This window comes from Planococcus citri, chromosome 4 (assembly GCF_950023065.1).
Source record: "Planococcus citri chromosome 4, ihPlaCitr1.1, whole genome shotgun sequence".
Taxonomy (NCBI): Eukaryota; Metazoa; Arthropoda; class Insecta; order Hemiptera; family Pseudococcidae; genus Planococcus; species Planococcus citri.
In genome coordinates, this window is record NC_088680.1 from 71,393,020 (window position 1) to 71,518,404 (window position 125,385).

Genomic DNA, 125,385 nt, shown 5'->3' on the forward strand with positions numbered 1-125,385 from the left:
GAGTTCTTCCCTCCAAGTAGGATCTGAACCAGTCATGCTGCATGCCCCTTATCCCACAGTTCCAGAGCTACTGTTAAAGAGTCCCAACATCAACCGTGTCAAATGCCTTACTGAGATTGAGGTATGCCGCCGCAACACTATCACCCGCATCTAGATCATCGACTACCTCAGTAATATGATCAAATAGAGCATCACTGGTACTCTTCCCAGACAAAAATCCATACTGCTGTTTTGAAAAGAAATCTTTTGAATGCAGGAAATTCAAAATTTGATTTTTTACAACTTTTTCAAAATTTTTTGATAGTACTGAAAGAAGGGAGATTGGCCTGTAATGTTCCATAAATAATTTACTCTTGTTCTTATGAACAGGGACAACAATGGCCTTTTTCAGAGACCATAGAAATCTTCCTTGATTGATTGATTTGTTTAAGATGTCAGCGATAACTGGTTGGGAGACTTAAGACCTCAGCATGAATCTCATCACATGTCACTGGAGGGGACCCCAGAGCCAGACTAACTATTTATAATTTTCTTGGCTGGGTAAGCACTATTTGTTTCAAGGTTTTGGAATTCATTTGAGATTTTATCAACAGAGTCAATAAAAAATTTATTAAAATACATACATTTGAGACCTTAATTTCATTTCCCTCAACCAAAACCTCCTCCTGATTTATTCTAATTTTTGTCAGTTTATCTTTCTGCTTCCCCCTGATCAAATCTATATGTTTCCAGTACTTCCTTGGGCCATTTTTACATTTCTCCAAAACCCCAGAATGGTAGACCAATTTATCCCTCCGACTCTGGTGAACCACTAATTTTGACATTTGTTCATACTCCCGAGTAATTTCTAAATTTGTGGGATTTTTTAAAATTTTTTTATATAATTTTGATTTTTCCTCAGATAAGTAGGCCAAATAAGCGGAAGTATATGGTGTTCTTTTTTTAAATGTTTTTTTTTATAAGTAACTGACTTAGTACAGGATGCCATCAGCGACTTAAGCTCATCCAGAAACAAATCGCACACCTCATCCACATCCATAGCCCTAAAAACATCTGCCCAAGCAACAAGTCTCATTTTGAGTGTCAGAGCTTTCCAATCTGTAATCTCAAGATTACACAACTCTGATGACAATGTGGTGTCTGGGGGCTGAGCATGAGCAACTTCAATCTCAAGAGAATAATGGTCTGACACATCTGTCTTTATAATTTTGCAAGTAAGCCCCAGTACCCCCTCATTACAGTCCAACCCCCTACAAAATACATGGTGAATGCAGGTGCTAGTGTCAACTGTGACTCTTGTGGGCTCTCTAACATGACACTTGAATCCCTCAGAAGCCAACATATGTACTTAAATACAAAGAATTTTCTGCAGTATCAGTACTAACATCGATATTCATATCTCCTGTTGATAATTGCTAATTCGGATGCCGAACCAATTTCCTGGGCCAAATCACACACAAATTTAAATTTAAATTGGCATCTACGAAAATAAAATTCTTTGACGCTCAACAAGGAATTTCAAGTTCAGGGGTAATCATAATTTCAACATTTTTTCCCAGCTAAAACAAATCCTCTCCACTCAAGAAAAATTCATGAAACATGAAAAATAACCGACCCTACGTGTGAGAGGAAGGAGGTGAATTTTATCGGATACTTTGATTACGAGTATGTAGGTGGTAATTATCTAAAATTCCCTGATTTTAGACTGGAAATTAAAAAATTCTCAGATATTTCCTCGACTTCTCCAGAAAGGCTAAAATTCGCCATTTTGCCAAAAAACGGACACTTGGCGTTATTACAGATTATGGCAGAAATAAAATGAATATATATAGCCTACAGGTACTAGAAACAAGGTGATATCGATATCATGGAGTTGGTTAATGCGCTGGCGTGTCTTCATCGTGCTGAATTAAATACTCCCTTCTTGCCGGGTACGCCGAATTGCCAACCGAAGCGAAAGTTTCTTCTTCGGAAATTAAACGAGCTCGGTGTGGTTTCACGAATGAACACTCGGCTTTTGAAAACACCTCTACCCTGTCGCATGCCACGACCTCGTACTCCGGCTGCCTTCGCTTTATAGAGTAGGCAATCGATCTCGCACCATGTCAGAATAATAAAATTACGAGCTCGACTGCTCGAGTTGGCTGTCAGTGTCACGACGACGACGACTCGCGATTAGGTATTCTTTTGAAAATTAAATGACAAAATCCGACTGTTTGAAGATTTTCAATTCGCGAATAAAATAAATGACGAGTTTTCAACAGCTACGAGCGAGAGAGAAATGAATATCGTTAAGGGTTAGGCTTATTAACAGCCTGCCATGTTTCATACTTTCAACTTGGTTGAAAATTACTCGAAATGAATACACCAACCGTCGAGAATCGAGTTTGCGCGCTGAAATTAGGCACAAATCGCAATTCTGGTTTTATATTTTGGTATAAAAATCAGAAACTATAATGAAAACAACAAAAAATGAAAACATTTAATACAAAAATGAGATAGAGACAAAGAATAAAAAAAAACTTCGATAAGACGAATAAATAAATATTTTTCTACACGGGGGAAAAAAAAGTTTGAAGATTAAAAACATAAATTAACTAAAAGTGGAAATCGGAATTTGGATCGAGCTTACAACCGAAAACAGGAGCTTGTTTCATAAATAAATAAATAAAATTAATAAAATACTCCAAAGACTGGAACAGAATCGACTAAACTGCCACAGCTGCCAAATGTGATGTTGAGACGAGACTAAGTACCTCACACAATCGAAGCATCATCTTCATCAGTCATCACATGACGAAATTATCGCTATATTTGCCTCCTTCGTCATCGTTATTGATGTTACTGCTGCTAGTATCGATATCATTATGATTTATGTTACCATCTTCGTTATCGTCATCGTCTTCATCTTCGTTATCGACATCGTCGTCTATATCGTCTTCATCGTCATCTTCATCATCGTCATCGTCGTCGTCGTCTTCGTCATCATCGTCATCATCATCATCATCATCGACATCGTTGTCGTTAGTAATATCGTTGTTATTACTTAATACGACGTTTTCTTTGCTGACTATGTCGTTTTCGTGGGTATTACTAGTTTTATTGGTAATACTTTCTTCTTGTTCGATAGCTGTGGTTATTTTCGCGTATAGATCTCTAATAGGAACATTTGCGCTGCGAATATAAAATTACGCCTTCGTTATTTTCATCTTTTCTCGAATAGCTTTGTTAGTGCAGCGTATGTCTATATATGTACAAGCTTCGTTAAGGCATAATTACCTACCAATGTATTACAGCGTGATATTTCTACGCACAATCAATCACCGATGCGATTAAACTATTAGGCCAAAATCACAACAACCGGGGTATAAAACTGTGCACAAGCATTTTTTTATTATTACAGGATTACAGCGAGCGAATGATACAAGGAGCTTCAGTATACGAATACGAACCAATATTTACTCAACAAAAAAGCAACTGAAATTCAACAATACACAAACCGAGCTTCACATGCGATGAGGTGAACAATTGCTGGGTCACATTTTACCCATTTATTATAAATGAAGAAGCTTTGAAAGTGTAGTTAAAGTTACTAGTGATGGTATACTTAGTTGTAGATGTAATTATGCAAGCTGTGCGTGATTTAATATGAACCCAAATGCAACACCAACAACAAACTGACAACTTCTTATTCAAATTCAACGCTTCGAAACCATCAAAAATCGGTATTTCACACATTTTTGCAATTTTGGGGAGAAATAAGGGAGGCACTGAGGCGTCCTATGCAAAGAGTAAGCTGATATTCGAACTCTGCATCCTTTAAAACGTGTCAAACGACGCGTCGCACGTTATTTTGAATTTTGACTGATGTTTCAAACACTCGGGGAAGGGTACAGAAGGGTCGTATCAAAAAAATAAGTAAATATTCGAACTCGCCATCCTCAGACACCTAACAAACGATACGTCACACGATATTTTGAAATTTTTGGAATTTTGACCATGTTTGGGGCAGGAAGGGGCGAGCACGGAGGTGGGATCGAAAAATCAAGTAAATATTTGAACAGAGCACCATCCATCGTAACCCTCGCAATTAAACGATGTGTCACAAGTTATTTTGTTTTAATTTGCCATTTTTCTGACACCGAAGGGGAGGGGGTCAGAAGGGTTGAGACAGGAAAATCCAAAATTGAACAAATATTATTTGAACTCGAAACCCTCGAAATTTCCACTAACAATGCATCACACGTCATTTAGATTTAAATGAAAAATAATGATATTTTGACTAGGTATTATTGGGACATTTGGGGAGGGGACAGGTAGGGTGGGGGGTCACACTCAAAAAGTGAGCGGATATTCGAACAAACCAAGCAAGCACTCTCGAAAACTGAACGAACTTTGCGTCACTCCTTATTTTGAATTTTGTTAAAATTTTGATCACGTTTAGAACACAGGGGCTGGGAAGTGGGAGGGAAGGGGAAGTGTAGAGTGATCCGTTTGAAAAAAAAAGAACCAAGAATTTGAACTCAAACTATGTACTTCGAATTATTAATTAATTAATACGTCACTTAATTTTTCAACTTTTCATTAAAATTGTGTATTTTTGTATAGGAACCTTACAGATGATGAATGAGATCCCATTTTGAAAATTAGTACATGGTTGGTAAGTAGTCAAGTTAGGTAATGAATACTTAGTTTCAAATGTTCAAATGTTAACCTCGAGTCATGTTTAGTCAAATCAACCAACCTGGTTTTGATATTGGGTTTAGGTCTCCCGATCTTTCTCAAAATGTTTTTGTAGATCCTGATGAATCATCACCTTCAACTTTAATTTTCATTTTAAAAAAAGTAAGTAACTTTAGTAACCAAAAAAGTGACAAAACGCAAAGAAAACATTTTAATAAAGAAAAAATGAAAAACAAAAAAAAACAGAACATTACAAGTTGAAAATGTTTTGGTTTTTAATTTTAAAGAATTGAACTAAATTCTGAAACTTTCTCATATAAAAACGAGACTTTTTGACAATTTTTAAAAAACGGCTCTTAAAATTTTTTTTCAAATGGTAATTTTCAACAATTTTGTTAAAAAGCGAGAATTATTTACATTTATGGGCAAAAAGCAAAATTATTTGGAAATTATCATGACCAAAAAAATAATGTATTTTTTGGCACTTTTTGGATACTTTTTTTAAAAAAAAAGTTGACATTTTTACTAAGTAAGTACCTAATTGCAAAAAAACTCAGCATTTTTTTTTTTTTTTTTTGAAAAGTGAGACTCGACACTTTGATGTAATTTTTAGCGATTGTAGGTAAAAAAGAATGGTTAAAAATTTGGAATTTTCGGCAAAAAGCACGACTTATGGACAATTTTAACGAAAAAGTCAAGACTTTTTGAAATATTTTGCAAGAAACCGAGAATTTTTGACAGTTTTCGACGACAGCTAGACTGATTCGAAAAAAAGGGTGGATTTTGGATAGTTTTTTTTTATTGGGAAGGGGGCGGAGAGAGGGATGAAAATTGTTAATAAATATTGGCAAAAATTTTTAAAAGACAAAAATTTGACAATTTCGACGAAAACCAGTAATGAAATTAGTTTAAATTGTTTTTTTTTAGCGATTTTTTTCAGTAATTTTTAAGCAGAAAAAAAATGTTTGCTGAAAAGTTGGAATTTTTAGAAATTTTTGGCGAAAAGCTTGACTTTAAAAATTTTATTAAAAAGCAAAAGACAAAAAAAGAGGATTTTGGATACTTTTTTAAAAAAAAAGTAAAATTAGCAAATTGCAAGAAAAATTAATAATTTTTTTGAAAAGTGAGATTTTTAATGCATTGTTTTAGTACATACACTTCTATCTAATTTTTGACGATTGTAGGTAAAAAGAGAACCTAAAAATGAGAAATTTTCGGCAAAAAGTAAAAAAAGAAGACTGATAATTATAACAAAAAGCAGATTTTTTTGGCAATTTTGAAAAAAAGCGAGGGTTTGGATAGTTTTGGGCGGGGGGGAGGAGAGGAGGAAATGAAAATAGTTAACAATTCCAAGCAGTTATTAAAAGGCAAAAATTTGACAATTTTAGCGAAAAAGGTGGGGAAAAAATTTTGAAAAAGGTAGAATTTTAAATTTTTTGGCGAAAAGCTAGCATTCTGGGAAATTTTGGAAAAAATCCGAGGCTTTTGAATAGCTTGGGAGGGGGGGGGGGGAGGAAATGAAAATCGTTAATGATTGCTAGAATTTTTTTCAAAAGGCAAACATTTGACAATTTTAGCAAAAATTAGCAATGATCTTTTTTTTTTTTTTTTTACTAATTTTAGGCGAAAAAATTTTTTAAAGAGTCAGAATTTTGCAAATTTTTGGCGAAAAGCAAGACGTTATGGCAATTATTGACAAAAAATGACGCTTTTACTCAATCTTTGTTGAAAATGGGAGTTATCAAATTTTTCGATTAAGCACTCAGAAATTTTGACATTTTTTAAGCAAGAAACGAGACTATTTTGCAATTTTATAAAAAACAGAACATTTTTTTACTATTTTCTGCAGAAAGCGAGGCTTTGACAATTTTAGCGAAGACAGGGTCACTTATTGATAAAATTTGCATTTCTTTCCCTCTATTAAGATGCATGAAAAAATAAAATTCATCAAAATTTGTACAAAAAAGGTAGGTACTCGTAACTGTAGGAACTAACTTCGGTAACTCGTAGCCCTGCATTTTGCAAACTTCTAAAATAAGAGATCTCCACACAATACCATTTTGTACAGCAATCATATTAACGTAACGGAAATTCCACACAGATGCGGTGCTTACAAAGCAAAACTAACATAAGTATACAAGCGTGCACCAAATTCCAGACTGTACAATGTAGCTCTAGCTACCATACAATGAGCACAACTCTCAACGAGTAATTCCCACCATTGCGATACAAATACCAAAAATAAATAATCGAATAATTTTTCACTGACCTTCTCAAAGACTGTAACCATTCTTGGAATCTGTAAGGTCCATCCGCGGATACGGAAAATGCTTTGTGAGCCAACTGGGCCATATTTATAAACTCGTCTTCTTCGTACTGCGCCATATTATATAATTTGTTATGCAAATACTGGAAAAACCTATAAAAAGAACCAACGAATCGAAATAATTATTCGTGCAAAGTGACACGAAAATATAAAAATCTGTTTCCAGTACAACGATGAGAAAATAAACGTACATAGTTTCACATTTACTAATCAGGTTTCCAGCTACCGTACAAATGTAGTAATGTAACATGGAAGGATTACAACGAGCGAAGTAGACAGCCGCGCCGCAGGCCACTTCGTACAATAAAAATGGATTGACTAGAGTATTTTCGACTACTACACAAAAATGATGTACCCATTTATCACCTGAAATCATCGCGCAATCTCTCGTTAATAAAAATCAAATAAATATGATTACAAAGTATTCTACGAAACGATCAATTTACCTAATAATTTAGCTATTTGCATCGTTCTATTGATATCAGCGGTATAATTCGGTAGACAGTGGAATCTATAGTGGGCTTTCTCTTCGTTAATTTCGTTCACCAGGTTTTGGAAAGCCATCATCGATAAACGATACGATGTCAATAAATAATGCGTTCTTTTCTGCAATGTTTGAACATCATTCGGTTATAACAAAATTTATTCTCTAGTTAGAATATGGAACGATGAGGCGTCTTACCATTAAATTAGCGGGCGATTTCGACTGGCCTGATAAAGCCAAAATTGAACAGTTTGCTGTTAAATAGGATACCGAAGGTAAAGGACATTTGGACGGATTTGCAGTAGCTGCTTTGGCGTTATCGTTATCTTCCAGCTCTTCCATTTCATCCTGTCACATAAACGAATACATTAGGTATAGGGTATTTCGTCAAAAAGGTTATCAAATGATGATGGAATGTAATATACCTTGACATAAACGTTATACCATAATTTTGATATGTAAAATAGAACGTCTGCTTGAAGACTGTGCGTCTTGGCGACATGTTCTACTTCGCAACACGCTTTTTCTTGCATTTCGTGTCCCAAAGTCTGGCACTAGGGTACGAAAACACGAATTAAGTTAATTTTGCAAATATCAACGATCGTAAATTCGAGAAAACTTTCATTCACCTGATTAATAGCTTGAATTATTTCGTGCGAGTTCAATTTATCAGCGTGAGATAAACAACTGAGAGCTAATTTTGCAGCCAAGTTCACCACCACACGATTATCTGATCTGGATCCTCTATCAGCCAAGCTGTTAGCTTCGGACGGTGTCAAATGACCAGGCCAGTTCTCTATGATGAACATTATGGCCGGAGCTCCGATATCTATTGCTAAACCTACGAAATTGAAAAAAACACAGGTTCTGGTAAGAGAATCAGCATGATTTTTAGCCAAACAAATTCAGACTGAGCTTGAGAATTGAATCTTACTCGTGAGCATAGCAACGTGCGGAGAATAGGATCTGGACTCCCAGGAAGAGGAAGCGTTATTAGAGATACCTAATCCGTACATAGCTAACTGCAGAGCACACATGTGCAGCACGTGATTAGGTGTTTTCAAGTTGCCACTTTCGGATTCTCGAACAAAAACAGAAGAGGCGAGATGACCACCGCTGCGAAACAATACGCTTTTAGCGAGTTCAGTCACAGAATGAGCCAACGCTTCGGTTGAACGATTTCTATACACAATGCTGACCGGTCGTTTGCAGCCAGTTTTTCCGCTGTAAACAGAATTGCACATTAGGGGGGGGGGGGAAATACTCTCAGTAAGCCATAAAGCGCTGACGAAATACATACCATTTATTCTTATTAGACTTGGACGCGATCAACGCTGGTCTGGAGCTGTTATTTTTCATATTATGTTGCACCATTCTACCTCCACCTCCTTTAACAACGTACGATCCTTGAGGAAGCGGAGGTCCTCCAGGAGGCACTTGCATGGGTGCAGGAAACATACCGTTGATAGAATGCTGAGGTTGGGGCTGCATCACACCATAAGGCGGAGGAATACCAGCAGGCTGCATCATCTGGGGCATCCGTAAAGGAGGCACATTCGATCCGGGACCCATAGGCATTTCTGTTGGAGCCGGTCTAATTGGCCTAACTGGCATACCACCAAAAGGTAAAGTTGAAGGAGATGGCATCGCTCTGACGTTATGCGCACCTGGCATAATACCACCAAATGGATGAACATTCATCTGGTTTGGTGGTCCGGCCACAGCTGGAGGTACCCCGGCAACCAGAGCACCTTGAGGTGGTGGAAGGACACCGCTTGTACGACGGTGAGCTGATGTTGAAGGTTTGGTGGGTTGAGTGGCTGAAGAAGCTACTGCAAAATGGGGTTGTTTAGGATACGGCCAGACATCTTGAACGACGTGAACTTTAGATGGCTTGCGTTTGCGAGCTTGTTTTTCAGTGATCGCTTTCAGATGTTCCTCTGCAAAAAAATAACAATGAAGATGAGAAAATTGAAATCCAACTTGAACCAAGTTTTAAATTGAGTACATTTTGGCAAAGTTTGAACAATTTTGCGAGGTTAAAATGCGTTATTTCAAAAAAATTGATAATAACATAACTATTCTGGTAGATTATTTTATGGGAAACATTTTTTGTAATAACATTTTTTAAAAACACGTTATTTCACGAGCTTACTGCAAAAAGCACTAAATCGATGTTGGTGAAAAACTTGCCTTGTTTGGTTTTATCTTGATAATACCATAAGTGTAATGGTTTCTTCATGTTTGGATCGATTTCTTGATCAATGATTACATCCATAATTTTAAATACTTTCTTCGGCTCGTCTTTGTACAAATCTAGCATTCTTAAGGCCAAATCACATCTGCAAAAATAAAATTTCAAACATGAAGAACTAACTTTTCGAGTACACAACACTACCTAATCCATAAAACAACTGCAATTACCTCTGTCGTCTCAATCCTTCGATCAGCAACGAATGTTCATACTCGCAAACATCGGGTTTCAAACTCAACGACACAAGAGCAGCTTCAAAGCATAACGATTCGCTGATCTCTTTCGATAAACTTTTGCTTTTGCCGTCAGGTCCGTTGATCATAGTAACATCCAAAATATAACTAGTCAGCGCATTCGGCAGCAGTTTATGACCGCGAGCTTTATAAGTTCCCGCTTTTAATTTCTCCAATCGTACTCGTAATATTTTAAATTGCTCTTCCATTAGTGGGATTTTTCTGAGGATATCAGCAATATCGTTCTCCAAATGAAATAGTTTCACCTTGAAAAAAAAAAAACACCAACAATTATTACGATAATTTTCTCAAAATATTTCGATGTCGTCAACGCATCATACCTCTAACGGTTTAATGGAAGCAGGAGCTCGAGGAAGTTCTAATCCAAGTAATCCGATTCTGAAGGCGATATCGTAATGCTCGGGACAACTCGACAGTAAATTCAATAAAAATCTGTACAATTCCATTTTCTCAACAGCCATAAAAGTGAGCCTATGAGCTACAGGGTTGATGACTGCTTGACCCTAGAACATTAATAACGAGAAATTTGTAAACAATTTTTTTTTAGTACATTTCACAACTTAAACATTATTATCATCACTGTATACTAACTCGTCTACGTTTTGGTTTGACAAAAGCTCCGCTACACATAACCTTTTGATCGGGTGGATCACTAATGATATCTTCGGCAATAAGCCTAGCAATATAACACGCTTCTTTGACATGCCCAAATGCCCATAATCCTTCAGCTCTGGCGATTAAACTCTGCATAACTTTGTCCATCTCGGAAAATGACTCGAAAATCGCATTATGAGGTCCGATAGTATGTGCTGGATGTTGTCTGGTGTCAAAAAATGCCGGAATATTTCTTTGACTGTGACTGGAACCGTATTCCAAGCTGTATTCCTCCATCAAAGAATCATAAACTTCCCATTCGAGCTGTGTACTGGGTAAACAGTCGTCAATGTTGAAGGTATCGTAGTTCTGATTACTGTCTTCGATCGGGTTTACTGCGCAAATCGAACTATTCGCCATTTTACGACGTATGTAATAATTCACATTACGTTCGTGGGTAATTTTCTCCTTCGTGTGGGGAGATATACTGGAAGAGTTGGCTGAACCTGGTAATTCGCCACCTGAAAATTTATTTCACGATTTGACAAAATTATAAAAAAATTATAAACTCATCTCTCAAGCTTCTTCACTCACCATATTTCAAAGAGTGAAGATTTTTTTCCGAGTTCGACGATGCCGACTGGTCTATTGAATTCATATTTGTGTAACTTTCCCCGTCGTCTGTCTCATCGTTGACCCAAGTATCAGCCATGGTAATTAAATGAGTTACAAAATGATGAACTTCGTCTCTGAAATTTGAAATTCAAAATTCAGTAGAGTATTTGAGAACGTAAGTTTTGAAAAAAAAATCAATAAAATAATTGTTTACCTCGAAGAAGAGAAATGTTCTTTTAAATACTTGATAGTTCTCGCATCCAATAAGTCACTAGGAACTGGGGATTTGCTGATGATTTTGGAGACAACATTACGAATCCGTTCAACATGAATGAAACATGACTGCAGAGCATTAAGTAACTAAAAAATATGTACAAAGGGAAAAATCAGTATTATTGCAAACAGTTTCTGGAAGAAGGGGCAGTAAATTTAATCTTACCGATTCCGTAGGATATTTGATATACTTCAAGTATTTGATATCTATACCAAAAGTGAATGGGTGCGATTCGTACATCCACAGATTGCCTTTCTTGGTACCACATCCAACACGATACGTGATACCTGGAAAACAACTTTCGATAAAATATACTCTGACCTATTTCAAACTTCAAAGCAGGCAGCACTGCCATGAAAACGAACCTGGCAGAGGGAAATTAACCCACGTTAATTTGCAAGCTTCCACGCAAGGTTTGAATCCAGGAAAGTTGTGCAGGTCGAAAGCCGACGGTGTATGCTTCCAGTTATTCCAAATCTGTTTGCGAGAAATCAATGCAAATTAATTTACTAGGAATTATTTTCAAATTGATTAAACGAACAAAAATTACCAAATCGATTATCTTGAAATGCCAATCTTTGAATTTCCAACACAATGAAGCACGTTCTTTCGGAGATATTGCAGGATTCAAAGCCGCCAGTCTCCAAAGAGATACGATTTCATCACATAAACGAGCGGCAGAAGCTTGATAAATATACGAATTACTGTTACCGTTGTAATAATATTTTATTTGATAACCGCAATCTCCATTTAATCCTGATTTGTTGGCGAACCACCACAAAACCACCTAAATAAAAATTGTATTAAAAAACCACTAGGATAAGTAAGTTTTTATTTATTCCCACTCTATTTGGAAAATTAGCATCAGTACATACTTGAACACAATTGGCCATCTCATCTGTGATGATTTCCAGCAACGGGAGCGCATTTCGGTCATTTTTACAAAACATATCTCGAACAATCGATAATAAATTCCATATCGAATCCGGTTCTCCAATCTTCATAGGACGCAACATACTATTATACTCGTTTATGATTGCAGGAATGTTATTTGTTAACATATTTACATCACTAAACAAACAACGCCGATCAGTAAACTCGAACAGTCCATAATATCATTTCAAAAAAATTAAATTTACCTGAAAACCATCGGAGGAACATTGCCAAATCTATTAATTTGCTTTTTAACATTCAAGTGCAATTGATGATCATCCAAGCACCACATAGCATGCTCAAAAACAGAAGCACCAGCTGTTGTATCCGGAGCTCCGCTCACCTAAACCATATTTAAAAAAAAAAAAAAATCAACAACAATTCGAGGATGATAATTGTACGTTACATTTAAATCGGGCAAAATTACCGTATTAATCGGCAGTGGTTGTCCGGAGTTCAGATCGTCCAATAAACGTTGGGCAGTTTGTAAATATTGCTCGGGTAAACTACTAACTAAATACTGAGAAAACTTTTGCAGCTGATCACGATTTAATTGCGTTAAACTTTCACTAATTGGAGGCCGCAGTTGTACTTTTTCAGGCTGTAAATATTATTAAAATCGCAATTATTCATCTACAATACAATCGAGAACACAAAAACAGTCTAGAATGTACTTACTTTATAAATACGTAGTAAACAAACAGCTACAATATGACAACACCATAGAGGAACTGCTTTACACGTACAAATACAAGATGTGATACGACGACGATCAAAGCTAATCGAAACGCTGAACTTGTCACCAGTACTTATTCTTACCGTAGCATTCAAATGAAAACCTATATTCGTAACATAATTCAAAATAATTAAATTCATTTCAGTCTATACTAATTTAACGAAGTGTTTCACATTCAAAATCATCAACTAACCAATTTGAATGACATCGAAGACATTCTCGTTCTCGAATAATATCTCTCCTCGAAGGAACTCGTCGTCGTTAGAATTAGCTAAACAAGTATACAAACAAATATCATCATCCCACTCGGGGAAACTCCAAAAAGTGATCCTTTGTTGCAACTCTTCAGGAACTGGAGGTTGGAATTTTTCCACCATTTCAAATGGTATATGCATAGCTACACATCTAGCAGCTAGTTCGGTTAATCTGAGAACACTTCCACCTAATTAATGCAGAAAACAATACAAATTTCAGATTTCCAGGGACCATTTGAAGAAAGTAAACAAAGGCTGAGGATGATGTCAATTTACTTCTTTTGAACTCGATGCAACGGAATCCGCGACGCAATTTTGGATGCTCCGAGCGTTTCCATCCTTTCCAATTTATATTAACTGTTTCGACGTCCGGGTTCCATTTTTCAAACGCTGTTTCTTCTTCCGAATTTAAAGATTCTTCGGGGTCCATTTCACTAGAACGATTCCTTCTCAGTGATCCATTATCCATCAACCGGTTGAAATTAGGCGGACTCAGATTATCCATACTCGAACAAAACGCAAAGGATCGAATACTGAGCCGAAATTAACGAAACAGACGCATCTTTATTAATTTTACCACTGAGAAAGAGTGTAAAAAGAATTACATTTGAGTAAATTTTCATTGTTTTTTACAAAGAAAAAGATTGATAAGAAAAATCAAAAAGCAACGATCATATTTGAGTTTACTGGATGAAGGCGATTTAGCTACAGTAGCAACTAGCGCTCCATAAAGTTTGGTGGACACTTTTTGAACTTGAAAAATATTTTTTATTTTTTTAAAATTTTTTAAAAACAAACCAGAAATTTAGAAATTTGAGAGATTATATTGGAACTTGGAACTAATTATATTGTACTATAGACTATAGATTGATAACCAAATGAAAAATCAAAATAGAAAAAAATAATTTCGAAAATTGAAGACAGCGTTTGAGCGTTGTGATTGTGAAAACAAAATTTTTTCGTTTTCGTTTTGATTTTTGAAAAAATTGAGTTTTCATTAAGGGCCGATTCCGCATACTTTTTTGCATAAGCAGCAGGCGCTAAAATTCACACGTTGCAAGTTTACTTAATTCAAGTACATTTACTTTCAAGTACTTGATCATGTCTGATCAAATAAATTTACTTGTATTTATTATTTTTCATCGTGAAATGGAATGGATAATCCGCCAATTAATTGAAAAGTCAAGTTACTTGCGGTTGTTTGAATTGAATAAACTAGCCACGTGTAAACTCCAGTTGTCACCTTGCATCTTCAGATCTGGAGATCTACTGAACAGAATTGAATGAAATTTAAAATATATATACTTTGAAACAATTAAAAGAAAATGTCGGATGGGATTTTCATTTGATTGAATATTTTTCGTAGAATTTGAAATTGAAAATCAACGAAATTTGAACACTTTTCAATCGTTGTTCATTCCAAAACTATTCAAGTAATTAAAAATCCCCTCCGACATTTTTTTCTAATTGCTTCATAGTATCTATATTTCAAATTTCATCAATTTTCGTCGGATAGATCTCGAGATCTCAACACTCGAAAATCAGGCGGATCGGGTATGCAATCGTGTATGCGGAATCGGCCCTTAAGTTATGTTTTGTATGGTTATTAAAAATAACGTTTTTTTTCGTTATTCTGTATTTTCCTCAAATCAAATTTGGCCAATTTCAGTGTGTGTTTTTTTTTTAATTAAGGAAAAGAGCAATATTAAAACAATTGAAAAGTGAAAACGTGAAAAATATGCAGAAATGAGAAAACTGATAATTTATCCCCTATAATAACAATATTCTGACAGTTTTCTCGTTTTTTTGATGTTGCAGGCTGGAAGTGGCCTTATTTGAGAGATTTTGTAAACCTGGTGACTTCTGGTGAATCAGTCACCAAGATTCACCAGAAGTCACCATAATTATTCACCAGAACGTTGAAAAGTCATACTTATTTCATACCCTGGTGACTTGGAAGAAGTGCCCATATTTCAGCAATTTTGTAAACTTGGTGACTCCTGGTGAATCTTGGTGACTGATTCACCATTCACCAGAATTCACCAGAACGTTGAAAAGTCATAATTCATACCCTGGTGACTTTTTGGTGAAAAAAGTGGCCTAATTTGAGCGATTTTGAAAATCTGGTGACTTCTGGTGAATCTCAGTGACTGATTCGCCAAAAGTCTCCAAATTCACCAGAAATCACCAGAATGTTGAAAAGTCATATTTCATTCTCTGGTGACTTTTTGGTGAAAGAAGTGGCCTTATTTGAGCGATTTTGAAACCTGGTGACTTCTGGTGAATCTTGGTGACTGTTTCCCCAGAAGTCGCCAGAACGTTGAAAAGTCATATTTCATACCCGGGTGACTTTTTGGTGAAAGAAGTGTCCTTATTTGAGCGATTTTGAAAACCTGGTGACTTCTGGTGAATCTCGGTGCCTGATTACCAAAAGTCACCAGAATTCACCAGAATTTTAAAAAGTCATATTTCATACCCTGGTGACGTTTTAATTAAAGAAGTGGCCTTATTTGAGCGATTTTGAAAACTTGGTGACTTCTGGTGAATCTCGGTGCCTGATTACCAAAAGTCACCAGAATTCACCAGAATTTTAAAAAGTCATATTTCATACCCTGGTGACGTTTTAATTAAAGAAGTGGCCTTATTTGAGCGATTTTGAAAACTTGGTGACTTCTGGTGAATCTCGGTGACTGATTCCCCAGAAGTCACCAGAATTCACCAGAACGTTGAAAAGTCATACTTCATACCCTGGTGACTTTTTCGTGAAAGAAGTGGCCATATTACAGCAATAAACCAATTACCAATCAAACCTTCTAAATCATTTAAATATGAAACAGTGTCTGTTCACATAAGAGTATCACTGCATAAGCATTTCAAGTAGTCCAGAAATTTGCGCTGAAATAGTGTATGAAAATGTTCCAACCATTGTACAAAAACAGCCTCCCCAGTCGACCTCTCAAGTGTTTCCAACGTCGTCGTTACGGTCACAAGGTGTATTTGAGCTGTAGTAGAAATGTTCGCGGCGAATAAAGTGTCCGCATGATAATATGTACCACCAAAATACCTACATCGAGACTACAACTGCTGCAGCCAGTACATCGACCAGTGTCAAAATGACCACTGCCAACGCTACATAGGGAACATCTTTTGTTCAAGACACCTAAATAGGTAATAAAATATACGAATAGGCAATGGCCGCGGTATCGACTACACCTAATTATATCGTATTCTTCCATTTTCACCTCGTTAATACTGTTCAAAAATAGCCGATACGAATAAATTTGCTATAATCTGGCGCGCAAACACTCGTGTTGGTAATTACGATAAATAAGCGCATACGCAGATAAGAGCAACATTTTCTGGAAATCATCCACTTGCAAACAAATGACACTCATTCAGTCATTCTCAAAAAATTAAATGAAAATTAAAAACGAACTTATTCGACTCACAATTTCTTCGCAAAACGTCGACTCAAATATACACGACGATTCTTCCGTTCGCTTTTCTTACAACGATGAACTTATCGATAGCCAAATCATACAAAGGTCTATCTCTTCGTCTTCGCATCACGCGCTGCAACTTGTACATAAAAATAATTGTAAAATTTCATCGATCTCAACTAATATTTGAAAGTACCTACACCCTACGACATAAATAAAGAACCGTACATGTTCGTCGAAACGCTCGCAAAACGTTGACATAAAATATACGACGATTCTTCGGTTCGCTTTGCTCACAATGATCAACTTTTACGACTTTGGCAACATTGATTCTGTAATTCTACAGCTACCCAGCGAGCAGGTAACGAACAATTGCTAAATCAAACCTTCGTTCGTCTCTTCATCTTCGCATCATGCCCTGCAATTTGTAATAAAATTATAGGCAAAATTTCATCGATTTTAACTAACATTTAAAGTATACCCTATCACATCACACATCACATACGTACATAATGCAACAATACACCTTATACCTACATGTACATTTATATATAGTTAATTTAACGAAGCTATAAAACCCGATCGTAACATCCGCGTACAATACAATACACTTGGGTCGATTATTAATCGACCGACAAGAAATTTTTCGAGATGATAAACTTCGCAACGCTAACAGAGTAAATCGATCGAAACGCGTGATTACGAAATGAAAAAAATTTCGCGCAGATAACAAGACTAAATATTATTATACTTGGCGTAGGTACGTAACATTCAAGTATTTATTTTCGAACAAAACATACAGAATGAGCAGCACACAAAATAAAATATATTAATAAATGTTTCCATTTAATCAACAATTAAATTAATCGTAAGTTAACATTAATTTTTTAACAATCAAAAAAAAAAAGAAAAAAAAAGAAATTTATACAACAAATTTATATTACGGCACTTGAAAAGATTCTCCGGCCCGCCATGCTCTCGATGAGTAACCGGCTGTCTTCTCTCATTTTTTCTAAAACAATCTGCGAACAGAATTTCAATTCGTCAATTAGATTATATTTGCTGTTATATTGCGCTTCAAGCTATGAAATCATAAAATAGCGAGGTACAAGTCTACAAGACTACATATTTTACATGGGTAGGTGTACAAATTACAATTGTGAATACGTCAAAGAACCGACAATAAAACGCTAAACCAGCAATAAAGTTCGATTGAAAAAAATGAAAAAAAACAAGGCTTCTTTTCGGCAATTTCAGCAAAAAAAAAACAAGAAAGTGATTTTGACAGAAAAGCAGGACTTTTGAATGGATTTTCATTTCAATATTATTTTAATTTTGATAAGGAAGGGGAAGAAGGGATGGGTTCATGGGTGTGCCTAGTCAACGTTGAATGCTGACATTTTGATGGAAACCTTCAAAACATTGAAATTTTGACGACGTATAGAATTCGTAAATGGAAAAATACGTAGCTTAGGGCAGGCTAACGGAGAGGGAGTACGTTTTACTCACTTTTCTAAACTTAGGGTACGATCAATGAACCCACGAATGTCCGTTAAAGGTCGGCTGACCGTGGCTGGCGGTCGCAGACGACGTATTCTGAGTGGTTGGCGGATTCTGGCCGGTGATGGCGGCGCCGAAATTGAAATCTAACGAGCCTCCTATACTCAACTCGTGCCTGATCACTTCGTCGACATTGCATTCGAAATCGGTATGCAACGCTTCGATGTTGATGTTTAAATCGTCGAGTAAATTTAAACTTTGATCCATTCCTGTTAAGTACTGGGTAGCGGGGCTGGAATTTGAAGATCTTGTAATAGGTGATAAACTCTGCGCAAAAGAAAAACATCGTTTTTAGTCGTCGTCCTATAAAACAAGATGAGTCATGTCGTAAGGTAAGTAGCTGTCTCAATCGTAATAGTTTACCTGTTTAATATCGGACAAAAGCTGACAATTACAAGGCTGCCCCTGATGCAGCAAACAATTCTGACTCGACGAAGTGGTAACTTGCTGGCCGAAAGGTATCCGCGAAAATGCGGCCGTCGGCTGCACTGGCGTCGGCGTTTGCGCTTGCGGCTGATAAGTCGAATACAAAAACGAATCTGAGCTATTTATTTTCATACTTTGTTCTAAGTTTCCAGCTAATTGATCGGTAGGTAGGTAATTGTTGAAGTTCATCGTCCATTCTGGTTCAACAGCCGGAATCGGCGATAGTCGACTGCAAGATGATGCGTTTGACGACGCTCGCGTACGAAAATCAGGGCTGTAACATACCGAAAAAAACAAACATCAGTCATCATTCGTACATACCAACACATTATCAAATTAAGGTAAGTAGCTAAGTACATAGGACCCTATCATATTCGTCACTTTTTGCCCATACGCAGTTTTTAAACAAAAAAAATGGATCGCAAATTCTCCACCACGAAGCATCGAAAACCAGATAAACTGGCCACACTACATACTACATCATATCATCGCATCCTGCTAAAAAGCTGCTCTTCAAACGTGCCACTGCCACAACCACAGCATCGCCCAATGACGTAAAACTCGACAGGCAAACAGCAAATCTTATCTACGAGTACATTCTGCGCGAATTTTAATGAATCGAATCGAATCGAAACGCGTATCCAACAATAACCATACAGGTAAAAGGTAGCTAATAACTCGTACGTATGAATCTAAAGCATGTACCATGTACCTCTACTTCTATCTCTACCTGCAGGGTACATCTACATTCATTCTGGATACTGGATACTGTATCGGAATATTCGAGCCCACACATTTTCTGTGCGTTGTGTGTATTACTACTCGTATATTAAAATTTAGGTACCTATATCTGTCATTTCACAGCACAAAGGGCCAATTGATTAGTAAGGAGGAAAATCGCGTTAACGGTCGCACAATGTCGACCTCGTCGAACCCGGACACGTGCGATTTTTTTCTATTTCACGAGCGCGTGTATGTATGTATTTGAACGGTAGCACGCGTATTTTTTGCCCATATTATTCGGTATCGTTCCAAATTTTCAGTCGTCTTTCAACGTTACACAAAACTCGACTGACAAGTACCGAAAACTCACTTACTCGATTGGGCTTGGTTTCAAGAATTACAGATAATCGAATGCTCAATTATCAAAAAGCAGGAGTGCAGGAGTTTTTCATTGTAAAGTATAACGTGTTTCAATTTTTTTTTTTTTTTTTTTTTTTTAAATGAAATGAGGATGAAGGAGATTGTTTCCTCTGTAAAAAAACATCTAAATCATGGATATGTTCTTTGCATTCAAGTTAACATGTTAAAAATGAAAATTGTCATAGATATCAAGGATTACCAAATTACCCTAATTTACTAAACATGGCCCTAATTTAGCAAAAGTAACGAAATATTTTCCAAAAATTATCAGTAATTCGCCGAAAATGTTCCAAAATGAACATAGAAAGTAGAAAACACTGTAAAATTGGCCAAAAAACAAATTTCAAAATTGATAAAATTCCACTAAGCCTGGTCGAATATTTGCGAAAAACTTTCAAAAAAAAAAAAAAAAATTGTAAAAAATCCATTAAAAAGTAACTTACAAACGATTAAAATATACAAAAATCCATGAAGCATCCGCCAATTTGATCAAAAAATAACAATCCCACGTTAAGGGTTATATTTCCCCATTTATGTAACGTTGTTCTTCAATAAAAAATATGTACTCTCCAAACAAATGGGTCTATTTGAAAAACCACCGTATGTATACTTAATTTTCATCGAGCTAAGGTTGTTTCATAAAAATTGTTCCAACATTTTTGCAATAATGGATTATTTTAATCTTGATAATATTCGATCAATTTTTCACAATTTTCAAACTTTTTTTTTTCAGTGTTTTGAGGTATTTATTATGATTTTTTTTTCAATTTTTGCTACGTTCCGTCGACTTTTGTACATTTTCACAAATTTTTAGCACTTTCCTGAAAATTTGCTTCAATTTAATATTTTTTTAGTCTATTTCTTCTTAGTAAATTTTAATGATTTTCATATCAATTTTGTCGTTTTTCTGGCACTATATTATTATATGATTTTTATCCAGTTGAATTCTATTTCTTTACACATTATTGGACCCTTTCAGTAAATTTTTTGCCATTTCTGACATTTTTTGCAAAATTTTACAATCTTTACCCAGGTATTAATAATTTTTGATTGTTTTTATTACAGTCTGAAAAATTTTCAACGTTTCGTTTCAATTTTGTCAGTTTTTAATCAATTTTAAGACAAATTTCAGCGATTTTAATCTCAATTTTCAATCTATTTCAAAACCTTTTTGTAATTCTCCCAATGTTACATCATTTTTCATACATTTGATTACGTTTTCGTGACATTCGACCATTTTCTGTTTTTTCGGTCAAATTTTGCAATTCATTTTGACCAATTTTTGTAACATTAATAAAATACAATTTCGGATATGGCAACGGCTTCGTCAGTATATCAGCCAATTGCTGTTCAGTTTGAATATGCTGAACATTGATCATGTTTACTCGAATTCAGTCATGGATGAAGAAGTACTTCCACTGGATATGCTTCATTCTGCTATGGAATTCGACATTCTCTGCTATTCAAATGGCATTTTCGTTATCCACCAATAACACAGGAACATCGGACAGATTGATTAATTCTCAAAATAATCTCGAAATCCAGATGGATTCCTTCGGTGCTTCGTTAGCGGCAGTCAACTCAAGTCAGCTACCAACTGCTGTCCTTTGCTGATCCAGGAAATCACCACATCAGCATACTTGATCAGAATGCCGGTTGTTGATCGAGATGTAGTAGGACAGCCAGTGAAATCTGTGTCACTGTAACATTCTAGCTGTTTGACAGTTGGATAGAACTTATACACCAACTTGAAGTTTATCATACTGTTCAAGTAACAAATAATGTGTTTCAAACAGCTAACATCTTTGGATGATGGATTTTTCCAGGGATCTCGATAATACGCCAACTGCGTATGAAATATCAAATCGAGTACCTCTGGCTGGCAACATACAGCAGCGCACCAATTGCTGATTGGTAGGGAAAATCAGATGTTTTCTCAATGTCTGATTTTGTAGATCATTTTACAATTGGAGTATCTACTGGCTTATAGCCAGCCATTCCGAATTGCTTTGTGATTTTCTCGATATACAGCGATTGATCCAAGGAAATATCTCTGTTTGATGATCAAGATATTCGAATACTAAGGAACTGGTCTGCTGTTCTCAAAACGATCTTAAATTCGGACTGCAACGCGTCAATAAATGCGTCCATCAGCTCTTCGTCATCTGAAGATGCAAGTCCGTTGTCAACATATAAAGCTAAAATGAGCTTACAAATTTTCCCATTTCGCATTATGTAGAAGATGTACACACAAGGATTTTCTTTACTTTGGACAAGACCGAGTTTTAGCAAATTGAGCATTCCAACACTGTGGTGCTTGTTTCAAACCATACAAGCTGCTTTTCAGTTGACAAACTTGTTTCGTACCATCATTATAACTGTCAGGTTGCCACATGTAAACTTCTTCCTAGACCTTTCCATTCAGGAACGCTGCAGAGACATCAAATTGACGCACAATCATATTTTCTGCCACTGAGATCACTAACAACGATCTTATTGTATAGAGGCGAGTTACAGGTGCAAACGTTTCATTATAATCAACTCCGGGTCGTTAACTGCAACCTTTTACTACCAATTGAGCGCGATATTTCTCGATTGTACAGTTCGAATTCGTCTTTACGCGGAAAACCCATCGATTACGTAATACAGGCTTTCCAGGAGGTTTAGGAACCAAGTCCCATGATGTTGGAATGCTCGATTCCATGCTTTCTTGCTAAAACTCGGTTTTGTCCAAAGTAAAGAAGATCCTTAACAACCATTTCATTAAATTTTCAAGCGATTGTTGCAAAATTTTTATGATTTGCCCCCCCCCCCCACAATAACAGCTACGTTTGTTCATTTCAGCTCTAAAATGAGATACTGAAAATTTCATCTAAAAAAAATTTTAATCGGTTCTTGCTACAATATTTTTTGGACTTTTGACTTTTGAGAAAAAACAAAAAAGCAAATTATGAAACTTGCATTTTTTTAGTCGAATTGATACGAAATAACCCCATAATTTGCACCAAGTGTTGAAAAATTTTGGAGGTAAACAAAAAGTAAAATTCCTTTTTCGAAAGATACGTTGATTATAGTCGAGTCCACTCGTAGCAAAGGCAAATTATCTCGATTAAATGTAGAAAACGATTCTTCGTTAAAAGTGCCGGTGAAAATGGAAAATTACCAGAGTTTGTTGCGGTTAGGTTACGTATTCGTATACATAAAGGTTTGACAACGCATTCACTCGCCAAAGGTTCGATTAACCGCGTTCATGTGGGATTGCGGATTAATCACGGAGTGGCTATGGCTTGGCGAAGGTAGGCCATCTGTTGTACTCGCACCGGGTAGATAAAACGGAGAGTGGCAGAATGGCAGAATGGCAGTATAGGACAATAAAGGACGTCCTTAAAAGGGTCTCGATATAGCCTACACTCGAACCTATTCCGATACGGTGGTAAATATTCGATTTACCTACTCGAGACTCGTTAAATTTCGCATTTAGAAAAGCTATAGGAAAAGTTGTCGAAAAGCTCGCAAGGTCGGTATCGTATATATATATATACAGTTGAACGCCCACGTTTGTTTCGCTTTTGCGGCTGACGTGCGGCCTTTGATCGACAAATTTCACCTGTTTGAAAAAGGCTCTGGCTCTTGTGAGGCGGGGCCGAGTGTTCGTCAACAAGCCGGCAACGTAGAACGAAAAACTTGCTGGGGGTAGTCGTCGTCGTCTAAATTGACAGCCGTTAATGTTTACTTTTTGCTGGCAGCGTGGCGTTGCTACAGTGAGGGGGCGAGGAGGCAAGGAGGTGAGAAGAAAGGGGTGAAAGCTTCGACATTGACCTTTTTATGGGAAGATAATTTCGAGGTTGGCTCGATATAGTGTTTGAGCTAGAAATTCACCGTACTCATTTGTTACCTGTCGTATCAAAATGTGTACCTATGTTACTTTCCTGCTGATACTCGTATGTCGTCGTACGACTCTAATAAGATGAAAAACTTTCATCAGATGAAGCTTACTCGTACGTAGTTGACTTCGTTTCGTTTGCAACAATTTTTGAAAAAAGTTATCGTGTGAAACGAAACTTTCGACTAATGCTTCTGGAGTATGGTATTGAAAATTTATAATTTTGTGTTGTGTTACACTGAGAGCTGAGCACCGGCGTATAGCTGGAAATTTTTACGAGTAGGTCGAGGCCGAAAAAAATCGAAAAAGCTCTATAAATACATTACCTTGTAAGAGCTGAATTTTAATTTTTTTCCCCATCGAATTCCAGCAAATCGTACGAGGGTTCAAATGTAGCTGTTTTCAAGATTGAAATTCACGTGATTTTTCGATCCCTTCCCCTCTCCCTCGCCATCATATCGAGTAGTTATACCGGGATGAGAACTTCGAGGGATATTTTTTGGCACGAAAGGGCCTCGGGTACGTGTAATTTACAAGACGAAGAAAAAGCTGACACATGGTGACGTAAAATCAGCCTACTTACGTACGTTCTCGGTTCTCGTACTCGTATTTTGACTTTGACGTTGAGGAGGGACATGGTGGGGATGGCGTGAGGTGTAATGCGTGCGGTGGCCCGTTATAAACGCCTTCGTTCTTCGTTCCATATACAAATATACACGTTCGCAATATGTGTGGGACTAGGATAGGCAGAGGCTGACGAGCAGGGTAACAGACGAATTTTCCACGCTTTTCGAAACGTCGCTACGACGACGACGATTACCTACTCGTATTTTACTTCAGGGGGAAATTTTCCCAGTAAGAAAATTGCGTCTCGACGACGATGGAATAAAGAAGAATATGACAACGATGAACATTTTACGCAATTTTTTGCCTCGCCGTTCTCCGTTCCGCTTCGATACGTTTGTGTAATTTGTCGAAAACTCGAAATGGGTTTTCCAGTCGTCGTCGTACGAATACGAACAGTCCAAACACTCTACCTACGTCATTTTAATTTACTTACGTCAATGTACGAGTACATAATGCGTACATCGCATCAGGCCACCGATGTTGTTGGGTAATTCGATAAAAGGCGAGAGAGAAAAAAAAAGAAGAAGAAAAGATGATGCGGTGTAATTACCATACTTATCGATTAGAGAAGCTACAAGTACCTATACTCGTATCAGCTTTTACATATTATTTATCGCGTTCGAATTATCGGTTCACAGTTGCCGAACTGTGCAGCTGCTGCTTCGGCGCTTTACCTTTGATCGTGAAAATTACTCATCTCGTACCTCTGTGTGTGTGAATATACGAGTATGTGGAAATTCACGCGATCATAAATCGTAATAACATTTACACAATTACACATACATACCACACACTACACAGATACCAGTACTGTACGATTAAAATGACCGATAACTGTTTATTTTGGATGCGATTTGATTTTTTCATGTTGCTATAGTTCGTACTCGTAGGGTAGGTAGGTAGTAGGTAGGTATAATGATTGTGTATCTGGCGATGGCAATAAAAATCATATCGTCGATAGTCGCCGAATCGTGTACTTTATGACGTCATAGTCGAAAAATATGCATATATATCGGTTATTGCGTTCAAACAGGGTTACGAGTATTTCGAGTGTACCATAAAAGCTCGTAATTTAAACCTTATTGTATCGATAATATATGTACTTTGCAAGATTTGTGCGCTTCCAATTTATGGCGGATTTTAAAACTATTTTTGAAATTTCCAACATCCACTCGCCTTCGGCTCGTTCCGGTGAACTTCGCACTCGTCAGTGATCGCGCACTTCATACTCTAATTGTGGTAGTCCTGATTTTTTATTTTGTTTCAATACTAAAAAAGTCCTGATTTTTTATCCGAAATTCAAAAAAAGCAGGTTTTTTTTTTGCAGAAATGCAATAAAATTTCGATTTTTGCCAAAAATTTGAGTATTGATTTTTTTTTTACCAAAAATTCAAAAATGCCATAATTTTTACCTAAATATTCAAAATATTTTGAATTTTTTACCAAAAAACTAAAAAATTTTCAAATTTTAGACAAAAATTGAAATTTTTTGAATTTTAGGAAAACATTGAAACTTTTGTAAAATATTGACCAAAAATTGAGACTTCAACGGTTGAAAAATCGAGACATTTTCGAATAATTACTGATAAAAATTGTGACTTATGTATTCGTTAAAATTTTGAAAAAAATCACAAGTTTTTGAATTTATCGGTTAGAAAATTCAAGATTTTCTCAAACTAGCAAAAATTGGAGTCAAAATAAAGTGTCAAAAAGCGTAAATTTTCGGCAAAATAGTCAATAAGTGATTCGGTCATTTCTAAAACCCCATAAGTCACAGATTTTTCGTTTTTCACTTTTTTTACGATTTTGATAGTATGTGGTGAGCTCTATCGGCTGGCGGTGGAATTTTTTTGTTTCGACCATTTTTTCCTGCCAAATTGCTCCGATTCAAAATCAAGTCATTTTTAAAACCCCATAAGTCCGGACTTACGAGGTTTTAAAAATGAGTTGGTGTCAAAGCATCATCCGTACTATCATTTTTTCGAAGTTATTATTCGATTTTTTGTACTTTTTTCATGTTCTTTTTTTTCAATAAAACACTTTTCTTTTTATAAAACAGCCAAAAAACTATTCCCAAGTGAACTGTTTTCAGTCCTTTCATTGAATTTCATTGTTTAGAAAGGTTTAGAAGCTTTTTAGGTCCTTCAGATGAAATTTTAAACAATATTCAGTTACAAAAATATCGGTCATTTTTAAAACCCCATAAGTCCACGCACTTCAAGGCGTAATATAGCGATGATGGCAAAACTTTTGAAATCCAAATTTGACCCAAAATACGTATTTTTGTATGCCCTTTCCATTTCTGATATCGGTTTTCACTTTAACGCGTAAGAATTTGCTTGAAACAGTTTTTTGTCTCTCCTGAAAAATTTAGGTCTTTGGACTTATGGGGTTTTAGAAATGACCGAATCAAGTGTCAAAGGAGCCAATTTTTACCAATGTCAAACAATTTTGTTCTTGCCAAGATTTCCCAAAAAAACACTACTTTTGTCAAAATTGTCGAACAATTCACGTTTTTTGTAAAAATTGTCAGAGAGGGTCAATTTTTGGCGAGTTGGCGAAAACTTTTTTTATTTTTTTGTCAAAATTCTCAAGAAGTAATTTATTGATGAAATAGTCAAATAAAACGTCAAATATTCGTCATTTTTGCCTTGCCTGCAAAAAAATCCTCTTTTTGATCCAAAAATCATGTTTTTTTTTTTTGCCAAACTTGCTTGTTAAGGTTATTTTATTTATTTATTTTTTTTTTTGCCAAATTTGCCCAAATCAAAAAGAGTCAAAACACTGTCAATTTTTGGCGAAATAGTCTTCTCGTTTTTTGTCAAAATTCTTAGAAAGTAATTTTGTAATAAAATAGCCAAATGGTCTAATTTTTATATCAATTGATTAGAGATTTTTACTTTTTTGCCAAAACGTCCAAAAAGTATTGATCTTTACTTTCCTTGCCTGAAAAGTCCTCTTTTTGTTTAAAAGTTTGTCAAACGAAAATCCTGTTTTTTTACAAAATTGTTTTTTTTATCTCAAATTCTTTCATTTTTTTCAGTTTTTGTAACAATTTTTCGATATTTTTGAAATTTGGTCACCTATATAAGTATCTACCTAGAGACTTTCGAAGTTGAAAAAAATCAAAAAAATTGAACTTTTTTTTTTTAATTCAGTCTCTCAGATTTCTTTTATTATAGTTGTTTATGACTTCTCTTCCAGAAAGAAACTTACGACAGGGATCAAGTAAGTTCCACTTTTTCATCGTGGAAGTGAGGGGGGGGGCCAATTGAAAGTATCAAACAGTGATTTTCTGATGAAGCAGATGGACCAAATCTAAGGATTTGAAAAAAATGCACATGAAAATATTCATTTTTTTCAATTTTTCGAGGAATGGTTCAAGTTCCACCCTTTTCATCGTCGTGTAGAAGGGTGAAAAATATTTGGCACTTTTTCTAATGAAAATGGACCAAATTTGAAGGTTAGAAGGTAAAAAACGAAAAATTTTAGATTTTTCGGATTTTTTATATATTTTGAGAACTTAGAGTGGGTGGAGGGGGTTTTCTGGCACGACTTATTTTTTTTCGAATTTTTGGAAAAAAATCAGGTAGATTTCAGAATTGAGACCGGCTTTGAATTTCTGTAAAAGAATCGAGATCTTTTTCAAATTTCTGGCAAAAAGTCATAATTTTCTTTAAAATCTTAAAAAAATCACAACTTTTTTGAATTTTTGGCAAAAAATCAAGACTTTTTAGAACCTCTCGCTTCAAAAGTAAGATTTTCTCAAATTTCTGTCAAAAATTCTTTCTCGGCTAGAATCAGCGACTTATATCAATTTCTGGCAAAAAATCTGGACTTGTTGAAATCTCTGCACAGGTTAGAAAATAGAGACTTTTTCGCATTTCGAGCAAAAATCAGAACTTTTTTTTCAACTCTGTCTGAAAATACCCAGAGCTTTTCATTCTGACAAGACAAAAATCATGACTCCTGCGAAATCCAGAAAAACAATCGGAATTTTCTCAACTCTGGTAACAAATCGAGGCTCTTTGAAAATTTTCGTAAAAAATCTTGATTAAAATTACGACTTTATTTTTCAATTTTTGGCCAAAAATCAGGATTTTTTTCAAGATCTTTGGTTAGTAAATGGAAACTTTTTCAAATTTCTGGCAAAAATCAGCACTTTTTTGAAATCCTAAAAAAAATCAGGATTTCTTTGAATCTTGCAAAAAACGAATTTTTTTTGTTGAAATTTTTGGCAAAAAAAAACTTGTTTATAATTTTGACAAGAAAGTAGGTTTCTGAAAGCAGTGTACATTGAAGACCTATATCTCTCTTCCAGGGGAACCTCTCCAGCTGGATTTTTTCCAAGTGACTTTCAACTCGAAATAAAGGTCTTGGCTGAATTAGGTCAAAATAGTCCGCGTTTTTTTCCTCGTGATCCTTCGCCCTAATTTTCGACATTTATCAGCTTTGCCTTAAAACAAGGAAATTGCACCATTTCGGTGTTTCACGTGAAAGGAAATTGGAATTTTCGCTCGAAGTAAACACTACACGTATCACATCGCATCGTTTATCATCGTCATCACTACGATAGTTAAAGAGTCAAATTGTACGTTTAACTCGCAAAGGTCAAAAACCTCGAGACGACTTTTGAAAATTGGATAATAACGATACGACGACGAGAGATAATCACGCGGACGTTGGCGCAAACGGTGCCTGATGCACACACGCTCGTGCTGAAAAAATAATCGTTATCTCGTTATACGTTCGTATTCTTGGCCGGGAGAAATTTATTCGAATGGGCGAAAGAAAGAAGAATAACGTGCGAAGCTTCGACTTCGGCGTCGCCATCGTCACGTACCTATACACGCTTTAAGGTCACTGATAATTACAAAATAAAAGAGAGAACCAGAAAAACGACTGCGACATGGCGATAGTGGACACTGGACAGGGCTGGGGATGGCGGGACGGAGCGGAGGGCAGCCAAGCCAAGCCAAAGCATCGCCGAGCGTAAACTTTCGCAATACCCGTCGTCGTCGCTCCTCGCTCATCACCACGTCCGTCCGTCAGGTCGAATAAAAAAGCTCGCCCGCTGAATTTCGTGGTGGTATTTTCATTAAATAGACGACAACGCGACAAAGGCAGGCAGGCTGGCGCAGCGAGAGGAAAATTTTCGCATCTTGTTCTGTAGTATAGTCTTTTGCGGTGCTGTCGGTGCCGGATGAGCCGGCCAAGGGTAATCAAAATCATCGTGGAGATATTGCGACCGGGATAGGGACAGGGATAGGGACAAGGATAGGGAAACTTGGACTCGTATTTCATTGAACGGCGCCTTGTTCTTCGGCTAACCCTGCGGCCCGCACCCGATGTCGCCCTACACGTTTTGCGAGCTTTTATGACGCGCATATGAACCGTACCTCTACCTACCCCCGTCCCTCATTCCCCATTCTCCATCCCCATCCACTGTCTGCGTCGTCGTTCGTTTCCATTCGCAGTTTCGAATTGCCATTGAAAAACTTGCTACGACGTAGCGCCCCGCACTACACCCGCCTCCCTCGTCCCTTCGTCCCTTCGTCGTCGTCGTCGTAGACCGTATAGTTGTATGTGTACTTCGTATACGCGAATACGCGATTATGACCTCATCGAGCATGAATTTTACTCCATTCGTAAATTTCTCGTGTTCGTATAATGGCAACACGAACACGACCACGACCACGACCACGAGTGACGCAGTAGCAGTAACAGTATAGACAACACACCGCAAAACACAAATAAATACAACGAAAACATAAACCATGCGGTTTGCATTTTCGTGAAAAACCAAAACCAAAAACAAAACTCGACTCGACTGCAAGGGCAGAATTACGCCAGACAATTTAACATGCATCAGGTGTAAGATACACGCACGCAAGCCATAGACAAGTTGCAAGCCTAATTAGACACCCTGTAGTGCATAATACGTATACCTAATGGTACCTTACCTATACCTACGACTACGTAGATAGTCGACAGGCATTAGACAAGCACACATTAAAATACGATCGAGGCATTACGTAATCGAATTGATGCGTCTACGATTCTGCATACGTAATTAATTACGTATCACGTACAATAATTGCACATCAACTACGTCTACGTACACCGCACGTAGGTAAATCTATAGTCTCTAGGTAGGGATACCTGGACCTACCCGCACCAAAACCAGAACATGCACTAATAGTGCATTATTACGAGCGTAGTCGCGAGTCGGGCTGAAACGTTGAATCGAAAATTTGAAACACAACGTAACTACGAGTATAAGATTTTTCAATTTTTCTCTCAAAAACAAACGAAACTATTTTCCTTCCCCTAATTTCTGTATCCTTTTCAACTTTAAATTGAGTGAAAAAACCGGGTGTCCGAAGTCTCAAGTATACCTACTATACTCGTACTTATCCTGTTATCCTACTTTCGCACCAAATTTTAACCAAAATATGTATTCGAAAAGCGCAGATTTTTGAGTTACCCAAATTGCTAAAAAAAGATCCGGTTTTTTACTCCTCCAAAATTGCCACAAAAATCTTGTTTTTGGAAAGAGTAAAATCAACGATTTTGTCGAAAATGTGCCCCTTTTGGGAATCCTTGGAGCTGAAATATTTTTCGAGTGAATTTTCAACTGGAAATGAAGTTCTAAGAATGAATTATTATATTATGATCAAAATCCTGCAACTTTTTTTTTCACCATACAAATTTTTTTCTTCATTTTTGAAGTTTTGAAGGCTCAAAATATGGCATTTTTTCATACCGGAAAAGAGAAACAAATTGTTCTGATAACCAGCGGGGGGGGGGGATCGAATGCTTTCGAAAGGTCGGATTTTGAAACGTGAAAAAACAATATTTTTTTCATTTCTTGTTGGCAAAAAAGGGACTCTTTTACAGTCCGGCATAAGAGAATAGGAGTAATTGCACCCCCCCCCCCGCCGATCCTCCGGGACAACTTTTTTCTTAAAGTAAAGGGGACATCCTACAGAACATTTTAAAGCAAACTTGCCCCAAAAAAAGTTGGCCTTACTCAAGTGCCTTACCGAAATTGCAGATTTTGCGTTTCAACATAGGACTTGCACAAAATTTTTCAAACTTTACAAAGGTAGATCGAAAGATCATGCAAAAATTCATTACCTGTCAAAATTTCAAGTGCTAAAGTGCGTTTTTCGATTTTTGGTGATTTTTTGAAAATCCAATTTAGGCCAAAAATGAGGGAAAAAATCAAAATTTTACAAAATTGACCAAGAAAGCTGAAATTTGGGATATACCCTATTTTCGACACGCCAAATCGATTGGAAACGGTTTCAACTCTTTTTGAGCAGTTCTGGAGCCTTCAGCAGATTTTTGAAACTCGAAATTCCCACAAAATTCCATCAAATTGGAGTTATAAAGCTAACATTTATTCTAAAAACTAATTTCAATACGGTACGAAGTACTGCAGGTAAATTACAAGTCGTTTTGGAGCCTCCAGCGACGTTTTTTTGGAAAATTGAAATTTCCTAAAAGTAGCTGGAAGCTTCATAACCATTTGAAACCACCATGTAGTCTGCGAAATAAAGTTCAGCTTGACAACTCCATTTGATAAATTAATGTTGGGGTAATTTCAAGTTTCAAAAATCTACTGGAGGCTCCAGTAATTTTCAAGAAGGTCGCTGGAGGCTCTAAAATGACTTGAACCCACCTGAAGTCGTCTTCATAGGGTGTTAAAACAGGGTATCTAACGGATTTTTTTTTGAAAAAATCACTACTTTTTCACTACCCTTTTTCAACCAAATTTTCAGAATGCCATCCACTCGACCACCGCCCCCCCCTCCCAACACAAAAAATTACCAAGTCAAATTTTTCACATGAAATTTTTAAAAAAATTGAAACTGACAGAAAATTTGTAATTTCAGTGAAATTATTGAAAAAAAAAACAATACAAATAAACGAGCTCATTACATTCGTTATAAGACAAGGTGTCAAACAAAATTTCAAAATAAAAAATCAGGACTTTTGCAGGACATTTTTTAAACACTACAGATTTTATTAAAAAAAGAAGCCGGAGGGAGGCAAAATTTTACATTAGAATTTTTCGCTTTTTGTTTTCCAATGTCTTCAACATCCCCAGATTTTTTTCAAGCAAGCGGATGTCGAAAATATAATTTTATCATTTCAATTTTTGATTTTTTTCACGCTAAAGGTTTGTGCTCATGTAATGAAATTGAGCGAATAAAAAACTTTTTTTTAACAAACCAAATTTTTTATTTCGAGAGGGAGGTACATAATGTAAAAAACAATGATTTTTTTGTGTGTTGAATTGGTTAATTATACCTAAGAAGTTTATTACGTTGCTTCAAAATTTTTAAGTTCAAATGATTTTTTTTTTGAAAAATTCAAAATTGAAAAAAAAGCAAACGAGCCTGAGCAAAACGAGGGCAGAAGCTTTCAAAAATTCATGTTTCGAGAAGTGAAAAAAAAATTTCTTCATGCAGGGAGGAGTTTATTTTTCTGATTCAAACTTTGAACATTTCTTGAATTTGAACAATAATTTCTCATGGGGAAAAAGCATAAACAGCCCAAGCGAAGCGAGGGCAGAAGCTCTCAAAAATGTGTAATTCAAGCTCTAAAAAAATCGACAAATGAGCTCTTTTCTACGGAATAAAGATCGAAAAAAAGGAACGAATTTGAATTTTTTTCATTTTTTCACTACCTTTTTGACAAAATTCACTACTTTTTCACTACTTTCACTACCCATTTTAAAAATCACTACTTTTTCACTACTTTCACTACTTGCAGTACCTGTTAGATACCCTGTAAAATTAGAGTGTAGAGTAAATTTCGGCTTTCCATTTCCGTTTGATGAAATTTTGTGAAAATTTAAAGTTTCAAAAATCTGCTGGAAGCTCCAGTAATTTTCAAAAAAGTCGCTGGAAGCCCTAAAATGACTTGAACCCACCTAAAGTCGTCTTCAGAGGGTGTTAAAATTAGAGTGTAGAGTAAATTTCAGCTTTCCATCTCCATTTGATGAAATTTTGTGAAAATTTAAAGTTTCAAAAACCTGCTGAAGGCTTCAGGAATTTTCAAAAAAGTCGCTGGAGGCTCTAAAATGACTTGAAATTCACCTGCAGTACTTCGTAGCGTATTGAAATTAGTTTGCAGAATAGATTTCAGCTTTACAAGTCCGATTCGATGGAATTTTGTGGGAATTTCGAGTTTCAAAAATCTGCTGGAGGCTCCAGAACTGCTCAAAACGGGTTGAAACCGTTTCCAATCGATTTAGCGTGTCGAAAATAGGGTATATCCCAAATTTCAGCTTTTTTGATCGATTTGGTAAAATTTTTATTTTTTCCCTCATTTTTGACCTAAATTTGATTTTCAAAAATTCACCAAAAATCGAAAAACGCACTTTAGCATTTGAAATTTTGACAGGTGATGAATTTTTGCATGATCGTTCGATCTACCTTTGTAAAGTTTGAAAAATTTTGTGCAAGTCCTATTTTGAAACGCAAAATCTGCGATTTCGGCTGACCTGTCAATCAAAATGGCCGCCATTTTGTAAGTAAGGCCAACTTTTTTTTGGGCAAGTTTGCTTTAAAATGTTCCTTAGCATGTCCCCTTTAAGAAAAAAGTTGTCCCGAGGATCAGCGGGGGGGGGGGGTGCAATTACTCCTATTGTCATATGCCGGACTAATACCAATTTTGGCAAAAAACAAAACATTGATTTGCCAATAAAAAAAACAATTTTTTGACTAAAATGAGGAAGTTTCAAAAATTTTGGACAATTTTGAAGACTTATTTTTCAATTTTGAACAAAAAATGGGACTTACTCGCAATTATGGCAAAAAATAGAGGATTTTGACAGTTTAGGCAAAAATATTGTAACTTCTTTTTACAATTTTACGAAAAACAAAACTTATTCTTCGGCAATGAGAAAAAAATATTTTGGTAAAAAATGAAGACATGTCGGACATTCGGCGAAAATTGGGGCTTCTGAAATTTCGCATTCGAGAGCCTAAGAGCCTTTAAACCTTTTTTCCAGCCATTTTCAAGTCTCTCGTATCTCAAACCAGAATACTCGTCTTAGTTTTTCACGGTTTTCAAAAAACTAGAATCCACCACGTCTCATTTGGTTTTATAGCTGGAAAGGTCGATTAAACGTCTTCCTCCTGGCGCAGAAGCCCCCATAGCTTTTACACTTGAAAATCTGAATTCAAACCGATCCTCAAAATCGTTTCTCTCCTCTTTCGCGTCAACAAAATATCACCGTTTGAATGCCTGCGCGTTTAGGGTAGGTAGGTAGGTAGGTAAGGTACTACTTGAATGTTACGTAATAGTGAGCGAGTGAGCAGATGTTCATACATTGCACGTGTAGTAGCAAATATGTACCTCTATAGGTAGTGTACTCGTGTCTCGTAGCCAATTACCCGCATCTAATTCAGTTCTTATAAGACGAATGTCGGTGCACTTGAATGAAACGCAATACGCGATTGAAATATCAACTTGGCATTACTAATTGTTAATTAGGCAGGCAGGTACTACACGCGTATGCACCAAGTGAAGACAAGTTAGGTTAATTTTTCTCCACAGATACCTATCTATATGAATAAAATGTGACTATCGAACGTACACAAACCACAAACGTAGGTAGACAATTTGCGTAACTACGCGTAAGTATGGAAATGCACCAGCACGGCAACATGGGAGGGCAAGTTCACGGCGAGATTTTCAGAATTGATGAAACACGACGAAACAATGCCAATTGTACGAGTGTATTTCGCAAATACGAGTAAAATTGATCGCGTTTATACGGTCTTATCACTTGGATAGCGTCCATGTAGCGCATTTATACTCGTATACGAGTAGTAGCATGCCCGTCATATCTCGTTATAAATTTTACAACACGTAAAAAATATAAACTACGTCGTATTTGGCGCGCTGAGTCGCGCCACACCCCATCCACATAGCTTTGAAAACCCAACGACAGCCGAGCCGAGCCGAGCCGTTTCATTCTGATTCTGTGCGAATAGCGAATACCAATATCTAGGTAGATACCTAACCTACCTACCCTCTTGGTATTGCGGTAATCGACGACAGCGTATACTAAAAATACACCAGCTGAAAAACTCAGAAAAAGAATCGACTACTACGTCACGACGACGACGACGACGACGACGTAGAAACTTTTGAGCAGTCGAGGAAAATTGAAAAGCTCCGCGCTAATCCCTGTCCCTCCGACAACGACGGAACCAATTTTCAATTCGGATGCGCGCGACGACGCTATACGAGTATAGACTGAACCGTGAACGAGACGAGAAAAAAAATTGCGACTCGATTGTGACGAATGAAAAATTTCGTCGAAATCGGGTACACTGTATAGATATACGAGTATATTATAGCTGTAGACGGAGGGTATTTTCAGATCCCCCCCCCCCTCCCACCCTGCTTTCGTTCGCTGTTTCTGCTTAATTTTCGTACACTTGGCGCTATACACACAGACACACATCGACATATCTACAATGTAAATACGTACAAGCTCGCTACGTAAAGCACATTACTACGTACCTATATCTACATTATACCCAAACACACAGACACAAATACACATTCATTAAATTTCATATACGATACGTAGAAAGTCGTGACCTTAGTTAACGCGTAAGTAACACGTACTGGTATGTATATTGTATATTGGTGTACGTACGTAATGTACAGTACGTATACTATACACTATACACTATACACCAATACGTCGTACGTATTTGTACACGAAAATTTCGGCGTTCGAAGTGAGAGAGAGAGAGAGAGAGAGAGAGAAGTGCGGTGGGCGCGGGCGCGCCTCGTCCGCGTCCTGCGTCGTCGTCCGCGACCACGACCACGACCACGACCGACGAAGGTAAACATCAACAAATTTGATGAATGAACTTGGCCTTGGTTAGAGAAAAAACGTGTTTTCTGCGCGAATTTTCCCGCTAAAAACAAACGCCGAATGTAATTTTGGCCGGCGCTTGGTGCTCCTCACGACGAGACGCTCTAGCGGGCAAAATGAGTAATTTCGCGGGCGTCCGTATCCGGTATCCGGGGTCTCACAACTCGCACTCCTAACCCTACATAGTCACACGACAAATTACGCATCGACCAATCGACCACCTCGATCAGGTTCAACTATGGGCAGGAGATGGCTGCAGGGGCGAAGAACACGTCGCGTTGTTTGTAAACAGTACACAGGTGAAAAACATGCTTTAATTTCGCATCGTCGGCTTATATTCGGGTGTTGTTGCTACGTTTCGTGGTACTGTAAGTATTTTCTTAAAATCTTTCTTTCTCGTAATCAGCTGTAATCTATATTGGTCAAAAATCATCTCGAAACTGTTCGCAATTTTTACTGGAAATTGAAATTTCCAATGTTTCAAAAGTCACACTCGAGATGAAAAATTTCACTATTCAAGATTAGCTTACTTGAATTTGCCAAAAATTGAACCAAGTAATTCTTAAAAAATCTCAAGTTGGTGTGATGCAAATTTCGACAGACTCGGAGCAAAAAACATTTTCATGTCAAAAAATAATAGAAAAACGACCCACCACAGAATCACACTAGCACTTGATAATATTTATACTATGTACATTAGGGTGTACCTTATCATATGTGATGGAACATTTTTCTTCGTTTTTTTTTTCGCTCACATCCTCTAAAGTTGTTACCTCGGGTGAGAAAATTACGCCATGAAACTTTCAGTCCCCTCGGTGGAAAATTAAGTGTTGCCGGTGAGCCCCTCTAATTTTACAAAATATGAAAATATCGAAATATCGGAGAAAATTTTCCAACTCGCGAACTTTGTATTTCCAACAACTTAGTCAACCCCCCCATCACCACTCATGATCATCTTGTGGATCAGAGGGGAGAGCTCTAATCTATAACTACTTACTTGGGAAAAAAATATTTGTTCAACTCCCTGAAGTTATCGGGTTTCATGAGAAAAATGTCTCCAACCATTTTAGTAAAAATCAGTCGTGCCGGGAAGCCCCCTCCCCCCCCCCCACCTGAAGTTCTCAAAATATATAAAAAATTTGAAAAATGGTAATTTTTTACATTTTTTACCTCCTAGTCCTAATCTTAAAATTTGGTCCATTTTCATTAGAAATATTGTTGAATATTTTTCACTCTTCTACACGATGAAAAGGACGGAACTTGTCCCTTTCTTCAAAAAATGAAGGAAAAAAATTTGATATTTTCATGTCTACATTTTTTTTTAAATCCTTGGATTAGGTCCATCTTCATTACAAAATCACCGTTTAATGTTTCCAAACACCCCCCCCCCCCCCAACTTCCACGATGAAAAAGTGGAACATAATCCCTGTTGTAAGTTTCTAAAAATAATTTTTGATCTGTTGAAAAATTAATTTCATAGTTATAAAGTTACAATTTTGGATTTTCAAATTTTATTATACTTGAAATGAGTTAAACTACGTAGTCCAGTTCATTGTGTTGGGAGATCAAGAGATTGATTTCAGTAATTGATCACTTTCGACGTTAATTGCCAATTTCCATCATGAAAATGAAACATCTTGTAAACAGGTAAAGCGTTTTTTCTGGAAGAGAAAGTCATTTGAAAGAAATCTGAGAGATTAAATTTAAAAAAACACTAATTTATTCAATTTTTAAAAGTTTTTTCAACTTTGAAAGTCTCTACATAGGTGATCAAATCTCAAAAATATCGAAAAATTGCAACAAAAACTGAAAAAAATGATAGAATTTGGGATGAAAAAAAGCAATTTTGTAAAAAACAGGATTTTCGTTTGGCAAACTTTTAAACAAGAACTTTTCAGCCAGGCAAGGTAAAAATCAATGCTTTTTGGACGTTTTGACAAAAAAAAAAAATTCTGACCAATTGCAACAAAAATTACGACAACTTGACTACTGTATCGAAAAATTTACTTCCTGAGAATTTTGACAATAAACGGAGATTTTTTTAGTAATTTTGGCAAAAGCAGTGGATGTTTTGGGCAATCTTGGCAAAAACTGGACTGTTTGATAATTTTGGCAATAATTGACCCCTTTGACAATTTTATCGAAAATGTATACTTCTTGACTATTTTGCCGAAAATTGACGGTGTTTGACCCTTTTTGACGTGGGCAAATTTTTCACAAAAAAACTTTGGCAAAAAACTGGATTTTTGGAACAAAAAGAGGACCTTTTTAGGCAGGTAAGGCAAAAATGACCACCATTTGACTATTTCATCAATAAATAACTTCCTGAGAAATTTGACGAAAACATACTTATATAGGTAGATATTACAACTTTTCGTCAACTCGCCAAAAATTGCCTCTCTGACAATTTTTACATAAAAAACTTGAATTTTTCGACAATTTTGGCAAAAGTAGTGGTTTTTTTTGGGGAAATCTTGGAAAGAACAGGATTGTTTGACAATTTTGAAAAAAATTGGCCTCTGATGATTTTACAAAAAATGGAAAATTTTCTGACACTTATTGACTATTTTGCCGAAAATTGACGTTTTTTGACACTTTTTGATTCGGGCAAATTTGGCAGGAAAACACAGGATCTTTGGAACAAAAAGAGGACTTTCTAAACAGATAAATCGAAAATCAATTTTTTTGGTGGTTTTGAGCTGAAGAGTGGGTACAAAAAATTATGAGAATTGGCGTGCCTCCAAAAAAGAAGTGAAAAAAGGGCCCGTTTGGAAGTATTCTGCTCAGAGATGAAAAATTTTCAATTAATTTGTACCTGCAGACATCAATTTTACACCAATTTCGATATTTTTCAACTTTGGGAACTTTATACAAAAGAACCAACATCATTTGAAGGACCCAGGGAGTTTTTTTTTCAAAAATTTGCTAATTTAGAAAAATTCTGCCAATAAAAATAATTTCCAAAAACAATTCTACAGACATCAATTTTTAATATTTTTTTATGTTTTCCAAATTTGGAGGACTCCGTACAAAAGAGCCAGCATCAATTTAGGGTCCAACGACAGTTTTTTCTTGAAAAGAGGGTTACATAGAACAAATTCTAGAAGGAATCGAGATAATTTCAAACATTTCCCCTGATTTCGATTTATTCTTACTCTCTCTTTTTTTGTGGTTTTTTTCAACTTTATAGGAGCTCCTTGCTAGGTGTCTATTATGGTTTGAAGGGCCAGAGAAATTATTTTCTCAACCTAGGTAACAACTTTGGTAGATGGGCGGTGGGAAATTCCAACTTGACAAAATAAGGTACACCCTACGTATACTACATACATAATTATGTACTTATATGACGGATTATACAACTCACCTAGCTTGGAAACCGAGCAATGGTGAGTCAGGGAAGAGATCAACGGTTTCAGAAATTGAAGAACTTGGACTAACGTTAGTCTCAGCGAGACCATTCCGTAAAGCATCCACCTTCTTCTTAACGCGTCCTCGGCGTTTTTCGAATTTCGACGTTTCCATCGAGGTGGCTCTTCGACGCGTCGACTTGCCCGGCTTGGCGTCCGGATTCAGCATCCACCACGACGATTTGCCGGTGCCTTCGTTTTGTACGCGCATGAAACGATTATGCAACGATAAATTATGCCGAATGGAATTCTGAAACACACAAATAAACATCGAACGTGTATATAAGTTAGCTGCTCGCAAGGAATCGTAATTCGTAATCGTAATCGTATGACCGAGACTAGTTAGCTATGTAATACATTTATGTACATTTTTGTAGCCAGGTAATAGGTGTATTCTACTCGTATAGGTATACACTGTTGCATCGAGAAGCACAAGTACACGTAACTTTCAACTACGTGAGTTGCAATCGTAAACTTTCAGCGTAATGCACGCCGCATATCTCCTGAACAACATACTCGCACAATTACACAAAAGTATATCAAGCTTCGTCACTATACTCGCTGATTAGTCTAGTGTATACTGCATACAGCATAATAATATGAAGTTTCGATCGAAGCTGACATCGATAATAAGTTCGTGTATGTACCTCCACAACCACGTGCTAATTTCACGAATTCCTGAACCGAACATTCGTCGTGATATCGAATACTAAACACAAAGTTGAATTGTTTTCCTGTTTAGAAACAATTCAGGAAGCAGACACTCCACAATTCCTTCAATTGAGTTTTGAACAAAATTCTGGAACCTTCATTACCTTCAACAATTTTTATCATTAATTTTCTGCGGAAAAGTCGAATTGTTCTGGAATCATCTATGGGAGGAGGGAGAAGGGGGGGGGGGGTTCTCTCCAGCGTTGACACAAAATCGAACTGTGCGAAAAAGGCACGAAATCATTTTTTTGCAACTGGAAATGTTAAATAGTCAAAAGGCCCAGAAGGCACATCTAGTCCGGCATATGACAATAGGAGTAATTGCACCCCCCCTCCCCCCTCGATCCTCCGGGACAGTTTTTTTCTTAAAGGGGACATCCTAAGGAACATTTTAAAGCAAACATGCCCAAAAAAAAGTTGGCGTCACTCACAAAATGGCGGCCATTTTGATTGGCAGGTCCACAGGTCAGTCGAAATCGCAGATTTTGCGTTTTAACATAAGAATTGCACGAACTTTTTCAAACTTTACAAAGGTAGATCGAAAGATCATGCAAAAATTTATCACCTGTCAAAATTTCAAGTGCTAAAGTGCGTTTTTCGATTTTTGGTGAATTTTTGAAAATCCAATTTAGGCCAAAAAATGAGGGAAAAAATCAAAATTTTACCAAATTGACCGAGAAAGCTGAAATTTGGGATATACCCTATTTTCGACATGCCAAATCGATTGGAAACGGTTTCGACCCGTTTTGAGCAGTTCTGAAGCCTCCAGCAGATTTTTGAAATCTGAAAATTCCCACAAAACAAAATTCCATGAAATTCAAGTTGTAAAGCTAAAATTTACTCTGAAAACTAAATTCAATACGCCTTCAAGTCACTTTAGATCCTCCAGCGACTTTTTTGAAAATTACTGGAGCCTCCAGTAGTTTTTTTGAAACTTGAAATTCCCGCAACATTAATTTATCAAATGGACTTGGCAAGCTGAAATGTACTTCGCAGAGTACATGGTGGTTTCAAATGGTTTTGAAGCTTCCAGCTACTTGTAGAAAATTTCAATTCTCCAAAAAAAACGCAATACAACCTTTCAAAAAGTCGCTGGAGGCTCCAAAACGACTTGAAATCTACCAGCAGTCAACTTCGTAGCGTATTGAAATTAGTTTGCAGAATGAATTTCGACTCTCCATCTCAGTTTGATGAAATTTTGGGGAAATTTCAAGTTTCAAAAAACTACTGGAGGCTCCAGTAATTTTCAAAAAAGTCGCTGGAGGATCTAAAGTGACTTGAACCCATCTGAAGTCGTCTTTAGAGGGTGTTAAAATTGGAGTGTAGAGTAAATTTCAGCTTTCCATCTCCAATTGATGAAATTTTGTGAAAATTTAAAGTTTCAAAAATCTGGTGGAGGCTTCAGGAATTTTCAAAAAGTCGCTGGAGGCTCCAAAACGACTTGAAATTCACCTGCAGTACTTTGTAGGCGTATTGAATTTAGTTTTCAGAGTAAATTTCAGCTTTACAACTTGAATTTCATGGAATTTTGTTTTGGGGAAATTTCAAGTTTCAAAAATGTACTGGAGGCTCCAGTAATTTTCAAAAAAGTAGTTGGTGGCTCCAAAACGACTTGAAATTCACTTACAGTACTTTGCAACGTATTGAAATTAGTTTTTAGAATAAATTTCAGCTTTCTATCTCCATTTGATGAAATTTTGTGAAAATCTAAAATTTCAAAAATCTGCTGGAGGCTTCAGGAATTTTCAAAAAGTCGCTGGAGGCTCCAAAACGACTTGAAATTCACCTGCAGTACTTTATAGGCGTATTGAATTTAGTTTTCAGAGTAAATTTCAGCTTTACAGCAATTTGATGGAATTTTGTGGGAATTTCGAATTTCAAAAATCTGCTGGAGGGCTTCAGAACTGCTCAAAACGGGTTGAAACCGTTTCCAATCGATTTGGCATGTCGAAAATAGGGTATATCCCAAATTTCAGCTTTCTTGGTCAATTTGGTAAAATGTGATCTGTCACGAGAAAACCAACCTAGTGTCCATAACGTAAGTTTTACAGGAAGGGCATTTGAAGTTTTGAGTCTATGTATCAGGCGATCTAAAATTTGTAGGTACGTGAAACTTGCACCACTTTTGGCCCCCATGAGTGATGAGTGCCAACATAACCCGATATTTTTTTTTCAGAATCATCACATTCAAGGTTGCCAAGTCTAATAATCAAAATTTCCCAAAATCGATTTTTTCGATTTTTTTGAATTTTTTGCCAAAAATGTTGCAAAAACTACCCAAGTACATATGAATTATTAATGAAGAATCTATATATATTAAAAGAAACTTGAAAACCTATGTCCAGTCCGTGTGCCTCTCCCAGTGGACCAATTTTGCTGATTTTTGTTTTAAAATTTCCCTTATGACGCGTAGATATGTCATGAAACATTTAGAATCCAAAATTTTTTAGTTTTAGCCCAAAAAATTAAAAATGCACAATTTTGGACAATTGTAACTTTAAGCTTTCATTTCGCAGCAGAATATTACTCATTTGCTAGGCATTTTTCTTATCATCAAAATTTAAAATGATGCAAAACATCCAGCTTATACTTTGCAACCAACTATTTCTCCTTCTAACTACTCATTTGGTTCGAAAATTCATGATTTTTGAAGAAGTGAGGAAATCTGAATAAATGAAACAAAGGAAAAAGATAGCAATTGAGAATGAGAGTATGTACTTCCAAGTATATAGGTAAATAAATTGAGAAAGTAAGTAAACCAGAAAAAAAAACAGAAGGAATGAAGAAAATTAATATGGATATTTGAAAAAATTGAAAAATAAAATAAAAATTAAGGTAAAAGTCATGAAAAGTAATGGAAAACAAATGCATAAGGAATAAAAGAAAAGAAACAAATTAATGAATTAACAAAATCTAAATTGAAACCTCATCAATCTTGAAAAAACTGAAAAACCAGGAAATAATTGTAAGAAAAGAAAATGTAAAAACAAAAACGTAGTTATGCCCAACCCTAAAAAAAATTTATTGAAGTGAGATAAAACAAAATGAAGAGTGATATTCCAAAACTCGCTATGTCCATTTTTATCAAAGTTGGGTTTTTAGTGGTACCTGGTAGATGAAGTATTAACTCACATTCCTACATCATCAACCTACCAAAATGAGGTGTTAAACTCACCTAAATAGCCAATTCACTAAAAATTTAAAAAAAAGTAATGTTCCAAAACGCGCTTTGTTCATTTTTATTGAAATTTTTTCAGCAGTATTTAGTGGATGAAATGTATACCTACACTCCTACATCGTAAATCCACCCGAATAAAGTGCTAAACTCGCCTAAAAAGCCAATTTACCCGTTTAAAGGGAAACTGTTTTTCCTCTCTCCTGAAAAGTTGTGAAAATGGACAAAGCGAGTTTTGGAATATCACTCTTCAAATATGTATGTGACGGCATACAAAAAGGTTACCCCAACCAAAAAAAACCAAAAAAATGGATTTTTTTATTTGCTATTTTTATGTAAAATTGACCATAGAATACGATAAAACCATCGCCAGTTCGCTATCTTGACGTTTAACCTGTAAAAAATGGCTCCAAAGTAAGGTAGCTCCAAGAAAAATCTTTAAATTTTTTTTTTTTTTCAATTTACTACGTTGAAATATTGCTAATGAAAATACTTTTTGAAAAATGGAAAAAACGCTTAAAAAACTTTAAAACGCGGTTTTCTCGCTCGGGGTAACCTTTTCGTATGTCGCGTCACATATGGTTGAAAAAGAATAAAAATGAATTCATGATGAATACATAAATGAAAAAATGAGCAAAAAATAAAACAATAAAAAATGATAACAGAAAAGTTATGGGAATTTGATAAATCCAATACAAAATGATTCGAGTTATATGAAAAAGGAATGAAGAAGAATAAATGTTAAAAATTGATGAATAAAAACAAGAAAAAATGATGATGATGATGATGATGATGATGATGAATGTAAAAACAATTGGAGAAAAAAATTGAAAGATATCAAAACAAAAAAAAACTAAAATTGAATGAAAAACTGACATCAAGAAAAAGTGCAAAAATGAAACTGAAGACAAAAAATTGAAAGTAAAACATGAAAAAAAAGAAAAAATTATAATAATAAACATGAATTTAAAGAAAGAAAATTGAACGACATCTAAATAAAGAAAAACTGCAATTGAATAGAAAACTGAAACTAATAATGGAAATCTTGAGATCAAGGATTTTTTACATTGGAGAAAACCATTACCAGTTCATCAACAATTTTGAACTTTCAGGGGAAATATTTTCAACTTTTTTGAGGGGGAGGGTCGCGAGTTGGGGTTGGGGCTGCGGAGCAGCCCAGGGAGCGGACACCCTAGTAAGTTATTATTATTAAATTTATCACGTTTCTTAACAAATTTGTTCAAGGTGAAAAGAGTTGATTTTTCCAGAGTGAACCTCATTCAAATTTCAAAAAAACGGCCTAAATCCTACAAATGCGAGCCGATACCACAAAAATTTGCATGTTGACTGCCCCAGACATACATTTCGAGGAAATGAAAAGAAAATTTTTTTTCATTTTTTTGTAGTTGCTCAATTTTTTTGACCTTAAATTTAGGGTTAAAAGAATCGTTCGCGAACGTTTTTAGCACCCCAGGCAGATTCAGCACTTTGAGTACTACCAATATCCTTGAACATTTTTTGACTTGGACAAATTCGAAAAAAAAACAGAACTTTATCAGAAAGTTTGGTTGGGCAAGTTTGCTTTAAAATGTTCCTTAGGATATCCCCTTCAAGAAAAAAATTGTCCCGGAGGATCGGCGGGGGGGGGGTGCAATTACTCCTATCGTCATATGCCGGACTAATCCAGAGCTTGAATCTCACACGGGTAAATTTTTAGGAATGAGAGAGGGAAGAGGTCACAGGTTTCTCAGAGTTGAGAAAAACCCACATTTCCAGACCCCCCCCCCCCCTCCCACATTGCTCTAAGATGCTTCTTCCAGTATGACGTCAAGTTGACAAAATTCCAACTCACTCGTTTCATCGAGGTGCAAGAAAAATTCCATCCGATATCCGGGTGGAAATGATCGCATCGCACTACATGCATATGTTTTTTTCTACCAGTTCTAAGTTAGGTTAGGTTAGGTATTAGCCAATACAGACAGGTAACAGATTATGTATTTGCTCCCTTTCGTATTTCTCCATCTCCGTTCATCTACGCATTATCAACTTCACGAGCTGGTGTTGGCGTCAAGTTACCAGTAAGTTGAAAATTTCAATTATGTAGATTAATTTTTTGCTCATTTTCGACGCACGACGTACGACGGACGACGAGTCGACGATATACCGAGAAGTACGCGGTTTTGTTTTTGTAAATAAAATCTCGCCGCGCTTATTATCATTTAAACCAACACGTGAGTAATACCGTAGGTTTTTTTTGTTATTTTCGCAAAAAAAATAAAATAAAAAAATTGCAAACTGCGTCTTTCTATGTGTAGTGTGTTTACGTAATATACGTAATCATAACACGACACACCTTTCCATATCAAACGTAGCTCGATGTGAATTGGTTAGTTTACGAATATATTTGTACGTAGGTACGATTACTAGCCCTTGCCAATTTATGTAGGTACCTCAACCCGTATCAAAATTCGTAGCTGGTGTTGGCAGTGGCACTAACTAAGCTATAGCTAAGCTATCAACTACGAGTACAAAACTATCGCTGACTAGTAAAGGAGGTTATCTTTTATCACTTTTTTTTCACTTCCTATTGCTTACTTTTTTTCATGTTAACATGTTTTTTTCCCTTTTCGACATTGAAAAAAAAAGTAAAAAGGCAGAAGGAGGGGTGCAGGTACGTGGTACGCTTATCCTATCACTATCGTAGCTGACGTAAGACTACGTTTATCAGCAAGTAGGTACTTCAACGAGCTGGTTTCCACGTCAAAGAATCCAAATTTTTGTTTTTCTCTTAATTTCGACGAACCGCCGATCGAGTCACGAATTTGAATCAATAACAAAATGGCAGCTAAATGCCGGTGTCCTTGAATCGCACAATTCTGACGTAACGCTCTCTTTCATTTATACAGCATAAAAATATTGGTACCTATTGTGAAAAAGGATCGTTATTTTGGCCGAAATTTTCACATTTCTTTCACCCACCTCGAACAACTCGAGAAAAAAAATAATAAAATACGCGTAATTTTCAAAAAAGACGCGCGCACGTCAATACCACACTCTTTTCGAAACACAAAGCGATTCGAATATACAAAAAAAAATTCAAAATTCAGCTCGAGCCGTGGTCAAAAAAAAAAATTCTCGTTTGTACGCCAACGAGAAAAAAATGCCCGTTTCAATTAAAGACGATTTTCACGAAATTTCCACATCCGTTGATTTGGAAACGCCTTCAGACATTTTCGCTTTCGTTTCCGATTAGAATATGCAAATTTCAACCATTTTTTTCATAAGGCCGCTTTGAGACGTCATTTTTTACACTTACGTAATTGCTTTTTGCTTTTTCATTTTTATTATTTTTATAAAGAAGACGAGAGGGAGATGGGGGGGGGGGAGAGAGAGAGAAAAGCGTAGAAAAGGTAAGAAGAATAAGCGAGACCGAGCGCAGCGTAGGACGATTTTACGCCATTAGACATAAAAACGCTATGCTACTTTTCGTTTCGAAACAAAGCGAGACAGCGAAATAAAGCATTTGTACGATATATAAATGAAAATTCACTACGACGTAGAAGAAAAACTTGTTGGCAAAGACGATGAGGAATTCGTGTACAGTAATGAAAATTCTTTAAATTTTACGCCCCGCACTGGGAGCCTTTTTTTTTCTTCTGTTTGGTATAGAAAAGTAGTACTTACGAAGCTTTTCAAAAAACGTACACGTGATATTGGTGCTGAATTTGGTTGACATTACCCCGTGTTGTTTTCACAACCCAACTCACCAAACTTGTCGTCAGAGGTCAGTGTCACTCTGATGGTAGTGTACTCGTATGTCGTATGCGGTATGGGGCCACACGCGCGCCGAAGACCAAGATATGCGAATCCGAGTCACACGACATATTCAATTATGTTCTAGCCAGTGAAACTTGCAATAGATACCTGAAAAATTCCCATCGAAGCGATTTTTGCTATACTGTCAATGGTACCATTTTGATCAACATACTGCAAGTCAAATACCTCTTCTTCCTTATCCCTCACCCTCACAAAGTATCTATCTCATCTTTTCAGAGTTTGTTACGGTAAATCAGAAAAATGCTTAGATCTTCGATCACGGTATGCCATAATTATTGACTCGAAATTATTCCTAAGAATTTTTAGCCTTCAGTGAAACTGGGGGGGGAGGGGAGGGATCACGCTACTCCAAAATAGTTTTATTTCAAGTACAAACCAGAGCACGTCCAGTTTTTGTAAAAATGTACAAAATGTAGCAAAGACTGCATCAAAATCATGGCTTTCCAGCAAGACCACCCCCCCCCCTCCACGCCCAAAAATATAAAAATATCAAAAAAGTGTCGTAAAAACTGAAAAATATGAACGAATTTGAAAAAAAAATTCAGAATTTTGTATCCTCAAAAAAGAAGAGACAAAAAACCTGACCAAGTGACCTAAACATGAGAAAAAGTATTAAAATTGATTATTTTGCCAGAAAATGCGAAAAAGGTGTTGAAAAAAATCAACTAAAAAAATGATGAAACAGTGAAATTTGACAACTTTCAAACGAAAAGTACCATAAAAATTATTAAAAACCTACGCAGGCATCAAAAAGTTATGAAAACTCAATAAAATAGATACCAATACTGCCTCACAACACCTCAAATGTAATGAACATTCAGCGAAATTTGACAAAATATATACTTTTGAAAAAACTCGAAAACATGAATATAAAATCATCACAATTTTTTTAAATCATCAAAGACTGATGGAAATGACATTTCAGCGAAATTCGGCATTAAAATGTGCTAAAAACGTATTGAAATAATTTACATACAGTACATCATTGAAAAAAAAATTCACAAATCAAATGTGATGAAACGAACTAAAAAGCGACAAAATTTTAGTTAAACAAAAAAAAAACACGATAAAACAAAAAAAATCATTAAAAATTGAAAAAAGGTAACTAACAACTGCAATTTTCACTCGAGTTTTTGATATTTAGGTAACCTCAGAATAGTCAAAAAACACTACCAACTTCAAAATGTAATAAAACATGCCAATTTCAATTTTTTTTTATAAAACATTGTGGGTTTATACCCAAATATGGACATTTTTTAGTAAAAAAATCGTTGATTCCATTTTTTTCAATAATATTTCGGTTTCCACCCTCTTCATCACAAATAAACTCAATTTTCTGGTAAGAAAAAATTTCTACAAAAAATTTCCAACCCCAATTTGCCACCCCCCTCCTCTGAAAAAATTGCTACCGTGTGAAGTTGCATAACTACTTCATTTTATTAATTTTTCTTTTGTATTTTCAGCGTGAAAACAGGGTGTCTACCGGCCATATAAGTCATATGTACTTGTGACCAAAAATTCCTTGAAAAAATTTTAATTTAAATTTCATGTTTAGGTAAAACGTTAATGATGTGAATTTTCAAGAATTTTGTTTTCTGTATTAAAAATAATCAAATTTGGATTTTTTAGCCTGTAAAAATGTTTTTGTGTTCAACTTGAATGTTGAAAGTGAAATTTTTTTTAATTTTTTAGTGAAAGGAGGGGGGCTTTCCAGCCAATTGTTCAGTTCGCCAACGGAGTTTGATTAAAATCAGCTACTTTCTGAAAAGTAAATTCCTCTATTAGTCCGGCATATGACAATAGGAGTAATTGCACCCCCCCCCCCCGCCGATCATCGGGACAATTCTTTTCTTAAAGGGGACATCCTAAGAAACATTTTAAAGCAAACTTGCCCCAAAAAAAGGTGGCCTTACTTACAAAATGACGGCCATTTTGATTGACAGGTCAGCCGAAATCGCAGATTTTGCGTTTTAACACAGGACTTGCACGACATTTTTCAAACTATACAAAGCTAGATCGAAAGATCATGCAAAAATTTATCACCTGTCAAAATTTCAAGTACTAAAGTGCATTTTTCGATTTTTGGTGAATTTTTGAAAATCCAATTTAGGCCAAAAATAAGGGAAAAAAATCAATATTTTATCAAATTGACTAAGAAAGCTGAAATTTGGGATATACACTATTTTCGACATGCCAAATCGATAGGAAACGGTTTTGACCCGTTTTGAGCAGTTCTGGAGCCTCCAGCAGATTTTTGAAACTCGAAATTCCCACAAAACTCCATGAAATTGGAGTTGTAAAGCTGAAATTTACTCTGAAAACTAAATTCAATACGCTACGAAGTACTGCTGGTGAATTTCAAGCCGTTTTGAAGCCTCCAGCGACTTTTTGAAAATTCCTGAAGCCTCCAGCAGATTTTTGAAACTTCAAATTTTCACAAAATTTCATCAAATGGAGATGGAAAGCTGAAATTTACTCTACACTCCAATTTTAACACCCTCTGAAAACGACTTCTGGTGGATTTCAAGTCATTTTAGAGCCTCCAACGACTTTTTTGAAAATTACTGAAGCCTCTAGTAGATTTTTGAAACTAATTTCCCCAAAATTTCATCAAACTAAGATGGAGAGTCGAAATTCATTCTGCAAATCAATTTCAGTACGCTACGAAGTTGACTGCTGGTGAATTTCAAATCGTTTTGGAGCCTCCTGAAACTTTTTGAAAGGTTGTATGACGTTTTTTTTGGAAAATTGAAATTTCCTAAAAGTAGCTGAAAGCTTCAAAACCATTTGAAACCACCATGTAGTCTGCGAAGTAAATTTCAAGTTTCAAAAATCTACTTGAAGCTCCAGTAATTTTCAAAAAAGTCGCTGGAGGCCCTAAAATGACTTGAACCCACCTGAAGTCGTCTTCAGAGGGTGTTAAAATTGGAGTGTAGAGTAAATTTCAGCTTTCCATCTCCATTTGATGAAATTTTGTGAGAATTTAAAGTTTCAAAAATCTGCTGGAGGCTTCAGAAATTTTCAAAAAGTCGCTGGAGGGTCCAAAACGACTTGAAATTCACCTGCTGTACTTCGTAGCGTATTGAAATTGATTTTTAAAATAAATTTTAGCTTTACAACTCCAATTTGATGAAATTTTGTGGGAATTTCGAGTTTCAAAAATCTGCTGGAGGCTCCAGAACTGCTCAAAACGGGTTGAAACCGTTTCCAATTGATTTGGCATGTCGAAAATAGGGTATGTCCCAAATTTCAGCTTTCTCGGTCAATTTGGTAAAATATTGATTTTTTCCCTCATTTTTGGCCTAAATTCGATTTTCAAAAATTCACCAAAAATCGAAAAACGCACTTTAGCACTTGAAGTTTTGACAAGTGATAAATTTTTGCATGATCTTTTGATCTACATTTGTAAGTTTGAAAAATGTCGTGCAAATCCTATGTTGAAACGCAAAATCTGCGATTTCGGCAGACCTGTGGACCTGTCAATCAAAATGGCCGCCATTTTGTAAGTAAAGCCAACTTTTTTTGGGGCAAGTTTGCTTTAAAATGTTCCTTAGGATGTCCCCTTTAAGAAAAAAGTTGTCCCGGTGGATCGGCGGGGGGGGGGGGTGCAAGTACTCCTATTGTCATATGCCGGACTATATCTTTTTGAATGTTGAAATTCAAAAAATTGGCTGAGTTTGCTTGTATCGGTAAGTCGAGGTAATTATTCGCACATATGTATGCCTCAACGAGTAGGTACTAGGTAGGTGGATCTGGGTACGCAGTGAATAAGAAATTTGTGCGCATCTATACAAGTAATCGTGTATGATATGTACGTAATTATAAGTCTTAGCACTGAGCAGTGTGTATCGTCCACCGTGCATTAAGTACATAAGACTGTACTTACTTATACGCTACAATACGACGATACGAACTTGGAAGTAAGAGGGACGAGGGACGAGAAACACAGGAGGAGGCAGTTGGCGAGTGTGGAGCAGCCGTGTAATACCTACCTATAGAGTACTACCATTACTGCGGACTACTATTACTACTACAACTAAAACTGAAACTACTACGAGTGCGAGTATACGAGTAGAAGAAGGAGGTGAAGAATCCGCGTCGACTGACATTGAAAATATTGAGGCAAGGTGAACTTTATACCGAAGTTACGTAATGCACACATACCAAACGATCGCAGTCATAGATACGGTGATTATTACGATTTCGATGAATTTCTGTTTCTATTCTACTCGCAGAGATACTCCTATGTACTTGTATTTGGTTGGAGGAGTGGAGGAGGTGTGCGTTTTGTCCTCTCGCATATTTGCGAATGAAAAAAGCTGCTCTTTTGTGGACTCGAGATTCCGATATTGGGCAATTTTTTTGTCACTTTACTTTTCTCAAAGTCTAAGATGAATAATGCCAAAGCTATTTTAGTGTAAAAATCTAATCAACTTGACGAGAGACACTGAGCCAGCCAAGTCTTATTCCACACCGCGTACTATTCGACTAATACACATAATCGTCGAATGGGAAAAAAATTCACACGTTCAAGGTTAACTTTACGCTTTACCAGCTTTGTCGCGATGCGGCGGCGGCGGTGGTCACTCAAAATTAATCCGCAGCAGGGTACGGTACGCGATAACGATAGGATTTCAGATGCTGCGTAGCGAAGAGAGAAATGAAGAGGAGAAGGGGTATAAGGTGACCCGAACCCGAGAATAATTAATTCGAAAGATGATTCGTGTACGTGGCTGGAATGAGTAAAGCGCTAAGTAGCCTGCTGTACGAATTATTCGTATACCATACCGTGTGTAAGCCGAAGAGTAGATTTTCATTACGAGCGCGTTAATTGACCCTCTCAACCTGGTAACCGAACCGAGCTTTTAAACAAGGCTGATGACTTGGTTTTTTCACCATCTAGCGACAGGCGACTCGACTCGATTTGCAAAATTAACGCGGCGTATATGGTTTTGATAACGAGGTCTTTTTTAATTACCCTACAATACTGTAGTACTAGAGTAAGCGTGAGCATGAGCGATGGTGATGGCGATGGCGACTGTATAGTCGATCGTACTAGAACAGCGAGTAGAGAGGTATAGCTAAAAAGGTGTTTTTGAAATATTGAAACGTCCGAAGGGTTTATTAAATTTTCGAAATATCGCAACCTAACTGCTGTAACGACCTTAATAATGATATTCAAATTTGTACGTTCGCTACTCGCTAGTGCCAATTACAATGAAATATAGCCTTCGTGTATGTACGAATAAGTCTAAGTACTATGTACGTCTACGAAGACGTACGCGTAGTTTTTTAATTACATATATATGTATAAGTGTGTACCGCCGATTGCCGCCCAGTCCACTCGGGAGCCGTTCAAGCTCGACTGTGTCAACTGACATCAGAGTCAGAGGGATCCGTTCGAAGGCAACGTTTACATTTTCCGTAATTCTGTCGCCTCGCGTCATCATTTGCTTTATTTCCTACATGCCATATGATAGAGTCGTTATGAATTGAATCAATGAATCAAACATATAAATTATCAAAATAAGAGCACTAAAACGAATGTAGGAGTCATTATCCGAATAGATGAAACGATAAACGGGGAAGAACAGAAAATGTGTCAGTGAAATGAAATCATAATTTTCTTGGACTTGGGACCCAACAATGAATAACGATAAATAAAAGCACGCGAGTGTGATGAGTTAGAATATGCTTGACCAAATACAGCGGAGAACTTCCATTTTGAGTTCATAGTCGTACAGAAAAATTTTCAGACAATATGGGTCCTCAAAAAAATCTATTTTCGAATATTAAAAAGTGAAATGTGCAATTTTGCCAAAAAAAAACACTACTTTTATGGCAGTTCAGGTAAAAAATTGACTTTTTGACATTTTTGGCAAAAAAAGGAACTTTTGACACGTTGGTCTCCAAAACAGCTCTTGCAGAATGTTCGGCTTTTTTTTATGAAAATTTTGGTGAAAAACAGGATTGTTTTGAATTTTTGCCAGAATACATGACTTTTTGGACAGCGAAGACAAAAATCAATATTTCCTAGATGTTTACGCTAAAAACCCAGAATTCTTGTGGAATTCTGAAAAAAATTGAAAAAAAGGGCTTTTTGACATTTTTGGTCAAAAAAAAAGGACCTTTATGGCAATTGTGGCAAAAACATGGCTTTTAAATGGCAATTGAAAAAAAACTTTTTGGACAAAAATTTGGACTTTTTAATCATTTTGTCAAAAATTATGACTTTTTACAATTTATTTCCATATTGACAAAAAATGAGACATTCTATAAAAATGTTGGCAGAATGTTCTGGAACGACGATTCAGTAAGGGGTAAAGTTTACGTAGTTTGAGGTAGGCATCATGTGATTTGAGAACGATATGGTTTTTGAGAGATAGTTTCTGGTCCAAGTGTACGCCGAGATATCTAACTGTTGAAGTATTCCATGGTACCACAGTGTTATCGATTAAGATTTCTGGAGTCGTTGAGGTTTTGCGAAGTGTGAAGATTTTCGTTTCACTTTTAAGAGGATTTAGCTTGAGTTTCTAGTGTTCAAACCATGGTTCCAATTCATTGATACCAGCTTAAAGTTGATTACGAGCAATTAGAAGATCATTATTTTGGCTGAGTAAACACGTGCTATTTCATTATCAGCCGGTTTAGGAATATCATAGCAGTACATATAAGATGAACAATGTTGGACTCAATACAGCGCCTTGCAGTACACCTTGGCTGATTCCTCGAAGCGAAGATCTTTCATCGTCAATTTGAACATAAAATTTCCTATTTTGAAGGAAGGAAGAAATAATTTTACGTAGAAAGGTGGGTGTTTCAATTGTAACTAATTTGTGAATTAAACCGCAATGCCATACAGAGTCGAAAGCCTTTTTGATGTCTATAAAAGCTGCAGTTGTGAATTGCTTCTTTTCATAGCCGTTGTTAATAAGTTGTACCATTCGATGCAACTGATGAACTGTGCTCATTTTATTACAAAAACCGTAGGAACTTGACAGAGGTGCGCCGCGCTAGTGTCGCCTTGTTTCTGATTGGCTGATGAAAAGTCCCCGAATAAACATTGGAATGTATTGTTGTGAAAATTGAAGGAAAATTGTTGAAAATAGCTGATAACAACGGGACATTTCGTTAGTTCCGGTGTTTTTTACTACAATTTCCTAGAGCGCGACAGTTGTCTTGTCAAATCCCTATACTGAAAAGATGGCAAAATCTGTTCCTTTTTCCGAAAGTCCAAAAGATGTTTACGAATGATTTTTTCAAGAATTTTGGATAGAGAAGAGAGAAGACTGATAGGTCTATAATCATTAGGAGACAAAGAAGGAGATTCTTTTTTGGATAGCACAATTACTTTGGCAATTTTCCAGGTGTTAGGAAAGTAACCAATTTGAAGACAAGTGTTGAAAAGTGTTTTGAAGCTTGTTAGGATATTTGTTGGAAGGTTTTTAAGCATAATGTTACTGATGTTATCTGAGCCTGGTGATTTCCGGATTTTGATTTTTTTGATAATATAGCGAATTTCTTCAACTGAGATTCTACTAAACATTTTGCAAAGATGATAGACTTTACAAATTTTGGAAAAAAGTCTAGATTTCTTGCATTTTTTTTCAAAGAACAGTACCTACTTTTAGGAGATTTACTCGTAGGCAAAAAACCAGAAATTTCTTTATAATTTTGGCAAAAATTGGAGTCATTTTTCCTAAAACAAGTTGGGTGGGATCTAGAACAAAAAAATCACGTTTTTTTTCTCGAAAATGCTCTCAGTCTTTTTGAAGTCATGCATCTTCCTTGCAGAGGGCACCTCCAGAGCTATAAATTTTTTCAGACTGATTTTCAACTCAAAATGAAGGTCTCGCCTGAATTTGAATAAAATCCTCCCATTTTTTTTTTTTTGGATCCATCCCCAATAGGTATGTACCTAAACCTACCCATTTACCGATTACAATGCATTCACTATATGAATGCATTATACGAGTACATTATCAACGTACATTGCTAGATGAAGCGTGCATAAAGATTGCGAATGTGAGTTAGCTTCTCGATGACTCATTTTTTCATTTACGTATGATAAGCTCGTAGGAAACTGCGATGATTCTTTTTTATCAGACAATGAGGAGGCAATGAAATGATGAGCTAGTGTTTCCTAGGAATTCTTATCAATTCAATGTGTGGGAAACTGAGAAACGCGTCTATGATTGTTGAATTTTTTCGTGACAATATTGCGAATGTGATGAAACAAAGAAATGCGTTCAAAGTTGAAAATGTGCACGCTGAAAATACTGAATTGGCTGTACGTTTTTTTGTTTTTGTTGAAAGAGACATACCAAAAAAAAATTTCCCCCTTGAGCCTTTCCCTAATCATGTACTCGTATGAACTATTCGTTCCTAATGGAATTCACAAAACCATGAGGGGTATACTATGAGACCCCAAAATTTCGGTTGAAATGAAATGTAAAAAATGTAAAATATCGTGCGAAATCTCGTTTCATACGTTTTCGAGTAGACCGTTGAATGCGAACATCAACTCATTATTTCAATTTGACCCTTCCAAAGCCCTCGTTGATGTTGCCGTTGGCCCCTCAGATTTCCTGAAAATCGAAAACCTCGCGTAACGTGGATTATTTGGAAGCACTGAAAACGAATATCAATAAATTTTTCAAATTCGACCCCTCCAATTCCGCTATTAGCCCCCAAAAAATTTCCTAGAAATTGAAAAAATACAAAAATTTGCGCTATGCAATCAAACACACCGGAACACAAAATGCTATAAAAGATAGCATAAATACGTGGAAAATTCGCCAAAAACCTTTTTTAAACGATACTCGCAGCATCGCGTCGACGACGAAGGAATGTCGCTGTCGGATGGGGGGGGGGGGCACATTAACCATTAATCTGCGGCTACTGCTGACGACCATCAACAGTGATCAGAGGAGCAATGATTATACTCGTACCGGCAATACCAGACATTTCCATTGGACGATTAATCATCGAGAACGTCACAGCGTCGTCGTCGCGTCGAGTCGCATTCGTGGAAATGAGTCTCGCGCGATCGCGGTCGCTGCTTCGACGACGCAGTTAACGCCTTTGTAATCACACAAGGGGTGAGGAGTACCGTAATTAGTGTGTAATATCAGCACATTACGTAGGTACGTGCCGATATAATGTGCAAAGAGAGGTGGTACATCATGCATCACATGAAGTTGATCAGCACGACCGACGGCGATGTGATGACCGCTGGACCACCCATCCATAATATGCGACTCTATCTCCAAGTCAAAATACGAGTAAGTATTGCAAACCATCGCAATTCGCAACCCTTCGAAAAGCTCGAAAAAAATTGCAAGCTGGGGCACAATTTATACACAAGCCATACGCTGGTTCGTGGTACACGTTCAACACACACACAGAATGTACACACGTGTCAAGGACGTTCGTCAAACCACGAAGACCTCAATGCAGTAGCATGGCAGTGGCAGTGGTGCTGGCGCTGGCGCGACGACCTTGCGGGTAGGTGTCGTTGAATGGCGATCGCGTTCCCAAATTTACCGAAGACGGACGAAGGGTATCGTAGACGAGCTGGACTCGGTTAGGTGGGTGGGCTGTGATCGCGATTACCGTTTTTTCACGTGCTACACCGAACACCGACCGACCACGATATCATTGCTCGTGTCTGTCGTCTGTCGTCCGTCGTGTTGAAAAAAGCCACTCGTCACTCGTCACTCGACCTTACTCAACAGTCGACACAGTTCGACACCCAAAAGACTCGCGAACGCGATCCACGATCCACCAAGCAATGACCAACTGCAGCTCGTAGCTCCTACGAACGACCTCGGAATCGTCAAATTGCGGAAAATGTGCGCTCGGTGAAACATTACACACGTATAATATAGGTATTAGGTACTCGTAGCTGGCGAGTCTATTCTTAAATTTGCCTTCTTGCCTTCCCATATGGATGAGTAGTTGTCTTATATGTACGATGTGTACGACACGAGGCTGGTTCAATTTCAAGGATACTATACGTAGACGTACCTCAGGACTCGCCACCGACCGGAATCGGCAATGCGAGGAGCAGTGCGGAGCTCTCGTACGAGCAGAGTAGATCTATCGACACGACGCGACGTGCTATCCCATTATCTGCGGCGCAATTTTTGCCATTCTCAGCCCCCTGCCTGCCTCTGCGTCCAAGTCTGCGTCTGCTTCCTTTTGTCGTCTCTTTCATATAGGATAATGTACTACAATTTGGCCACGTGCAAACGAATAAAGTACCTACTACACTAACACATCGTATACGTATACATACATCGGTACTCTCTAAATTTAAAGCAGTCAATTTCACTGCTTAGCAGTCACGACATTTTGCCTTTTTAAAGCAGTAGTTTTTTTTACTGCAAAACAGTGAAAAATTACTGAATTGGTCAGTCAAAATGACTTTTTACTGACCAATTCAGTAATTTTTCACTGTTTTGCAGTAAAAAAAAACTACTGCTTTAAAAAGGCAAAATGTCGTGACTGCTAAGCAGTGAAATTGACTGTTTCAATTTTAGAGAGTATCTACTATCTAGTATCTATCTCTGCATGTGATAGAAGACCAGACTTGAGCTCGACGTAGCTCAAGGCAAATACGAACTACCTATTCGTATAAATACACGAGTATACGAAATTATTCGGCGATTTTTCTCTTATTTTTTTTCGTTACCTTCATGTTGAAAGTAAAATACCCTTTGTGTTATGTCAAAATTTCACTCAGAAACAATAAAAATGGAAAATTTCGTGAAAAATCGAAACAAAAAATCATTTTTATTATATCAAGTTTTTTCAACTTTAGGATGAATTGACAAATTTTCATCAAAAATCCCCCTCCTCTCGACTGTAGTTTCATAAATATCTTGCAAAAAACATGACCAATTGGTGAATGCTTTTTTCCTGATTTTTTGATATCCGAAAAAAGGCTAATTGTTGCTCTAATTACCGACGAAAGCCTCGTTGTTTAGCGAAATTGTTTTTCTAAAAGTGTTGAAAAGACGAAACCAAAATCCGCCGCATTGGACCACAATAATACAAATACGGTTTTGAGTGCGTTTTTGAAAATCAAAGGGCCAAAAAATGAAAAAAAAAATGAAAATTTCAACAAATTGACCTATAACGTTGGAACTTGGAATTTTGTTTCGACCCCCCCCCCCCCCCGAATCGACTGGGAACGGTTTCAAAGCATATTGAGCAGTTTTGGAGGCTCCAGCAGATTTTATGAGGGTTGCAATTCCACGAAACTTGGCTAAATAAAATTGAAAAACTGAAATTTCAACACGTTGAGTTGATTGAAAGTGGTTTCAAGCCAAAAATGAAATGTTGCGGAATTAATCAAAAAAAATAGCTGCGTGAGAAATTCGATACCCTACTTCGACAAAAAAGATTTTTTAGCATTTTTCAAAAAAACCGAGTCAAAAATTATGTCCTTATTTTACAAGTTTTGAAAAGCGCAACACACCTTATCAAAATGAGCTACAATTTTGCGAAAAACTGAAATACTTGAACAAAATTTCTTTTTGAGCAATGTTGAAAAATTTTCAAGCTTGAAATTAGGTACCTAACGATTTTAGGATTTTTTTGAAAAAAATTGTCAAGCGAAAAGGGTAAAGTTTCGTGAAAAATCCAAATACTGAGGCGGAAAAAATATTTGAGAAATTTTGAGCCCAAAACTAGTTGTTATTTTTGGTTAAAATTTTTCAAGAAGTTCGCATATTTTGATGAATTTCTCAAGTCCAAAATTGGGAATTTGGGTCATTCCACGTCAATTGGACAAAGAAGTGGTAGGGGGGTCCGGCGGTTTTTTGAAATTTTTCCTGTGGAAAGTCCTTCCGCAGGGATGACTAATGACGCAAATCGCAGCCCTGTAGCCCATTTTCAAAGGCAGCCAGGGGGTGTCAAAGTTTTCAGTGAACCTAAAATATCATCCATTTCATCAGTGGATTACTCGATCACTGCGATACCTACCAAAATGCAACTTTTTTCCATACTTAGGGGTTTTGAAAGGCTTTTTAGTGATATCATAAAAATCAGTGTTGCCACTTTTTATCGTACAAAAAATTAGCTCAAAATGTTTCAAAACGTAGTTTTCATATGTTTCCGATTCTCAAAAATTCTGAAAAAAATATATTATGGATAACTGTTCATTCTGAACAACATATCAAAAAATTGGGATGGTAACTTGTCGCAAAGTCGATTTTAAAAAATTTAAAATTTGTGAAAAAATGCGATTTCTTGATTTAAAACATGAAAAAAAGTTTTGATTGGTAAAGTTGACCCATTTGACCCCTATATTTACGTATCTGTTGAAAAAGTTGAAAAAAACCCTTCACTCGGTGAAATTAACTTATCACAAAAAAATCAAAATTCCAAAAAATTCAAAAAATGAACAAATTTGTATTTTTTTGCTGTAAGTGTGATTTTTCTCAACTTTTTCATGAAATACGTCAGAAAGAGGTCAAAATAAGACAACTGAATAAATTAAAACTTTTTTTGATGCTTGGGATTGAGAATTGAATTTTTTCAAATTTTTGATTTTTTTTTTTTTGATGAGTTAAATGGATGATATTTTAGGTTCACTGAAAACTTTGACACCCCCTGGCTGCCGTTGAAAATGGACTAGAGGGCTGCGATTTGCGCTATTGGTCAATTGGTCATCCCTTCGGAAGGTCTTTCCACAGGAAAAATTTCAAATAAATCGCCGAACCCACCAACCACTTCTTGGTCCAATTGACGTGGAATGACCCCTTTGGGAGATGATTTTCAAAACTTCTGAAAAAGTGTCAAGCGACTTCTCAAAATAGATTAAAATTCGGCGAGTGATTTTAAAATATTGCGACGAAATCATTTTTGAGCGATTTTGAAGAATTTCGAACATAAAATAAAGTTGAAATGTTCGCCTTTTTTTGGGGGAAGTTTCATTGCTTCTTATAGAAAAGGGTTAAAAGTTGACAGAAAAATCAGAAATTTGTGACCAAACTTTTTTGAGCTCATTCATCTTAAAAAGGGGAGTTTTCAAAAAAAATTGCATTTTTCTAAAATTTTGGAAATCCAGACTCACCCAAAATTTCACAATTTTTTTTATGAACTCAACCAGGAGGCATTTGGGAAATTTATGATATTCAGTAAGGAATTACTGATTTTTGTTCACCCCCTCCCCTCCCCTCACCCCTCGTAAATCAAACTAAATGCTCGATTTGATGTAAGAATCACTCGATTCTCTCGGTAAGTTGAAGATTTAGCTGGCTAGGAAAAGAGTCACCTGCGAAGAAATTCGGCCATAATGTCGTGACCGGTGCGACGAACTCGATTTCATTTCTTTTCTGCTTGTCTGTTGTGTAAAATGAGACTCGACAAACCGCTGTCAAATTTTCAAAAGGTATTTGACTCGTTTGAAATACAACGTCGACCTTGGCAATTTTTTTTATCGCGCGAATATTCAATCGCTGAGAAGGGGTGGTGAGGTGCGGTGCGGTGCAGATCATGCAGTGCACAAAAGCGAGAGAAGAAGTACACGCGAGATAGAGAATAGAGTGGATTGGAAGCGAGGAACGAGGAGGCGGTGTAATTTCTATAAATAAAATTCGCGCAGCAGATACGATTTATGGTGAATTTTTTTCATAGGTAGAGGTATGTACGAGTAGTATGTAGTCGTACATACTTGGAGTACCTGAACGAGTGTATGTGTGTGTAGATATTGATGATGGTGGGAGACGCGGGCACGGGGGCGGGCGGCGCGACCGTGTACTTGGCTTCGTAATCGCAATCGAAATACTCGTACTCGCCTCGCGTAATTACTCGTACGTATTACGCAAACGATACTCGTACGTCCGTCCAGCTTTATAATTTCGATGGAGCGTGGAAAAAAGCGGCGGCGGCGGCGGCGGCGGCGGCAGTGGCGAGGTGAGCTCGGAACGGTATATAATTTTTCCGAAAGACGTCCGCGAGGACCGCGACGACGAAGAGACGAGTGCGGTACCGAATTACGAAAACGAAACCGAAACGAATGCTAGGGGGAGGTCGTCGCAGGGGAACAGAATCGGACGGATAATTACAGCAGGACGATACGACGATGTACGTATAATTACACCGACTCGCGAATGCGTGATTGCCATTGCCATTGTCAAGGAGGACGCGAGTACCGCAACCACGGTCGTGTCGTATTTCGCAATGAGCTGAGAATCGACCGAGCCAAGCAAGACGGTCAAAATCTGTATCTGTGGCCAGGTTTTCCAGAGCGAACGGCCAACAACGGTGCGCAGGGCCAGAGATGTTGAGGAATGGACGCTTGGACGCGGTGGACGAGCTGATCTCGCGTCTAGTACCTGCGTCTAGTCTGGGAAAACCCGTGCCCGAGCCAGGTACCGCACCTCGCCCCAGCCTTCCGGCCTTGAAGGTCGCGAACGCGATCGCGATACGTGTAATGGTAATGGCGATGGCGATGGCGATGGTAATTGCCTAGGCTATCTGGTATCGTGTACCAGTACTCGTATCTACGTATATTATGCTGATTGCTGATGCTCTTGCTCATTGCTCGATGCTCCGATGCTCGTCCTATAGGTTTGTGAACTGGTTTCTCCCGTGGTCCATGGTCCATCGTCCATCGTCGTTCATATTCTGCGCCATGGCATGGGCACTGCGCACTCGCGCGCAATCATCTTCTTTCGGCTTCTCATCAGATTGTTACGATATGCGATACATGGAGAGAAGAGTAGCGGTGAGGCGTTGATGACCGCGACCATCGATGACCCGCATTTTTCAGATACGCGATTTTTGTCCTACCACTCGTAGGTATTTTTCCACTGACCAGTTTTGCAGGCAACACGTGTGATTATACGAGTATGCTTGAAAATGTGATCGAGAATCGAATAACTTCAAATTACTCGTAGCTAGTAAGAAGGGCTAATTCGATAAATGTCTTTCAAATGAACGATTTCGATGAGTTTCTTTGAGACCGCAACTTTTTTCCTTAGGTATTAACTAGTTGCAGATTATGCTGCTGTTTTAGTTTTACGTATGATATGTACGGTAGGGTGTATCGAGAAAAAAAATATTGAGGGATTTCAACCAAATTCTGTATAGAGATCTTCGCATTGACTTTCCAGTTTAAAGTGTCCCTGAAAAAATTTGGACTCAGGGGGTGCCCTTGGAGAAGAGACATGGGCCCACAAACGATTTTTTTAAAATCGTTTCAAATTTTCACAGTATAAAAAAATACCTAATCAACAGTGTCCGTAAAATCACCGACTTATACAGCAGGTACATACTCGTAATTTGAGCAAAATCTAAAAAATACATCCTCAAATATCAAAACAATAGCATAAAGTCACGAAAAATTGATCAAACTTGGTCAGAAGCGGATTTTTGCTAAAAAAAATTTGATGACATTGTGATAACGTTTTTGAGTCATTTCTTTCGATTTCGCTCAATTTTTTTTTACAATATATACCCACCCTGTAAGTAATAACCCCGCAATCAGTTTGGTCCCAGCCCCCTCAGGGGGCGGGTGGGGGGCTTCCATTATTTTCACATTGTCTCGAGGTACTCAACTTTGTAGGGGGAGATTAAGCAGATCTGGGGTGCTAGTTACTTCGATCCTTAGCTTCTAGGAAAGGATTCACGAAAGTAATGAATCTCTCTACATGAACAGGACCCTCTGAGTACCATTGGTTCAGTCCGAGAACCTCACGGGGGCCCAACCCTAGATATCGGTTGGGGTTTGAGCCAGAATAAATAAAACTCGTAAATTGGGAATTTACTCCTTGTTATTTCCTCTGGGTGAGTGACCAAGCCACCAATATCATCATAGGACGAATTTGAGTGTTGGGAAACGAATATTAATTACGTAAATAAGAACACAGATCTTCTTCAAGTACATCTAATTATCTCAAATCACGAGAAAAGAACAACATGAAGTTGATATCTCTTGAGAGTAATTATTGGAGAAGGAAAGGGAGGTTGAGAATTACTACAAATTCGTAGCCTATTCTCGGATTGGTATTTTTTGGATAAAAAATTAATAAAGAAAAGATAAATACCTGGGATTGTGTTGAGTTGGGAAGACAATATAATTAATTCCAACCATACTAGGAATTAATTAAAAATTGCTTGTTGTATGGTGATACACTTCCGGAAGTTCCAATACACCTGACTTTATAGAATTAATGATTATAGGGAGTATCACAAGTCAGTGTGAAAAGATTCCCTATCCAATAAAATTGGACACGTAAATAAGAGGCACTTCCGTAAATAGTGACCCCTGAGCTCCATGTACTTGGCTAGTTTCATCCACTGCGTTATAGAACGAATAGAATTAGTAGAATGAATATTCTGACCCCCGAATCCACACTGGTAGCCCCCTAAGCCTCGGAGAGTCTAGGAGAGCTGACCAGGCAGTTCGGCAGTACATTGGATACTGACTGTACAGTGAAACTAGCAACTATGAGCTTAGGGTAAAAATGAGTCTGGACCAAGCAGCAGAGGCAGCGGATGCGCGCGTTTCTAGGCTATGATTGGCTGAATATTATGTCATGAGATCGCGGAAATACCCATGTATTGATAGTATCCGCGAGCTGAATATTCGCGTCAGGTTGGGCAATATAGTAAATGTTTTTTCTCCCAGTTAGGTAGCAGAAAAAGCTGTTTTTTCTCCCTCTACAAATGCCCCGATTTAGGTGACAGATGAACAAGGGAGAAATATGGTACGTAAATCAATAAGAAGCGGGAGAATAGAATTAATAGAATCAATAATCTTCATATTCAGCATCAATAATCTGCGTGCCCAACCTATCAGCTAATCAATAGAATCAATAGAATCAATACTAATCATCCGCGCCCACTGCCCCGAATTATGTAGCATATTTACGTGCTTGTGAAGTGTGTACCGGAAGTAATAGAATTAATAAGGAATCCCTACAACTCAACCAAGATATTCCAGGGATAAAGATAGAAGAAAGATACATGGAAAATTAAACTCAAGAGTAAAAAATACAAAGCAGAAAAAAACATAAAAAGTTACAAAATACAGTAAGTGAAAAATGCAAAAGTAGCTAAAGTAGAGAATAAAAAATAACAACAATATTTACAGTATGAAAAAATGAAAAAAGAATATCAGGTATTTTCGTAAATAAAAATTGAAACTTGAAAATACAATAGAAAAATATGAACTGGAAATATTCAAATGTATGTAAAAATTCATTTCCATGTATGAGAATAAAATTGTAAAAACTCATTATTAATTGTAACATTTTTTTTATTTAGGAGTACCAATGGGAAGAATACATACCGCATTGAAATCGTGCAGAGTCAACTTACATGAATGCAGAATCAGTGAAGAAGGTAGGTCTAAATTATTTACTGTATAATAATCTAGCTTCTTGGTATGTCGACTGAAAGCCACTATGATATGTGGTAGGCTATCATAAATTGAATTCTGATGATGAATTAATCGAACTAATATAATATTTTCGGCTTGTTTTCCCTGGTACTCGTGTATGGTGTTTACAGGAAATCCTCTGCTGGCTAGTATTTGCTTTTCGTTTTGCGTAAATACTAGGTAATGAGAATCAATAGAATAAGGCAAATTATTGACGTTTTTCAACGTATGTAGGTTCATTTCGTCGTATACTTGTGAAGTAGACAGCATTCCGTGTTGATAAAATTCCGATAATAATGCTGTGGTGGTAAGAGTGCACCGAAATGAAATGTTCAAAAATTCTATTTCCGCAATTAAATACTCAGGAATGCAGGAAAAATGGATTGATGGTATAGGCGAGCGATTGATGTACTGTATTTGATGTCTGTCTCCGACTAAAATTACTTCTGAAGCTCGAGCTTTCTCTACTGCAAATATAATTTGGCCAAAGTGAATTAAGAAAGCTTCATCAATAAATATTCGAGAGTAGCGAGATGTATTTTGGCTCATCAAATAAGAATCAATAGTTCGGTAGTTTCGTCGTAGAGTAATTTCATTGATTGAAAGTCCATTTTTCTCATTAAAACGCCTGCGAAAATTCTCTGCACTGTCTTTCGTTGGGAATAAAACCAAATCACCATTATTTTGAATATTGTTCAAAATGTATGTAGTTTTACCGCAACCTGGAACGCCTTGAACTAATTTGAAGCGAGGAATTAAAAGATGTTGAAGATTGATATTTTTGCACGCAAAGAATAAATCATAATCGCTGAGGATTCGTGTATCTTGCGTAACTACCAACTTGTTAGAATTAATTTCGAACGAATTAGAATCAATATCTGAAAATTTGAGTAAATTAATTCCATCACAGGCGTATTTGTAATTACTATGTCGAGGTGTTTGAGTAAATTTTTTAGAATTGATATCGTAGATTCCCAAGTCAAATTTAGGTAGAGTTAATTTTTCTGAGTTTTCGCATCTATAATGAATAATGCTGGCATTCCACAGTGCTGAAACAGAATTTTGGTACCAAATGTTGATTTGCTCATTTGCCGCATAGAATACATATGAATAAGTATTTTCTTGTAAATCAGCCATTCCTTCAAAATTGATAGAAATAATAGAATAAATAGAAATAATAAATCAGGTTCGAACTAAAAGGTTGTACTCGTTGTAAATGAACAAATGACTAGAAAATAGAAATAATATACATATTCTTTGGAATAATAAATAAAAAATAAATCTTGTCGCCGGGAAAAATAAAAAGAAAAAAGTGAAAAAATAATACTAGCTTTTGATTGGCTTGAAAATTGAGCTATTTTTTCGTTTTTATGACGTAACCAGCGTTATCAATCACCGAACTGTATTTATCTATTTTATAAAAAATGATAATTGCGAAAATATCGATAGAATCAATAATACATGGTAATTAATACAAATCATTAACGTCGTTTTTCAGCTCTTCTAAAGCTCGGAGAGTTCGGTCGCTTGAGGTATGGTTTTCGTAGTCGCTTATCAGCTAGATATGGAATCAATCCCAGCAAGATTTCGAGATGGAAACTCTGCGGTAGTACTGGAAGATCATTTTCGGTTGGACCCTGTTTATCGATTATTGTCTCAATTTCATGAAGGTAGATGATTCGTCGTGTATTACTGAATAATACAGCCTTGTATCGGAGCCAAGCGCGAAAATCTTTGCAAAGCTGGTCATTTTCCTTAGTAAGTATAGGTGGTAAAAGTATGATTTTTGATACGTGCGTATTCTTAATAAAACATATCAGCTGCTTCGCATCTTCAATAATATCATCCAGCTTACGTTTGTCGGCAATGTCACGATGTCCAATTGATAGTATGATATACTTCGGCAGCACAATGACAAATTTGCGCAAGTTCGATTGTAAATCTTTAATTGAGATTGAACGATTGATGAACAAATTGTTAGGCAGCTGATTGATAAGGTCAATGTTTCCTGCTACAGCATCGTCGACTATGCCATTAATGATTCCATCGCCAATTAACCAATGACTTTGTAGAAAATAAACAGGTTCGGGTCGTCGATCTGAACGCTTGAGTTTTCCAGCCACTAAATAGAAGTAAAATTGTGGCTCATGACAGTAATTTGCCATATCGCGCGGAATTTGTCTATCTAAATAGAAAGGCAGTTCCGCTACTAAAGAGTGAAATGTGGCTGTTGTCACAATACCATTTTGAGGAATGCGCAGCTTCGAAAATACACCATATGTTGGTTTATGATAATATGTAATAGGCTGGTTCGGTCTTATATCAATTCTGTTGATTTTTAATCGTGCATTCTCTCTGTTTACAGGTATAATTGGAGCTGGAACAGGCGCTGCTTCGTGTACGTGTGCTGGAGCCGATGGCTGGAGTACTGGATGAAAGACTTCTTCGAAGTTGATATCTGATGTAGTCGATGAAGCTGAAGAAATCGAGTATTGATCGCATTGACGTGGAGGTACATATCCAGATGTTGAGGGCTGAAGGTCGGAATTTTCGGCGACAAAGCTTTCTAATGCTGCACGTAATTTTTCAACTGTAATCGTATGTTTAGCAGACGTACCGGAATCAGATGGCAGCGGCGAATCGATTTTGGCTGGAACAGCAGCTTTTTCATCATCAGAGCTCGATTCGGACAGATTCATCTCAGGAATGGCGATCGCTGGCATCGACGCAGGAGCGGAGGTTTGTAACGTTTTGATCAGCTTATCTTTTTCTCGAATTTCTTCGGTTAATGCTGCATTTTGTTGTAGAAGCTGTCGAAGTTCTGAAGCGAGCTGAGAATTACGTTCGTGCTGAGTATTCATCGCGATATTCATCTCAGTGAGCTGAGCTCTGGTAGCGTTATTGATGATGAGACGAATGCTTTCGGCGATTGGTGATTTTTGAACGACGATTTCACGTAGCGCTTTGATATCAATATTCGCGACGCACTTTTTGAACGGACAAGGTATTTTTCGCTCTTTAAGAGTTTTTGTTTTAATCATAAAGCACTTCAAGTGCACCAAATGGTTACACTCCTTACCAGTGATTAATACCGCAGGTCCAGTGGCACCGGACGGAGGAACAGCGAGCGAACCGTCACAGAAAGGGCAGACAGCTATCGAGAGCTCACAAGTATGATCAATTTCCGCGTTGGCCATAGCACTGGCAAATTAATTAGAATTAATAATTATGATTATAGAATGAATAACTGGAAAATCGAATAAATAAACGGCCTGAGTAACGAACGAACTGAACTAAGACATACAATCCTTACGAAGAATAAATTACTTATGAAGACAGAATCAGTACTTGCGTAAATTCCTGGTGCAAAAAATGGCCTAAAAGGCTGACGATGGAAGGGATTATCTCGCAAATATCTTGTTAAATGTTGGGTAAAGGGAGTAGAAAGCTATCTGCGATAGCTGTAGATTATCGCTAGATGTCTGGCAAATTCTATATTTAATCCCTTATCTATTGTAGACAGCATTGTTAGAATAAGTGCATTTTAGAAGATATATTTGTTGATAATTTCTGTCTGTATGCTATTTTTATCCTTGAATAAATAGAATCAATAGAATCAATATCGTGTATTAGTAAATTTTCTTTTTGACGAATTATTTTCCGCAAATTCCACCTTTTCAGCAAATAGAACAAGTTAAACTCTGTCAGGATAGGTAAAATGTACTCGTGGACATTCTCAAAGCAAAATGAACAATCTCCGAGTTGGTAATTAATGATATCAACGTTGTATGATGTTAAAATAAAGTCGAAATATAATATTTACGCGTTCACGATGAAATAATAATAAATAATAACTGAAACTTCTTTGAAGAGATGAAATCAGGGAACTATGTGTACAAAATGGCTAAATAGAATTAATGGCAATCATTCCCAGTATTATTATTCAAACGACGTATCGTAATATCACCATTCTCTTGAACATATTAAATGATAATTATTTACAGGTTAAGAACTCAAGTAGAATCTTCTCTTTCGAAATGATACGATATAAGGAATTACTCTTAGAGACATACATTTCTAGATATGTTGATTTCACATCGTAAGTAATTGAATTAATTGAAGCTGTAATTGAACAAATGAAACAATAATGTTCATGCCATTTTTTTTTTTATTTTTATCTTCGGCACAACAAAAGGAACATAACTCACAGCTATTCAAATTGCAATAATAACAGAATCAATATAACATAGAACAAGTAGAAATAATATTTGAATAGGTAATTCAAAACTCAAAAATCAACGAACTTAGAATTAATAGAACTAATATAAACTGGTAATTTCGTAAATACCTGTCAGTAAGAAAAATGCGACTAAAAATCCAAATTAATAGAAATAATACACGAAGACATGTAAAAAGAATAAAGGTGATATCGAAAATCGAATGCTCAGCCGAATCGCCATGTCTTCATTTCAAACTTAGAAATAGAAAAAATAGAAAAAATAACAAAATTCACAAATTCAAACAACGAAAAAACAGAAAACAAAAGATTTACGCAAATGACGGGTATAGAATTAATCGAAGTAACGCAACATATGAGCCAAACGGTAAATGATATCGAAGTGTACGAACGGATGCGCATATGTGATGCCGGCGAGGTCAGCATGGTAAGGCTGGACGCGATCTACTGTTTCTTCCAAAAATTGCAAATAGGTAACGCGGGATCTGTCTAATTGAGGCAAAATTCCTCGCTGCCATTCGCGATAAGATCGACGAGTCTCCGCATCTGGTCGTCGGTCAGCAATGATTATCGGGAGGATGAGAATTCGCTCCACGCGCTGGTCTAACAAAAATTGAATCAGCGCTGACGTGTTTATTCTGGCCGTGTGCTCGGACTCAAGCGTTAGGTCGTGTCCTCCCATGGCCACTACGCAGAATCGAGGTACGTTACGAGCGTGCTGTTGGATGTTATGGCGAAGTCGTTTGGCCGAAAGAAAACTTCCTGCGAAGCGGCTACGGTCCCAGCGACTTTTCAACGTTGGATCTCGTCTCAGCGGTTCTCTCGCAACACCGTGAGCAAGGCCGTCGCCAATCACCCACCACCCGTTCAGGAAAATATGGGTGGTTGGACGGCGGTCGTCCGGTGACCAGCTCGTATAAACTGAAGAATACATCTGCTGGCTATGCAGAGTATACTCGTGACGAAGCTCGCGCTGAATCTGCGGATTGAAAGTGTAGCCAGACTGGTTCAAAATAGCCATAATATTTCCACGTCGATGTGGAAATACAGCGCTCTGGACGCCACCATCGTAGACGCGTATTTCGCGCCTCGTTCTAAAGTCTTCGTACGGGGCATCTTCATCATCTAGCAGCGGTTGGCCTCGAGGTTGATGGTCATTGCGCTGTTCGGTCGCATTCCGCATAACGTGGTTTACCAAGACGTTATTGGAGTTGTAAAATGAAGAGAAAACGTTACGTGTACTAGGCCGGAAAGGCTCACGAAATCGCGATGGTCCGGCAACGTTTCCTACTTCTCCCAGTTCTGGCGCTACTAAAACTGGTCCAGAATTCGATGGGTGAGGCTCCTCGAGGTTTATATCGTCGAGATTAGGAGCAGATGGAGCTGGAGCACTGACCGCAGTTGGAACCGACTCTGGAATTACACCATCTTGAGCATCTCGCTCTTGGTCCATACGGCGTTGCATCTCTCGTTCTTCTGGAGAATAAATAGAATTAATTAGAAACAATTGATCAAAATCACGATTAGGTAAAGTAATTTTAGAGTTTGAGATGCGTAAATTTGCAATAGAATTAATAGAATTACCGTTTGGTTGAACAAATCCTTCTGCAAACGCTCGATCAATTGGTTCATTAAGGTCGTTGCGCTCATCGACGTCTTGACAATCGTTGGCTCCGTTATCGTTATTTGCGCAATTATCTGGAGCTCGATCTTCTTGATTTTCGGCGGCATGAATAATTTCATTTCCAGCAGCCTGATTATCGTGATTTATCATCTGATGCTGCGCATCACCGATGTCGTCGTCGTCATCGTTATCTCGACGGTTGAGATCGTCTTCGAAATCTGGGATTATAAAGCACGTATCGGTTATAAAATTACTCCATCTTGGAATATATCGATGTGGGCTGTAATCAATATAATTACCTTGGTAATCCTGCGCTGGTCGCCTAAGTCGAGTAATTTCACGTTCTAAATCTGCGATTCTTCCGGTCATAATTTCATTCTGCGCTACCGCATCACGAAGCGAATCATTTAATGCATTGATGCGCTCACGCTGGAAATCAATGGTGTCGCTGAGATTTGCGATTCTTTGCCGGTGTCCAGAGTTGGTGCAAATATTGTCAGGCGTCTCGTATCGGAAAATAACACTGTGATAGTGTTGTCGAATCAAAACCGCGCCGCAACTTCGATGTTGACATTTTGCGGGGAGATAGCGGTAATTACCGGCGGGCGTACGCTGCTCAGTTAAGCTTTTAACGCACTCGCGATGATAAGTATGTGGACAGGTTTCATTTCGTACAGTTTCTTGTCCTGCCACGAACTCCTCCCCGCAGTACTGGCATACCGGAACACGATACCTTTCCATTGGCCTAGAGGACAGAAAAGAATCAGTGTCAGATGAGTTATCGCTGGAATCTTCGATACTTATAGATTGGATAAAATCCGTTGGAAAATCTAATCGAGAAAAGTTAGGTTCGTATACACGTATATCATCCATATAGAAAGTATTACACAGCGAATCAAAAGTATTTTCCCATAGCCCTTCCTTAAATCTGGCTCGATCAAATTCGCGCTGTCTTAAGAAAGATGAATTTTCTGGCTTCTTGAATGAGTATTGATTGCCATTCCATGTGATAAATTTATGAATATTCATATCGATAATAGAATTAATAGAAGTAATAGAATAAATGGAAATAATCAATACCTTTTTTACGAAAATCGTAGCGAACAAACGAACAAATCTCAGCACAACAACCAATGATATAGCAGAACGAATAAACTGGAGAAATAGCAGTGCGTAAGTACAAGTTTCACGAGTGAAATAGAAATAATATGAATAAATAGCTGGTCAATTTACCTTTCCGCAGATTTCGGTTCAATAATCGTCGAACAAATTAATATCTTCGTCAATTGAAACAATTAATCACAGCAACTAGGTTCGATGCTAAATGAACAAAATAGAATGAATAGAATTAATCGTTCGTCTGGATTTTTGGTTGAAATAGAATTAATGTATCGTACCAGTAACAAAATGAAGCTGGATCATATCGTGAATAAATTCTTGAACAATTCGGTTCACCAATCAACGAAAATCTGCGATGAAACACTCAGATTAATAAATTGACGATTAAAACAGCAATGTACTTAGGCTAGCTATCTAAAACACACGTACAGAACCGAAGTAAATGTTGAATTTTGATTTACTCTTTCCCAAATTTGAAAGATTACTTCAAATAGAAAAAATAGCACGTGAAAATTTCGTAATTATCTTCAATTTGAATTAATTATTAAAACAATGGCTGTCTAGGTAGCCTGAAGCACGTGGTGATATGGTAGGTACGAATGTTCGTGTGTTTTACAGCAGAATCGGTGAACGATGCAAATTATAAATGATTAAATCAACACTTGTACTTACAATTCAATAGAATAAATTATTCTCCAGGTATTGCGACGTATTTTTCGCGTTGAACACACGAGATGGCGAATAAATGGCTGGAATTTTTCAAACTAGTTTAAATAATCGAACAAATATGAAAAAATAGAGTAAACGAACCAAGAAAATACAGCATTGCGTAAATCTTACCGATTATAGAAATAATAAGAACGAAATTAAACTTTGAAAGAATAGAAAAAATTTCACCACGTTAGAGATGTACGCACTAAACACAAAGAGAAGCAAAAGTCGAATGATGAAATGGTAGGTTCGATGCGTATGCTTTGGCTGTCGTTGCTATTTCGAGGAATCAAGATAAGGATCATTTGTACTCGAAGCCTGATTTCTTATCGCAACCCCCTACCCTCTGTACGTATAATATCGGTCTGCGACCGTCTATTTTCATATACTAAGCAAAGATTTGCTTGTCGATGATGGTTAGGCGTAGCTTGGTTCGTGGATAAAAATAGAAGAAATATTTACAAGGTCGTATTTTTGATGATTTTATTTGATAGATTAAAATAGAAATAATACACGATTAATGAAATGAAAATAAAATTACATTTCTTCGTCTGGAAAATTACGCAATATGTACATGATGAATAAATTGAACAAATATCAATCAACCGGAAATTGCGCAAATATCGGTCGAATTCATAGTTGGTTAGCTTCTTCTAAAGATTGAGTGAATTTTACGATGCGGTATGCCATTTCAGCGTAGATCAGCGGGTTTGAATAATAGTTTCCAGCTCCATCTTTGTAGAAAGGATCAGCTCTATCTGAAATTTCTTCTAGGCTAGTCGCATATTTTAAAATTGGTGGGTCCATCGCGATTAAATCGGTACGAAGCCATTTTCGAAACTTTCCCCGGAGCGAATGATCTGGCAGAATATTTGAATTAATATTTGGTAAAATTAAAATGTCTTCGACGCCTTGATCCAATAGAAAAGCAATCAGCTCCTTTGTGTTATAGCAACATTTATTGAACGTTTCTTTCAGTATGTCATGGCAGCCGATAGATAGGATGATTCTTTTTGGAACTAGGATTTTATGATGCTTGATATTATGCATCAAACGCTTCGCTGAAATATTCGTACCGGACACCTTTGAATTATCCCACATCTTTATAACCCTTTTTTCTTCTTTGACAGCATATCGTGCAATTGCATGCGCGATGCCGTCGCCAATCAGCCACCAGCCGTTAATGAAACAATGCATAATGTGCATACCGTCGTACCTGCTTAATGAAATGTAGCGGCTTATGTAGAAATGCTGCTGAGCGTACGTGTAGTGGTCTTGATAATCTGGCGGCATAATTGGACCGTAATCGCAATTTTCGCTGACCAATTTGTCTTCTAAATTATCCCATGTAATTGGGAGGAAAACATCTTGATAGCTGCCATCAAAGCGACGAATTCTGATGATATTTTCGGCTTTATTTACGTAGCGAAGCGGATAACAGTTGTCCAATGGGTACATTTTTCCAGAAATAGAAATAATAGAAAAAATAGAAATAATAGAATAAATTAAAATTTTCTTCTTTGAAAGTATATTTACAAAGTTCTGCAGCAATGAGTAAATATTTACGAATCAGTAGAATGAATAGAATGAATAGCAGTAGAATCAATATTTATTTATATTGGGACGTTCGTGAGCAAGAGATGTTAGCTGAAGTCGGTTGAAAAATATAATAAACAGCTTTTGAAATGAAACTTGCGAGGTAGGTAGAAAAATAATCAACATATTAGGACCGGAGGGTCGGAGGGCATTTGCGACCAATCAGGAAGCTCGGATAACAACTCAACGAATTTCATTCGCTGCTCATGGTCGAGCAGGTTTAGAATCAAAGAATTAACGTGTTTAAAACGCCTTCTACCTGTCCGCGGCCCGTCTTCAGGTGCGTCAGTACCTTCGTCGTAATTGATATTTTCGCGCTTGCGCATATTATATCGCAAATTAGCTTGCTGTTGAATATTTTCGCGAGATTTTTCATCTGGAACTACCTGAGATAAAACAGCATCAAATTGTTTGGAATCATAATCATTATTTTTCTTACGAAACCGCTTACGAATCTGAGTAAATTGATCTAATTTTTCCTCATCGTTCATTTCGCTGAATTTGTGAGTTTTCTTCTTTGGTGGAGCTTCTAGCTCTTTAATAAAGTTTTCCAGCAAATCTCGATGCTCAGCAAATTGCTTCATTCTTTTCTGTAAGGAGCGATCATCATATTTGGAGCGCAATTTTGGTTCTTCGCGTAGCTGCTTAAGATGATGTAGGTTGAGATAGGTCGTAATTTGACGTACGTTGATAAGCCTCTTATCAGTCTTGTCAGCAATTTTTTGAACTTCGTAACAATTTTTCCCCGCGTGAGCCACCACTACATATGGCCCAAACCTTTTTGGAAAAAGTTTAGCTGAAGCTCCTTTATCTGCCGATGACAGTCTGTGATTGATTATCATGATAAGTTCACCTGGCTTAAATATTCGCGGGTCACCAAAACGCTTATTATGTTTCTGCTCCCGGGATTGAAAATCTAGCTCACGCTGCTCCTTAATATATCTGATAAGAGCTTGATGATTCGTAAGTTTATCAGCTGCTGCGATGTCAAATTCAGTAGTATATACAGCTTTACGAGCGAGTCTATCAGCGGTGAAGTTGCCAAAATCAGTCTCTCGCGCATAAACATGAGTAAGTTCGAATAAATCAAATTGAGATTTTAGCTGGATGATTTCTTTAAATATTTCTTGATGATGAACTGGCTTCTTTGCAGAGTTTTTCCAGTCGTTATCAGTCCATTTAGAAAAAGTATCATTGACAGCTGATGTTAGATATCGGGAATCAGAAATTACGTGTAATCGAGTAATTCCTTGCTTAATAGCAATTTTCATTGCGGTAAGTAGAGCGATAGCCTCAGCTAAGTTATTAGTAGGTGTATAATCTTCGTGGTTGATTCTTTCGGAAACATTTTGTTTACCTTCAGGATGCCAGCAGATGCCAATTCCAGCGATAGCGTCATCTGAACCGTTGTTAGCGCAAGCGCCGTCGATTGATACCCAAACAACGTTATCAACAGAAGTGTAAACATTGTTGAGTAGGTCAAGTTTCGAGTTCATTAAATCTTCGCTAGTGATAGATGGTAAATCTTGACGTTCTTTCTTCTCCAGTAATTTGCGTAAATGATATTTGGCATTGAATGTTACTCTTCCAGTAGGAAGGTCGGTTTCAAATTCTGCAATTTGCCATACTTCGTCTGGAGGAACGTTGACATCATTCGGAGTATTATTAATTTCTTCTTCAATTTCCTTGACGTAAGTACTCCATCCATGGTGTGAATACGCACCATCTGCATTGACATTCATTTTAATCCGTAAACGGTCTCCAATAATGCGCATAGTTCTCTCAACCAAGTTTGATTGAGGATTGTGCGCTGTTGAGTGTCCAATCGCTATCTTGTATTTCTTCAATAATTTACGCCAAATCTTGTTGGTAAATTGTGTAGCGTTATCTGTGATTATTTTACGAATTTTATACTTTTTTGAATGAATCTCTTTAATTACAGCCTCCATAGCGCTGGCACCAGTTTGCTGAAGAATATCTTGAAGTGGTGATAACCAGACCTTTCCGGACAATACATCTTTCGATACCAAAAGATATTTCGGCTGATTGGAATAATTTGAAATCGGTCCAAGAATGTCTACCGAGATTACATCAGCAAGTCAGTATGAATTAGTATATCCAAATTCGAGTGGTTTCTTTTCTGAATAAGTTTTATTTGCTTTACAGTGCAAACACTCGCTGGTGATAAAACGAATAAAATGCTTTGCATTGGATGAGTAGTACATACGACGGAAAATAGCTTCAAGCTTGTTAGCTCCAACGTGGCCGTAAGTCTCATGAAGAAATAGAATCATGTCTTTGAAGATTTCGTCAGGCAGCACTGGAACACGGCTCTCATCTGGGTAATTGAAAATTAATGTTTCTTTGTTATCAATTACTTCAATTGAATAACGTTTAGCTAGGTTATTTTTAATTTGTACTCCTCTCGCGTCTAAAACTTCATCTGATGTTTTTAATCGACGAAAAATATCTGCACATTTTGGATCACGTTTCTGAAATAAACTGAGACGATTGATATAATCCAATAAATGAGAACGAATGCGCAGTGAGAGGTCATTTTCTTCGGTAATAAAATTTGAACAATTTGCACTATTGATCGTAAGTTCAGGAGCCTGCATTCCGAACCATTTCTTGTGTCTTCTTCGTAGGTCGTAAATCAAATTGTAGCAATTAAACAGCGTAATCCATCCAGCGGCTTTTCTGTGAACCTCTGCGATGGTTTCAAATTTATGCACAATTGAAAGTAGATCACTACGAACATGAATTGTTCTGCCATGGAGCCATAGTTGAAGTTTTTTGATGCTTTTGGCCAAGGTATACATTTCTCGTTCAATTAAAGTATACTTCTTTTGATGCGGCTTAAAACTATGGCTGGTAAATAGAATAATTTCGTCTTGTCCTTCGTAGTTCTGATACAAAACAGCATTCATAGCATCATTAGATGTGTATGTATCTAGGTACAGGTCTATCTTGTCTCGAGCTGGAACTAATTCGAAGTCTTTCGTATATTCTTGCTTCAATTTCTCGATAGCTGCATCTTGCCTAGGCCCCCATTCAAAGGGTACATTATCGCAAGTTAACTCGTACAAAGGTGCAATAATTTGTTGATATTGAGGAATAAATCTTCGATATAATCCGGTCAAGCCAATCAGCTCAAGAATCTCGATTTTATTCTTGAGAACAAATTTTCCACGCTTCGTATGCTTTGAGATGTAATCGTTGAATTTGTCAATTTTACATGACTGTTTTGAAATTCTGCCAGGGCTAAGATTGAATCCTAAATGCTCAGTTTTTCCTTTGAAAAATGTAGTCTTCTTTGCATTTAAACGTAGATTGTTGATTCGTAGAATAGTGAGAACTTCTACCAATAATTCCAGCATGTATTCGAATGTTGCAGAGCGTAAAAGAATATCGTCGACGTATTTGGTGATTCCAGCTTTATCCGGGATGATATCGTTAACCATATTTACAAACAGCGCTGATGACACTTTCAAGCCATACGGCAAGCGAATAAATTGATAAACGCGTCCATCGACTTGAAATGCGCAATACTTGCGTGAGAATTCATCCATGACCAACTGCCAAAATCCTGATACGAAATCGAGCGTACAAAACAGCTTTGCTTCAGCATCTTGAGTAATAATCCTATCAAGTAAACCAGCTTCATTGTAATTCTCTGCTAATATTGGATTTAAATCCACAGGATTCAAGCAAACGCGGATTTCCCCGCTTTTCTTGACGTTAACTACAATGGGGTTTATGTAAGTTGAGTCTGAAGGTTCAATGACGTTTGTTGCCATCATTACTTGAAGTTCCTTACGTAAGTCGTTCATTAATTTCTTTGATGGATTATACTTGGCTCCTCGGTATCGAATATCTTTAGTTGGAATGTTGAATTTTAATCGAACTCTTTTCCCGGTAAATTTTCCAGGAAACTTTGAAAATACGTCACGAAATTCGCTCAAAACATCGAAAGCTCGTTCAGCTTGCGAAACAGTGATTCTTCCAGCAGTAACAGCATCTTGAAGGTCAGCTTCCAGTCGTTCGATAAATATATCTGGACCGTCGTCTATAACTCCATCAGGTAATCGGTGATAATTGCTAAACATATCTGTTCGCCGTAAAATGTTGTTCATTTCTAATCTGTATTCATCTTTCAGTTTCCCGCCGAAAATATTCAGCTTACCTTCGTATTGCTCAGGCGTTAAAAAGTCTATCACTTCAGTATGTACTTTTGTAGATGGCCTGCAGAGTGCTTTTCGGCGTTTGATTCTTGGTTCAATTCCAAGATACTCCATCGACTGGGTTCCAATCAAAAATACGTGATTACAGCCTTTCAGCACATAAAAAGGTATTTTCAGTGCGTGTTTTCCGAAGTATAATGTTGGTACAATAATATATCTTGCTGTTGCAGCTTCTTTTGAATCAGCTAAAATACAAACAGCTGGATTCTCTAGCTCGATAAAATCCAATTCATCGGAATGGTGTCGAATCAGGTGTAAAGCTGTTTCCTCTGACATTATATTTGGCACTGCCCCAGAGTCAAGCTGGGCTGGATAACAGGAGTTTCCAAGTCGTAATGGAATTACGCAGGTAATGGTGTCATTTCTTTCGTGTAATAATTGCGATTTTAAATTATCGTTCATTTCGGAGACTTTTATCGGTACTTTCGTGAAAGATGATGATTTCAGGGCGTTTTGTTCTTCTTGATTGACAGATATGCGATTAACCATATTGACTGAATACGCTGGAAAATAACGATACTCGGGAGAAGAAGACTGGGATTCTTCATCTTCAACCTGCTCATCTTCCTGCACTGAATCGTGCTGGGCGTTTGTTTCGGGAGCATTTGTGTCGGGCATACCGGAAATGTCATGCGAGTTATCTGTTGTCTCGGTGAGAGTGTCTGATGAATCGCTGGCAGATTGATTTAAGGTATGTATCATTTCAGCTGCAGCTTCTTTATTAGGACAGTCTAATATTTCTTGAATTAATTTTAATGAATTTGCTGTCATATGTTGTAGCGAGCCATCTGGTCGAGCAACAAATCGAGCATTCGGGTCATCTTCGGTAGTCAAATCAGTAATGGTTACAGGATCACGTGAATCCATGAAGCGCTTGGTTGGATCACAGAAAGTTTCAAGAAACTCAAGAATTCTTTCTCGTCCGGTAATTCCAAGGTTGTAATAATCGCCTTTGTCGTTTAAATAGAAACAATTTTTATCAGGAATCACGTTGTCATTTTCATCGCAGGCTACGGTATACTTGGTTCCAACGAGTATATTTTCCACTACTTCAGCGAAGAATATGGCTGGATACAGCGAATAGCGTACGTTGCGAGTTGAACAGACATCTAGAAGGATATGACGAAAATCGAGCCATCTCTTGAATGAAGTTGTAGGTTCATCTCCAGCTTTCGGACGAACTGGAGGAAATATTACGAGTATGTCTTTAAATTGTTTATTTACTAGCAGTCGAATTATTCTATCGAAATAATTCTGAACGTATTTCATATCGATTGATGAATTATTCAGCTCAAAATCGCCCATCGAAATTAATACATGTTGTTTGGTGAATGATGCATTTTCTATTTCATGAGCTAATTCTTTCAATAAAATAACCTCTTTTAAATAAGGTTTTTTATCGAAGTCTAGTTCTGGCATTCCATATTTGATATAATAAGCCAGACCATCACCAATAATTTCGTAGTCATCGAGTGCTGATGGAATTCGATCGAAAGTAATAGAATTAATAGAATTAATTACAACTCCTCGTCCCCCGCTTGGCTCGCAGGGGACTTCCTCAAGTTTTTTGGCTTGACAACTTCAACTTCAGAGTCTTCGCCGTCGGAGCTTGAGTCAGTATCTCGCTCCTGATGATTTTCTTCTTCTTCTTCCTGATTGTCCATTAATGACTGATAAATATAGGCGCACTTTTCCAAATCTTCGGCAGTGATACCTAAGGAATTCAAATATTTGGTTGGAAAACGGAATGAAGGTTTCTTCGGTGGTTGTTTAGGGTCTTTGGATGCCCCAGCGCTGGCGTTGGTACCACTGGTACTTGGTATAGCGTCGTTAGCTTTCGGGGCGCTTTTTCCCTTATTTCCAAGTTTATTGAACAAATTTTTAATCGCACGTCGATCAGTATTTCGGTTCGGAGTGGACATATATGGCGGTACCCAAAATTTAGTATAAGGAGGAATGGTTTGATCGTTAACTTCAGCGTTGGCATTGGCGTATTCTTCATGTCGACGCATAACTTGCAATTTTTTCTTGAATCTGATACGATCTTCTTTGCATTCGGTGAATTCAAATCTCAAATCCTTCGGTACTTTTAGATAGACAGTATCCAGCAGCATTGCATCAGTAATATCGGAGTCAGCCAATACATTGAACCACTTGAGTAAAATTCCAGCTATTTTCTTCGATGATTTCTGATTGAACTGCATCTTGAGAAAGTGACTTCTGGCATTATTTTGTTCAACGCCATCCCAAACTTTCTGTACAAATCCATCACGATATTTGAGATATGGTAGTTTTGGATTAACGTGCTCCTTATACGCCTTGGCTTCGTCGCTTTGAATAATTTGCGCAAATAAATTACGATACTGAAATTCGCTAGCGCGCTGTTCTCGCATAAAATGTTCGAATTTCTCAATGAAGCTCATTACTTCATATTTGTTGGTATTATCGTAATAAATATCAGCTTCGCGTAGATGTTTAGCTTTAAGATTCATTTTTCCTTCGAGGAATTCTAAATCATACCGCAATGTACGTTGACGAGGTTTAACTCCAGTGTCTTTTGTTTTAGATTTATTTCTTCGAGCAAATACACCGGATTCATTGAATGGATTGATATTTCCACCGCCGTCGTCATCATCATCGTCGCTGCTATCATCGTCATCTCTGCGTGAGCTGGAATTATGTCCACCGCTGGAACCTCCAGGATCTGAACGGCGGTCGTTATTTCGTGTCGTGTCACTGATTGGTAAGATATCTGGATCTTTGGACGGATACTTACCGTGCACATTGTAATAGAATAAATCATCAACAGAATACGTAAGTTCAGTTGTTGTATCTTGAATCATATCGGTTTTTCTGTCAATTCGTACTGTATCTTTTTTCAAAGAAGCGAACATCTTGTCGTAAACTCCAAATTTACGCGAGGCTTTTCCCAATTCTTCAGTCAAATATTTCTCCAGATTTTTATGATCTGATGAGCGTTGTTCTTGAAAAGTAAAATACACATCTTTGAGATCTCCTCTCGTGGTCGAAATTCCAACTTCAAGACCTTTGATGCGATCCTTAACCGCAGATGTTCGAGCAGCCCATCCGGTATTTTCTCTCTTGATCCAGTCTATAATTCCTTGAGCGTGAGCCAAGGATACAGCTTGATCATTTTCCGGTAGTACATACTCAGCTACCTCAACAGCAGGATAAGGTGCCTCAGGATTAAAATCATCAAAACAATATACTCGGCCAGCATCTTGATCGACGTCATTATTTTCATTTTCATTTGCCCCAGCCTCAGCATCAGTATTCACCGCGACGTTACGAGTTCTAGGTCTTCCTTCACCGTTGTCAATTTCTTCCTCAGCGTTAGGATCAGCTTGAGGGATTCTTCGAATAACTGCTGGAGGGGGGACCTGTAAATTTATTTCTGGAACGTCTCCAAACATGTCAATCCAATGATAAGTTTCTTGAAGTTCTTCGAATTCATTTTGGGTAGCGTCGGGATCGTTGTCGTCTTCGACAACAGTTGACAAATTAACACGTGTGGGCTGGGTTTCCACTGTTCTTCTTGGAGTGGAAGTTGAGGGCTCGAGTATAGTTCCGTCTGGAAGAGTGTATCGAACTTTCTTCTTTCCGCCTTCAGTAGAAATAATTGGACTAGCAATCACTGATTGCTGCTCAGGAGTAGCCTTCTTTTTTGAAGCGTAAAATCTCTGGGTTTCAGTAATAAATCTCGACGTTGCTCCTCGCTCAGAACTTTGAGTCGGATGTCCGAGTTCTGCATTTCTTCGAGCAGTAGCGCGAGTCCATGGCTGACGTGTTGGCTGCGCTTGAGATTTCGGACGAGTCGAGGTTTTTCTTGATTTTCCATTAGGATTATGCTCTGGATCGCCGTTGCTCATTTTTTTTTTCGAATTAGTACTTGCGTAAATTGCTGGAGTAGTGTAGTTGATTGAATAAATTAATCGTCGAAGTTATTCCCGTTATTACGTACGATGAAATATAGAATTAATTGAATCTTTATTAGAATGAATAGAATTAAATAGATGTTGTCGTGTAGTGTTTCAGGAATACTTACGTAGCTGAAAAGCGAGCTGATTAATTTCTCGAAGAATTCAGATAAATACAGCACTCCCAATAATATAGCAAGTAGAAAAAATACAATTTGGCAAGGTAAGCGTAAATGTGTCCAGAGAAGTATCCACATCAATAGAATAAATAGAATTAATATGTTTTATTTATTTTCCAGGTTCGAAGGCGCTGATTGGTAACGTAGAATTAATAACTCAATAATACTCGCCGCGTCGTATTTTAGTAGCTAATATTTAAACAGGTATCGAAATAATACCCCGATTCTGGAAAAACGATAATATCCGAAGAATACTCTCCCCAAGTTTGCAGTAATAGAATTAATTGAATTAATAACGTAAATTAATTAGAACTAATAATTACGCAAATGACTGTGGTCGAATTAATATTCGGGAACTGTGGTGTATTTGAGTTCCAGTAAACTTGTTCCAAAATGTTGAAGAATTTCAAAGTCTTGAAATTGAATCAATATTTGAATGAATAGAACAAATAGAGAGCAGTAGACAGCTTGATGTGAACAGGTCAAGAATCAATAGAATAATGAAGCTTCTGTTCTCTTACTGCTTGGGTATCGACCTACTAATCATACCGCGAGGGGGGGTGTGTCATTGTAATTCCGAGAGTAGGGATGAATAATCGCGATTATTGCACAATATTTTGCTGGTGGCGTTTAAATACTTGACCGTGCCGATGTTATCTCGTTGATAAATTCTGGATCTTTCTGTACTGAATAAATTTGTAAGAAACTTCGCGAAAGAAGATAACAATGCTATCAGCGGCGCTAACCAGCATCAAGTACCTGCTATCCCTCCGTGAATGATAGGATTTGCAAATATTTGAGGATACTGATAAGGAAGCTGCAAACTACCTAAATATAGAACAAATATCTAACGATGCTCGCGTAATCGCGAAGGGTAGACAATGGACTAGTATTTTTATCTTGATAAAGGTATTTGTGGATTTTCCCAGCTGCCGATTATTGTGTAATTTTTCAGTAACGAAATAATCAATTGAGATAACGATTGATGTCAAATGTGTCGAGTGTACGAGATAAGGATCACGTAAATACCCGCGGCTATTGTATTACATTAAAAATACTTCCGTTATCTTATTTAAGCGCCAGCTTTGGTCAGGTTCGCGTGTATTTTAATCGGACGTGTTTATAAATAGAAATAATATGAGAATGGGAAAAAACCCAGTGCTACTTTTGTCACACTTTCAGACCTGTCGAATTCTTGTTCAAGGTCGTTGTAGGTTCATGGAAAATCCCATAACGAGTGTAAAAAGTGGCGAATTTCATTCCATAGAAATAAATAGAACAAATAATCGTCATTTTGCCGTCATAATTTCTTCCATAAACGAACGAATAAATACGCGATTTCTGGTACTTTCCAGTGTTGTGATTGGATGAACAGTTAGAATAATCATCCAATGAGATTCGCTGGTTGTAAATTACGCATTTTGGACGTAATTTTGCAAATTATTTTCGCTCATAAATGCCATAAGCATACTCTCGTACCATGTAGAGTAGAATCAATAAATGAACGAATAGAATAAATTTTAATTTAAATAGAAATAATACGTAATCGAGTGAAAAATGTCCTTTTAACTGCTACATGACGAAAAAATACGTTCGGATAAGTTTTTCATCAATATACTTCGAGATGATTTGTGGGTATGTTGCCCCAGGGGGTGTAAAAGGTCCACAGGGGGCTGGAATACGAACAAATACTCGTTATTTTCTGCAGTAAAAGGGCGATTACGTGTGTAAATGCGAAGATTTGCGAATTAATTGATATTTTCGAGTTGGTAAAATTATGGTGATGGGTAGTAAATCCGAGCTCGTGAATAATTTCACCACCATAAATGTGCATTGAAAGTGAATTAATATTCCATCCGTGGGTACTTTTATGGAATTAATAGAATCAATAGAATTAAATAGAATTAATGAATTTTCACTTTCAATCTTCGTGATAGAATGAATAGATATTTTCGCAAATCTTGATGTTGTTTGGCATGAATTTTCGAATCAATCGCTGACTTATGGAATTTTTTCCATTGGCGGGGTTAACAAAAATACATGGATGTAATAATTACGAAAAATTCTGATTCCCTCTGCAACTTTCTCTGTAATCCTGATTCGTCTGCGCAGCCAAATCAAATACCCAAATAATAGGAGAAGTAATCAGTTTTTTGGTAAAATACTGCATCATACTGGAGCTAAGATTTTCCTAACAGAAATATCTTGCTATGAGGAAATAATTTGAATTAATGAGAACTAATAGAATTAATAGAACTAGTAGAATCAATAATGCTGATTATTTCCACACCTATGGGCTGGTACACCCATAGGAATTTATCTTGAATTAATATTTAAGTAAATATCTTCGTTCCCCACCAGGGATGCCAAAATGTAGGGGGAGATTAAGCAGATCTGGGGTGCTAGTTACTTCGATCCTTAGCTTCTAGGAAAGGATTCACGAAAGTAATGAATCTCTCTACATGAACAGGACCCTCTGAGTACCATTGGTTCAGTCCGAGAACCTCACGGGGGCCCAACCCTAGATATCGGTTGGGGTTTGAGCCAGAATAAATAAAACTCGTAAATTGGGAATTTACTCCTTGTTATTTCCTCTGGGTGAGTGACCAAGCCACCAATATCATCATAGGACGAATTTGAGTGTTGGGAAACGAATATTAATTACGTAAATAAGAACACAGATCTTCTTCAAGTACATCTAATTATCTCAAATCACGAGAAAAGAACAACATGAAGTTGATATCTCTTGAGAGTAATTATTGGAGAAGGAAAGGGAGGTTGAGAATTACTACAAATTCGTAGCCTATTCTCGGATTGGTATTTTTTGGATAAAAAATTAATAAAGAAAAGATAAATACCTGGGATTGTGTTGAGTTGGGAAGACAATATAATTAATTCCAACCATACTAGGAATTAATTAAAAATTGCTTGTTGTATGGTGATACACTTCCGGAAGTTCCAATACACCTGACTTTATAGAATTAATGATTATAGGGAGTATCACAAGTCAGTGTGAAAAGATTCCCTATCCAATAAAATTGGACACGTAAATAAGAGGCACTTCCGTAAATAGTGACCCCTGAGCTCCATGTACTTGGCTAGTTTCATCCACTGCGTTATAGAACGAATAGAATTAGTAGAATGAATATTCTGACCCCCGAATCCACACTGGTAGCCCCCTAAGCCTCGGAGAGTCTAGGAGAGCTGACCAGGCAGTTCGGCAGTACATTGGATACTGACTGTACAGTGAAACTAGCAACTATGAGCTTAGGGTAAAAATGAGTCTGGACCAAGCAGCAGAGGCAGCGGATGCGCGCGTTTCTAGGCTATGATTGGCTGAATATTATGTCATGAGATCGCGGAAATACCCATGTATTGATAGTATCCGCGAGCTGAATATTCGCGTCAGGTTGGGCAATATAGTAAATGTTTTTTCTCCCAGTTAGGTAGCAGAAAAAGCTGTTTTTTCTCCCTCTACAACTTCAGCAGCCTATTCCTCCAAAACTATGATACTTTGATCAAAACTGATTTTACAATTCGAAAGGGCATTGCATTTAGAACTTTTTAAGCATTTTGAAATTTTCAAAAGTTGAAAGTTGAACTTTCAAATTGAAAGTTAAAATTTCGAAATGGCGTTGTACGTGGGAGCTACCATTTAAAATTTCGAAAAAATTTCCATAGATGAACCTTTCGATGTTTTTTCGAAATATTCTAGTTTCGAGATGGTATCTCTTGATGGAAAGGGAACACCCCTTCCCCAATTTTGGGCAAAAATTTCGAAAGAAAATCTGGGGCATGTGATACATCGAATTGTATGTTTTTAGTGACGCTGAACACGAATATGACGTCAGATTTTTGATAGGATCCCATCCATGGCCCCCAGCACCTCCCCAAAGGGGGTAAAAGTTCAAAAGTGTTTTGTTCGTGCGACACATGGAATAGCATGTTTTTGGTGACACTGAACACGAATATGACGTCAGATTTTTGATTGGACCCGTCCACGGCCCCCAGCACCTCCCCAAAGGGGGTAACCCCCAAAAACAAGGTTACATTCGTGTGACACATGAAGTAGTATTTTTTTTGATATCGCAGAACAAGAATATTGCCATAGTTTTTTAAATCGACCTCACCCGTAGCCCCCAGAACCTCCCCCAATAGGTAAAAGTCCGAAAAAATTATGGGAGGCCATGGATGGAGTCCAATCGAAAATCTGACATCAAATTCGTGTTCAGCGTCACCAAAAACATACTATTCCATGTGTCGCACGAAAAAAAAACACTTTTTTTTTACTTTTACCCCTTTTGGGGAGGTGCTGGGGGCCATGGATTGGGTCCTACCAAAAATCTGACGTCATATTCGTGTTCAGCGTCACCAAAAACATAGAATTCGATATGTCACATGCCCCAGATTTTCTTTCAAAAGTTTCGCCCAAAATTGGTGGTGGGGGTGCTCCCCCTCCATCAAGAGATCCCATCTCGAAACTTGAACATTTCGAAAAAGCATCAAAAGGTTAATCTATGGACAGTTTTTCAAAATTTTAAATGATAGCTCCCACTTACAGCGCCATTTTGAAATTTGAACTTTTAATTTGAAAGTTCAACTTACAACTTTTGAAAATTTCAAAATGCTTAAAAAGTTCTAAATGCAATGCTCTTTCGAACTGTGAAATCAGTCTTGATCAAAATAATATATCATAGTTTCGGAGGAATGGGCTGCTGAAGTTGAGTACCACGAGACAATGTGAAAATAATGGAAGCCCCCCCCCACCCGCCTCCTGAGGGGGCGGGGACCAAACTGATTGCGGGGTTATTACTTACTGGGTGGGTATATATTGTAAACAAAATTTGAGCGAAATCGAAAGACATGACTTTCAAAATCGCCTTTTTTTGGTCGAGTTGACATGGAATGACCTAATGGAAAAAATCATCAAAAGTTGAAGTAGGTAACATTATCGAATTTGAATTTTTAAAAAAACCAATAAAAAATGCCCCAACTCAGAAAAGTTGCGAAAAATTGATCAAACATCATCAAAATAAGATAAACATATTTATTACAAAAATTGCTTCGAAATTTTTTCCAAAGTTTCAAAAAAAGATGATCAGAATCACTAAAAGTTTTGATGAAACAAAAACGAATTTCTGCAAAATCCAACAAAAAAAGGTCACAAAAACGTTGAAACGTCACAAACAATTGATCAAAAATAATCAAAATGAAATGTAAGAGTTGTGCTAAAGTTGCATTAAAATGGCGATTAAAATGTCATGAAAATATGTACCAGTTCAAAATCACCAAAAACTGATACAACGTTAACGAATTCGGGCAAAATCTAACAAAAAAATTTCAATTAATCGCGAAAATTAGATCCAATAATTGAAAATTATGCAAAACTGCAAAAGTTGAGCACAGTTTAACAAAACTGACTCAAATAAAAAAAAATTGCCAAAACTTGATGAAACTTCGCAAAAATGGTCTTAACATTACTAAAAAGTCACAAAATTGATTAAAATCAACGACATCTAATGCAACATCAAAAAATTATTGGGCGAAATCCAGTAAAAAAATATTTGAAATACCGAAAAATAGCAAAAAAGTTACGAAAAATTGGTCAAACATAATCAAAATGGAAAAAAATTGTACGAAAACAGTCTTAAAATCTGCTGAAATGTCATGAAAACAATGCAAAATCAAAAAAGTAACAATGTAACATCAGAAAGTGGGCGAAATCAAAAAAATTTAGGAAAAGTCACGAAAAATTAATCAAACATCATCAAAATAGAATAAAATTCTGCAAAAATACACCTGCCATAAATCTAAAAAAAAATTCTGAAAAAGTCATCACAATTGATTCTAAAATAGGACGATATTTTGAAAGAATTGTCTCGAAAATGATCAAAATATCACGAAAACAGTTGGAAATCGTCAAAAGTAAATGCGAAATAGCGAAATTCGGGCAAAATTAAGCACACATAAAAATACCTCAAATCAAATAAAAATCACGAAAAAATAATTATTGAAATAGGATAAAATTGTTCGTAAAGTATTAAATAATACAAAATCCGCGTAAAATAACTAGAAATTAACAACAAAAAAAAAGTTGAAATTTCAGAGCAAAAGACACAAACACAATTTTATTACGAGTAAGTAGAATAAGTATGATGAAATTGAAAAAAAAAACTCGAAGCAAATCCTGATGAAAATTGGGCAAATCGTTACCTTAAAACCAAATCCGTGCATGCCCATAAAAAAATCGTCTTTTTGCGTCATTGATGAGACTCTGGGATGCTCCGAATTGAAAAATTTACATCCGAGTGCAGTAAAAGTGCACTTTGGAAGAGATGTACGAATGCTAACCGATGTTCAATCAGAACTCAACGAACCCTCCCGAGCATTGCACATACGCGGATTTGGTTTTAAAGTAACGAAATGATCGAATACTAATGAAAAATTTCGAACCAATGATTTGATATCAAGGAAATAGAACCAGACAACTGACAATATACACCGACTATGACGAAATACTCGTATGTAGCATGTACTCGTACTAATGCGACAAAATTTTCCACACATATGGCACCCAGTACGACACAGTGTCGCTGTCGCGCGTTTTCTCCTCCATTAGTCAATATTGCCGAAGACCACATGTTTTCAGCGTATAAAGTAAATAATAAAATGTACTAGGTAAGTAAGGTATAAAAACTGCGTAAGTATTGTACAATGTACAAATTGTACATGCACCAACTCGACGTAGCTCGTAAGCGTACCGAGTAGGCCTCTATTCGATGGCATGGCGCATCTACGTACGAGTACGAATTACCACATCTTTGCTACGAGTATATAGTTAATGAGGAGAACTGCAAGGGTCAAGGGTCGTCGGACGATACTCCGACAAACCGACATCCAACTGACCCAATAATTCACGTTTCAACGTATATAAGGGACATCAACTACGTACACGTATTTTGAAACTCGCAAATCGCATCTTCTCGACCACGATTAGACGAAAGAAAAAACCTATGTGTACTGAAAGAAAACTAGCTCGAAGGTGAAAAAGCATCCAGATCCGGATAGACGAGTCTTACAAGTGGCCATCGCCAATTGCAAGAAAGTTTCCAAACTAGCTCGATCGGCTCGATGGCAGAAAGGTCCCCCAGCGCCCAGCGTCCAGTGCCCAGTGGGAGGTACTTCGATCTAAATTTATCTCTCGGTCGCGGAATTATTTCGACCGTTTGCTCCCTTCTTCTAAACGACATTTTTTCGCAGCCACCCAGTTCTGGTTCAATAAACTCGAGATAAATTACCTAATTTAATGGTAGGTAGGTATTATAATTCGTCGAGTAGTCTACCTCCAGTACTGTGGGGATAACAAATTTTGGATGGAAAAATCGAAAGGAAAAAACTCTTTTTTTTTGAGAATTTTCAGCTTTCACTTCTATGAACTACTTATGTACTTATATCTAAAAATGTGTTATTTGATAGTATTATTAACAAATAATCGACTCACTTAAAATCATATTCTACGACTCTTACGACAAACTGTTACTCACCTGAAACAAAAGAAAGAAAAAAATTTCCGATTAGTGGATTAAAAGTCATCATCACATGGCACACATAACTTTAAAAACAAAACTAACTGTTGAATTTCAAATCGAACGAATAACCAAGTTTTGTAATATCAATGTAATTTTCGATTTTGTTGTTGCGTCATCGACGAAAAGATAGAAATATCCGAATCGTATGTTATCTATATCTCGTTCTATAGCGCAGCAAGTTGCGCACTCGCGTAGTTTTACATTTTATACATAGAAGAAACCTTTATCTCTCGAAGAGATATGAGTAAAATGACTCATACTGACGCTATACGCCTTATTATTCGCTTCGATAAGAGCGCATCACTTCTTTGCTTGCGGTCTTACAGCTTACTGAAAAGATTGGACTTTTTCAACAGACACGAATTCGACACGTTTTCTTGACTTTAACCCTAAAAATGCTGAAAATTAGTATTTTTCAGTAATTTTTGGATAGGTATTTTTCTATTTTATTTTATTCTTTTTGAATTTGCAGAAGTTGTCCTTTTTGCGAGACTTGACCATTTCCTGAAAATATTCATCATCCACATCTCGAATCAAATTTTGAGCAGACCAAGTTAATTTTTTGATTTTTGGTGTCGAATTTTCGATTGGTACAATTCGAGAAATCGAATTTGAGAAGGTTATATGGCGTTTTTTTGGAAAATTGAAATTTCCTAAAAGTAGCTAAAAGCTTCAAAACTATTTGAACCATCACGTAGTCTGCGAAGTAAATTTCAGATGGCCAACTCCATTTGATAAATTAATGTAGCGGGAATTTCAAGTATCAAAAATCTACTGGAAGCTCCAGTAATTTTCAAAAAAGTCGCTGGAGGCTCTAAAATGACTTGAACCCACCTAAAGTCGTCTTCAGAGGGTGTTAAAATTAGAGTGTAGAGTAACTTTCGGCTTTCCAACTCCATTTAATGATATTTTGTGGGAATTTCGAGTTTTAAAAATCTGCTGGAGGCTTCAGTAATTTTCAAAAAAGTCACTGGAGGCTCTATAATGACTTGAAATTCACCTGCAGTACTTCGTAGCGTACTGAAATTAGTTTGCAGAATAGATTTCAGCTTTACAACTCCGATTTGATGGAATTTTATGGGAATTTCGAGTTTCAAAAATCTGCTGGAGGCTCCAGAACTGCTCAAAACGTGTTGAAACCGTTTCCAATCGATTTAGCGTGTCGAAAATAGGGTATATCCCAAATTTCAGCTTTTTTGATCGATTTGGTAAAATTTTGATTTTTTCCCTCATTTTTGACCTAAATTTGATTTTCAAAAATTCACCAAAAATCGAAAAACGCACTTTAGTACTTGAAATTTTGACAGGTGATGAATTTTTGCATGATCTTTCGATCTACCTTTGTAAAGTTTGAAAATAGTTGTCCCGGATGATCGGCGGGGGGGGGGGAGGGTGCAATTACTCCTATTGTCATATGCCGGACTATATCGAAACCCGGATTTTTTCTGAACGCAGAATTCATTGTTGAAGATAATTTTACCCCAAATGCCAAAATTGGCTCCAAATCAAGGGGGGATGGGTAAAAAAAACAAAAATTGGCCAAAAATTAATGTAGCTGTTACATTAGTGGATACAAACAAAAATCTATTTCAAAATGTCATAAAGGAGGATCGAAAAACACACATGCTTAAAATACCAGTCATCTTTTTCGTTGATTTTTGAATTTCATACCTCCCCCATCACCCCTCTATTGAAGTTAATTCTGATCTGCGGGGGCAAATGGTTAATGAAATTGATACGGCAATTAATTTTTCACAAAAAATGGTATAAAATATGCCCATTTTTGGCAACTTGGACTAAATTCTCAGCTGGAAAATTTCAAATTTGAAGCACTCCTCATCCTCTCGCCCCTCCCATATCTGGGAAGTGGTGACATTTTTAAGCTCAGCGAGGTCGAATGACATGTAGATGACCTTGAGAAAGGTTGCATGACATTTTTTTGGAAAATTGAATTTTCCTAAAACTAGCTGGAAGCTTCAAAACCATTTGAAACCACCATGTAGTCTGCGAAGTAAATTTCAGCTTGCCAACTCCATTTGATAAATTAATTTTGGGGAAATTTCAAGTTTCAAAAATCTACTGGAGGCTCCAGTAATTTTCAAAAAAGTCGCTGGAGGCTCTAAAATGACTTGAACCCATCTGAAGTCGGCTTCAGAAGGTGTTGAAATTGGAGTATAGAGTAAATTTCAGCTTTCCATCTCCATTTGATGAAATTTTGTGAAAATTTAAAGTTTCAAGAATCTGCTGGAGGCTTCAGGAATTTTCAAAAAGTCGCTAGACGCTCCAAAACGACTTGAAATTTACCTGCAGTACTTCGTAGCGTATTTAAATTAGTTTTTAGAATAAATTTCAGTTTTACAACTCCAATTTGATGGAATTTTTTGGGAATTTCGAGTTTCAAAAATCTGCTGGAGGCTCCACAACTGCTCAAAACGGGTTGAAACCGTTTTCAATCGATTTGGCATGTCGAAAATAGGGTTTATCCCAAATTTCAGTTTTCTTGGTGAATTTGGTAAAATTTTGATTTTTTTCCTCATTTTTGGCCTAAATTGGATTTTCAAAAATTCACCAAAAATCGAAAAACGCACTTTAGCACTTGAAATTTTGACAGGTGATACGTTTTTGCATGATCTTTCGATCTACCTTTGTAAGGTTTGAAAAATTTCGTGAAAGTCCTATGTTGAAACCCAAAATCTGTGATTTCGGCTGACCTATCAATCAAAATGGTCGCCATTTTGTAAGCAAGGCCAACTTTTTTTTGGGCAAGTTTGCTTTAAAATGTTCCTTAGGATGTCCCCTTTAAGAAAAAAGTTGTCCCGGAGGATCAGCGGGGGTGCAATTACTCTTGTTGTCATATGCCGGACTATAACGATGGATGAATCGATCATTTTTTCATCAGTTACTAATTTATAATCGAATTTCATCTGTCATTTCGATCAATTTGATAAACAATTTTTTTTCAAAATTCACCCTAGCTCCTGGTACTGTTCTTATACAGTTATACTTGGCCCTTCCGCCCTTCCCCAACTCACCCTCATTCTATCGTGTGTTCATTTGGCGAGCAAAAAAATGAAGACAACGTCCAGAAATACGAGCCAGCGCCACCAGTCTTCAAAAAAATCCCACCAAGGTCTCGGTTTCTCTTCCGTGTCTCTTCATTTTACTCTACTGTTGGTACTCGTACTCGTATTATGCGTCTGCGTTTGTGCGTTTATATACTCGTATGTACAACGTTCGCGAAAACCATACCAAAAATTCTCGTTTTTTACGTTAACCTTAGCCTTGAAAATTTGACTAACAGCCAATCCGTGTATCGGTTTCGAGAGGCCGGTCGTGCGATTTACGACGTTTTTACCTCCACGTATCGTATACGTATTTTATTATTTACGATTACGATTACGAGTAGAGTAGCACACTTTACACTTATATTGTCTTTGAAACAGCTACGAAGCTCGTAAACGATTAAAAATCGATCATACGGCTCGAAGACGCCGGTGCAGAGTTGTTAATGGGCATACTAAATACGAGTAACCTGGGTATCATTTTCTTCACTCAATTCCATGCAACGTTGTTGTAAACTTTTTACATAAATTGAAATGAATCGATATTAGTTGGCATGTGATTTTAGCCATTCAGTCAATGTCTTCTCACTACATACTCGTACATGTATAGTGACCATCGCGATCGTCGATTTTTCACGCGCGTGTCCGGTTTGTCGCAATTTTTCTCACCGTTAGGTTGGTTTTTTTGTTTTGTCGTTTCTGTCAACTCGTACAATGTACAACGCAGCTATAAGCGAACACCTGGCGACATTTTTTTTGCCGAGTAAGCTCTCGTTTTACTCCTCTGTTGGCTATATTTACACGTACCTAGCTGCCTACACACGTGTAATTTCGTTTCTTACTGCGATTTATCGACAACAATATGGATTCCAGATTGTTGATTTGTAATTCGGGCCTCGAAGGAAGTTATTTTTCCGTTTCACTTTCTCCCCTCCCACCAGCCACCGGTGGTGTTCTGCAGAACCACGAAGCATATCACCAATAACTGAACCTGGTAGACATTCGTTGGCAAATTAAAATTCATTTTCCAATTTGAAAAAAAACGCTTTTAATGTCCTCGAGGCTCGACTACACATCAAAAAACCATCAACTGCAACACTGTGCTTCAAAGGTAGGTATCTCAAAATCGCAAAATACAAGCCGCCAATTCAAACGTCAAAAACATGACGCAAACGTTTGTTTTATCTTTTAGAGCTCGGTATCGTATTCGTATCAAAAATAACAACGAGTCGATGTAAAAAAAATTGAAAATTGAATGGAAATAGCTTCGACAGCGGAACAAGCACATCACGTATTCAAACTCGATTAACAATATTTCCTGACGAGCATTTTCAGCATTTGATCATTGTCCCATCGTCGAGAGACCAATCAAATTCGTATACAGTACTCGTACGAAGCGTACTTAATTATGTACTCGATCAAAGAGAGAAAAAATTCTCTTATCTGACGCACAAAAACGAGAAAATGGCAGCGATAAACGAGCTAATTATCGAGTAAATAGACAAACAGCAGCGGCGTTAATTGAACACATCGTACGCTTCACTTGTTCATTGGTCGGTTTCTTTCAACCGTGACCCAAAATCATCGCGATAAAGTATTAAATTTATATTTATAAGGCAAGGTACGCCTTTGAAATGGCAACCACTGCAGCTTGAGACATTATCACTGTAGTTTAATATAATAAGTAGGTACAAACATTCTTTTTATCGTTTTTCAACGTATGCATTTGATTCTTTTCAGGTTCAATGAAATGATGGATGGACAGACAGCTGAATATCAGGAGATTGGAGAAAACTGCATTTGGTCATAGATGAAAGAAGCGTGATTTTTGGTATGATAAATTTTGAGGCTTGAATTGAGCCAGTTTCAAGACCAGGAGCCACTCGAGCTCCCCACTCCTTCGAGGAGGGTGGATTCCTGTGGATTGAGTTCAATCAGAGAGGTTGAGATCTCATTTTTTTTCCAACTGTTTGTATGTATCGTATACGAAGAGACCTGTAACTTTTCAATGAATTTGGCCCAAAAATTCTCTCAATTTTTGAAGCGAACATAACACAGATTCTAATTTGCTTCCACTCTTCTTCCTTCTCTTATAGCTGAATCATGCATTTTCCTCCAACTCTGACCGATATCAGTTCAACAAGATGATACGTATACATCTCTAGCCATCTAAAAATAAAAGTTTTTCTTATTTTACTCTCATTTAAAATTTCAGCGAGAGAAATGAATGACAACCGCGGATAGACAGACGTATTTCAATGACGTCATACGAGCAACGAGCGCGACTATTCAAGGACCAGGAAGTGTCGGGCTTCGCATTCGGTGATCGCTGCGCTGATGATTGCATTAAAAATAAGTATCGCGAGTAACTGACCGATACGATCGAGGGGGTGCGAGCCACAGCCACAGCGATTCGGCTCTCCGCTTTTGCCACGCCATCCCCATCGGCCATCGGGCTTTAATCGAGCACACATATCAGATCGAGACTATTTCATATTCGTATTCGCCAATTCGCCATTCGTAGCTGCGATACAATAAAAATGTAAATTTTTGCAACCTCTCAACCCGCCGCGCCACACTCTGCCCATCGAACGTGAATTTTTTAACACGCGATAAAAATAGCCCCGCATCTGGAGTACGTAGCGCCGGCCACCGGCCACCGCCGCACCCTCTCCTCCGCTCCTCTACCGCTGGCCTGTATATGTCTGCGTCAGTCATCGAGAGATGCTGCTATTCGAGTTTGTGAACTCCAACTCCGTCTTATTGGTCTTTCAGCTCGGGCTCGAGCATATATTTTTCCAGACCGAAGATGCGTGGTTTTAACCGAGACCGAAGGCGAATATACTGCGCAATTTATTACGCCCGACGCCGCCGCCGTCACCGCCGCCGCCGCAGTTTAAAATTTTCTACATCGCATCGTATTAATTAATACGATAGTCGAGGTCGCGGCCGCAGCATTACAGCATTAGCAGCTTCACACATCGTATGTACAAGTTTATGCAACACTCGTGGCATAGGCATCGAAAGGAATTTTTTTTAAAAATTTGCACCATCAACCAATCAACGAGTCGATGCTTTCGCCAAGGACACTGAAAAAGGTGCGATTTCGAAGGCTGCCATTCGGTTAGATCACGAGTATCTCTCTGGCAATGATTTTCTGCAAATTTAAAAATCTGACAAGTCTTTTTGAAATTAATTCGCCCGATACACATTTCCATCCTTTTTTCTCCGGGTACCTACATGTATTTTCAGAGACGATTTTCTCAAGATTGGGCCAGACTGCGAGACGAGAGTACACGTGGCCATGATAGTCCGATGACCGATTGTCCAGTGAAACCGCGGCCACATCACATGGGACAATGCTCTCAGTGCAACGCAGCAGCATTCGACTTTTTGCCCGATATTTCAGATCGAATTGAACCAAATTCACGCCATTTATGCCAAAGGCCAAGGACAAACCAAAGTTTTTCAAGCATGAACTGCATTTCGTGACACCAAGCACGAAATTTGATACATAAGATGAGCGAGGACTCGAAAAGAAATTTTTTGAAGCACGAGGACATTTGCCAAACTCCATAGAGAAGGCACAGAAGAATTTCAAAGGGCGGTTCGATTACCCATTTTTCAAAATTTGGTCGTCTGGCTGTTCTTGGGGGCATTTTCATACGATTTAACCCGCCTGAGTTCAAAAATCTTACTACTTACAAGATCCAAAAGGGATGAGTGTCTCAAATTCTAGATTTCCCAATTGAAAATGTTGCTTTTGTCACTCAAAAATACTCCAAAAATGATTTTTTTTGGACTTTGGACCACAAAACTTGAAATGTCGAGCTTCGAAGGAAAAATGCCAAATTCATTTTTGAAAACCTTCTGCCCAACCCTCAAATTGATTCCACAAGGGAAGCGCAATAATTAAATTTTCAAAAGACACAGCGTGGGTATCAAATTATTGGGTTTATAAAGGGCGGAGAACTTACTTTTGGAAACTCTTCAACTTCAAACTCGGAAATGGGCACCAAAAGGAAAGTAAAAAAAACTGAAAATTGAAAAAAAAACTACAAGGAGCTCAAAACCTGGGTTTTTAAAGCGCAGTATTCATTTTTGAAGACCACCATTTGACCTCAGACACCAAAAAAGGCTCCAAAGCAGAGGTACAAAACTGAAATTTTTCAACAAAAATACATGGTTATTAGTCCGGCATATGACAATAGGAGTAATTGCACCCCCCCGATCCTCCGGGACAACTTTTTTCTTAAAGGGACAGTCCTAAGGAACATTTCTAGCCCGTGTACTCAGAAAAAAAAGTGGCCCTACTTACAAAATGGCGGCCATTTTGATTGGCAGGTCAGCCGAAATCGCAGATTTTGCGTTTCAACATAGAACTTGCACGAATTTTTTCAAACTTTACAAAGGTAGATCGAAAGATTACGCTAAAATTTATCACCTGTCAAAATTTCAAGTGCTAAAGTGCGTTTTTCGATTTTTGGTGAATTTTTGAAAATCGAATTTAGGCCAATAATGACGGAAGAAATCAAAATTCTACCAAATTGACCGAGAAAGCTGAAATTTGGGATATACCCTATTTTCGACATGCCAAATCGATTGGAAACGGTTTCAACTCGTTTTGAGCAGTTCTGGAGCCTCCAGCAGATTTTTGAAACTTGAAATTTCCCCAAAATTAATTTATCAAATGAAGTTGGCAAGCTGAAATTTACTTCGCAGACCACACGGTGGTTTCAAATGGTTTTGAAGCTTCCAGCTACTTTTAGGAAATTTCTATTTCCAAAGAAACGTCATACAACCTTTCAAAAAGTTGCTTGGAGGCTCCAAAACGACTTAAAATTCACAAGCAGTCAACTTCGTAGCATATTGAAATAAGTTTGCAGAATGAATTTCGACTTTCCATCTTAGTTTGATGAAATTTTGGTGAAATTTCAAATTTCAAAAATCTACTGGAGGCTCCAGTAATTTTCAAAAAAGTCGTTGGAGGCTCTAAAATGACTTGAACCCACCATAAGTCGTTTTCAGAGGGTGTTAGAATTAGAGTGTAGAGTAAATTTCAGCTTTCCATCTCCATTTGATGAAATTATGTGAAAATTTAAAGTTTCAAAAATCTGCTGGAGGCTTTAGAAATTTTCACAAAGTCGCTGGAGGATCCAAAACGACTTGAAATTAACCTGCAGTACTTCGTAGCGTATTTAAATTGATTTTTAGAATAAATTTTATCTTTACAACTCCAATTTGATGGAATTTTGTGGGAATTTCGAGTTTCAAAAATCTGCTGGAGGCTCCAGAACTGCTCAAAACGGGTTGAAACCGTTTCCAATCGATTTGGCATGTCGAAAATAGGATATATCCCAAATTTCAGCTTTCTCGGTCAATTTGATAAAATTTTGATTTTTTCCCTCATTTTTTGGCTTAAATTCAATTTTCAAAAATTCACCAAAAATCGAAAAACGCACTTTAGTACTTGAAATTTTGACAGGTGATAAATTTTTGCATGATCTTTCGATCTACCTTTGTAAAGTTTGAAAAAGTTCGTGCAAGTCTTATGTTAAAACGCAAAATCTGCGATTTCGGCTGACCTGTCAATCAAACTGGCCGCCATTTTGTAAGTAAGGCCAACCTTTTTTTTTTTGGCAAGTTTGCTTTAAAATGTTCCTTAGGATGTCCCCTTGAAGAAAAAGGTTGTCCTGGAGGATCGGGGGGAGGTGCAATTACTCTTATTGTCATATGCCGGACTATATCGAAACCCAGATTTTTTCTGAACGCAGAATTCATTGTTGAAGATAATTTTACCCCAAATGCCAAAATTGGCTCCAAACCAAGGAAGGATGGGGGGGGGGGGGGTAAAATAACCAAAAATTAATGTAGCTGTTACATTAGTGGATACAAACAAAAACCTATTTCAAAATGTCATAAAGGAGGATCGAAAAACACACATGCTTGAAATACCAGTCATCTTTTTCATTTTTGAATTTCATACCTCCCCCATCCCCCCTCTATTAAAGTTAATTCTGATCTGCGGGGGCAAATGGTTAATGAAATTGATACGGAAATTAATTTTTCATAAAAAATGGAATAAAATATGCCCATTTTTGGCAACTTGGACTAAATTTTCAGCTGGTAAATTTCAAATTTGAAGCAGTCCTCATCCTCTCACCCCTCCCATATCTAGAAAGTGGTGACATTTTTAATCTCAGCGAGGTCGAATGACATGGAGATGACCTTGAGAATGGCCAGATGACCAAATACCCCCCTCCCCCTTCTTGGGGTTTGGCGAATGTCTTCCGTGCAGGAAAAAAATTCATTTTCGAGAATCATTAGCTACGTACATACGAAGGTACAGGTATGTATGGGTGGTAATATTCAGTTATACCGAATTACGTACTCGTAGTACTTACATACTTACATACATAGGTAAATTACGCGTGTTGCTGGTTGCGCTTCGTGCCCCTCCGCACCATGCCACGCCACGCCATCGCCACACCGGCGCCACCGCCACTGATTATTGAACGGCGTCAAGGACGAATTTGTTTCTTTTTTTCTCCGTCTAATTCGCTTCTCTTTCTCGCAAACGCGAGTTTTGTTTTTATCCCGAATAAGGCTACAATTTTTTCTCGCTTCGTTCGTCGTCGTCGTAATACGAGTACGAGTGGAACTCGCGTTAGTGCGCGTTTCTTGAAAATGAGAGAAAAAAAAACGCAGCTCGGCGTGTTTACATGTCACTCTCTTCCTCTTCTCTTTTCTTCGGAGTTCGGTGTTGATTGTTGACTGGCGATCTTGACAATTACGAGTACGAGCGTCATTCATAATACGCGAATCGCCGCTGTTCGTTTAAGAATGACGACGGAGGAAAAAAAAGAAAGAAAAGAAATGTACCAGGACCTTTCGCTGACCCGTTACACTACGTACTCGTACAAGCATATTTTCATCTTCATCGTTGTCACATCTTCAACGACGTCGTCGACGTGATACGTTTGTGTGACCTAAACAACGCCTAGCCAAACTTCATTTTTCGCAATTTTTTCCTTTTTTCTTTTTTGCGGTTTTTTAAAAACGTGTTTCATTCGATTTAATTTTCTTTCAACCGACACGAGCTATTTTATATCCGTTTTCCTGCTTCAACCTTCATCTCTGATACGAATACGCAACATCGAAACATCGCCGCCGAAATTTCGTGACGCAAATCGAGCGAATTTTTTTTTCCTCCTTCGCCTTTGACAGCATAAATAAAGGTTTTCTCCCCTCTACACTGTATACTTGGCTTCTTTTAGGCGCACCTGTAAATCTTCGTTCGCGTTTCCCGCGTTGGCGATTATTTTTATACACATAACTTATGTCGAAGTTTTCTAATATTTCACTCCTATATACCTGTTGCGATTGCGACCAAGACACAACGACACATGCTCCGAATGCCCGGGTTTTTTTTAGAGATTGGGAGCAGTGTCTTCTCTGATGAAAGTTTTAAATCGTAGGGCTTGAAATTTGATTATGAAATCTCACTTAATTTTGGCATCACAGGGTGTCTACCAAAACTCCCAGACCAAAAAAAAAAAAACACTCGAATTTACGAAAAAATTGATAAAATTTTAGCAAAACTTGACAACAATATTGATCAAAATTACTTGAAATTTTTTTTTCAATGCTGTGAAAAAAAAACAGTTGAAAAAAGATTACAAAAGGGTTCAATCAAACATGGCAAAATTTGAGTAAAATACAAAAAAAAAATCATAAAAATTATTGAAAATGAGGACAAACTGAAATGTCGTAAAATTGGGAGGAAATGAGTACTTATGGTTTTTTGAAAACGTTTCAATACCTTACCTATCGTGACTTATAATACCTACGACAACTACACGTACTCATGCCCAAATTACTCGTATGTAGAGTACCACGGGCACATAGGTAGAGACGAGGTACATGAACGCAGGAGCACGAGCGGCGCATTCGAGCCGCGATTATCTTTACGACCGAATGGCGAATACCCATACGATGATCACGTGCGAAATGAATTCGAAATGCGGATAATTTTCGAGTTTTTTCGAACCATTCACGTGTACATAAATTCCATCGCATCGAGCAGTGTCCGCACTCGGCTTAATATCGTGTTTCTATCTCGTACTTACTACTTACTCGTGTCAAGATAGCCTTCCTCTTGTGCTCTATTCCTTTCCCGAACGTTTTCCAATTCATACCTTTTCAATTATCGTATCTAGATAGACGTACTCGTGCGACATGTACCTAAGCTACATTGCCCTCGCACACTCGAGAGTACTGATTGGTTTAATGATCTGATTCAAAAATAGAACAGAATTGAAAAAATTGCCTCGCAAATTTTGTTTTCAATCGAAACTGCTCATAAGAGATTCCAGTTCGATTAGAAACATTCAACCGGTTTCCATTTTTCGATTCTCGATCACAAGAAGGGATCAACAACCCGACTAAGTACTTTAAAGAGAAAAAAAATCAGACACCCAACAGCCACTCGAAACGCTCAGAGCAGAACCTCATGCTTACTAGCATCAGCGATTCTCGAAGCATCCTAAATAAAGTCCACATCTTATAATATTGCAGGTCAGATCATTCACCACCACCACCACCATTGGCATCGTAGGGGGGCACGAGTACTTTGTAACATATACAAGCAGATTAGAATACATATAACCACAACAAATACACTTTAAGAGTAGAAGCGATAAACGTTGTACTTTTGGAATCAACCGAAATGATAACATCAGTTTTTACATTAGGTAGTTGACTACGTAAACGTAAACGTTTCGAATTCCGATACGGATACAGATACTTACAGGGAGACACACGATAACTATCAGTAAGCAATATTATAAGTTCATTAATCATTATCTCACGATAAGGCACCGATAGACTTGGAGGAACGAAGAGAAAAAAGAAAACTCCAAAAAAAACCTACTGCCCAACGATACCATACAAATCAATGTAAACCGGACACGTGTACTCGATTGCAACGATGAAAATGATCCAACTCATAAAAAAGATGTACATACAAGAACTCGAGAAATTCGCAATACAGCATGCTGCTGCCATTACTGCCTCTGCTGTACATTGTGCATACTCGTACGTACTCGTATAGTACGAATAAAATCAAACATTCGCCAATGACAGCTACCGAATAATAAAAATACTAAACGCGAAACGTGTCATCGGCGAAGGTGATGAGAAAAGTATCGGGTGTTTCGCAAAGAACGTCGAAACGTCCACGTTTAAGCGACAGTTTGAATTTTTAATGCCGCTGGGCGTGTAGACATTAGACGAGTCGATGGAATTGGAAAATTTTCACGTCTAAAATAATCATCCCCTACAGGTAAACTTGAACAGAAATTTTTTGATTTTCCATATTTTAATGACCCCTCCCTCCACCCCACCCCCTAATCGGAGAATCCATCAAGGAGAACCATATCGTTTGGGAGACCGAGGAATGTTTTTCATTAAAGGGGAGAGGAGAGGGGAAGAAATTTATTTTTCTGATTCAAACTTTGAACATTTCTCAAGTTTGAACAGTAAGTTTTTTATTTGAAAAAAAAGCAAATAATCCGAGGGAGAGGAGGGGGGGGAGGGCAAACGTTCTTAAAAATGTGTAATTCCAAGTTTCAAAAATCTACAAATGAGTTCTTTTCCACAAAATTTTTCAAAATTCCAGAAAAAGGAAAAATGAATTTGAAAATTCGAAGTGAAACAAGCAGGACTTTTGCAGTACATGCAGGATCGTTAGACACACCGAAGAATTTTTTTGAAAGCGAGAGGGGGAGCAAAAAATGTTTTTCGTAACTTTGAAATGAAATCCAAAAATTTTTGATAAAATTGCGATTCTAGTTCGAAAAAGGTAAAGGCTGGAAAGGTCATCCTTTTTTCTTCGTGCAATTGACAACAAGTCGTTCAGACATTTTTTCTCATGTCGAAACATGAAAAACTGACAAAATGAAAAAAATTCAAAATTTCACAAAATTGACCTAGAAAGTTGAAATTTAGGATATGTTTCTTTTTCGATATCCTGAATCGATTGTGAATGGTTTTGAGCTGTTCTAAAGCCTTCAACAAATTTTCGAAAATTGAAATTACCACAAAGTTTGACTCATTGAAGTTGGAAAGCTAATAAAAACTCACTTCATACCCTAATTTCAACAGTTTCGTCTTTCCAACTTCATTTGGTAAATTTTTTTGAAATTTTAACAATGAAAAATCTGTCGAAAGTCTCCAAAACTGCTCTAACCGGTTCGAAACCGTTTCTAATTGATTCTGGTAGTTGAAAATAGGGCACATACCAAATTTCAGCTTTCTGCGCTAATTTATTGAAATTTTGATTTTATTCCCTATTTTTGAACAATGTAAATATGATTTTGAAATTTCAATTTACGTTGGTGGGATGTTTTCTTCCAATTTACTCCACCCCCTCCTCCCCCACCGCCCACGTAAAAAATAATTCGAATTTTTCAAAACAGGAAAACCCCATCAACCGTGAGAATTCCACAAAATGTTTTCCAACAAATCCGCCAACACACGAAGCAAAAAGCAAAACACGAATTACACTCGACTTTCGTCTTCATCATCGCTATACGGAACACCCTGTACTTTAATCTTTCTATCAACACTTCCATCCGGCGAAATTTTCCCAACGTTGGGAATTAAAAATTGAAAAACTTTTTTTTTCAGCTCTTTCGTAATAAATTATCAAGAATTATAAAACTCGAGCCTTCCTTTTGTAATAATAATAAAGACTACGAAAGTTGAACTTTGATCGTATCCCTGGAGCGTGCAACTCCTTTGAGCTTTTTGCTAAAAACGCGGCGCGGCGCGGCGGAACGACGAAGCTGAAGCTTTTCCGGTAACCTGACATCAAAAAGTTTAAAATCAATTTCGTTAAAATTTCATCTACTCGCGGCTCGAATTCATTTAATTATACGTTCGAGCGAAAAGACTCCTACGTAGTACGTAACTCTAACTAAAATACCAACTACGTATTACGTAATATACGTAGGCCAATGTTTATTTTCACGGGCAAAGCAAAAATTCATCTGTATACTCTCGTAACATAACAATGATTTTAGTCGCAGTCGCAGTTATCGCAGGTAATCGAGCATGTTGTAGTTGGTCTAGGTAGAAGTACATAATTCGCTTTCGTGAGTCGACTACCTACTACGTCATCGATGACGTTATCGTCATGCGACAACGACAATCGACAAACGCGACGGTGAAAATTAGCCAGCTTTTTTTTCAGCCTCGACGTTTTTCAAGGCCTCAAGAGGGTACCCAGCTACCTACTGTACCTTACCTAACTGCCTATCTCTACCCAGCTGCCCACACGACTACACCATACACCATACCGCATCACGCGTGCGTTCAAGGATATGACACATTTATTTTATACAGCCCCATTTTTTCAACCCCTTTTTCGTTTTTAAAGCCACTCAAAATATAACGAGATGATTTATAAAATTATTGAAAAAATTATGAACACGTGCGGAGGAAAATTAACCCTTTGAATTTGTAAACATTCAAAAAGTTCCCTTGTCCATAGACACTCCAATCAGGACGGTTTTTACCTCAGCTCAGCTGACAAAAGGAGGCATGACTTGTATTGTATGTATGATAGTTGCATTACAGCAAGCGATAGCCAAGCTTTTAATTAATCCAGTTATATTCCATATCGGCGGATACTGGAGTAATGTTTAATGCAATCTGGACTAGTTGAACGCTGCCGATGCCCGATGGCCGATGGGAGTAGCCAGAACAGATGACAGAGGCAGAGGGGCAAGTAGAGGTAGACAGACACTTTTCGTCCAAGCGCGGAGCATCGTTTTTCTTTTCGTTCGCAGCCACCAGCCAGACACGTAATTTTATCATCTCACAGCCGAACGACTTTTTGGAGTGAAATCGATATTCGCTGTAGCCTGTAGGCCGATAAAAAGTTACGCCAGTACAATGACGCACATATACTAAACCGAATCAAGTCGAACTACTAAAAAGATAATTTATAAATTATATTATAAGTTCCGTATCAGCGACCATCATCATTAGATATATCGTCATCTTCTTCTTGTTACTATTAGTCGTTATGTAGCCAGGTTTAGTGAGTTTTTAATTCGATCAGCTTTAAATTAGCCTTCGAGCCAGATGAATATGGTAATCAGCAGTGGCGACGATGGCGATGGCGGCGGCGGCGGCGGCGAGTGTAGAACGTTAACGGCCAAAACCGCTACATCAACTATACTCGTATAAAACGTAATAAGCTGACCTAAAAGAAATGATAAGAAATCGATTTGTGTTTCTCCTCCGTATAGGTATCGTATACGAAATTCCAATACACCTAAATCAAACGCCATTCAAACTCGACAACGACTCCACCTGCCACTGCCTCTGCCTCCCATATTGGTACACAGTTTGCCAAAATTTAAGTATAAGTAACCCCTTTCAAAAGAAGCAACACCAACACCACCATCTCCATCGCCATCGCAGCGTCGTCGTCGCTCAAAATTACGACGCGAAATTTTCAAGGACGTTGGTTTCGAAGCGTGCCTCACACAGTAGGCTCTATACGTTTATACCAGGTCGATCAACAACGAGAAAGGGGATCAGAGACGACGGTCACCCTACTTCTTTTCCTTCTTTTTTTTCTTCCAATTTACTTTTTCAGCCATCGTCGATAATTCTCGATCGAGAGAAATTCTCATTTCGATACGAATTAAGGCTGAATCGGCGTAGACAACTCCGAGTGTACTTTTCGACCAATACACGTTATCAACATTGGCTTTAGTAGGAAAAAAAATTGGCGTACGTTCAAAAATCGCGCGTAATATTTTCAAAAAAGTTGAAGCGACGTAATTTTTCTCCGAAAATAGATTGTATTTGGAAAGCCCTGTGGTATTCGTTTTTTTAAAATTGTATTACGGAAAAGACAGATAGGTGTTTAAACTAAGTAGGCTTTGCCAACTGACACTAACATAAGTACACAGATATCAAGTACAAGGACGCTTATCAGCTATTGAAGGTATCGCAAATGGCTCGTGTTTATGCCTCGAAGTCGATTTTTTCAGCACGTTTTCAGCATTTGATTACTATGTGCATTAATGTGCCTTGAAAAATTTGCTGAAACAGGGACTCAAAACAAAATGTTATTTGCCCAGAGAGGCCTAGCACGTAGAATAGCCAGGGCGTATCGTACTGCTACTACTGACAAGGTTTTAGTCATCGCAAGCACCCCCCCCCCCTCTGTTTATCTTAAAGCCATGGAACTTGGGATTTTGTATTTTACCAAGAAAAGATAATGATCACATAGTCTACGAATGTCTGTATTCTTTGCCTATTACATCCAAATGTGTCATTCTGCAGGTAATGGGCCCATTTGGTCGATATTGGATTATGGGTGGGGGGGGGGTGAAGTAGACCTCCCCGGAGAAATCATATGAGCTGGATAGAAGCCCAAAAAGTGCAAGAAAACCCTCAAAAAAATCCATAATTGAAAATTAGAAAAGTTTAACTTTTGAGAAAATTGCCTTCAAAGTTTTTTTTCTAAAAAAAACTAATTTCGTGTAATCCCAAAACCTTTATACCTAAAATTGAAGATTATTGTTTCTGATGTCAAATATTACTACCCCACCTGCAATAGCGATTTTTTTTACTCAATCTTTTCATATTATTTATGAACATTTTAAGCCTGAAAAACAATGATTTAATTAATTAAAATTTTGCATAAAAATTCATTACTCTGTTCAAAAGCAGAAAAAAATGATTAAATTACATTTTCTGTCAAAATTCAACTTGTAAAAATAAAAATTGTAAAAAAAATTTTTCAAAAATTTCTTCCCGAGGTGTGATTTGAACCAACACCTCTGATTCCGAAATCCATCGCAAATGCCATGCAGATACTGCTGCAGCTAGCAAAATCGTGTTTTTGAGTGGTATACATGTTGCCACTGGCAACTAGGTGCAGTATAATTTGGAGGGTATTTTTTTGGAAGCAAATTTACCGCGAAAAAAAAATCGACCAAATGGGCCCTTCTTAGAAAAACTTTAGTTCTGTTTTTCTCCGCTTGGGGCGCACCTGCGGCCTTGATACATTAACACGCGATAGTTGGATATATGTTCTACATCAAAATCCATCAAAACCTTGATTATCGATCCTCTCAACTTTTTCACTAAAAACACGATTATCTCGATAAATAGAAGCGACCAAATGGGCCCATTACCTACAGAATGACACAAATATGAGTTTACAGACCAAACAAATAAGAAGATTATTTTTAATGAAAGGTTCGATGATTTTGCTAAGGAATTGGTTATGTGGCTCATCAAGTTTAACTCTGAATACGAGGCTCATTTACATAGACTAGCAAGACTAGCTGACTCAGACAGTGGCTAGTATGCCAATTAGGACTAATATGGAATAGGTATTCTTCTCTTCTCTAAGTTGAGAGGTCACTCCCATTCGTTTTTATTTTGTTCATTTTATGTGGGGTGACTCCATTGACTTTTTAGATATGGACTGCTAGCAGCCCATAAGCTTAACATATGGCTATTGTCTTGAACATATTAAGTTGAGGGTTGCAATCTGCGCATGCGCCAGCTCTGTTATGACTATTGATGGGATATTATCGATATTTCGGGATATCGATATCGTCAAAATATCGGAGGTCTCATATCGATATATATCGGATGTTTTTGACGTTCCTAAAAATACCATAAAACAGCTGATTTTTGATGAAAAGAGAAACTGAATCATCTCTAAGCTGTTTGTATTCCTTATTTTTTGTTTTTTCAGTATCTAGCTACCTTATATTTGGCGATTTTTAAAATAATGATGACATTAATGACGTAATGTCAACATTTCATCATTCTACAGATATGGCCCATGGCTACCATTAATACCTGTGATAATCACTATTTTACTCTGAAAGACTCTGAAAATGCTCAAAAAGAGCAAAAAACACCTCGCACAATTTATTTGCGGGATTTTTGCATAATTTTTAAAAATTTTCCGATAATCGATTATCGGATTCCAAATATCGATATATATCGACGGCGGCAAATATCGATATATATCGATAAATATCGATAATATCCCACCACTAGTTATGACGTTATACCACCCAGGTATGGTTACACAGAGGTGCGGGAGGTATAACCAGTGGCGTAGCCAGGGGACCAAGGGGGCCATGCCCCCCTTGCGAGCAAAAATTTGAAAGAAAACATGCAAAAATGGACGTTTTTTTGTCGTTTGAACTCATTTTTTCTAAAAATTTTTGCTCTCGCGAAGCAGTAATTTTACCTTGTATTTTCATGAAATCACCACACATCACAATAGATTTCCAGAAAATTACCCCTCATTTCAATTTTTTATGCCTAAAAGTCTGGTTTTGCCCCCTCCTTGAGAAAATCCTGACTACGCCACTGGGTATAACGTTGTCACCTGGTACGTCGTACGTCGTAATTTTTCAGATTCCAGCATGCGCAGAAGCCAAACCTCTCGATTAATTGATGAACTATGTTCAAGACCATTGGCTTATGTACCACTAGCAGTCCATATCTAAAAAGTTAATGGGTGACTCTCCTTCCCTAGTTTTCCTTCTTTATACCACGTTGATAGTACTTAATTTTCCTTTGTTGGTCTGGCTAAGACTCTGGTAGGTTTTATGATTGGGAAGATGAGGGTGAGATCAGATGAGAAATTAGCTCCGTGATGCGGCTTGATTTTGATGTATGCTGTCACACATACTACAACAGTGATGTCATAGTGGGGCTTACATCCTTCCTTACCATCTTTATTATCCAGATGGTGTCTGGTGCTGTTGAGGTTATACTCTGACTGTTTGAACCACACATTGATAGGCGTTCATGCCCACAAGTGTTGCCTTTACTCGTGGGATACGTGTATCTTTGAGCCAAATTAGAGGCTGATCTGCAACAGGGGCTTTCACGGTGCTGGAACTCATCATCCATCATCTATTCCATCTCAATTTTTGACAACCTTCTGATTTACTTATAAAGTGAAGCAGACTACAACAAATACAACAGTGCCTTGCCTAACTAAGCCTGTGAATCCATCTTATGCTATATTGTTGTGCTACATTACTATTTTACGTTGTATATCTACCATGCTTGAAACTAATAAATATGTCAAAGTGTTTCACTCAGTTTCAGATAGGCACATTTCAAAATTCAAATTTATCCCCAAAAATAAGCGACTTGCAAATTTTTAATCGCTGCGTAGAAACCTAGGTGGAGTGGTCTTGGATTTTGACGGAAATTGACATTAGGTCGACCCAAAATCCCAAATCCCATTTTTTGAACCCGGATTACTCCCCCCTCCCCCTCCACAAAAGAAGTTCGGACAGGAGATAGATTGAAAAAACACAATTTTTACAAACGTGGCATTTCTTTCATCGAGAGGACCCCTATATGTCTCCTCCAGAGCAAAATTATTTTCAGAGTGACTCTCAACCTGGATGGTCTCCACCAAATTTGGTCAACACCCCAACACATTTCTGATTCGCTATCGAAGGTTCATTCAAAATTTTATGCTTTACGCATCAATCTACTCGTAACAACTGCCACTATTATAACCCTTCGACTTTCACACCTTAAATTACCTACATACATCAATCTACCTAAATGAACGGTCTATAGTACTCGTAAATAAAAAAGAAAGTCGCTCGACGTCGACACTCACCTTCCATCCAGCTGAACTATTATTATCGCCTTTATCTTTGAAGTAGGGTACGTTATGAACCATCCACTCGTAGATCTGCGACAACGTCAATCTGTTTTCCGGCGAGGACGTAATGGCTTGAGTAATTAAATCGGCGTACGACAAATTGCCCCACGCGTTTCGCCGACTCGAGCCTTTTTTCAGCTGGTTACAATGAAACGAGGACGCGCCGATCGGCGATGTGTTGATCAATTCCGGTATAACGCTGCATTTTCCATCGAGGGGTAGATTTTCGGGTAGATCTGGGTTGACAGTCGGTGACATCGAAGTCTCCTCGAAATTTTCCGGTCTCGGCAGCGGCCATGTGTTCGAACGAGCCCGCTGCAAAGGCTCGAACGACGAATCTACTTCGCTCAGTGGGATATCCATGGTTGCCAAATCTTCAGCACCGCATATCCGAGTCGATCAATCAGGAAAGTCGAAAGTTTAGCTGTGGGCAAAAGAAAACAAAAAACAACAAAATTAGATAAAATAGAGGATAGGATAGATTTTAACCGAAATGAAATAGGTACCTAATTCCTACTTTTATTATTAACGCGCAATAGATCGACTACATTACGGTGAAGGGAGGGGGTTGAGGGGATGTAATTTGCGGTTTTATTACACGGTCGTAAAAGAACGAGAATTTCATTTATCGCGACGAAAATTTTCAAATCGAACGAATCGTTGGAACGCGACAGTTGAAATTTTCGCAATTCGAGTAAATTTTGCTATAGTCTCGCAACCGCATCAAACAGCAGTAGACACTAGACAGATAAATTTATGGCAATTGGCCATTGACCACGTCCGTTCATCGTGCAGGTTTCCGCCAATATTCATTCGACTCTCGAGGACCAGTTTAGTTGGTCGATTAGCCTCCCAATAAATGTCCCCGTTTCGATGTCATCACCGTGGATAAAAAATACGATTATTTCTACGCCACGCAGTAAACGTTCAAACTTACAAGAGTCTACCTGAGCGAAAAATCTTCACCGACGTGAATCGACAATCGACCTTGTCTTCAACTTATTTCATTCCACGTTCGAGAAGTGAAAAAAAAAAATCCGAGCAAATTTAATAACACACACGGTGTACTTAGGCGTGAACCATATGTACTTGTACGTAAAATACATATACGAGTAGATAAGAGCAGAGATTCGCTTCCGCAAAAGAACTTCGGAATTACCTCGCGACCTTTCAACTCATCAGCTCGTTCCATCCATACAGCTTATCGCATTTTGACAGATACCGTGTGGCGTGTATTATGTTTCGTTTCGTAATACGAGTATACCATAATATTATCTTTTGGGTTATCCGTGTTTCTAGGCTTTTTTCGTTTTCCTTCTTTATTTATTTTTTCTTTCACGCTTAAAAATATTTCTCAAAACTGTACAGTGTACACAGTAACAAAGGTTACTTTTGGTTGTTCCATTCGGCAATCATTACTACTATTTCATCAATTTTGAGTAGAACGATGTAACATTCGAGAAACGTGTTCGGGTCATTTTTTAAAGATCCGAATAATTTGGCAAAAACTTTTGAAAATTCAATATTTTTAAAGCAGTGCTGCAAGGTCACAGTTTGATCTGACGATTATCATTATAAAAACAAAATTGTCAAAATTCAACGAACGATTTATCAGTTTCGATGACACTGATTTAGATTATGATCGATTCAATTCTCGCGTAACTGTTCAAAATATTGGTTTTGGTTTCGATTCGACTTCACTCGAGTGGACTTCAGCCAGCTTACCAGCTGATTAACAAGAAAAAATCTGTCATCATTGAGTGATAAAAAAAATTATAAAAAAAGTGTAGCTGTGACAATTATTTAAATTCCACCAATGGATCATCACTTCATCAGTCATCACACACGCATCATTTTTTACAATTCCTAATAGGGATGTGAAATCAATATTACCAACGAGAGTTTTTCATTTTGATGCAATACGATGCTACCTTTTTTTTTTTTTTTGCAGGAAACAGATCAATGCAAAAGGAAACATATCAAATTTCAAAATTAAAACTTTCAAAAATTCACCAAACATTTTACAGTTTTGAGCTGATAAAGTTTCAGTAACGAGAGTAGTTGAAAGGATTTTTTTTCTCCCAAAAATTCTATTCTTGCTGAAATTAAAATCAAAGGCCATCTTGTATAGTTTTCTAGAAATGAATCCTGCTATTTTTGCTCATTTTCGTATAGTTTTAATAAATTTTGTAAATATTTAGTGTGACTTTTGAACTTTGAAAATTTTTCAAAATCTTTTTACAATTTTAAAAAAATGCAGTTTAATTTTTAGAACGAAAATATTGGCGATGAGAGTTCGAAATTAATACCTACTAAAATCTAATTTCCGAGTATAATTTAGGAAAAATGAATTTTAATTATCAAAATGAAAACTGAAGATGAGAATTTGAAATGAATACAAATTCAAAAATTTGATTGAAAATATTCGCGGTTTCAGAACTTAAAGATTTAGTATGTATCTATTCATTTCAAATTTTCATCATCAATTAAAATTAAAATGCGTTGTCTCTAAATATGTAAATTGTAAAATAATTTTAAAAATTTTCACTCGAAAATAAAAATGGAAGCAATTTATACTTGCTTAGGTACAAATAAAAATTTCAAAGCTGAATTTCATTTCAGAAATTATTTTTTGGAATTCTCATTCAAAAGTGAGGTTTACGTAGTTGAATTTCTTATGTTTTAAATTGTTTTCACTTTTATTTTCGGCTGAAAATTCTCAAACATTATTTTACGATTTGAAATTTACATTTTAATTCTTAAAATGAAAATTGATGGTGAGAATTGAAGATAAAATTATATAAAGCGATTTTTGCATCTTTCTGCGCCACTTTTACAGAAATACTGCAATGTTAATTCGATTGTAACAAATAAAACCGGTTCTGCATGATAATCCTGTAAATTCAAGACATTATTCTTCAAAGATTTATGAAATTTTTCACAACATAAACAGCTTTTGAAAGAAATTTTTGCATCAAGTATTCTGTACCATTTTGATGATCATAAACTAATTTTGTTTCAGTTCATAACCAATAAAGTTATTTCATCTTTTTTTTTTTTTTACTTGAAAAAACTTCCTTTTCCTATTATTTTGTTAAATTCTTCAGAATTTTACCAAAATTTATGCACCTTTCTTCCCCATTTTTAAAGCAACTTTTGCCATTTTTCTGTGCCATTGAGACGATAATCATGCAATTTAGTTCCAATTTGTTACAAATAAAGTCAATTTAGACAATTATTGGTACATATTTCAAGAACATCTTTGTATGTACTACACATTTCACCGATTTTCTTGATTTCAAAGAAATTTTTCAATTTGGAAATAACACTTCACTTTTTAGTTTACTTCATTTCTGCTGCTTTTATGAGGGGTGGATGGAGGGGGGAGGGGGTAGAATACATTGATCAATAAGCGCGTTGTCAAATTTTTCAGAATTTTAGCAACACTTGGTCTATTTTTGGGCCATTCCATATCAACTCAACCAACGTTTTTGAGTCATGTCTTTCGATTTCGCTCAAATTTTGTTTACAATATATACCCACCCAGTAAGTAAGAACCACGCAATTAGTTTGGTCCAAGCCTCCTCAGAGGGCGGTTGGGGGGGGGTTCCATTATTTCACATTGTCTCGAGGTACTCAACTTCAGCAGCCCATTCCTCCAAAACTATGATACTTTGATCAAAACTGAATTCACAGTTTGAAAGGGCATTGAATTTTGAATTTTTTAAGCATTTTGAAATTTGCAAAAGTTGAAAGTTGAACTTTCAAATTAAAAGTTCAAATTTCAAAATGGCGCTGTAAGTGCAGGGAGCTACCATTTAAAATTTTGAAAAAATTTCCGTAGATGTATCTTTTGATGCTTTTTCGAAATATTCAAGTTTCGAGATGGGATCTCTCAATGGAGGGGGAGCACCCCCACCCTAAATTTTGGGCAAAACTTCCGAAAGAAAATCTGGGGCATGTGATACATCGAATTGTATGTTTTTGGTGACGCTGAACACGAATATGCCGTCAGATTTTTGATAGGACCCCATCCACGCCCCCCAGCCCCTCCCCAAAGGGGATGACCCCCCCCCAAAAATGGTTTCATTCGTGTGACACATGAAATATTAATAGTATGTTTTCGATATCGCTGAACACAAATATTGCCTTAGTTTTTCGATTCGACTTCACCCATGGTCCCCAGAACCTCCCCCAATAGGCGAATGTCCAAAAAAATTGTTGGGGGCCGTGGATGGGGTCCAATCACAATTCTGACGTCATATTCGTGTTCAGCGTCATCAAAAACATAGAACTCAATACATCACATGCCCCAGATTTTCTTTCGAAAGTATTGCCCAAAATTTAGGGTGGGGGTGCTCCCCCTCCATTGAGAGATCCCATCTCGAAACTTGAATATTTCGAAAAAGCATCAAAAGATACATCTACGGAAATTTTTTCAGAATTTTAAATGGTAGCTCCCACTTATAGCGCCATTTTGAAATTTGAACTTTCAATTTGAAGTTCAACATTCAACTTTTGAACATTTCAAAATGCTTAAAAAGTTCTAAATGCAATGCCCTTTTGAACTGTGAAATCAGTTTTGATCAAAGTATCATAGTTTTGTACCTCGAGACAATGTGAAATTAATGGAACCCCCCCACCCGCCCCCTGAGGGTGCTGAGACCAAACTGATTGTTTGGTTCTTACTTACTGGGTGGGTACATATATATTGTAAAAAAAAATTGAGCGAAATCGAAAGACATGACTCTCAAAATTGCCTTTTTTTGGTTGAGTTGACATGGAATGACCCTTTTGCATCTAATGATATTTCCTCAAATTTGTTTCAGAGTCTTTCCATCAACACCATAATACCTCTTCCTTTTCCATTCTTGAGTAGGGCCAGGGCGACTAGTTTTTCAAAAATATGAGTTTGCATGACTTTTTCATAGTTTTTACGAATTTTTCCAATTTATCAGAACTCTAAAATATCGAAGGGAGGTTAAATGTTCTCAAAAATTTGAAAATTAGCATTCCAAGAATTTTTCTACCCGTACATTTTAGCACCACGCTGACTGTTTCCGAACCCAAACAAAATACATGGAAAGTGAACCTTAAGCTGAAATTTTGCCTTTGAAGAGCAACCCCCCGCTCCCCTCCCAACAGACATCATTTAGCGATTTGGAAACCATCCTATTAGACATCACATTTTCGCCCATGGTGAAACTGAAAATTAGCAATCCACCGAAAATAGAACCAACAACGCCATTTCGATTTCGTCGAAGAACAGGAACAGCTCTCGCACAAGCGTATATGTCATGCCTGCTTGATACGAGTCGAGTAGTTGATGTTGATACACATCGAATGGTATGAAAAAAAAAATTACTCGAGTTGATCATTATCCGCAACGCTCAATTAGTACAATATAAAATCGCGCATACAGATTTTTCGTGTTCATTTTACTCATTAATTAGCTTATTAACGATCCACCATTACCATTAAGAGGCAAAAATTCCGCCCATTCCTCGCACCGATTATAATGGTTTTTTACGAACGATAAATACGACTGAAAATACCGACCGACACGTGAGGGGCCTGCTACGTTATTCGGAGTGAATAATTTTGAGGTATTTTTTTTTTGTTCAGAATCGTTCGTTTAAGATGCTCTATTATATAGATATTAAGTAATTTAAAATTCATCAACATGGCTATAGACGATTCGCTTCAATTTTCATAAACGAATGAGAACTCGAAAATTATCAGAACCAGGACTCAGTACTCCCCCTCAAAAAATACCAAAGCAATACCTTTGCTCGAAACGAAGACGAAATACTGCAAAAAAATTACCATCACGATGGATTTTTCCAGAGAAACATTTCAAACCCGGAAAATATAGACAGATCTCGCCAAATGACCTCATTTTCCCGCCGAAAAAACTCGCATCAAACCTCCAAATAAGCAAAAACGTAACACATCGTGCGTTTATGCTCGTCCTAACACATCCGGACCCGCATATTACACGTTGTAAAGTATAAATTAATAATACGAGTACGATACGTTTCTTTCTCGAAATTTGTTCGCCACTATCGTCTATCGCTCCTCCATCCTATCTTCCATCGACAAAAACTAATCACCAGGAACGAAAAATTTGCCGATGATTTAATTTCGCGGAATTTGACCGCCGTTATCACTTTCGCCCATCGCAGATAAGAAATATTGCGTGGTCGCTCGCGTCGTGGCACCACTGATACGCGAACCGTACCGTACCTACACTTCTCTCGCTGTAATATTTGTAAACATTAAATTCCAAAACACGTTCGACGTCTAAGAATGGACTGTTTTTTGCGCCAATTCCAATTTACAATTGAGTCGTGTATTTTCGAAAGAAAAATAAAAGCACGTCGTGGTTTTTTTCTCTTGTTCTATCGAGTGGAAGGTTCAGTTTATTCGTATTTTCCGATAGGATAAGTCGAATTAATTCCAATGGCGAAAAGTTCTGGTTTTGAGCTACATGATTGACACATGGATCGGTGAGATGAGGCGACGACGACGACGATGGGATTGGGAATGCGAAACATTATCAATATACGTATACCTAAAACGTTTTTTTTTATTTTTTTTTATTCGTATGTACTTAGCGATAAGTTGGAAATTTATCTCTGAACCATTACTCGATTATTACCAAGTACCATACACCATACGTATACGTACATATATACGAGCTCGAGCACAATACATACGTAGTGATATCGCGTTATACGAGTAATACTCGTACGGTTGTGTGTGAGGCGAAGGCGATAAGAGAAGCGGCGAAAACGCGAATGCGAAATATAATATTAAGTAATTGTAAACGCGAATGTACGAATCTTTTTCAACGTGATAATAAAGTAGCTCGTCGTCATCACACACATACGAGTATAGGATGGCCAACAGTGGCAAAAATAATACGTATATTAATCGAGATAACGATACGATGAGCATATTGAGCATTCGGATTCGGCACAGGGCACAGGCACAGCAGCGTACGATACGATACGAGTATGTACGTCGAACACGTTGGAATTTTCTAAACGTAGGTAGTCGTAAGGGCTACGTAAGTGGTTCTCTTATCACTACTCCAAGTCGACTCTTAAGCTAATCGTAAGGTTAACGTTAATACAATATAAGGTGACGAGATTTACATACCTGCCTTGTATGTACACTGTGTACAGTATTCACGACGAAATAAACCAAGGCGTGACTACCACAATAACAACGTGTTTACACATACAACTTTGAACTTATAAAAAAAAAAGCCACACACAAAAATTTCAACTAATTAGTTACTCGGCTAACGTAATAATTAAAACAATACGAGCACCGGAGCACGGAACCGCACAAACACAAATTGCGAATTGAAAATTTATACAAATCAAGGTATATGTATAGGTAAGTAAATTACGTATTAGGTAAGGGTCGATTGGTAAAATTCAAAATCGACGAAACTTTCGTATTCGTAAAATAACGCCAACGCCGAAACCGCGAAACAAGTGTACGAGTACGAGTACAAAAAAAACCGCACGGTAATCGTAAAGATAACACTGAACAGCGCAGAAGAGAATAGCACTGGCACTAGCACAACAGCCAACACCAAACTACACAGCACACAGTAGTCGCAGTTACTACGATTTACTATTTTACTATAATAAAATATAAAAACTACGCAACAGATACCATAAGTTGACACGAGCGCACGCGCGCACACTTGCACACTTGCACACAACTCAACGTGAGTAAGGTAAGTACAAGTCGAGTTGTTCTGTACGTATACGTACTGTGTTGTGCTGCGCTGCTATCACTCGGCTCACTCGCTACTACTGATATGCTCTACACTCTACAGCTACGCAGCAGTGTTTATTACCACCACCGACACCGACACCGACGACTACCACAATCGTAATTCAGCGTACACACAAATACACAAACACACCACGACTAATATACACTCTGTGTATGAGCACATTGAGCAAGCTACGGAGCTTTGAAAACCATCACCAACACCAACGTATTACGTCTACGTAGTTCTACTTCTACACAGTGAGCCAGCGGCGAGGAGAGCGTAGTCGAGCCTCGCGCCTGCGCCAGCTCGCCGTGGTGGCAGGTTTTCGGCGATCGCGGATCGCGGGCGATTGAATTCCATTGAATTCCTTCGCTGTCGTCGTCGTCATTCTTGCTCTTGCTTCTCTCCTTCTGCTCGCCAACTTGCTCCTTGACTTTTTTAGCCGGATTGAAATTTTTTCCCGCGAAAAATTCAAGCTATTGCTGATTGGTTACCGGCAGCAGCGACTCGCGAATCGTCAATTTTCTTCTTGGGCATCGCATTCGAGTCCACTCCAGCCATTTTCGAGATGATTCGTTTTCAATTCAGTATCATTCCAGTTCCACAATGCAGGAGAGCGCCGGTGGCGAGGCGATCAGTCGTGATTGCTGCAAAAAATACGAGTGTGATTAGAATTAGACACCGATAATAGTCCGGCATATGACAATAAGAAAAATTGCACCCCCCCCCCCCCCGCCACCGATCCTCCGGGGCAACTTTTTTCTTAAGGGGACATCCTAAGGAACATTTTAAAGCAAACTTATCCCAAAAAAAGTTGGCCTTACTTACAAAATGGCGGCCATTTTGATTGACAGGTCAGCCGAAATCGCAGATTTTGCGTTTCAACATAGGACTTGCACGAAATTTTTCAAACTTTACAAAGATATATGTAGATCGAAAGATCATGCAAAAATTTATCATCTGTCAAAATTTAAAGTGCTAAAGCGCGTTTTTCGATTTTTGGTGAATTTATAAAAATCCAATATAGGCCAAAAAATGCAAAAATGAGGGGAAAAAATCAAAATTTTACCAAATTGACCCAGAAAGCTGAAATTTAGTATAAACCCTATTTTCGACCCGCCAAATCGATTGGAAACGGTTTCAACCCGTTTTGAGCAGTTCTGGAGCCTCCAGCAGATTTTTGAAACTCGAAATTCCCACAAAATTCCATCAAATTGGAGTTTCAAAGCTGAAATTTATTCTAAAAACTAATTTCAATACGCTACGAAGTACTGCTGGTGAATTTCAAGCCGTTTTGAAGCCTCCAGCGACTTTTTGAAAATTCCTGAAGCCTCTAGAAGATTTTTGAATCTTTAAATTTACACAAGATTTCATCAAATGGAGATGGAAAGCTGAAATTTACTCTACACTCCAATTTTAACACCCTCTGAAGACGACTTCAGGTGGGTTCAAGTCATTTTAGAGCCTCCAGCGACTTTTTTGAAAATTACTGGAGCCTCCAGTAGATCTTTGAAACTTGAAATTTCCCGAAAAATTTCATCAAACTGAGGTGGAGAGTCGAAATTCATTCTGAAAACTAATTTCAATACGCCACGAAATGGACTGCCGGTGGATTTCAAGTCGTTTTGGAGCCTCCAGCAACTTTTTGAAACGTTGTATGACATTTTTTTGGAAAATTGAAATTTCCTAAAAGTAGCTGGAAGCTTCAAAACCATTTGAAACCACCGTGTAGTCTGCGAAGTAAATTTCAGCTTGCCAACTCCATTTGATAAATAAATTTTGGGGAAATTTCAAGTTTCAAAAATCAGCTGGAGGCTCCAGTAATTTACAAAAAAGTCGCTGGAGGCTCTAAAATGACTTGAACCCACCTGAAGTCGTCTTCAGAGGGTGTTAAAATTGGAGTGTAGAGTAAGTTTCAGCTTTCCATCTCCATTTGATGAAATTTTGTGAAAATTTAAAGTTTCAAAAATCTGCTGGAGGCTTTAGGAATTTTCAAAAAGTCGCTGGACGCTCCAAAACGACTTGAAATTCACCTGCAGTACTTCGTAGCGTATTTAAATTAGTTTTTAGAATAAATTTCAGTGTTACAACCCCAATTTGATGGAATTTTGTGGGAATTTCGAGTTTCAAAAATCTGCTGGAGGCTCCAGAACTGCTCAAAACGGGTTGAAACCGTTTTCAATCGATTTGGCATGTCGAAAATAGGGTTTATCCCAAATTTCAGTTTTCTTGGTGAATTTGGTAAAATTTTGATTTTTTCCCTCATTTTTGGCCTAAATTGGATTTTCAAAAATTCACCAAAAATCGAAAAACGCACTTAGGCACTTGAAATTTTGACAGGTGATAAATTTTTGCATGATCTTTCGATCTATCTTTGTAAAGTTTGAGAAATTTCGTGCAAGTCCTATGTTGAAACGCAAAATCTGCGATTTCAGCTGACCTGCCAATCAAAATGGCCGCCATTTTGTAAGTAAGGCCAACTTTTTTTGGGGCAAGTTTGCTTTAAAATGTTCCTTAGGATGTCCCCTTTAAGAAAAAAGTTGTCCCGGAGGATCGGGGGGGGGGGGGGTGTGTGTGTGTGCAATTACTCCTTTTGTCATATGCCGGACTATATGGAAATGAAGAGTGATATTCCAAAACTCGCTTTGTCCATTTTCACAACTTTTCAGGAGAGAGGAAAAATAGTTTCCCTTTAAACGGGTAAATTGGCTTTTTAGGCGAGTTTAGCACTTTATTTGGGTGGATTTATGATGTAGGAGTGTAGGTATACATTTCATCCACTAAATACTGCTGAAAAAAATTTCAATAACAATGAACAAAGCGCGTTTTGGAACATTATTTTTTTTTTAATTTTTAGTGAATTGGCTATTTAGGTGAGTTTAACACCTCATTTTGGTAGGTTGATGATGTAGGAATGTGAGTTAATACTTCATCTACCAGGTACCACTGAAAACCCAACTTTGATAAAAATGGACAAAGCGAGTTTTGGAATATCACTCTTCAAATATTGAACCATGCATCACAAAAATCTATGAATCGAACAAACCTTGATAGAAAGCTCAAACGTATTTTTTTCGATTTTTTTTGCGGGTTTTTGGAACTTAAATTTGGATCAGAGCTGCGAAAAATAAAAATAAAAATTTCGCCAAATTGACCAAGAAAGCGGAAGTATGGTACAGTTCTGGAGCCTCTGATACATTTATCAAACTTGAAATTTTCAAAAAACCGAAGTTATAAAGCTAAATAAATAATGCACTCTTTATTCTGCTTAGTCGACTGGAGATGGTTTCAAGATGTTTTTTTGAAAGTTCCAGGTTTCTAAAAAATGCCATAAAATCTGTCTAAATTATCTTGAGCGAGCATGCTCGTGATTGGTGCTTGTTAGTGACCCACTTGAAAGTTGATTACGACAGATTTTCTGGTATTTTTTGAAAAACTTGAATTTTCAAAATTCCGCTGGAGGCTCCAGAATAGTTTGAAAATCATATCCAGTCGACTCAGCGTGCTGAAATTGGAATATAGAGCAAATTCTGACAGTTCAGTTGGCGAAATTTTGTGGAGAATTCAACTTTCGAGAATCTGCTGGAGGTTCCAGAACTGTTAAAAACGGTTTGTCGATTATTAATCGATTTGGGTGGGGGGGGGGGGGGGTGTCGAAAATAGAGAATGTACCAAATTTTAACTTTCTATGTGGATTGGTAAAGTTTTGATTTTTTTCCAATTTTGAGTTCAAATTATAATTTTAAAAATTCACCAAAAATCAAAAAAAATTATTTGATTACCAAAAAGTTTTGGCTGTTGATATTAGTACCTGTTCTGAATGGTTTTCAGATCTATTTATCTTGTGAAATCAAATCAGCCTGGTTTTACAGTTCACGTCCTCCAATTCGGCTCAAAATAATTTGTTGATATTTTATAAATTAAGTAGGAAAAAATTTTAAGTTCCATTTTCGGAAGCTCGCCTAATTTCGGAGCTCATTTATTTTTTAGCTACATGCAACAAAATGCTGAGAAAAATCAGAGGACCTAAACCCAAAACTGGGCTAATTTTACATGAAATTATACTCGATTAAATACGTTTTGAATTATTCAAGATCATTCCAGGTACCTACTGAGCCTTTTCCACGTGCACTACCAAAAGTTGCTGAATCCACGCTCACCGTTTCAATTTAGGAACATGTGAGCAAACGACGAAGGAAGGCGCTCCAAAATTTGCAGGACACAACAAGTTTGAAAAAAATCCAATTTGGTGGGCTTTCACATCTTGAGTTGATCCACGACATTCAGCTGTGTTTACCGTACTTCTCGAAAAACGGACTCTTTCATGAAGAACTCGATCATCATCGAAATTTCTAGCATCACATCTGAAAAGCAAACAAAAAAATATTAGAACAGAACTGTAAACTAAACATTTGTAGGTATAGCTATTCGTAATTACACCAAAGATGAATCTTATTTTTGCTTTTTACCAATTACACTTATCAGGGCTAGTACTCGATATTTCTTTAAAAAAAAAAAAAAAAAAAAAGTAAACTTTGTAACTAACCGAAAAAACTTGAAAAAGAAACAAAAAAGTAACAAAACGTGAAAAAAACATTTAAAAATGGGAAAAAAATTACAAGTTGCACTGTTTTGCAATTTTTTTAATCAAAAAACAAGACTCTAAGGCAAAGGCAACACAAAGCGAGATTTTTTGCAACTTTTGGCAAAAAAGTGAGAGTTTTGAACAATTTTGAAAATTTTGGATTTTTTGGTGGAAAAGTAAAATTTTTAGCAATTTTGCTAAAAAGCGAAAATTTTTGACAGTTTTTTTTGGCAAAACACTCTTTATTTCACAATTTTAGTAAAAATAGACTTTGCGATTGTGAAAAAAATCACCGAAATTTTTTGAAAAAGGAAACAATCATTTTTATCCATTTATTAAACAAAGAAAATTTCGGTCAATTTTCGAAAAAAATGAAAATTTGGAACTATTTTATGGCAAGAAACAAGACTTTGACAATTTCAGCAAAAGGTAGCACTTTTTACTCAACAAATTACTGTCGACAGAAAACAGATACTTACTTTTTTTGAAAATTTTGGCGAAAAAGCAAGACTTACAATTATTTGCAAAAGGAAGAGCTTCATTTTGGCAATTTTTGGCATGAAACCGAGACTTTTGGACAATTTTTTTTTTAAAAGTGAGACTAATTAGAGTTTCAGGAGGGGGGGGGTTGATTTTTTTTTTGGCAATTTTGCTAGAAAACAACAATTTTTGACAGCTTTTGGAAAAAAGAACGACTTTGATGGAAAATTTTTGCAACACGCAGGACTTTTTGTCAAATTTGAGAAAAGCGAGAATTTTTGACGATTTTAAGCAATAAAAGAACAACTTTGACAATTTTAACAAAATGCAGAACTTTTTGGCAATACTGACAAAAATCCGAGTCTTTTTGAAATTATTAGAAAAAAGTGAAATTTTATATCGATAATTTTGCTAAAAAGTTAAATTTTGACCATTTTACCAAAAAGTAGAACTTCTTATTGCTCCAATTTACACAACTCGAGAACGTTGACATCGCAACAGACCTTCGAATCGAAAATTCGACTCTATCACACGGCCTGGACGCGACTCGCCAACCACGTTTTCGATGCAGCTTCTTAACCACCTTCATCATCGTGGTATTGTACACAGCAGTCGCACAGAGTGAGCACAAGAATGTGTGCTTCGGGACAGCTTTTAAATACTCGTACTATACTCAATACTGCGTACAACTTGTCAGCGTGTTAATTAACAATTCGCGCCAGCGAGTACTACATACTAGCGAATTCGCATTCGCTTTCGATCTTGTTGTAGCGTATTCGCAAGCACACTCGTACTCGTCAATAACGACGACCACAGGCTACGACTACATAAGACCTGCTGAACGGCGACGACGTCGTCGTCGGACGTTGCCAACGTCACTCTTCCATTCTGTACGTCGTCTACGTAGACCGACGACGACGAGGACGAGGAGGGCGACCCACAGACTAGACAAATTCTCTTACCCGTTCGGCGTTCATTCCTTGACCTAGAAACGTAATGTGTATGGTACTCCTAACTCCTTCACACCAACCCTCCGTCGCCAGTTGTTCGATTTTACTGCTCGGTGCTCGGTATAGGGCATAGGCTGTGCTGTAGCGTAAATGTCACATAAATTAATCGTATCATATCGAAGATTCACAATTTTACAATACATATTTCAATACACGTGTTAAGATATTAATTTTACCAACCTACGCCAAATGCGCAGTCAGCGTAGATAGATATCTGATTGTGAGCCTAAGCGACCAGTTGCGGAATTCCGTTCGCAGAAATTATCATTACCATCGTGCAGCATCATCATTCCTTATTTCTGGCTATAAGCAGAAAGCAGAGACGATGAGACGAAGACGATGCGATTGGCGATATTACGATATGCTAAAAATTTCGCCAAGTATAATCGCTAACGCTAAACATAACCGCGGGCATACACTCAACGCTGCGCATTATACGTAAATAAATCTTTAATAGCACGCGTCGATTAAAAAATTTATACCTAGAGATCAATTTGTTCGAAACTGGACACGCCCAAATAGCGCGCTATTGCGTTGGAAAATTATTCCTCAAAACGCCAAACGGCCTTCTTCGGTTGCGTCGCGTCGCCATCTCCGCTGGCCGCTGCTGCCACCGATACCGATACCGCCGATATTGCCCATGTCCATCCACAATATCAGATGATGATGAATTGATGATGATGATGATGATGAGGTAAACGTGCACGAGTATAATATTATGATTCTGCATGCCCAAGTTTGGATATTTTAGGTGGTAGATAATCCTAATCCGGATGAATCGTGATTACAATACTCTCTAAATTTGAAACAGTCAATTTCACTGCTTAGCAGTCACGACATTTTGCCTTTTTAAAGCAGTAGTTTTTTTTTACTGCAAAACAGTGAAAAATTACTGAATTGGTCAGTAAAAAATCATTTTGACTGACCAATTCAGTAATTTTTCACTGTTTTGCAGTAAAAAAAAACTACTGCTTTAAAAAGGCAAAATGTCGTGACTGCTAAGCAGTGAAATTGACTGTTTCAAATTTAGAGAGTACGTACTGCAACTGGGAAAAGAAATTCAAAATATTAGAATAAACTCCGAACACGAAACAATACGTACCATAAACATACTCGTAAGATAATTAAGAATAAGATCGTAATGGTCCTTAGCATTACAAAATTTTACTATAATATTTAGAGCGAAAAAGCTACTCTCTAAATTTGAAACAGTGAAATTTCACTGCTTAGCAGTCACGACATTTTGGCTTCTTAAAAGCAGTAGTTTTTTACTGCAAAACAGTGAAAAATCTACTGAATTGGTCAGTAGAAATCATTTTTACTGATCAATTCAGTAAATTTTTGACTGTTTTGCAGTAAAAAACTATATACTGCTTTTGAGAAGCCAAAATGTCGTGACTGCTAAGCAGTGAAATGTCACTGTTTCAAATTTAGAGAGCATATTAACATCAAAGCTGTAAAATCAATAGCCCATGGTCAATTTTCCATATTTGAAACAATATGGTTTTTATATGTAGATTGGCATATGACAATAGGAA

General features: G+C 37.2%; 3 protein-coding genes across 5 annotated transcripts; all 3 read right to left on the reverse strand.

The window, feature by feature from the left end:
• Window positions 1–2,457: 2,457 nt before the first annotated feature.
• On the reverse strand, window positions 2,458–14,062 carry LOC135845703 (zinc finger SWIM domain-containing protein 8 homolog). Its single transcript, XM_065364483.1, has 24 exons — window positions 13,684–14,062; window positions 13,347–13,595; window positions 13,096–13,256; window positions 12,845–13,018; window positions 12,624–12,760; window positions 12,360–12,555; window positions 12,035–12,271; window positions 11,850–11,961; window positions 11,650–11,771; window positions 11,425–11,570; window positions 11,190–11,344; window positions 10,593–11,116; window positions 10,322–10,504; window positions 9,918–10,246; window positions 9,687–9,835; window positions 8,794–9,433; window positions 8,428–8,717; window positions 8,123–8,334; window positions 7,919–8,047; window positions 7,692–7,841; window positions 7,456–7,615; window positions 7,201–7,375; window positions 6,953–7,102; window positions 2,458–3,174 (listed from the first exon to the last, which is right to left on the reverse strand). Exons 1-24 carry the CDS (start codon window positions 13,910–13,912, stop codon window positions 2,790–2,792), a joined length of 5,394 nt encoding a protein of 1,797 aa, XP_065220555.1. The 5' UTR covers window positions 13,913–14,062; the 3' UTR covers window positions 2,458–2,789.
• A 3,589-nt stretch (window positions 14,063–17,651) lies between these two features.
• On the reverse strand, window positions 17,652–117,827 carry foxo (forkhead box, sub-group O). Its single transcript, XM_065364490.1, has 6 exons — window positions 117,139–117,827; window positions 109,930–110,398; window positions 39,765–40,057; window positions 18,771–19,107; window positions 18,357–18,674; window positions 17,652–17,869 (listed from the first exon to the last, which is right to left on the reverse strand). Exons 2-5 carry the CDS (start codon window positions 110,335–110,337, stop codon window positions 18,378–18,380), a joined length of 1,335 nt encoding a protein of 444 aa, XP_065220562.1. The 5' UTR covers window positions 110,338–110,398; window positions 117,139–117,827; the 3' UTR covers window positions 17,652–17,869; window positions 18,357–18,377.
• On the reverse strand, window positions 69,079–74,319 carry LOC135845704 (uncharacterized). 3 transcript variants are annotated; one of them, XM_065364485.1, is made up of 7 exons: window positions 72,581–74,317; window positions 72,187–72,258; window positions 72,023–72,109; window positions 71,870–71,944; window positions 71,089–71,534; window positions 70,750–71,007; window positions 69,079–70,641 (listed from the first exon to the last, which is right to left on the reverse strand). In XM_065364485.1, exons 5-7 carry the CDS (start codon window positions 71,528–71,530, stop codon window positions 69,500–69,502), a joined length of 1,842 nt encoding a protein of 613 aa, XP_065220557.1. In that variant the 5' UTR covers window positions 71,531–71,534; window positions 71,870–71,944; window positions 72,023–72,109; window positions 72,187–72,258; window positions 72,581–74,317; the 3' UTR covers window positions 69,079–69,499. The 3 variants fall into 3 exon arrangements, with proteins under 3 accessions (XP_065220557.1, XP_065220556.1, XP_065220558.1); XM_065364484.1 differs by having other exon boundaries at window positions 72,187–74,317; XM_065364486.1 differs by having other exon boundaries at window positions 69,079–70,638; window positions 72,023–74,319.
• Window positions 117,828–125,385: the final 7,558 nt, after the last annotated feature.

Excerpts from the sequence above, each read along its gene's own strand:
- LOC135845703 (XM_065364483.1), bottom strand. The coding sequence starts at position 13,912 with ATGGATAATCTGAGTCCGCCTAATTTCAACCGGTTGATGGATAATGGA. Across the intron at positions 12,761-12,844 it reads AACCACTGCCGATTAATACG|GTGAGCGGAGCTCCGGATAC; the intron begins GTAATTTTGCCC and ends AATATGGTTTAG. Across the intron at positions 8,718-8,793 it reads AAGTCTAATAAGAATAAATG|CGGAAAAACTGGCTGCAAAC; the intron begins GTATGTATTTCG and ends TTCTGTTTACAG.
- LOC135845704 (XM_065364485.1), bottom strand. The coding sequence starts at position 71,530 with ATGGAAAGGTATCGTGTTCCGGTATGCCAGTACTGCGGGGAGGAGTTC. Across the intron at positions 71,008-71,088 it reads ACCAGCGCAGGATTACCAAG|ATTTCGAAGACGATCTCAAC; the intron begins GTAATTATATTG and ends TTATAATCCCAG. Across the intron at positions 70,642-70,749 it reads AGGATTTGTTCAACCAAACG|AAGAACGAGAGATGCAACGC; the intron begins GTAATTCTATTA and ends TTTATTCTCCAG.
- foxo (XM_065364490.1), bottom strand. The coding sequence starts at position 110,337 with ATGGATATCCCACTGAGCGAAGTAGATTCGTCGTTCGAGCCTTTGCAG. Across the intron at positions 19,108-39,764 it reads TTGCTCGGTTTCCAAGCTAG|CCCTGATTTTCGTACGCGAG; the intron begins GTGAGTTGTATA and ends GGTATGTTACAG. Across the intron at positions 18,675-18,770 it reads TTTTGTCCGATATTAAACAG|AGTTTATCACCTATTACAAG; the intron begins GTAAACTATTAC and ends TCTTTTGCGCAG.